Here is a 118,400-nt window from a genome sequence, read left to right as displayed (position 1 = left end):
TAAGCACTGTATATGTATATTAAAAGGTTTGTGCCTCTGACTCACATTGTCTTCTGATGTGTAACTTCCTGTTATCAGTAAATGTGTCAGTGACATAATGCTTAATTCATTGCAGCTGCGCCACCTGACATTTCCAACTAATTTCAAATCAAACATGTAAATACTACTAGATGTTATTTTCTTCACTTAAGAAGTGGGTACATGTATTTTTTAAATAAAATGAAGAATTCATGGTTAAATAAAATGTTGACGTTTTATATTGGTTGTTAACCTGACATGGAAAGTGTACCCAAGTTCTATAAGCCATTTCACTTGGCCATGAGTGGCAGTTGGAGTTAAATTATCCCATAATTTGTTTTTATCACTTCATTTCCAAATAAAATACCCATGATTAGGGTTGCGCCACCCTGACATTTAAGATCTTGCAAATTCAGGGACAAGAGTTTTAGATGATCTTACTAACTTTAAAATGAAAAAAACAAACAAACAAAAAAAACGTTTATTCCGATGGTTTGAACCATAAAATTACACCCAAGTACTCTAGTTTGAATTTCTCACATTTTTTTCAAAAGAATATAATAAATTCAGACACAAAAATATGCATGTCATGCCACTGACCCACATACAATTTACTGATGTCTGAATTAATACATAACTTTTATCATGTATATTTCCATTTTATGTCTAGTTCTTTTGCACATAGAGTATTTATAGAGGCATGTAATGCTTCAAAACACTGTAGCTGCTTCAAAATGTCAAATTTCCCCTCTAATTTACATTTTACAGTGTAGATATAATATTGATGTGACTTACTGGAACAATGTTGTCAGAATTTGAATAATTACCTTACTTTTTAACTGTCTGGAGTAAATTGTAAAAATCTTAAACTAAAAAGACGCTTCTTTTTTAGAGTGGTGAATCTGAATGACTAAAAATGTGAAATAGATTTTACTATATTAATTTTGTCTCAGTCTCCTGTTGTACAAGCATATACTACCATCATCCTGGTTGTTTTTGGCTGTTGCACCACACACTGGTAGGAGTTAGAAGAATTGTTTTTTCAGCAGTATAGTTTTAGGAAAAAAAGTTGTGTAAGTGTTGTTACTTGAACCTTACAGGTGAAGTTTAATGACGATAAGCAAACATTTGTAGAAAGTTTTATTTACGCCAACACATACATGAACGAAGCACCATATAACCTTAAAGTCTGGTACAGAATTAAGCCTACCTGCCTCGGTCATCATGGCCATTTTGATTTATTCCATAGCAAACACTCTGAATAACAAAAAGACAGCCAAGGCAGCAGATTCTATCGTATATTACAGCATGCTGAATAGAAAACCTGGGAAAGAGAATTAGACAGAGCCATCTAGAGACACTAGTGAGATACAACAGTATAAAAGTGCCATTCATTATACAGCAGTTGAAATACTGACAATGAAAGAAGCTAATTTTACATTATTTTTATGGAAAAAAAGGGGAAACATAAAGGAATAGACCCTGTGAAAGAGCAAAATAAAACAAAGACATTTTCTTCTTTGAACATTGATGACAGCCAGCTTGCATGGAGTTGATGACACTGGTAGTGAGCTGTGTCCCTTGCACCACATAAGACAATTAATGTTTAAAAAGAAACGACCAGGGTGCTGGAGCACCCATCCCCTCCCAGCATTATGCGCCAACTGGCAATTAAGAACAAAAAAATGGATAGGTGAGAGGAGAACGGATGGCACAGAATGTGTGGAGTTTAAATAGAAGTCTTTAAGCAAGTCCTGATGTGAGAGGAGCACATTCATCGAGAGACTGAGCGGGGAGGTGATTCTTGTTAAACCCATTCCTTCTGCCGGAGCGGAGAGTCTCGACCCTTACGAGGGGGAGAACTTTTTGGCTTGTGCTCGAACTCTTTTTTCATATTCTACTCTGTTTTGGCTGGAAAAAAAGAGGATACAAGAAAGCAGTTACCTCAGGACACTGATGTGAGTCAGAAATAAACCAAAAAGACATTTTTAAACCATCAGGAGAACAAATGTAATCTATTTCAGCTGAGCTGACTAAAGCAAATGCAGATTTCCAATCAGATGTTTCTTCTGTAAGATTTAAGTTAAGGTTAAAAAGCTGGGTGTTTATTTTGAGCACAGCACCCCCTGGAGGATTACAGTAGTCTTGCACACACACAAAGTAACAACTCAATCCCCTCTAGGAGGTAAATACAAATTAGAAGATTTCAATCACATAGAGAGAATTTTCAGTCATATTTTCAAACAGCATATCCCTAATATGAATGAAAAGAAATGTAATGACAATGAAAATTGTCATATGTTGTGCAGAATACCCCCTCCTCCCAGTATTAGTTTGCATCGAACAGAGAGATATTCTCTTTCCACATACACATTATTATAATTTCATACAATTCTACACATTGGCATCGATAAAATCACTTACCAGTAGATTGTGTAAGCTTCTGCTTGGGCTGGATCCTGGATATTTGGTTCATTTAGGAGTTCTTGGATACCTAATAAGATCTGTGGGATAAAAGACTCCATGAGACAAACTCATAGTTGGCGTTCAAAAAGAAAGTCTTATTTTGTGGCGCTCAACAGAAATGTACTGATTAGCAGACCAAAAAAATAAATCAATTTCATATATTCTCAGTTGAAGAGATTTTCTTAACTATGTCCCATCATTGCTGGGTCCTCCACCAAGACTTAGAAATACCATAAAATTGACATCAACCATGGTCGCTTTCTTCTCCAAAGACATTTTAAAACTGCAACCAAAAAACAAACATCCTAGGTGGTATTATTTCTCACTCAGTTACTCTATTTGCATTATGTGACAGGTATGCACATGAGATTTTTGCTGTTAGCCAAAATTTTAAAAATAACTTTAGCTCATATAGATGTTTAAATGTAATTCCCACTAAAAACTTCAGTCCTTAAAACACAAAATTTAAAGTTTGAGGATGACAGAGTCCCTATATGCTTTTAAAAATAGAATTAAAGACATTTCAATAACAACAACTTTTGCATTGTAAACCATCAAGAATGAGATTTCTTAGTACATCAGACCAGGGCTAAATTTTCTGATTTGATGAACTGTTTATGCAATGTCAAATGGTATAGGGCAAAAATAATTTTTTGGGGTCATGAACGCCCAAATTTGATGATTGCTGGCACATTAAAAGCCTCTATTTAACCAAGACAGTAAAATGATATTAATCATGACACTTTTTTGCAGGTGTGCTGAGCTGAAAGAAAGCAGAACAATACTTTTTTGTCAATGAAGACCTGTTCAAATAAGGGTGGGCTACAAGAATTTCAAGTGGGCAACCTGATAGCCCAGATGTTAGAGCACTGGATGAAGTGTTTCACAACAGTGAAGAGTTGATTAAAATCTCAGTAAAGGCCAGCTCAGACTACAAGATTTTTTTGGGTTGTTCACAATGGCACAATGTCAGACTATGCAACTAAAATCTTGGCCCTTCTTGGCCAAAAGCCTGGCCACACTAAAAGTGTGATCCCGTCGGCTCATCTTCCTCAAGATCTTCCCCAACCTGCTCCTGGGAGCTCATAACCACCCAGTCACATCATTGTGTCCCATCGTGTGCCCAATTTCCCCTAACCTTTTTTTTTTAACAGTACTGGGTTAACACAGTCTTAATTATGATATTTTACTCTCCAATGATAAGGCTTTGTGTGCCAGAAAGTATGTATCACCACTTTATCGCCACCTTTCTGACTCACTACTCAACTGTTTGTCATCTCTCTCTTTAGCATCACTAAAACCTCACAAAGGTTAATTAGAAAAAAAAACTAAGTGCTAAAACTCAAAATTCCCTAAATTGTTGCCTCCTATAAATTTAAAATAAGTGCTACTAGGGTATAAAAACGGAGAAAAAAAAAAAATCATGTTAAGGGCTTCAGTCCAAACCTGCTTTATTGTGATGGCCGGTCTCCAGTCCTTGTCCTCCTCTAGAATAGATAGGCATACTGTGCCTGATGGGTACACGTTTGGATGAAAGAGTGGAGGCTCGAATTTACCTGAAACACAATTCAGTGGTAAGTACTCTTTATCTTTCAACTGAATTACAAATGTCAGACGTAATTAACAGCTTCCTCTGATATCACCAGGCTTTAACACTCGTGTGGCTGTTTCACTGAGATGAAGTAGCTCATGTTGTTCATATGATAAAAGGTTTCATGTCATTTTAAAAGCACATTCAGAAAACAGCAGCACGGTTGCAGCCCTGATATTAAACATTTCGTATGTCACAATGCCCTGACGATATAAGTGACCCACAGCGGTAACGTTATGATTTGATTGACGCAATTATAGGCCAGTGCTGAGCTGCCAAATTACAGACTAGAATAGAGCCAGAGCACATCAGCTCTTATATCATACAGTCAGAGATGAACCGCAATGGATGAATTAAATTATCACAGCTCTAACAGTGAATAAATAATAAGCACTAAAATTGTAGTATGCAGTAGTGAGTGTAGCTCTCAGATCAGCTTCAAACACCTTTAGTGGTCAATAACAATCCTGCAATCATTAAAGAGTGTATGAGAAACCTGTGTGTGCTACAGCTCAGAGGGATAGATGCACAGCGGTAAAAAAAACTAAGACTACTCTCTCTTTCTTCTGCTATATACAAGTGGAAATATGCAAAAATGTTAAAGCAGATACGTGCACATGATATCTCAGTTACTTATTTAAATGTATACAATCCTTCAATAAAATAATTCACCCCTTCTTCACCTACCATACTTGGTCTGGTCCAAGCAGATCAGCAGGACAAAATTCTGAGAACTTTTTAAAGTCAAATTTTCAGAGTGATGTAAGTTGCAGCTGGATCATTTCAACAGAATTTCAAATGTATGCTGGTTGAAGATAAAGTTTTTCACTGATGCCTCTGATGATAACCCTTAAAACTTGAGCAACAACAAATCTATAGGATCTAGCTATATGTACTTCTCCACTATGTGGTACTGGCTTGATCTGATTTTTTTTAATTAGGGATCATACCTGGTACAGTTATCTTTCTGGTATTTAATCTATCAAAGTTCTTAGCAAGTTGAGCTGATACTAAAATATGATGTCAAGACATTGCTGACCACTGAGCAGAGTATAGTTGACTGAAGCATCAGTGGGATTTATTACCATCATAGGAATCAAACCTTCTTCTGTGTTTCCCCACAGGATTTCAGGAGACTATGAGGGTGGGACTCTTAACCGTTTAGGGGTATCTGAGGGCAGATTCCCCAGGACAAAAATGTGGACATTCTGAAGTTAAGTGCATCAGTGAGAGCAAAAGTAGGAGGCTATACAGTGCCGTGAAAAAGTATTTGACCCCTTTCTGATTCCTGATGTTTTTGCAAATTCATCACACTTAAATGTTTAGGATCATCAAAACATTTTTTTATATTTCACAAAGACAAGCTAAGTGAATACAAAATGCAGTGTTTGAATGATTATTTAATTTTTTAAGGGGGGGGGGGGGTCCAAACCTATCAGGCCCTATGTGAAAAAATAATTGCCCCCTGAACCTAATAACTGGTTGTGCCACAACTGATGAATAAGGTTTCTAAAAGTGGAAAAATTAAAATGAGTTAGAAAACGTTAATTACAGCTCTTTTTACCTTTATTAGAATGTTATGTATATATTTCAAAAACTTTTGTTGTCTTAAAATAAAGTTTATGCATTTTCATTATTAACAATTAGATGTTTCCCATGAAAAATGTCATTCAGGATAACATTAATGGATATTCTAATAATTTGGTTATTTATATTGCCTTGTGAATGGAAGAATTCTAAAAGTTTAAAACATAAAGCCCTGTCAGGAGTAAGGAGCTAACCTGACACCACAGGAGGACGGTTTGATCGATCCATTTCATGAATATATTTCCCATTCACCTGGAAAAGCTCCCATTTGGGAAGGGCAGGACTTTTCCAAAATTCTTGAAAGGTAATTGGAGGACTGTTCTGTCTGTCACATTCATGATGGACCAATCAGAGACTTTTTTGCCCAGACAAGACAAAATGACATGTGCATGCATAACTGTTAAGCTGAAAGGCCATCACTGACTAACATTGTTAATGGTGGAGCTTCTCAGTGAATAAAATTAATGTCAAGGCCGGCCAGGAGTCGCGCAAAAACATCTTCTCCGTCAAGACAAGCTTTCAGTGTGGCTCTGCTCTGGTTTTAAAGAGAAATGTGGTCCAGTTCCACTTAAACTGACGATTTCCTACAGCTACATCCGAGCTAACAGCTACCACAGCAGCAAACCCCCACCTGTAAAAGTCACTAACCTGTGCCAAAGCACACCGGGAGAAGAGCGAATACATATTTTATGTCACAAAAAACTTTCAGTTTTGCCCTCTGCACTTGGTTAAATAAAGACACAGTTTCCATTGTATACAAGCATTCACACAACAACTAACCTTTCCCCGTAACTATCACACACACATGCAGAAGCAGGTCGGCAGAAAAGTTAAAATATCTTTCACATCATAAAAAGCTTTTAGTGTTATTTTTTATTATGCATCACATACAGAAACGGTCCAGTTCTAGTAAAACTGACGGTACGCTAAAGCTCTATTCAAACTAATCACCACAGTGGAGGCAGCCATTAGAAACGGCTTTGAGTACGACACTGCCCATAGTACAAGTCTGGATATATGGCTCTGATCTAGCATCACTCAGTCAATCAGTCAGTCAGACACATGCCTATGTCATATGACTACGAGAATTCCTTGAGGTAAAATTGCTCCCGAATGTCTGTTATACTGAATGACACTGGCTAAAATCCCATGTGTATATGTTTATATATACTTGTAAACAACCACACAATTATGCCCAATGAATAATTTTAAAGTTTTTACTGAGATTTTAAATGTTTTTGGAGTATTTTAGCACCTTCATTTTAGGTGCAGACGGTCTCCCAAGTGATATTTTGACAGTTTTGAGCGCCATAGATCCTCAAATTTCTATTGCTCATAAAACATACAATTCAAAAAAGAGGGGGGATAATAAATCATATAATGTACTTTCAGTTTAAAAATATATATTTTTATATTAAAAATATGCTGTGGACACCAAAATGGACATGTCACGTCATTGACCCATTAACTGAAAATCTAGCGTTTGCGATAACTGGTGATGAGTCTCTCGTATCGCTGTGGAGGAATTTTGGCCTACTCTTCTTCACAGAATTGTTTTAACTCAGCCATATTGGAGGGTTTCCGAGCACGAACCACCCATTTAAGGTCACACTACAGCATCTTAATTGGATTTAAGTCCAGACTTTGACTGGGCCCCTCCAAAACCCTAATTTTGTTGTTTTTGAGCCATTCAGAGGTGGACTTGCTGTATGCTTTGGGTTGTTGTCCTGCTGCATAACCCAAGAGCGCTTGAGCTTGAGGGCACAAACCGATGGCCAGACATTCACCTTCAGGATTTTCTGGTAGACAGCAGAATTTATTGTTCCATCAATCACAGCAAGTGGTCCAGGTCCTGAAGCAGTAAAACAGCCCCAGGCTACCACACTGCCACCACCATGTTTGAGATCTTGTAGCCTACTTCACTTTGTCTGACAGCTTCTATTTAAGTGATTTCTTGATTCAACAAATCTGGCGGTAATCAGGCCTGGGTGTGCCCTCCGAAATTGAACTCAGCTTTCCAAGAACTGTGGTTAATCACAGTTAACTCATGATTTAACAAGGAGGGACAATTACTCTTTCACATAGGGCCAGATAGGTTTGGATTTTTTCCTCTTAATAAATAAAATCATTTAGAAACTGCATTTTGTTTTTACTTGGGTTGTCTACGTGAGATAAAAAAAAAAAAATGGTTCGATGATCCGAAAAATTTAAATGTGATAAATATGCAAAAAAAATCAGGAATCAAAAGGGGGCAAGTACTTTTTCATGGCACTGTATCTATAAAAAAAACCCTGTTCTCTTTAAAACATTTTTCGTTAAGTTGTTGAATTAAACCATAGGTGTACTGGTTATAATCCATTGGCTGATTCCAATTTCCAATATTTTCCCTGGCTGGCCTGCTGATAAAGATTTGATATCTGCTTTATGAAAATGTATCGTAAGTGGGAGAAATTAGAATATGGTGGTAACAATCAGAATTGGCTTCATACTGCTGTATCACTCCCCTAACTTCCTGTACTTTAATAGTATTTTCTCCCATAGCTTGCAATCATCTCTGGAACAAAATTTGTCTCATTGCTGTGATAAAAACCTGCAGACTGAGAACCAGATACTGATTGTCATGTCAGATAATGCATTTGTGCAGCTGCACCACGATGGCCCAGACTTTCCTGAGGAGGTACTTTCAAAGTACTGTAATGGTGAAAAAAGTGCCTGGTTCCAAAACCAAAACAGTCAAGTCAAACTGAGCCAGTAGTGGAAATGCATCATATGCATGTATACAGATATAAACCCTGATTAATTTTTTTTCTTGAGAATTCAAACCCTGCAGTGTGAAAACTACAAACGTGTCACTGCAGGATTAGGTACACCTCAGTTTAAACAACAAATCATTGGTTCTTATTTTAACTGCACTTGGTCTTAGCTACATTTGAAGCTTTTTTCGTTGCAACAATACTTTAATTTTAATGAGAAAAAAAACAGGATTTAAACTGCCAGAAGGACAACAGGGGGTTTTATTTGGAAATAGTTTAAAATTGCATTCTTATATTAACTTTGACTGTCAGGTGCTGTGTAAACTCAGATGGCAGAAGAGGCACCCCATGTATAGTGGCCACAATCTTCTTAGCATTTGCTGCACGTCTGACTCTTGATCCTGACTTACCTTTTTTTTAATGTGTTTCTATAAATCAAAGCAAAAGTCAAAAAATGATACCAAAATCTATTTCTACATAAATAGATATATTTGACTGTCATGTAGCCACTTCTCTTCCCCCTTTTAGGTTACAATAACAGCTGCTAATGCTCCTAATGCTTTAAAAAGGAAATGGATGAAAAGTTAAGATAGTGACATTTATCACTCTTCTCCTGGCTAAATAACACACAGAGATTTATAGAACCCATTAAAAAGGTAAAAATATGAAAGGTAATTATACACAGTTGTGTTTATTTCAGTCAAAAACCAAAACTCACATTTCGGAGGTGATGAAGGATAGTCATCCTTGAACAACATGCGCAGTTTGAACAGGCCTCCTTCCCACGGAGTCTGAAGAAACAAACATTCGATGAGCTTCACAGAAAATCATGTAATATTCCTTTAAATTTTTTTTACCAAAAATGCAAGACACACCTATTTACAATGTTATACAGTACAATTATAGTTATGATTTGATATAACAGCAGGTGTATTATAATGCATGCAGGTTTTTGTATAGAATTAAATACATTACCCCCTTCTTGCCAGGAATAGCACATTCCCAGTTCATGAGATTCAAGGTCCCATCTGGGTTTTTTGTTGGTACAGCAACAAATCCCTGAGAAGAGACACAATTGTCAACAGTTACATTAGTGATTGTTAAAATATATATACAGAAAATCTGACATCGGTATAATAATACTTTTTATGACCTACTGCATCTTAGATTTCTAACCAGTTACATTAATCACATAGTTACAAAGTTTTGTTCTCACAGTAAGACCAGAATGAGAAAAAAATAAAAGCCAGTATTATTTATTTTAGTATTAAGGAAATTAAGCTTTCCAGGAGCATTATGAGATTAGACTAAGAGAAAAAAGAACCAGATGCCATAAGGTAGCTGAATGGAAGGTCTTATTTTTTTAATTCAGAGGTCTAAATACAGCTATCCTAAAGTCTGGAATTATCTATTTACAAGCACCGTCTTTCAAAATAAAAAAAAGCCTACACTAGGGTATTAAGAAACAAGCAAGGTATAATCACCAATTTCAGGACACTTCTCATCATTTAGTCTGATTTTAAAGTGTCAGTGATCACTTTTCTGTTGCAACTGATCAGCCATAGCTCATAATACTTCAGCTGTACTCATTTCAATAATTCATCTTCATAAGTCTGGGAGGAATTCAGGTTAGAGCTGGCAGAGTTGCAATATCTCATGTGATTATATCTAAATATAAAAACAAAAGAGGAAAACCAGCCTACAACCTTGTTAGATGAATAGCCTATTAAAAAAAAACAGAACAAAAACTACAAAACTTAAGACCTTGACGTCCTGCATTTTAAGACTTTAAAAAACCTTAATTTCGGCTGGATCAATTTCTCAATTCTAAATCTGTTTTAAGTCTCATGTTAAAGGAATTCAGAAGAAGAAAAGGAGGAGGAAGAAGAAGAAAGCCAATGCATGTGGATCCACTTACAAAAGGATGGTCCTTCCGCCATGCCTTGCGCTCCTGGGCAAGCCGGCTCAATGCAATGCCTGACATGATTTGTGGACTCCTGAAATAAAAAAAGGAAGTCAGTTATATTAAACAATGCCAAACTTCACGTATGATTAGAATCAGTCCTAGAATTTGTGGGGGAAGTCATTACCCTGAAATCTGCAGCTGACCTTGTTACCATTACACTAACACAATGAGTTAATTTAAGCATTTAATAAAGAATACAAGCCAAGCTAAATGGAGAATGTCAATATTTGTCCAAGCATAAATAGAGAGTGGTGTGAAGACATAATGTAACGATAACATGTTGGCCTTCAGTAGGAGCATTCTTCTTTTATATTTGTTAAATCAGAAAGCAAACAAAGTAATTGCAATTATAATTAAAACCAAGGTTAACTATAACACCGATATCTACATTACAGGATATTTTTGCAGCTTCTGTGACTCAAAACATGAAAGATAAGCTATAGCTTCGCAAACAATATTTTTGGCCAAGATGTGATGTGACATGGTGCATGCATCCCCGTTGAAACAATTAACATCGTGGGGTTATTTTAAACATATTGGACTCTGAATTAAGATGAAGTGCCTTTGTTACTTTGACTTACAAATGATCTAAAGAATAGATTAGATCTACTACAGTACGGCCCTTACAGAGTCCCCCTATGCGACCTCCAATGTGAGGCTAAACTCGCTAATGTACACAAAACAACCAGACTTCTTTAGTACTCATAGAAGTTTAAAGCTAATTATGAGGTCTAATTAAGAGCTCCCATAGAAATGACAATGAGGCTAAGCAACAACAAGGTGCTAGCAATAACTGGTGTCTCCCCTCTAAGTGTTTAACAACTTTAAAGCGATGGAGTTTTACTTTGTGACTCGTATATACACACGACCAACTTCAAACGGAATTTTGAACCTGTTTCCATCGGTTTCAGTGATTCATTATTTGTATATTTTAAACCCAAACATGTCGGGTTCACTCAAGGGGGCTAGCCAAATTAGCCGGTAGCGATGCATGCATGTAGAAGCGTTTCTCCCCCTCTTTGGGTAGCGTTTGGTGTTAACTTTAGGACCCCGGGAAATGGCGTTATATTTGCTTCACGTTCCTTCAAACTCGCTGTCACGTAAACGTTCACACGCCGACAATCAACGCTGGTTGATTAGCAGGCTAACCGGTTAGCTCGTGATGCTAACTCATGTGCGCCAGTATCGTGCTTTATTCGAAGAGGCGCTGGCGCTGTTAGCGTCTGACACGGCCTGATGCAGCACAAAAATGCGCAATTGCACTTGATTTGGACACAATTTTGGACGAGATATGGCACCGCCACATTTTATTAAGGCTTGATAGCATGTTATTTAAGATAGAAAACAAGTATGTGATATAAACGTCAGACAACAAACATATATAGTCCATTAAAGAAAAGGGACAAAGAACGCCAGAGCTAAAAGGCGCACATTTGTGCATTACCAAACTAGCGAAAATGGCGCAAACTGAAGCGGGTAAAATATCACGATACACGACAAAATTAACACATTGTCTAATCAAGGTGTACTCCTACCTCTCAGTATGGCTGCAATGGCGCTTATAATTAGGCGAATTGTAATAATCGTGCTCAAATCCCGTTAAACCTTGCAAAGTTTCCCTCCTGAAAAACCAACCGCTCCGACTCAAGCCAGACACGGAAACAACGGAGCCAGACAGTCACCTGAAGTTTACTTCCGGCTTCGCTTAAATACTCCTTAGAAAATAAATGCGAAAGTGTGGCTGAGTTTGTTTGTTTAATTGTAATTGTAATGGGTATTTTTGGTAACAAATTACAACAACAACAGGTGTTCAGTCACAAAAGCCACACAGTTATTATCGAGCCCCTTTGATTAGCGAGGAATATCAATCTTAGCTTTGCTTTGGTTGCTCGTCACTCCAGTGACATACAGATGTTTAAACTTTACCAGTTCAGAAAATAAAATGAGAAATTTTCTGTCTTTTACACTTTAGAAGTTTTCTAAAGATATCAAAAAAAGAGCACGTGTGGCCTTTTGATATTTTTTTAGCCAAGCGCGTAACGACCCAGCCTACCAAACTGGCTGATTTTTTTTTATCTTGAGTCATTAAACATCTTTGCAAAGCCTACAGACACTCCGCCCTAACGATAATGTTGGTTTCATCAAATTTTATCATTTTACGTGACAGAAGAGTCGAAGTTAAAATGACATCCATGTTTGGGTGAAAAATCCAGGATAAGCGAATAAATAACGAATTTAAAATACAAAATCGACTACTTTTAAGCAGGCATTTTTCAAGACAACCATAACACAGGTGTTGTATTTTCAGAATTAAACGCAAGAGGTCACCATGACTTAAAACTTGTGTTTTGGCTTCTACCTCCAGAGATCTAATTTTTATTCCACTTATAGGTAAAGAAGTGCACTTTAAGTCAATGAATGCAATTTATCTGTGCAGAAATGTATGCAACTTAAGTTTAAAATTAATTCAAATAAATGTACATTCAGCAAAAATGTAATTGAAACTCAGGAAAACCATTACTTACGTTGTAATTTTTCTGATTTATTTTGGAAAATATTTAATCAATGGATCTTAGAACTTAATTTGTCTTTGTTCACCTTTGCCTATGGTAATATCAGATTTGGTATTGTTATGGAAGACTCAAAGTTGGAAGTCCTGTTATACAATCTTAAAATACTTGCAAACTATTGTATAATGTACGTTTGTGAACATTACCCCACATTTATGATCTTTCTGAAAGAGATTTTAGTATCTTTTTGATTCTTTGAAAGGTATCAAAAATAAAAATGCACAATGCTTGTACAAGCATTTTTAAATATATTTTCCCCAAATTAGACCCCAGAAAACTGTAATAGATTTTTTAAAATGACATTTGTTTCCGTATTTTGCTTAGTCTCAAAATATAATTGTGTTGGAAGTTACTCTGCTTGTAATATTTGTCTTCATTAATAGAATTAGAAAAAAAACTCCAACTTTTCTAACTTCATCTTTCATGACACCACAGGTTTAAGGACATAAACGCATATAGCCGCAAATAAAGATTTGATCTTGAAGTTAAATATTCATTAAAAACCAGCAAGATAAGAATTTATATGAATGAGAAAATTATAATCTTGCAGGACAACATAATAAAGCCACAAAAAAGGGACACACATGTCAATGACAACATTTTTATTGAGTTAACCTTATGCAAGACCATACAGATCTATCCCCTTAACCTCACACTTCGATTGTATAATTGTAACATTGCATAAGATCATATAGATGTGATCTATGTAGTGATATGAGAACCTTATTCACTGATGTAATTGCTAGACTGAGGAAAAATGACACATTCATTCCCTCTGATTACAAGTGTGATCATCTTCAATCATGCAATACAGTGGTCTGTGGGTTATGACTTCAATGTTAAACAAACTGGGCACTTATAAGTATCAGGCTACAGATTTGATAAGTTTGTCCATTACACAACATGATTATCAATGCCAAATGATCAACCAGGCGAACGGTTAGTGAAGGGCATTAGCTGCTAAAGTGGAGGGCTTACATACCCCTGACCAGAGTATATTTAATAAAGTTACAACTGAATCAAGCAAATCAAAGCACAAAACACTTTACATCTCACTGCAGGAGAAAAACATCTCTTAAAAGAAGACCCTCAAATTAGTTTCAACTCTTCGAGCATACGCAGATCAGTTCACCTGTATCAGAGGTGAGCACCTCTGCCATCAGAGAGGGCGGAAAGCAAGATTGTCTGCAATGCTCAAAGCACGGGCTGTCAGGAATGGAGTTTATTTATCAGTTAGTGTGAATATCAGTTCATTAGGTGGGGAGTGCTAGTTGAAATCAGTGCATCCACACAAGTCACCAATGTTTAAACGTGTGAGGGAGTGCAAGACAGTACATAATTGGAAGGCTTCAGAATACTACAGCAAATGTAAACATTGCCCATTTCTGGCAGGAAATCCAGTCCACCTTGATTGAACCTGTTTTGCAGATGTCAAACTTTGCACTTTAAAAGCCCTTGTGTGTGGTTGTGTACATGTGTAGCTCTATATCAAAAACATGCATCCATACTTATTTCCCTGTTGATATAAAAATTGTTTTAGTCAAGTGTATACGTGTACATGTGAGTAAATGGAGGTTTGCGTGTCGTTAACAAGTCTGTATGTACAAAGTGTGCCAGCATTAAGAAAAGTTTACTCGTCCCTGACACTAAGATTAATGTGTACAATACACATAAGACATTGGATTTTGGTCATTGGGGAGAAAAAGGCAACACTAAATGATTATTTGTGAGTGAAATATCCAACCTATCAAAAAGAAAAAGGAATAAACACATCATACCTGAAAACAACTTTCTATAAAAAAAGTGTTCTAAAATGCAGTATTTACATCAACAACATTACAGGCTTTTAAGCAATGTGCACAGTGTTGTTTTCTCACTGTAGTGCTTGTAATGCTGTGTACGAAATCTACACAATTCAAAAATGCTTATAATCTATCACAATGCAGGAAAAATACATTTTTTGTCTAAATGTAACAGTCAACTTCATAGCCAGCCAAGTGTAGCCTTGTTATTGTTTATCAAAACATGTTCCTGGCATGTTCGTCAGTGAAAGACGCAAAACTCAGCATCAGCCGTTTCAATCGTCACTTGGAAATCTCTGTACAAACAAGTCAACAATGTCAAGGTTTTCTCGCTTTTAAAGATCCAGTATAAACAACTTCCTTGAGAAGTTGGAGTTTTTCTATACAGTGTACAAAACGTGCAGTTTGTTGTAAGAGTTAAATATTAATATTGAATTTGGATTATTTACATCAAAACAAAAACATCCTCTGGATATGAACACAAAGTACTTCACCCCTGCCTTCAAACAGCTCTAGTCCCCATACCTCACACAGCGCTAAAACATCCCCTCAAAAAAAAAGAAAAAGTTCTTAATCAAAAAAATGTTCCCTTAAAACATAGAAAATACACAATTTAAGAAAAACTCAGAAGACAGTGGGTTAAAAATAAAGACACCACTGTCCCGAGGATGTTATTCCTTGTACGAAACAGGGTAAATAAAAGGAGGACACTGATGTTTATAAAATAAAAGTCACTGTAAACCAGAATTCACATTTGAAAACACCTGTGACCATTTTGGCAGTTTGTTTTAGACTTATGAACATGAGGAACTAAATTCAAGGATTAAAAAAATGTCTGATTTAACTTTATATAAACTTGCACTAAACATTAAGAAAGAACAGTTTTAGTTCCCAGTTGTTGAGGCAGCAGAAATCTTACTTTAAACATCATGAATGCATTTAAAATTTTTGTCCAATACTTAAATGTCTCTTCCTTATAAAACAGGTACATGGACTTTCTCTAAAAAAATATGATAAGTACTTATTCCCACAGCACACGACGGTCATATCTGTGGGTCACTTTGTTACTAAGGTTGCAAGATAAGAGTACATGGTGCCAGAAGCAGCTACACTGACAACACATTTACTTCTCAAAAGCCAAAAAGCAATAAAAGCCATAAAATAATTATTTTAAATCTTAGCACACCATATTATGCAGATATTTCTGTTAAATCTCCAAAGTTAGATTACTTAGCCTATGTGAAAATGGGACTACTAGGTCATAATTGTTGCCAAAAACAGCCCCAATGCCCCTTAACTACAGCATAGAATCACATATTAAACAAATATGGGATTTTTCCATTTTGACATTTAAATATCAATGTTGGCTGTATAGTTTGGATCCTCATGATCAAAAATCTCACAATAACTGTTTAAAATCTTTGGAGAAATATTTGTATCGCTTTGTTTTGGGGGTAAATTACACATGTAATAGCTTAACTGTTTAAAATGTGCTTAATAAATGCACAATTCCCTTCTTAGCATCTCTAAAAGATTTTTAGTTTGATACTTTTGAGTTATAAAGACTCTACTGATCCCTTTCCAGACCCTTGAGTTGGAGGATATAAGAATTAACTCAACAGATGACCCTGAGTGAATCATTGGCCTTAAATGATGACGGCCATATTTTATACCATAAAACATACGCAAGATTGCAATTTCTTACTTTCAATTAGAAAAACAAAACTTTTCACTAATTTAAAAAAGAAGGTCCAGTTTAAATGTACAGGCACAATTTGTCAGTAAACAGACTTATTTACATCAAGAAATAAAAACTAAAGTTGGAGGGAAAACACAAAATAAAAAGCACAACCCCTCCCTTTAAATCTCCATTGTGCCTAACGTTCTTCCACAAAGATGATATGTTTGCATCATAACACCTGGAGCTCTTAATACGGAATCCTCTTCACATCCGGGAGCCCCTCTCCTGAAGGATCTGTGAAGAAAACAAAAAAATCATAGAATGAACAAAAACATGATAAAACAAATTTGTATACTACCCTATAACTATCTAAACTCTTCTGGTGTCACTTTTGACCTTTTTCTGCATCTTTATTGAAGCATTTCTTCCTGCTACGGTGTGCTCTCGCCCTCCAAGAGGCACTTTTAAATTCACTTTACATTTCAGCTGAATTAAACACACAAAAGTAGGGGGCAAAAGAAAGGGCAATGCATGCATAAGGGAGGAAAAAGGTTGTCAGAGACTGGAGTATGTGGCTGCAGCGCCAGATTTAGGTAAAGTCTTGAAGCAGGGAGGCTTGTCAGGTGGGATCAAGCTTGGTACTAGAAAGGCTTGCTGAGGACGCTTGCTGCTGCACTCTGAATGTCCATGAACTGACAAAAGGTGACGACATTCAAACTGAAATCCTCATGTAAGCTTTAGCAACATAATTTACCTGTATCATTTAATAGAGTGATTTTTTTCCCTTAGTTAACTGCAACAAAATACCACTTATCAGTTAATGTTCAGTGTACTAACACTGTACCTCTTCCCTCTAATAAGGCTTTCCTAATCACACTTAGTTAGGCCATATAGAGTCCAAACTATCCCTTATACATTATTTCTGAAAGTAAAAAAAGACAGGGTTGTCACTCTTCTAATGAACCCTTCAGTGATTCACGAGTAATAGAAAATTATGGATTATCATTCATATTTATCTAGCAGTTAAAACGCCATTTAAAGCGTGTAAAATTCGTTGATTGCCCCAGCCTTTGACAGGTAAATAATGTGGACTATTACAAGTGTTAACACATTTAATGTCAAACTTTTCATCAATCAGCTTCAATTAGGAAGCAGCTGTTCAGATTTTTCCAAGTAATTTTTAAAATATTTTAAGCCTCCAGCTTTTCAGATTCAAGGATTTCTTGGGGGGTTTTTTTGTAGGAAAAAAAAAACCAGATTTTTTTTTACAGGTTGCCCAAATATGGGCACTGAATTATGAAGGGGTGGCATAAACCATTTCTCCGTACACATACATGTCTGAATAGCAATTATTTATGTCTGTCTTCAAGACATATACATTCTTTAATTAAAATGTTTAAGTCTAAAACAGAGGTGATTCCTTAGCACATTTTTAAAAATGGAAACAAACAAATCCTCGTTGCTTAATGTTTCAATGCTCACAAAGAAGTATGTTGTCAGAAGTCAAACTTTTTAGTTCTACCAGAAGGAAAATGCCACATTGAGGCAAAAATGATCTGTAAACTGTAAAAAAACAGTATTCAGTTTACACTTTCCCTTTTAGAGGACAACATTTTTACAACTGCCATGCACACAAATCCTACAAAAACAAACAAACAAAAAGTTTTAAAATCCTGCAGAATTCCTGCCAGACCAGTTGGTGGTGTGGCTTTGTAATGAAATAACGCTCTCATGAACACAACGCACCATCATTCTTTTTCAGAGAGGTGAGGTAAAAAACATATAAAAATGGCCTACATTATTAAATTTGTATGGATAAATGAAGAGATGTGATTGCTTTACAATCACTATACATTACAAGTGATATTAAAATAAAATAAGTAAAAAAAAAAAAAAGGAAAAAGAAAAGAAAAAATAGAGAGGGAGCAGAACGTGCAAGCCCGAAGTCCATCTACATGTGCAGTGTTTATTTGACAGCTAATTTTAATTTCAGTCTAGTTTTAGTCACATTTGAACCTTTAGGGATGCATAGATACTGATACCAGTATCCGGTATTGGTGCCAATACCAAGCCTAATTACTCATACTTAAACTCCTAAAACATAGCATATACCGTACTCGGTGTGAGTATGGAGTCAAATTTTGAGCCATATCTGCAGGTTGGTGATATTTTAACATAAATGAAGATGACAAAAGTAGGGCAAACATGTCCTGATAAACTGTCAAGTGGGGGGGATGAGAACATCTGTGAAAATAAGACAAACTTTTTAAATAATTTTAAGAACAGTTATGGTATTATAAAGTTCTCATATCTGTACTCGGTAACAGTGAGTACTCAAATGTAAGAACTTGTAAGCGTACTTTGTCTGGAAAAATGTGGCATTGGTGCATCCCTATCAACCTTTATATTTTGAGTCTAGTTTTAGACAACAAAACCTCCAAAACATTGTAGTCAAGCTCTGTCTTCTTTTTTTCTAAAGGTATTATTTTGGGATTTACCAAATAGCACCACGTTCATGAATCAGTCCTGTGACCAGGGCGTCGAAGACTACAGTATCTGCACATGGGCGCCTTCTCTCCCCACCCAGCTAAACAGGTGCCCTATAGCCCAGTTTTGTCAATAAAAGGTCCTTGCACTTTATTCTTTACTTTTAGTGTAAACTTTTATTCTCCTTGCCTGAATCTGGTATTAAATCACATAAGTGGGTTCTATGCACCCAGCCAAACCTGCGATCTCTGCTCTCTACAGCTGAGAGGCAACAGAGTCATAGATATGATGTGTTTTGACAGATTTATCCACAGTGGAGAAATAGCATGGTTTCTGGATGTCCGACGAAAACTAAATTACATTTTGTTCCACCTTGACAAAAACTACGCTTACTTTTCATCAGAGTTTTTGTCATCAAAGATCTATTTTTTAGCTAGTCTTAGTCTAGTCTTTCTCATGGAAAATAGGTAATCAACAAACATTTTTAGTCATAGTTTCAGTCAACAAAATAAACGCTGTACTTGTGAATGACTACTGACTGGAACCATAATGTGCACATGTACAAGTCTCCATTTTCAGAACGAAATCTGTATTACATGGCAATGGAAACAGTGGCGTTTCAAAAAAGTTTGCAAAATGGAGCCCATTTTCAAAAGTTTCTGTTTTCAGGCACAAAATGCTGTTTTAGCGTAGACATCAAGCCAAAATGAAACAAAAGGCCGCTGTATTCAGATGGAACTTTGTAAAAATGTCCTAAAATGCAACAAAAGCTTCAGCCTAAAAAGCTGATTTGAAGTCAAGCCCATTGCTGACCAGATAAGAATCCAATTTGAGTTGCATTTTGGGATGGCACCAAGGGGGTCCATTCTTGGCATCCCTTTTGCACATGTACAAAATATTCCTGGCCCTGTAAAAGGGATTAAATTTCAAATTAAAAAGCATTGATTAACTTCATTCGGATACAGAGAATCTTTGGACTCATTTTTATTGACTTTTTTAAAGTGTTTTTCTGGACAAAATTGATAACGTTATAAAATATTCCATGGTGGATGGATTAAAATAACCAATAATTCCAATCCAGATTCAAATACATGCTGCTGAAATGAATAAGAGAGGAATGTTTCTGTCAAAATGTTTAGCTATTCAAATCATGCAAGCCATGATGAACACATTATCTCTTTGGCATTCCTACCTTTAACATGAGATAATAAAACATCTAAGGAGTGTAGTACAACTCAGTGATGTCAGAGCAATACCCCAGCGACACAATGGGAGCATAGTAACCCCCCCTCCCTTTTAAATGTCACTGAATGTGACCAATGAGCCAAAGTGCAGCAGCTGATGATTCAGCATGGCCTTGTATAACCAAGGCTGTGAGCTTCACAATTATTACGAGGGTCTTGTTTACACTCCTGAAACAAATTTTCCAACTTGGTTTTCAAATAGAAACTTAACCGGCATGGAGATTTTGGAGCCTCTGATCCAGCTTTGACTCAGGAAAAGATTAAGGAAAAATAATTCAGTCGTGTAAACAGCAGCAAGAAGGGATGGGGAAGGAGCAGAGGGACAAACCACGGAGGTGTGGTGGAGGGACTACGAGCACTTGAGCTCTCACCAGTGAGTCATAAGTGCTCAACCCTAATCAGAGTCATTCATTTCATAATCCGTCTCTTCGTCCTCGCTCTGAGCAACATGCAGCATGCAGACGGCACAGAAGAAGACAAGAAAAGGCACGGTGTAAAATAACAGAAATGAATGGATGTGTGAGGAGCACAAGGAGAAAAAAGGGGGAATTCACAGTCACAGTTACATCTAAATTAAGTTTCTTTGCAAAACTTAAAGAGGGGAAAAACACAAGAAAACAGTAACAAATGTTTTCCAAGGGCACTTTCTATTCCTAGTGTAAATTTATCACAAATCATAACTTTAGCTTTTGACTTTGAAAAGGAAAATACAAAACAATCACACTCATACAACTATTTTGTGTTCTATGCCCTTGGAAACATGAACATGAAAGTGTCTAATCTCTACATGTCTGTCACTAGTAGCTACATGAACAATGAAGTGTAAGGCTGGGCTTCTTCATGTGTATATGATAGGAGTTTGAATTCCTCAGGGTATGCCTCTTTCTTCCCTTGAGAAAATGACAGATCTTTTCAATAGCACCATTAATCTGTAGACTTGTGCTCTTTTAATACCCGAGCAGGGATTATACTGCTCATTTTTTCTAAATTTCAGCTTAAATCTAACATAAGTGTGTACCCTGGGCTGGTTCTAGAGAGAAATGTCTAAACTAAGGCTTTAAATCTTGCATCTTTATCTTCTTTTTCTGACTATTTTGGTTTCAACTGAATATTCACAATGTTCTCTTTCACAGAGCTCTCTCATCAATAAACCAGAGGTGCTTTTAGTCCCCTGGTGAAATGTTCATAAATGCAATGTGTTGCAAAGCATGCAGCACAGACAGGCCGTCATTCACATATGTTTGCTACGGATGGATTTCTCTCTCTCCCTCAGCACACTCACTTACCTTGGCCTTCTCACTGGGCTCACTGTTTGTCCCGTATGATTGATTGTGCAGCTCCTTGGAGACTACACACAGGAACTCGGCTTGGTCTTCGTTTCCGTAGTTGTAAGAGGAGCCTATGCTGACCAGCTGGAGAGACAGACACAGAGGGAGAATAAGCCTTAGACTGATGGAGTGAGACGTTAAAACAATGTAAAAAAAGTTGACTGGTAATCTCAGAGGGTCTACAGGTTCCTGTTACTTTAATTTAAAAGCATCTTAAATAGTATTTTGACATAACTGTTTAACTTTGACTTGATCTTAAAGCTCCTATGAGGAATTCTCAGGTTGTGTTAATTTTGGCGCCCCCTGTGGACAAAGTGGAAAGATATAATTTTTGCTGATAATTTGTTAAAATCTGCAGTCTAAAAAAATTAAAATAAAAGGAGCCTTAAATTTCTGGAAAAAACCCCTCAATATCTGAGATAATTAGGTCATAAATCTACAAGACACAAAACCTGAAATTGCTAAGGTTATGAAGTCAAACACTTACTAAAATAACTACATTTTGGATTACAAAGTCATTAATGAAAAGAAGAAAACTTTAAATTATTGAGATTATAAAATGAAAACTAAAAAAATGTTGGTATTAAAAAGTTGAATATTTCAGAAACACTTCATAATTATTGAAATTATAAAGTTGAACAAAAATTAAAAAATCAGTTTGGGTTATTCAAATGACAAAGATGTAAATTTATTTAAAAAAAAAACTTTAAATTACTGAGATTATGAAGTCAAACACATAAAAACAAAACTTTTGAAATTACAAAGTTTTAAATGAAAAGAAAGAAAACTTGACGAAAAAAACAAACAACAACAACAAAAAAACACCCTTGAAATTATTAAGATTATGGATGTGGCAAAAATACTCAAAACTCTTTTTTTATTACCAAGTTGTACATTTATGTGAAAACAAAACTTGAACTTTAGATCATGAAGTGGAAAATTTACGAAAAACTTTTTTTAATGACAAAGTTGTGACTTTGTATGAAAGAAAACTAAAAAGAAATTTGAGATTATGAAGTTAAAAGCATTTACTTGAAAAAAAAATCCTATTTTGAGATTACAAAGTCTTTTAATTTGGGGATTAAAATGAGATTATGAAGTAGAAATTAAATATATATATATAATAATAAAGCTGTAAATATTATGTGCAGTACATTTTGAAATTACTGAGATTATAAAGTGAAAATTAAAAAAAAATATATATTTTTGTAAATTAAGAAGTTATACATTCATGTGAAACAAAACTTAAAAGAAATTTGATATTATGAAATTGAGCACTTTCTAAGAACAATACATTTTTTAGATTAAAATTCTTAAATTTCCAAGAAAAAAAATGCAGAATTATTTAGATTATGAATTGGAAAATTTACTAAAAACTCAGAGTATTCCAGATCACTAAATCAAATTATACTTGAAACCATCAAATGCAGGCATGATATCTGCCAAATTTTATCATGGCTGACACTCAAAAATTCAGAGATTTTATTTTATCTTTAAAAGGAAATTTACAACTTCTTCTTCCATTCATTTATCTTCTTTTCAGACTTCCTCAAACATGCTACATGTTATGTGAGTGGTGTTTTTCTGACCAAAAAATCTATTCTTTATATAAAATGTGGGATGCACAACTCATGTGAATCTTTGGAGTGGGATTTTTAAAATAAAAACATTTAAAAATCAATTAATCATCTGTCCAACACCTGACTCATAGCATGGGTTAAAAGCAAATAAAATAATGACGGAAAAATAAAAAGACATCTTTGATGGTCTCAATTGCACTTGTAGGTCATAAGGAGGCATCAGTATTAACTTTAGTGTGTTTTAGTACCAACTAAAAAATCCTCAGAGGAGCTTTGAACAGCTCATAGACTCGAATCAAGTTATGATCTGTGCAATTTAATTTAAAGTATGTTTAAGGAATTATAATCTTGTATTTCTTGGTTTCAGTGCAAAGATGCTTTACATAACACACTACATAGTGAGGTTGAAACTTCACATTTGTTAGACTTAGACCCAATATGCATTGATTGTATAGTAAACTGGGGATTCAAAACCAAAGAAGAGACTAGGTTGCATTGAAACGTCCGTTTTAGGTTTGTCTCTGCTATAAAATGGATTTCAAACTGTACTTTCAGGACCTGCAGACATGCCAGCACTGAAAATCCCAAAATAAATCAAAAGGCAAAAAGAAAGCCGAGTCATCAAAGTAATGACATGGATAAAATAACTTGTGGTCCACACATTGAAGGGAAAGGTAATGAAAGAGGACAGAAAAACAAAGATAATCAGCAGATTGTTACTGCTACACAAGTGCAGGGAGACTTGACAACAGGAAGCAAACATGCTGGGAGAAAATCAATGGGGTAGATGGTGAATTTGACCTGATAGGACCAGTTTCATTTTGAATCGAGTGATTAAAACACTTCTCAGACTAAAACAATAAGGCTGACAACTTCAATCAACCAACACCAGCTCCATCTAGTTTGATTAGAATGATTTCTGGATTACGACACAGTGAGGAGAATGACTTCTGTTTTCACCAACTTTATAAACATAGGAATAAAATAATCAGGTAATCCATTTGTGATATTCCTGTTCCTTGTGGGAAAATACAAAAAGGGCAGTCTGGAATGACGTCTGAGGCCTTTATAAACAAAATGTGTGCACACCAAACAGAGCACTTCATGATCCTGAAAAACTGCTTTTCTTGCTGAATGTTAAGTGTGTGTACACTGCAGGCTACATGTAAACTGTCTGTACCCAGGTGTGCATGTTCAGACATGCAGCCCCTCATTAGCCACCACCACTGCTGCTGCTGCTGGAGACTTGTTGTTGTTAAGCGATCACTCTTATAATAATGCAGCATAAAGAAAGACAAAATGCTCTGCACTGGCTTTTGTACATTCACACTGCAATGAGACTTCCAAAATTAAATGCACTTTATGTTTTTGTGTTCACAAAGACACTTGTTTACCATAAAGGCTCTCCTTGGCTGCAGCAGGAGGACTTTGCATAAGGAGGGTTTTAAGGAGTTTCCCTCCTGACCTTTGTATGCAAGGAGATTAACAAGAACAAACAGTGATCCTCGCCCCTGAAAGATTCAAACACTTCCTATACTCAAACATGTGATTTGTGAATGCAGAAGTTTTCCTTTGGTAGCTCCAGCTAAGAACAAGCTGTCATATAACCTTGGACTATTTATCTTTGAAGCTATTTAAATTTCAGTATTTATCATCTACAAGGGAGAAAAAACATTTTTCACCTCTAAACAACCAGTAATATCTTACAGCTCAGCATCTAAAAGTGGCCACATCAAAGAATAAACACAAAAGGCTTTAGACAAAAGCTCTCAAACTCTGAAGGCAGTAAAAATGGAAAAAATAGCATAATGAAATCAAATCACAGACAAGGAAAAAGGTGTCATGTTGTCTAAGCCTCACTGGTGAGCAGGCAGTACAAATGAACATTAAAAAAGAACCAACTGAAATGACCGACAGCTACGTATCTACTTGGGACAAACAATGGCCAACGGGGTGTGTATGGACAACATGGGGACCATGCAGTGACCAGCCCGTGGACAGAAATTTGTGGGACACACCTCTCCGCTGTTGTTTGGCAAAGCAGACTCCTCTCCCTTCACCTCCCTTGACACAATCAGCAGAAACTCTGACTGGTGGGCCCGCCCGTAACCTATACTGACAAGCTGCAACAACCAATCAGAGCACAGATAGGGATGCCCGGATCATGTATGCGGACATTGAGAAAGATGCGATTTGCTGTCTGGCTGTTTTGAGCCATTTCCAATATTGAGGATTGGACTTTCTGGGTCAATGTGAGCATAGCGGGGTGGGTGAAGCACATGAAAGGAGGATTGCTGCACTGACCCAGCAGGCAGAGGTTTACCTGTTCGAACTTCCAGCCGTCCGACATGGTGGACACCATCTGAGTCAGCTCCTCCTCCTGGCACTGCAGCACCCGATACACGTGCTTCATCGGGACCTGAGAGGAGAGGCAAATGCATAAGATAAATGGTGCTAAATGAGGGAATTAAGAAAAAATCAAAGAAAAAAAACCATCACATTAATCTATCCAAAAAAAAAACCCTTCACCCACCTGTGATGTTTTACAGTCGCGTTCCCTGATCTTGTCCTTGATGAGCTTTATTAATGATGTGATATTGTAGAATTCGGCTTCCTCTAGCACACCTAGAAGCAGAAAAAGTTCAGCTTCTGATAAATGTACACTGCTCCTATCCCTAAAAGTCAGATTAATCACTGCTGTTGTAAAGATTCTATATGATGTGTTAAGTCAATTACTGTGTCCCAATTCGGGGGATGTGTCCATTGAATTGGCTTTGAAGGAAACATTCAAGAACGATTATACCCCAGGAATGCTTTGAAGGTCTTCCCACCTCAAAGGCAGCCAAAAAATACATCATCCTTATCCTTTCAAACGAAGGATCAATGTGGTGCATCCTTTATGTTCCTTTATGGAGTTCCATCCACCAGTTCAAATGAGCCAGTAGATACTCAAGCAGCCAACCCATGCAATTCTAAATGTAGGTAATTGGTTACACTCAGTTGAAAGTTCACGGTGCTGAAGACAGCAGACTAAAGTGGTCTTCAAACTTTGAATGATCTTTGATGAAATTTGTGTTATGTGGTGTAAGCGATTTAGCTTATTCCAGTGACGCAGTTTGTCCCGATGACGCAAGAGGAACTCTTGGTTATGAATAAGAATGTTCCTTGATGATTATTTCCCTATTCAGCTATCCCTGTAATTAAATGGTGTTTCACCAACTATCCTGAAGAAGAGAAAAAGCTTAGAAAACAGTCAAATTCATCACAGGGTCACTGAATTAGTTCAAATATATGGGGTGAGGCTGGTGTGCTGACGACATTGTGGCTAAAATTAGCAACTAGCTTGAAAAGGCTCTGGCTGTGGACCATTCATCTCTGGCAGCCACCCTCACAGACAATTCATCGGACACACTGTATAACCTCAGAGAGCCAATGCTATAATTCTTCCTATTAATCATATTTACAGCCTTGTTTTTCTTTTTTATAGCTCAGAGGTCTAATCCAGAATTAAATTTTGTATTGGCCCAAATAGTTACACTATTGTGGCATGCTTTAGCTTTGTTAGCTTGAGCTAAAGCTAACATAACCACACTAGCTATGTAATTAACATTACTACAAGCTAAAACTGCTTTAGCAACGTGAGTTTTAGCAAATGTAGCCAAAGGTAACTTAGCTATGTAGGCAGCGTAGATATGTAGCGGCTTTATGAGCTTAGCTTTAGCTATGTCAGCTACATAGCTACTGTAGCTACGTGGCTCTGTTATCTACATAGCTTATTATTTTGTAGTCCAAACTACTGCCATAAAGTGCTGTTCTTACATGCTAAATTAAATGTTAGGATTTTTGTATTCATTTCAGCTAAGTGCCAGGATAAATGTTCTGGCAGGAAGTCAGTGGCTTTTAACTAAAGCTACAGCGGCTACTGGTGGTGGAAGGCTACATTATGGCTTTAAAAGAGTATTTGACTAGGATTTCAGCTATGTGTTTATGAAAAAAGTTAAATAACTGGCTTAACCAACTCATTAATTGTACGCTGGTGAATTTGATACCTGAATTTAAGCATTTAGCTGACTAATCGTGCGCATCCATGGTAAAGAAGGATGAAGGTGGGACAGCTGGTTAAACAAATGGGGAACCTGCCATAGACTGGACCATCTCATTTCAGTTCAGTTTGAGCAGTCTGCAAAGGCTTGAAAGGCTGAGTCTTTGGAAGGATGCTGCCCCTAACTGGAACACAGTTTTTTGAGCTGCTTGTGCATTAGGTACAAACGAGGCATGTCTAAAGTAAAGATGGACTACATTTGTCCTTTACAACCAAAGCATCACTTTTTGAAGGGTAGTATCAATTGTTAATAGGGATTAAAAGAACAAAACTTTTTTCAAAACCTTTTTTTGCGCTACAGATACATTCTCTATAATTTGAAATGTGTTCTTTAAAGAGACTGTACCTTCCTCTGCCAAGTCCCTGTTGAGCACCAGTTTGCCGTGCCTCAAGTAGTTGAGCACTGGCCCAAAGTACGTAGGGTCTCTGTCGATGAGATAGGCACCAGTTTCATCCTAAGAATCAGAAATAGAAGAGCATGAGATAATTGGACAGAAACTTTCTATGCTGGCCTTTGTTTATAGTTTGGGGGAATAATCTGCTTTTTTGGAAAAATGCTTCTTAATATTCAGATGCACAAAAAGAGAGATGTGTTTAGTCATCTCAACCTTTTTTAGAGAAGAGCTAATGAACAGGAATAAAAAAATCTATAAGAGTGACAATACTGCCCTGTGTAAAGTGTAAAAACTCAAGGGATGAGAAGACAAGGTTGGCTCATGCGCTGACAATCTCCACAGGTGTTAAGGAGACGTGTCAAAATTACACACACACGCACAAAACAGCTTTGGGGATATCACTTCCCTACTCCCAAAGGCCTTGGGTTTGATCCCAATTCCTCCACAACCGCTGGGTATTCCCCTATTTCTATAAGTACTGTGATTAGGCCACGTTTGTCTCATGGGAGGATGAGGCGGCTAAAACAATTAGAGCAGAACAGAAAAAGATCAGGAACAGAAGGCTGAATCCACTGAGGGGACCAGGAGAAAGCACCTTCACTTTCAATCTACAATTAGCACAGTCTGGTCGGCCTAACACATCATGCGAAAGTCAGTTTGAAAAGCTGTCTGACTTCAGCAGCAAACACCAGCTTGCTGTTAAAAGTTGTTTAACACGATGTGACATTTAGTGAGTCAAACATGCATGACATTTAGGAAAAACGCTCAGCACAGTGGAAAAGGCCTTCAGCAAATTTATGGCTAATCCTCAAATGCTTCAGGATGTTTGACTTCGCGCAGGGCGAGTATATGGCTTCAGGAGCAAATTAGCAGCGTGGCTGGTCAGAGCAGCTTCCATATTATTTACACAAGAACACAGTGATGTAGTCATACGGTACAGCTTACGGCTAAATCCACACAAACAGAGAAGTCAGCACAGGAGAGCACATGCAGAGTGGTGGTTACCTCGTCCTTACAAGTCCAGTGAAGGATTCAACTAAAAACCCATTAATCTTTCTGATAATGAAAGAAGGTCCCAGTGCACTTTCTGTTCTAATGAATCTCTAAACCCTCTTCACTGGCTGACCTCCTTTCCAAAACAAAAAATATCCCATCAGAGCCCAGTGGAGCTCTATTCTGGTCTCAGTGCCCTGTGTCATATTCACTGAAGTTTAAGCACAAACACAGGTGGGTTTGCACGGAGGAAACAGACATCTGCACAGGACACCAAACTCCAACCACAATGTACTTCGTAGTTGGTTTTAATATCCTTTATAGTCAAGCTTCTGCATTTGGCCTCTTCTTTTATCTCTGCTATTAAAGCAAAAGCAGCAATGGATAGATTTTTGTTAAGTCTTCCTGCAACAAGATCACCTAAATCCACTACGTACCTATTAAATAAAATTAAAAAAAAAAAAAAAAATCAAGATAGTAAAACTCTATAAAGCTGTTGCTTGTTTATTACAGGGAAGGATAGTCTAACTTGTGGTATAACTGCAGTTTGGTGTCACTTTTAACATGCTTCTTGTCTCAAGACAATATCCTGCTGTCTTGTGGTTGAGGGAAGGGTATTATTAAAAAAAAACAATTTTTTATGTCAGGATCACGATTTTAATCTTATCACTAGGGATACACCGTTGTATCCTGTTTACAAACATTGGCCATCAGCCAAATGAGGTGTCATGAACAGATAACAGTTACCAATATTTATCTGTTCAGTCCAGTTTTACGTTGGCATCTAGTCTATCTAGCAGTCAAATTAAATAAGACATGTTACAGGGAAGAAGTCACCACTAAATAAACTCTGATTAGAGAAAATGGGTATCAGCACAGTCTAATTTGATATGTTAAACATTGGTATCTGCCCTATTTTTCACATTCCATGCACCTTTAGTTATTACGAAATTTTTTCATACAGTTTTATAGGACACATTTTTGAGCGCTTGACTGAACAACCAAAATAATTTCCCCATTTATTTCTTTAATACACAAACACAGTGCCAATAAGTCATGTCTGATTTAAAAAAAATAATCTTAGTCAGCAGCAAGAACCTGTTTGTCAATCCATGAAGCACTGAAATGTTTGCCGTTTCATAGCTGGCGTCATCATTCTCTCACCTAATATATTTTAAGCACCAAATATTTCTTCCCTGCATAATGGTCACTTTTAAACAACCAATTAGTGTGTTTTCAGCACCACTTTAAAACTATAATGTAGTCATGTCTCTTTTTTATCGTTTAGAAAACCAATTTTAGTGCTATTTATTCACAGTGATACATTTAAAACACGTACTAACTTCATTTACTGTATATTTATATATATATAAAACATCAGTCTCTGCTAAAATGAATTTGTAAATATAGGCATACATACACAATACTGTGCAGAAGTTTTAGGCATGTTTGGGCCGAAATTTGAGGCTGAAGTAAGGCGTGTAATGGCAAGTACGCCTACCTGAGGGCCCCATCAGGTGGCAAGGAGGATTGACACAACACAGGTCATGCTCTGGATGTCTTTGTACATTACCAAGGGCATGGGAAAATAATCAGATAAAAACAAAAACCACAGTTAGGGCGGAGATATGGGTAGATGTGGTGCTTAAATGCAGCCTAGGGTACTGTTAGGGCGGGTAGTAGGGTTTAGGGATGCACTGATACCGATCCTGGTATCGGGTATCGGCCCAATCCAGCCCCTCAAACCTGGATCGGCTATCGGTGGGAAAGGGCCGATCCGTGGTGCTGATCCAGGCAACCACCTCAAAGCCTTTTTTACAAGGTTGTTTGCACTATTTTCTCACAGAACTGTCACTTTGTTTACAGTATTTGGTTAAAAACAATTGTGTGATACAGTTTTGTACTGGAATGTTATCTCTGATGCACTTTCATTTGTTGCTGCTTTACCAGTCTACAGGGTATAAAAAGTTTACAACTGAATAGTAAGCTAATTTCTGTAAGTTACGAAGCATTGTTTTTACCAAACTCCTGGTAAACATTTAAACACTTTATAGTTTAAATAAATATCAACTTCAGTAATCTATATGTACTCATTTTTTTCTTAACCCAAAACAATTACCAGTCTTATCTTACAGTAGGGCATGCAGGTTATTCTTTTAACACTGGTATCGGATCAGTATCGGTATCAGTCGATACCCAAAGCCCAGGTATCGGAATCGGTATCGAGACCAGAAAAGGTGGATCGGTGCATCCCTAGTAGGGCTGCCAAATCCTCCTGGTTGTCGTGTGTATATTCTAAGCACCTGAAAACTGTTGGTGGTTGCTGGGCGTATTACCAGGGGTGCAAAGGCCCGGACAAAAGAAATGCTTATATACCTTTAGTGAAGAGACGCTGGTGTGCCCCTTTTTTAAAATCCTGATGTCATGCCAGTGCAATTTGGATGACTCTAATGTTTTAAGTGCATCTGACTGAGACACTGCAAAGTGACTTGCTAAAAAAACATATGCTGGGAGGTGGATGGGAGGCAAAATACTTTGGTTTTAGTCACCATTTGCAAGTTGACAGAAAGTTTGCATGTTAGTTGATGACAGTGACAGTAACACTAGACCAACAGAATTTAGACAATATGCCAGATTTGACTGGAGATCATCTAGTCAAGACTCAATGGATGAGGGACACGTTTGAAGTGGAGGATGCTGACGTTTTTAATTTGACTGGTGAAATGAAAAAGGTGGAATAAAAAAGGTGACTATTTTTAAGCTCAAAGGTAGTTATTTACAGTTAAAAGCAAGAATTAAAGCTCTTCAACATTTTTATAACATATCTCTATCTGCTACAGAGGTTGACGGATAGAGATTTAAGTAACTGTTAATACTGAGTGCAGTTTATTTTAGAAAACCATCAGGTTTTAGAAAGTTGTTTTCAAACGATACTGTGTTTTTGAGGGAGGTTTAGGGCCATATGGCATTTTGTCTCATTTCTAATGATTTCTTAAACGCAAAACAGATCATAGTTTTTCACACATAGCATGAATGGTCTACCTGTCTTGTTATATCTCCCTTAAATCTGGAGCTTTTAATATCATCTTTCCTTCTGCATCTCTGAATCTTTGACAGCTTTCTAGTATCAGAGGATGTTTGTTTCTAAATTTACCTCAAATAAATCTGATCTGATGACATTTTCACTTTAGTTTATTGACTTGTCATCGCAGGAAAAGCAGGGTTGGGAGTAAAAACATTAATGATGGCTACACTGCTGTACATACTAATATCACTACTTGCATCAGAGCGTGTTAAGTCAACATGTCAGCTTGACAAAAGTCAGTTTAATCATTTCCGTGTGATCTGCTCTCTGAGAGAGCAGCCTGGCTTCCCTTGATTTAACAAGAACCTGTCAAATACATGGCGGAAAAAAATAAATGCTCTCTGCCTGACAATGGTTATCCATCTTAAGTAATTTTGTTTCAATGAAGTGTGCATTACAGCATAAAGTCTGTCTTATGAAAATGGCAAACATTAAATTTAGGAGGTTTTAGATGAGAAATTTTCGGCCTGAAACTCAACTATCTCTTGTACATTTTGTTTCATAAGTGCTGTAAAAATCAAGCTTTACAGTGTTTCCTCTGACTTGTTTCAAGTTGTAGATTAGGTGAAACCTGTGCTGGTCAAAAAAGGCAAACAGATATTCACTATCATGCACTGCCAATCTGTCCAACACGAACAGCATTGATGCGCCCTCTGCACTACTATAAACCTATTGCTTCTTAACCCACTGAGCTGACAAGCCTGTTGCTTGTCCCCTGGGTGCACGCTGCATTTACAACCCGGGGATTCGGGCTGACACTGACCCAGTAAAGAGAATGCTGAATATGGGGGCTCTGATATGGCCCCGTGTACACAAAGGGGACATTGTATTTAATTAAAAACAAAAGGCTGTGTCTCGAGGGGCACAGGCCAGGGAGCATCGGGAAACAGAGGGGAGGGGACAGAGAGTGAACACATAGGTAGACAACTACACAAGAACTACCTTGACACACACTAAACCTTTATTCACACCTTTGATATGTTTATTAATAAAGTCAATATGAAAAGCATGAGAACAGATGATAGCAATGTGTCAACACCGCCTACAGTAACCAGCAAAAATAGGTCAGTGCAGTGCAGGTTGGGCATGCTACTTTGTGTTTGTGGTTTGGCCTAGCAAAAGCATTGAAGTCGCACAGCTTTCTTCTTACACAGTATCATAAGTAGAGTTAAAATAAGCCCAACCATGACTGGGTTTTAACAGAAGAATCCGTGAAGTAAACTAAATGCCAATTAGAGGGGTGGGTTTCACCGTAGAACAGTACGGTATCAACCTTATCAATCTTTTTGTACACACAATACATATCCTCCCACAGGAAATACCATGATGATGACCCACCCTTCAACATCATCATGTCCATAAGAAGGCTCTCTGCAGACACATCAACATTGAAATTCAATGCTTAATTCAACAAAATAAACATGTCACTGCATGTTTGCTTTTGAGCACAACAATGGGTGAGCACCAGAAACTTTGCATGCAACCATTCACCAACTGAACCCAAACAGGTGTTGGGATATTCACTGTGAAATTTTATACAGAATAGTAAATCACACAGCAGATGGTCGCCTGTAATTATCAAAAAAGACAGAAAAACCTGCAGGAGATAAACACAAGTAACACTAAACACACTCAGCCCAATTTTCTTAGGCCAAGAATAAAAAAGAATGAAAGATTTATCAGATGCTGCTTGGTCGTCACTGCAGCCGTGTGGTACAAGCCCACTGCAGGAACAGTACTTCAAAGATGTTGCAGTAGATCTTTGGAGTCATGTGACAGTGCCTACTTAGCCAAGTGGAAGTCTGATCCTTGTAGAGAAGGAGCCAGGAGTCCCACTGGAGTACAAGCAGTAATGGCATAGTAAAATAGGCCTTCATCTTTTAAATAATACACACATCACATCAGGGATATATTATGGAGGACTTTTTCATATTTCACAATATCTAATCCTGATATTCAAAGGCCAGTTTGACCTGCCATACAGGCTGAAAGGAACCTCTCGCCTTTCCTCTATTTGAACTCTGCAAGGCAACACTATTTTTCTGCAGGACGATTTATGATGGGAGGAGTCCTTCAGGCAGTAAATGAGCAGCTCCTTGTGAAAGCCCCCTAAAAGCTTTGCTGTCATGACGAGGCAGTCAAGTAGATCCTTGGCTAAGCTGGCAAGGCAGGAAAATCACTGCAACCTGGAGTTTCCTCTAGATGGAGGAAAGAATGGGCAGTCTTGCAGCAGAAAGTGAAGCGATTCACTGAAGTTTTGAAGCGGAATAAAACACAGAATTTTTGATTGGAAGGAAACTTGAGTTCATTTGCAAGATTTTAAGAATAGACGTGCCTTATAGGCTAGAAATAAACCCAACGGATCAAGCTTGAGTCATACCTGATTTACCAGAAGCACTTTGCAGTGTCCTGTAAAGCACTTTCCCAGAGCTGGAAGAGGCCGAGATACCACCGTTAAATATTTACGTCGCCTCCCAAAGTGTGCTCGGGCATGACGTAAAACCTGAATCTGGCATTAAAAGGTGGTCATATTTCTCTCACACACACATGCCGCAGAGAGGACTCTTCAGCTGCAAAGGGATATAAATATGAAAAGAATGAGATGTTGCAGGAACAAGAATCCTTTGTGATGAGGGGCTTGAAAAATTGATGCGGCGCACAAAGTTAGAAGGCTGAGTCTCTTGTCTAGTGGCCCTGAGTAGTTTGAGAGCACGAGTCTACAAAAGAAAGCTGCCATTTTGCTCAATAAGTTCATGCAGAAATACCTGCAAAAGATCCTACAAAGGTAAATGAAAAATTAAATCCACATAATCCTATTCATTGACATCAAAAAGTCAATCCAAGAGACAGCACTGAATGGCATGCCAATTCTGGGATAAACATTTTAAAGAAATGCTCAAAGAAACAGGTTTTGGGCTTTTATCACCATGCACATCACAGCACTTTCTCCCTGATCTCCCCCAATGTGCAAAACAGGCTCCAGTCAACAACATGAATAATGCAGTTCTCCTCAAGAGTCCTGCTGAAGCACGTCAGCCTGCGTGACTGAGAACTGAACCACTCATTTCCTTGGCTTGGAAACACAATACTGCATTCGCCCAAAAAACAGGGCTCTTCTCTGATCTGTTTCTCTGCTGGGCCTCCGATTCACATGCAGCGTTGTGTGACGCAAAAAAAAAGGGGGGGGGGTACTTTTTCTGGCTCTGTTGCAAAAAAAGATGAAATAACGTTAACGTTTACTATTTGAGCCACAGTTGCACATGAAATAATATCTATTAATAAACTGGCTTTCATGAGGAGCCATTTGAAACAAGTCTCCCTGGAGGAGAGAGGTACGCTAATGGCCTGAAAGTCTGATACACACTTAAGACAAGGGATTGAGATGGACTGATCCGTTGCTCATGGGAGGATAAACTGACAAAAAAGCAAGCTGATTATTTAGAGATTAAGTTATTTGCATGAAAATACGAGATGAGCCGTCGTCTCAGCTTAGTATAAAAACTGGGGGCAAGGGTGAAGATTAAAATGTGCAAGTAGATGAAAACAATGAATGCGGGGCAGTAAAATGAACCATGAGAAGCAGAGCGCATTACACCATGTATATACAGACACTAATACACTGTGTTTGACAGTGCTGAAGGCTGTTATCCACACATGCACGCACAGTGCTGTTGAAATTGACAGATGGACAAACAGAGAAAAGAAGCCTGCATCTGGAGCATTGAGGCCAGTCAGGGAGACGAGTGACCTCATCCAGAGCTCTCAGTTGTCAGCAGCACCTCACCCCACTTGGCAATGACTTATGCACTCATTAGGGGAGCCTCACCACCACCTCAGAGGCCGATTACTGCTGGACAAACAGAGCCAAGTAACAAAGCAACCTCAAGAGAGGGAGGCAAAAAACTCATTGATCCAGCAATAAAAGTTGTACATGTGTAGACCATTTGGCAGTCTAATTATAGCACTACCAAATACTGACAGTAGAATCACTGGACTGTGAAAAGAAAGGGAAACTGTGGCCTCTTCAACATCATACTGATAAATGTTATTAGTGAGATTTTGCTATTAAAGACTTGTACTCAACTCAAAGATGTATCATGACATTATTTCTGACAATAAGAGCGAAGCAAATTGGCACATTAAACATAGATAAATACTACACTTTCTTCAGTTACACCCTATAAAGTAACGTTCAAAGTCCAGCATCCATTATCTCCGGAAAACACAATGGTTTGTCATTTATGACATATGACACTACGTTTACAGCAATGCAACGAACTCAGAGTCTGAAAGTTTCAAATACGGTTTCCACTTAAAATTAAAAAGGGTAAACTATTTAAACCCCAAATCATTCTTAAAGGACAAGACTTTCAAGTGCACATTTTATTGCTACACATAGCAAGACGGCCACACACACAAGCTAGCGGCAGGATCGTATGTCATGTGGTGACTGTCGGAATCTAGCTAGCTTAGCCGGCTACTGCTAGCTAGTCACAAAAATTTGAGTAACCGCTAAATGAGAGTTAATATTGGTCTATGCTAAGCTGGTGGTTAAAATAAACGAGTTGAAAGCGTCAAATTCAGCTGTTCTAACTGTTCGATACAGTATTAAGTACATCTCATAAAATTCAAAATAAGACGAAGTTAACCAACTGCGCTCCTAACTACAGCGCTAACTAGCTTGACTAGCATAGCATTTACCTTGTCGGAGTCGAGCTCGGGGTCAGCCTGGCTCAGTCTGTACAGAAATGATTTTGGATCTCGACACAGCGTCTGTCTTGTAGTTAAAAAATACGTCCCCCCGACGTTTAATCGAATCCATTTCGATGCCGCGCCGACACCGGATGAAATATTTCTGTCCGCCGGGGAATGGGCCAAACATCTCCGGAGACCGGAGCTACTCGTCTCGGAGCTGTTCTCTGCCATCCCTCTCCGCTTCTCCTCCGCCCTCGCTCGGCTCTGTGTATGTGTGGCTGACAGGAAATATCGAAGCTGCAGCCACTAACTTGGAGCCCAGGATTCATGCAAAGCAGACTGCCAGCGCCTCAGCCACTCCTACTAACCCTCTCCACCAGCAGCAGCTCTGACAGACACTTGCATAAATTATAACAGGAGAAAGAGGTCCTCCCCTGCTTCATATTTAAAGTCTGATAGTATTTTATCCTCATACTGAAAATCTCATAAAGTAATGGCATGCAAATATAGTGTTATTGAAAGCTTTTGTTAACTTATTCCTTTTAGGAAAATCTTTGTTAAAAGCATATAAAACATATGTACAGATTAGTACAAAATTATTTTCAACACAGCTTTTCCAAACATCCTAGTTTTATTTTGGATACCTTATTTTACTTTGCACACAGGATTAGTTTACAAAAATACCAGGGTCAAAATTAGAAGCCCACCTTAGATCTGACCTTTGTATTGAACCTTAGCACAAACCACTGTTGTACAGTGATGTGAGGTGTTGTAATGCTTAAAGCTTGTAAAAGTCAACGTAAATCCAAGTTTTATCTTCAAATTTACACTCAGTTTAAAAATGTCAGTAAGGATTTTGAGCTGTCACTTGACAAAGCATCTTGGCAAAACCACAAGAAATCAGATAAGACTTAAGAAAAATAAATGTTGGTGCTCACAAAGCAAGAGGATATAAAAAGTTATCACTGCATTTTGAAGTGTCAAGAACTGGAGTGTGAAGTATCATCAAGAAATTCAAAGAGTCACACAGTACAGAACAAGCCTGGCAAGGGTGGGGAGAAAAGACTTCAAATCCCCTGGAAAGAAAAATAGTGAGAGATGTATCTGAAGACCCCAGAAATGCTTCCAAGACTCTAGTGAATGACCCTGGACCCTGGTTTTAGTGAAATAAAACAAGATAACCAGCATATAGTTTAATATTTCCTGTATAGTGAATATTTATGCCTTAAACTGTCGTTGCAGGATAGGTGACCGATGGAATAAAGATATCAACATCAGCTGCTAAAACAGCCTTTTTAAAATTAAGCATGGATGACATTTCTTTTGGTAAAAAGCACGTTTGTATAGGATAAAGCTGCTCTGTACACAGGGCTCATCTAAATCGGTGGTTCTCAACTGGTCCAGCCATAGGTCCCACCACCTACACTGCAATGTGAAATTGTGACCCAATTTTTTTAAAGTTTTAAAATTACTTAAATGAAAAATGTTGCAGTGGTTGGAGCAAAACCTGGGACTGAACAGACAGGCAAAAACTTTGGGAGAACATGCATAAAAACACATTATTTCATGCTGTTTTGCTGCTATAAAATACTTTTTTTCTGAAGGTCTCAAGAAATTAAGACATAATCATAGAAATAAAACTTCTTTGAAGATATTTCCATCCAAAATGACGGGATACTTGAGTAAAGATCCCATGAAAATAACCAGAATTTACTTTATGTTCAATAAGACAAGGTAGAATTAAGTACATGTATTGGGACTGTCAAGATTAATCTAAACAATCGTGATTAAGATCCACAATCAAGGTACAATTTTTTTAGCATTGAGATTAATTGCATGCTTCATTGTCATCCTCGATAAACTTTGGTTGAGTTATGTCAGCATCTCCCTGCAGCCTCAGTGATGTAAAATAAGTCCACCGCTGTTTTTAACACCTTATTCCAGTTTTAAAAACTCAGAGACAGCTCAGTGGACAAGTTAAAAGTCAAATTTTCATGTTAAAATCTTTGATCCACTTGTAAAAGCATGTCTATCCAAACTGGATGTCTATTACCCTTAGTTTAAGACAAAATAAAAACCCCAAATGACACAATAACAGTTTAAAATGCAGAATAATGGAATTTTAAAATGTTATTAAAAGGGTGTGGTTAATTGCGATTAACTACAGAAATCCTGAGGTTAATCGTGATTAAAAAATTTGATCTTTTGACATGTCATGTCTGCCTAAGACCGCCTTACATCATAGATATTTTGCCATTAGTTTTTGTCCAGGAACCAGTTTGCAACCCACTTGACCCAACCCACCACTTAAAAACCACTCATCTAAATCAACATGAACTGAAAATTCTTCACAGGAGCTTTAATGTCAGTGTGAAAGTGTATCAAAGTAATTTTCAAGACACAAAACACTGATAATGGGCCGGAACTTTATTTACACGCTGCAAAATGTGAGATGCCATTGCCACTGAATGCTGCTGCTGCTTTCACTGTGTCATGACTGTGGCTGTTTAACAGAAGACAGGACACATGGCTGTATTTGTATGCCTAAATCCCTACATGCTTTAATAACTGGACTACCAAGCATTAAGTGGAAAATTCATCATTCAACATCTACTGACCTAGCGCACAAATAATCAGAGAGAGAATGAACAGATTCATTAAATTATCAGAATATGATTAAATCACTGAGCAAATAGAAAATGTATGATATAGTAAGAAAAAAGCTGTAAAATATTATAGTTTACAATAATTATTCACATTCAAAGGCTTTACATCTCAATACATACACAACATGGCCCCTGAACATGACTTCAATCCAAATATGATTCATATATTAGAATTTAAATAACACAGAATGAACTAGAGGCTAAACAATAGCCATCAAATAACCTTATACAAGAATAAAAATACAAAAACTGTATCCTAATATCATTGCATTACTTGCTTCAGATTTTAATAATACATCATCTGTACATCACAGTTCTAGTCAGTTACAAGCCAGGTAGAGTTTTCCATACACAATGTAACCGACTGCCATCGACTTGATTCAGACAAATTTTCTAACTGGAGGAAAAACACTTGTCTAGTGCTTTCCTCAACTTTATAGACAGATACAGCAATTTCATCGGTTATTTGGATCAGATAGATATCCTTTAACTGACATCCAACCACATCGAGCCCTGGGCCCCAGGGCCTGAGGGTCCTATTCACCTATACTCCAGTCACACACTGCACACACAGACTCAGCTGAAGGAAGAGGGCCTTTGGAAAGGACCTGAAGGTAATATGTCAAAAATGAAAAGCATTATGAAAATACATATTGCTAAAACAAGAGTACAAGATAAATCAATCGCTTTAATTTCTATGGGGCCAAACGTCAGACTGAAATCAAAACAAAAAAATGAGAGGCCGATGAGCCCGATGAGGCAGTTCTGCCATCATGTCCAGGGACAACAGCTTTACTGTGATTGCTTTGGAGAATGATAGTATGTGTATGTATCTCTGTTGAAGGTTTTTCTGTTCAGCATGGGGGTGGTCAGCACATAAGATTTTGTTTTCAACAGGACGTACTGAAGATGAACCAACTATCCCACAGTAAAAGAAATTGAAAATTCACACCACAAAGAAAGAGCCAGTGAATGGCACAGAACAGCCAAATCATCCAATAATAATCGCTATGGTTTGCCAATGCAGTCAAAAATACCCACCTTTAAACTTGAAAAAACTAGATCTCCAGTGCCCTAGGAGAGAGAAGCGGACAAGGCTGAGCTACAAAACTGGCCATGCAGGAAAGAGAAGCAAGTTATGATTAGGAAGTACAAGCTAGTGGCATGTTTACCCGCCCCCCTGTTAGCAATACCTCCTCAGTAACGGCAATGGAAGGCTCACACTTACACAGAGACTGATTCAGACCCATGTCTCACTCTGCTCTCTAACATCAAGACCTTAACTGGACTGCAATATGCAAGTACCAAGAGACAAAAGAACAACTTAAATACCGTGGGAACATTTGGGCTCTGACAAAAATATAGAGGATTTGAGTTTGGTAAACGCGCGAGACTGAATCAGCTTACAGTATCTGTTACAACTACGGAGTATATGCATTAGAAGTGGGGCCTGACTACAGCTTGCACGTACAATGTAGGAGTAGGATATGGTTCAGTTGAGATATCAGGATAGGCTCTGGTTCACAAAAGCTAGTTTTTGTGTTATGGTATCATTGGAGCAGGAAACCAGTCCTTGCATTTGAGATAGTCCTAGCGGTATCCCCAAGCTTGTGGCAAGCTCGTCTTTCTCTCCCCCTGCCTACTAAATGTACAAAAAGCAGATGTGCATGGTGGCTGTCTTATCATCCATACATGGAAAAAATGCAATAGAAGCCTCACAGAGAGCACAAAGAACAAGCAAAGCAACCCTGAATCCAAAGTTGTATTTTTTCCCATGATTCTACTCAGGAAAACAAACAAGGTCTAGATGCCAGCGTCTCTAAGAGTTTGTTTACACTGCGGTGATGAAGGGCACTAAAGAGGGTGTTACTCTGCTCAGTGATTGGCCTCAGAGCTAAAGAGGAGTGGCCACAGGAGGAAAGGTGCTCCTATAGGCCTGGGTTTTGGTGCCTTTGATATATCTTTCTCCACACTTCCTGGATCTTCTTGCACCATCTGTCAGCATTTCCGCTGGGGTCCATCAAATAATATGTTCGGTTAGGCTGCAAAAAATTAAACAGAGAAAAATGTAAAAAATTTAAAAAATAAAATAAAATAAAAAGGAAACCACATGAGCAAAAGATCAAAACAGCAGTCAAGTATCAACAAGCAGCAGCAGGAAAATATTCTGGACAGACATCATAAACAAACATTCGTGTACCGTGTGAACAAAGAAGGTTTTGAAGTTCTTGGCCTCAGGGCGTAGCTCTAGGGACCAAGGAATCTCCCCTTTCAGGACCTTGTTGACAGGATCCACGTAGTACAGGTGTGGTCCTTCAGTGAGAAGCAGCTGTCTCCGTCGAGCAAACAAACCCTACGATAGAGTGCCACACATCTTAAGACACAAGCTCACCAACAGAGGGGGCTGTGAGGCCAGTGCCACTTTCCTAACTGCAGCGGGGAATTCCCCTTTACTTCCTATTGTATATGTAAGCAGCCAGAGTTGGCAACATGGGAAGTGACTTCATTCATGCTGGGCCAACTTAAAGACATCATGTTAATATAAAACTACCAAAAAAAACACACAGTGGCTGTACAGTCTAAAATAGCAAGCTTTTTATGATGTCAGATATACATAATGTACAAGGGTTTTTAATAAAAACAAGCTGTGTACCATCTGTTCCCTAAGTGAGTCACGATATAGGGCATTGGTTTCCAACCTGGGGTCCATTCCCTTGAGGGGATGCCAGAGATTTCATGGGGGCACAAGGGACTGTTTGCTCTGAGTTTGTTAAAATTAGGTTCACCCATATTGTCTAAAATCATGATAAAACACTTATGAATAGTTCATACAAAGGTATTTTAGTAAGGAAAATTGAGGCGTATTTTTGACAGCATTACAGTATATCGCCATTTTTTTTGTTTGTGTCCCGGGGGTCCTCAGCTCAGGGCTCAGAGGAAAAAAGGGTGCGAACTACTGATATAGGGCATTCACTGTTTGTAGTGCTGTCCCAATTATAAGGGAGCTTTACTTGCACCCCATTTGGGCATTGCAGTACAAAGCTGTTTTAATACAGAGAAGTGGATTTTTATCTTTAACATTAATTTTTTCCCTTATGATAACGACAGACACAAGGCCAGAGTCTGTGTGTACAAATAAACGAGTTGTGGAGCTAAATTGTTTCCTTAACCTTTTTAAAATTGCATTGCTGAGTATGCAATTATTATTTAATTGTTTAATGAAAACATGCTGGGTATAATATCCGTAATAACTTAAAACTCATGCTGTTATCAATTATTCATCTGATTTATCATAAATCCCTGGCCGGAGTTACTGAATAAACGTGTAACAGTTTACCTTCAGCATCTAATGACGCACTATAGTGTCCAACAGTAGTTTTCTGTTTTAAATTGAGCTATTGAGTTTAAAACATAGTGAATCACATCTCTGTGTTGGGAGCACTGAGTCAATGTGTGATGTGTGATATGGCTTAAAAATTCACGAACCTTTCGTTTATCCACTGGGCCCATTTTCAGGATCAAGTTATTCTCCACAAACTGATGCCTGTGTGAAAAAAGCAACAGCTGATTAATGACACATCGTACCTCTCCAGTCATGGACATTTGATCTAAAATGCTGATATTTTACCAATGTTTTAACACCAAGGTCAACAAACAGAAATCAAAAAATTTAATTTGCTCTACATTCCTATGACATGAGCAATATGTAATAAGTAAATCAAAACACAAAGTTTAATTGATAGACTTAGTGGAGGTTTACCAGGGGTTTCCAGTGGTCTGTTTGTCCAGCAATAACTGTTTCTCCTCTTCAGTGAACTGCAGGTCCAGCTCAAAAGAGTTGTTGTCCAGGTCATGGATGTACTGCTCGATGTTGCTGCTGGACCTCTGCGGGGGCGTGGATTCATGTGGCGACAGGGAGTGTGACGAGCTGGACTGGGCCACCTGCATGTTGCTGAACTGGCTTAGGAGGTCATCGTACTGTAATGAAGAATAGGAGAAGTAAGAATCCATGTACTGGCATTTGTCTGAAGATTTGTGGTGGGTTCAGGGTTTCTAGGAGTTAACTTGCGAGTACAAAAAAGGCGAAAGAAAATAGATACCCAGACTACTTACATTTCCATAACAGTCCTCATCATCCTCTGACATGGCTGGCAGGTAGGGGGTGAGCTTTGGGGGCGTCTGTGTGTGTAGGTCACTCCAGGAGATGGTGTCAAAGAAGGGGTGCTGCTTCAAAGGGTCATACCCTCCCATCTCTTCACATCCAATCCGCTTGGAAGGGTCCAGTGACTGAGGAGAAGAGGAAATTTATATTTATATAAAGGTTTAGATAAGCGAGACAGACAAAAAAATCTGCAATAAAAAGGCATCATTGTTTTATATTGTAATAAATAAACCAATGTTTAATTGTGAATGTTTGTCCTATATTTTTCAGGGGCTCACATTTTTTCATGATAGGAATCCAAAATACTACAGCTAGCTAGGGCTATATCTGATTAGGCAGTGGTGTAAATCCACAGCTCATACACACAAAACTGTTTTTGGCACAAATACACTGCATTTCAATTTCTCAAACTATATCAGTGTACTGATAATTTACATTTTAAATACCAGTAAAATTAATCATGGTGCAAGGTAACCTACCAAAAGTTGTCTGACAAGATCCATGGCTTTGGGGAAGAATTTCTCTGGGAATTCATATTCCAGCTTTATTATTTTCTGGAATATTAGGTACTCGTTTCTGCAACAGGTGAAACACAAGAAAGGAAAAAGAGACAGAAAAAGCTGGTTTACCAAACTAGGTCAATAAACATTAACAGTAAATTTCTTGAGAAATACAATGACACAAGGACAGCTATAAATGAAGCATGAATTAACAAGGAAGAATTATCCTGCAATAAAAGGGTCATCTTTATACTCACCCAGCTCTGAATGGTGGTAAACCAGCCACCAGCTGATAGATAATACACCCCAAGGCCCAGAGATCAGAGCTACAAAAACAAAATAAAAAATAAGACATCAAACTTTCAGATGAGGTGCCATTTTTATCTGAAAAACATGGAAATAGAAAAACAATTTGCAATTACAGGCTGCATAATTGCCAAACCTCATTACCTCTTGCAGGCGGATTTCTCCGTTAGCAGCTCTGGAGACACATACTGTGCTGTTCCAACAAAGGAGTTTGCTCTTGCTGCCAAAAGCACAAATAAACATCAAAACATCATAAATACTACATAGTGTTTTTAGAAAGTCAATAATAAGACACTCTAAAAACACAGAAAATATTAGTATTAGTATATTAGTATTGTATCATTACCTTGTTTACTGTCTGACGATAACTGTTTTGCTGTCCCAAAATCTGTTATCTGGATGTGCATCTCTTCACTCAGAAGAATATTTTCTGGTTTCAGATCTCTGAAAATAAATGAACACATTGAAACTTTTGCAGAAAACAAATAATTAAAGGGTTTAACATGCATAAAGGAAAACAGCAAATAGAGCATTGTGTATAATCATGTGTATAACAAACAAAATATCTTACCTGTGTATTATCCCCTTATTGTGTAAGTATTCGAGAGCACAAACTATTTCAGCTGAGTAGAATCTAGTACAGGTCTCATCAAACGAACCTATTTTGCGAATGTATTTCAGGAGCTCGCCATTCTTAGCATAGCTAAGACCAAAATCTGGGATGGGGAGTCAAGTAGAACTTCAAGTACAAGAAATCAAGAGTTAAAAAAACAGGACCACATGTACACTTTTTCTACACAAGAACAATACTTGATACTCTAACTGCACACAACATTTCAACTTTTTAAAGGATACACAACTTCTCATCATCTTGAAATGTGAAGTACAGCTTGACGAAGAATGGGTGGTCTAGATTTGACATCAAATCCCTTTCTCTTTTTACATACTGGGCTTTGTTCTCCTTCATAATATGGCGCTTCTCTAAAATCTTAACTGTAGGAGACAAAAGATCATTGTAGGACAAAAATGGCACACATAACATTTCCATCTCTACAAAAAAACTCATTGATACTTACTTGCATATTCTTTCCCCGTTACCTGCTCTCTTGCCAGGACAACCTAAGATTAAAAGAACACAAAAACCATAACATTGCATTTTACTCTTTTGTCAGATCTGGGAGTAAATCCAGTAGCTCCTAGGCAATGTTTTGTTGATTCACTTGAAATGTGAAGAGGATGACTCATCCAAGCATATTAATCAAAAGAATGCTAGCATGTAGCAACATCTACCAAGTTAATTCAAAAGCTAAGTGGAATGCAGGTTACATACCGTTGAGAAGGAGCCCTCTCCCAGTATTTTGCCAAATTTGAAGTCCTCAGGCTTCTTTTTGCGTGGCTGGGGGGCCTGGGCTGCCGGCTGTGTGCGGAGGTCTGAGCCTTGGCTGCTGGCAGACCCTCCAACAGCACGGGCATCTGAGGCTGAGCCCTCCATGCTGGGACAATGGCTACTGCTTGCGCCTGGGATTGCAAGTGGCGAGCAGGAGTCAGGGTGGTTTCTTACCATTGATGGATGCGAGCAGGAACAGATGACAACGCTGGGCTGAATGGGCACAACATCATACTGAAAAAGGAGAGGGAGCATTGGAGAATATAGCTGTCAGCAGATATCATTAAAAAATGCCTTTGTTTGGTTTATGGAATATCTAAAGTACATAAAAATAGAGAACTGCAGCTTCATTCATCACTTATTGTGTTTCTGACTAACAATGTGTATGTCCAACACTATGAATAGTAGGAACAAAAAGATTGGAGATAAACTATTTTATTAAGACAATCTATTTATGATTTTTTGTTAAGGCCATTATTTGATGAAATGGTAGACATTTGAGTACAGTTCATCAAATAAGTTCAACACTGTTCTGTAAAAGAGAAATTGAGCAACACTGATACCATCATAGATCGTGTTTTCTGAAACATCCATAACTGGAAGCAGTCCACTGTAATCAATATGAAGTACTTAAAAACAGGCAATTCCCTCATCACACAATATTTAAATTAGAGTAGATGAGCTGGATCAAATAAGACACATTACACCCGTAAACACTCTGTAGGAAATCACAACTTGAGTAAAGTATTTCAAGAGAGAGCCCTTGAGGAGCAAAGTCCAGAAATGATATGGACATGGAACAACCATTGAAGAAGCCGCATGCTAAGCATGTTGGTGACACAAAAATAGTTGTCAGAAGAGGTACAAACATATGTCCTCCTTAACATACACATACCTCATAGTTTCAAAAGACAGTTTATCTACCTCCACACCCATACAAAATAATTACATTTGTATGAAGCTGACATGGCAGCTAAACACAAACACTGACGAGAAACACCAAAGTGATTGTAAAACTTACAGCGACAGGTTGTGTTTTCAGACAAACTGGACGGTGTCTTTATCTCGGTTATTTTCGTTACTTTGAGAAAACTTTGATGCTATTTGCAGACGTAGTAATCTATCTACTCAGTAGTTGTAAGCAAGTTCAGTTGGCCTAGCTTCTTCTCATTCAAAACCAAGGTGTGGCCATATAGCTGCCTTATCCGGACTTGACTGTATAGTTGCCAATTGATCGTAAAACTATCTATCGACATATCACTGTTGCTCAACAACATGATGGTTGGTGGGAAGTGTCTGCTAAAGTGAACATTAAACTAACCGAGATATTCAGGTGGCACCAGGCCTATGCGAAGTTTCTTTGCTAACTAACGCCTGCTGGCTAGCTAACGTTAGCTTCTGCTGCCTTGTCAAATAATGCCGGCCATCACTGACAGCGAGTTATAAACTTAACGCTAACAGCCAGTCAATTAGCTAACGTTAGCTACCAGGTAACCGAAAAGTAACTGCAACTCCATATGCTTTAAGCATGTTACTCTATTGATACTTGTTCGTAGTAAGTATGCTGATATCAATATAGAAATGTCTTAGTTAACAGGTTGACAATCGAGCAAAACAATGTTAACCTAAAAGCTTTCCGCAAACCAAAGATGGGACGCAATAAAGCTAACGTTAGCCTGTTAGCAAGCAGGAGCATCGCCCGAAAGCGCGAACATGTTTAGCTAACGTCAGCCAACAGATAACGCTACGGACCAAGGGGAAATGGTCAAGCACCCTATAAAACTTCTACCAAGCACGCGTTATTGCTGCACCTACACCAAATGGTTCATTTAATGTCAAATCATGTTTCAAGCAAGGTGTTGGGCAACCCGGGTAAACGTAGCAAACATTAGGTGTTGTGTTAGCCAACATTAGCAGGCTAACGTTGCTAGTGAGTCGTAACGTTAAACGATCTTTTGCGGCTAGCACCGCTCTTCAAATGAAGGCCCGACGTAACTATTTGTTGTCAAACAGCCGCCACACCGTACATTTTCAGCACCGGCTTCGAAGTGTAATACACGTTAAAGTTGCAACACTTACCAGCTGGCTTGTAGCTCTTGCCATGGGAGTTTTCCACGAGTATTTATTTGGAATAAAATAATTAGAGAAGCTCCAGTAATGGCTGCCTCTGCGCCTTCATTTTCGAGCTGTGACGTCGTTCCACAACAATGTTACCGCAGGACAGCAGAGGAGAGTCCCGCTGTGTCCGCCCCCCTCGCCACATTTACAACCTACTGAACTTCATTTTACTGATAGGGACGGAGTCAGTTGTTGATATTCAAACGGCGCAGTAAACGTGGCTCACAAATTTGCCAAGTAGCCGTTTGGAGAGTGAATGATAAAGCATTGCAACAAAGAAAACTCAATAGTAGTTAACTTTAGTGCTCAAGAGTGCATGTACCGAATCCCCTTTTATGCCAAGAAATAATATTAATCCAAATGACAATCCAGTGTCCAAATACATGTTATTGATTTCATAAAAGCTGCAAATAACTTTGAGACGTTGTTAAAGCTCCTGTGGGAAGTTTTTGAGGGGTTATGAAAGTAATATGATTCTTACTTAATGAGCTACAAAAGCAAATTGGACTGTCATAATCAAGCCTGATATTTCTATATATTTGCTCCTAATCACGAGGCCTGCTGAAGCAGGATATGTGTTGGAAGAAGTCCCATTGATGGCAGAAAGAAAATTTCCTTTACAGGGCAAAATTCTTGACTCTTTAGAATTTTTACTGTTCAATTAAAGTTTTTGTTGATAAAAACTCACAAATACAAGAACAAAACACTTATGAATAAGATGTCACAATTTGTCAGCACAAACCAAAAGTACCTTACAGGAACATAAAATAAATAACACAATTTATAACATATTTTTATTATTTAAGAGAAAACGTTGCAAAATCAGATAGTCCCAAATAACTGTTATCTGTATGTAACATGATTTTTTTTTTTAAGTTACGCAAGTCCTTGTGGTAATAGCGTCCATAGTTTGCATATGCTTTATAGAGACCATTTTAGTTCAGTCTTTTTCATCATCTTGATTTGATGTTCTTAACCAACTGTTGCTCTGTGTTTTTTCATCTTCTGTGTCATTTTCATCTTTGTCATCGTCTGAGGTGTCTGTATCCTCTTCTGTTGAATCACCATCATCAAGGTCACTAAAAGGAGAAAAAGCTGTTCAATGAATTTAGTTACCTTTGGCAACAGTCAAGTATTGTACAGATATTTTCTCTGAGCAATATGGGCTTATCGATTTTTTTTTTCTCCAATTCAAGCTGGCATTTGGCATATTTTCTTTGCAAATGTTGCAAATAATTACCTTCATGGATGATAGATCAGATAAATGCTGTATTATCATTACTGCATTCAACACCGTCCTGGGCAACTTTAGTGCTTACCACAGACGTCTGTTAAGATTCCTGCATTCTACTCCAGAGTTCACATCAAATGGATCTGTGAAAGAGGAGATAGTTAGCTAGTTAGCTAGATAGTTAGCTTTGCTTGACACAAGAAGTAAAGGTCATAAAAAAGTAACAAGAAATATCCCTCTCTTCTTATGTAGCAATTTTCCTGATTTAATGCAAACAATTAGTCCAGCTGCAAACTTCTGAAGCATGACTCAAAGTCATGTATTGTAGGGCAAGTCAAACAGCGTAAAATTGATCAAAATCCAATGATCACAAGAACAAAATCTGTTCTTGGTTATTAAATATATAAAAAACAGTTAAAAAATATATTACAGTGTATAAAATTTGTATAGAATTATGTGTCAGACAGCTCAGCTGACAGGGAGCATTTTATTTAAGTGAATCACATTATTCTCAAGTAATTTATCATGCTGAAAAGCCTTAACAACTGTGTTAAATGGATTTCCAAAACAAACCTGAGACCAGTGTTTCCCCGTAACAATATATCAGAGGTAAGTCACCACAGATAAAGAAAAAAAAACCAAAAAATGATAAAGCAGCTAAGGAACAGAATAAAACTGCTATATTTCAGTCCATATCATCCTAAATACATTTTCTTGTTTAACATGAGCTTTCAGTGTGATTTATTTAACAGATAAGAAAAATTTTAGACCAACAATCTGCATAGGGTTTAAACCAATACCATGATAAGGGCGTGTGTGGGAAAAAAATCCCTAATGACTCCAACCATCTCTGCTTCACAATAATAAAGAGAAAACAAAGCACCAGACCCCAGTAAAATTCATCAGCAATTACCAAACTCCTCCTCCTCTGGTTTAGACGTCAAATACTCTTTTTCCACCAAGAGCAGCTCGTCTTCTGACTGGCAAGCAGCATAGCGATCCAGTAGAACCTTGTTGAGGTCCAGGAACACAGTGCCCCACTTGAATTTCTTCAACAAGAGCACAGCTAGTTCTTCAAAACCTGAAAAAATCAAAAACCAGATGCAGTATGTCTGAGTTTCACTGCCGCTAATGGTGACAAGGCAGTCCGGGTGACAATAAAAAATCTTACCAACAATGCAGAAAGTGGCAGCAAACGCTTCAACACAAGATAACTTGCAAGGTTTGCCATAGTTGACAGGGTTTGCAGCTATCAGGTACGGCAATAACCTGGGGTGAGATCCAATCATCTTACTGAAGGGCGTCTCCTCCAGTTTGGCCCATGAACAATCAATCACCGCTAACCCACTTTGTGCCACAATCTCCCTGTGTAGAAAAGGTCAACGTAAAGTTTTATTACAAGGTATCACAGAAAGACATCAAAGATCTGTTTATGCTTTCATAGTGAAATATTTTTTAAGTCCAAAATAATTAAAAGTAAAGTGTATCTATCTAAAGATGGTTCAATTAGCTTGGTATTTTTCCCCATTGCTGATCATAAATAATATATGAATGCATGTTAATTAGCTGATAAAACTAGAAAAAAATTACTAGATTAACTGTTTTATATTGCTACTGTTGTATGATTGACTATTATGTGTTCTGAAAATACAAAAAAATTCACTGCTTTTCTTCAGGCTTACAGTGATATTAGACAAAACCGTATAGAATAAACAACATGACGCACCTGTCTGCTGGTGTCACATATTTTGTGCCCATTGGACTTAAGATGAGTCCGTTAAATCTCTGATTGAGGCGCAGGTTGCGCACAAAGCCCTTGCGTACCAGCTTTCTGCCTGTGCAACGTTTAGGATCACAGTGACCCAACTCCCACATGGCAAGAGGACAAGGCAGCTTCACCTGAGGGGCCTCTGCTCCCTCTTCAAGATGAAGACTTGCTGAAAAAGATGGGAACAGTTAACAAAATGGACATTATGATTTGAGTCTTAAAACAGAAGTCTGAGAAACCCAATTCATGGAAATTTCTTTAAGTAACAAAAATTGAACCCTCACACATATTGTCTAATCAGTGCAATGTTCGGAAATGTGCCTATGTACCTGTGTGATCTATACAGTGTTATCCCTCATATTTCAGTTAAACAGACCACCGCTGCTCTCTCACTTTCTCTAGTAGCAGCTTTGAACAAAAAGGGGAGAGAATGTCAGTTCATTCACTCACCTAAAAACCTTAAATTACTTTTCAAGTAGGGATGCATGATGTCAACATGATATCCCTCTCAGCAAGAACTGGCTTAAAAAATTATTCATTGGTAGAAAATTCATTCGGCAGAAATTTCAATCAATATTCACAAACAATATTTTGGCTATGAAACTCTGCCTGTATCAGCTGTAACTTAAATATTGGCTGCACAAACAAATAATTTAGCAGAGTTTTAGGCTGGACCAACAGACCTATGTCAGCTTAAGTCTTTTTCTGTATTCATCATCACCCCTTACAGTTTAAGGTGGGTTTTAGGGACTGAAATGTATTAATTTGTTCATCCTGCAACTTTGAATTGTACGGAAGAGGATTAGGGCCAGGGGTGAAGGGAAAAAAATGCTGTGTACTTGGGGAGTAAAGTCAGAGTGTCATAAAAAAAGAGTTAAAGTGTTGGGAATAAAGTTGAGATTTCGAGAATTAAGTTCCAATAAAATTTTGAGAATAAATGGAAATATTGATAATTAAGTAAAGTCTTATTTGACCATAACAAACAGTGGATCTTAGTTTACCACATGAGCTATTCATGAGCTATAAGAGAAAGAAACTTTGTTCTGAAGTTAGTTTCACAAATTCATCAAGGTACAAGGTAACAAGGTATTTGGTAGACAGCCACAATCTGTTGTTTGTTATAGTCAAATGTGTTTTGACTTTATTCTCTAAACTTCAACATTTTTCTTTAAATTGTATTTAAACTTTATTCTAGACGTTCAACTGTATTCTCAGCATTTCAATTTTAATCTTGAAACGTGCCAATATTATTCTCAAAATACAGACTTTATTCCCAGCATTTTTTTCTTGTCATTTTACTCCTTGAAGTGCACAGAGTTATTTTTTTTCCTTCACCCCTGGCCCTAATCCTCTTCTGCCAGACTGTGTGTTTTAAGCACTGAAGTTTGGGGTCTGAACTACATTTGAATATCGGTATCTCCTTATAATAATTTGTAAATATTGGCATATCGGATATCTACAAAAAAAAGTAGCGCATCCCTATTTTCAGTGCTAATCATCATTTAACTTACAGATATAACATGTTTTAAAAACAAGTACACAAGTTCTCAGACTTTCAAGCTTTTTGTTAAATTACATTTTGCAATGTTTCTGCCATGACAGCTATCTAAAGACATTTTTGTTAGTGCTTTCTTATAGCTTTGGTATTACCGAAGGTACTGAGCTTCAATATTTCAGTCTAGAAAATAAGACATCTGTCCATTCCTCCGTGGAGTTCTGCTAGTTATAGTTTTTGAATTTTAGACAGAATCAGTAATTCTCTCGATCTTGTAGTTCACATTAAATAAAAGGTAGCTGTACAGTTAATGTTGTGTCGTGAACAATTACCTTCAAAAGCACTGTGCATTTCTTCTTCAAATGCCTCCAAGGATTTCCCCTTCATTTTATGCCTTTTGTCTTTGCCCTTGTTGTCAGGTCGCACAAACTTTCCCTGTTTCTTTCGTCCCATGTTAGAGACAGTGGAAAGCTAGTTTCCTTCTGTCAGATTTAAATATACCAGACTCTATTTATGCCAGACATTAGCTAGCTAGCTAGCTAGCATGTCATAAAACTGTTCTTGCAAAAAGAAATTTATTCGTTATTAATTTACATAATCAAAAACACAATCCTGATGCGGAAGTTAAAAAATCTTTTCAACCGTCAAGGTTAACTCAGATATTGATAATACTGTTTAATTTGCTCTGGCTTGTATCGTGGAAAGCACGTCGTAGCACAAGAAGTTATTCGCGCATGCGCATGTTAATTTTTGTGACGCCACAAATCACATGATGAACCACTCAGCAAAGCAGGAAATGTAGCCCGAAAACAACAGCGCACATTTTATCCTCTTATAAATCAGCCATGTATTTGGCGTGCGGCGGAGTGCATTGTCTATTAAGACTTTGGATAGCCTGCTTATCTCTATTCGGTGAGTGCTTAAAACTGTTAGCCCTTTATAAACAAATCACAGTAGTCATACAAACCTGATTCGCTGTATTGTAATGTGTCTTGAACGAGTTAAGACAGATGGAGACTTGTTTTCTTTCCTTTTTTTCACAGTAAACTATGGATTCGCAGCTAAAATGAAGATCGTAGAAGAGCCAAACACATTTGGGTAAGTTAAGCAAAAAGTATCTCTTACACTATGCATTTGTTGGCATTAAGGTGCCCAAATATTCAGATATTTTCCAATACCACGTGTTTTAAACGATAAAATCTGTTAATTTTCTTATTATCCAAATGTACCATGTCTATATCATGAGGTAACTGCATAAAAAGGAACTAATCCATTAAAAAGTGTTGTTTGTCTGGATTTTTTGTTGATCAAAAACAAGAAATTAACCAAAGTTTGGTGCATAGGACTTCTAGATCTGTTACCAGATTATTGAAACAAGAATACACATAGTTTTCCCTCCAAATATCATGTTGAAGTTTTAAATCTCTGTATGTCTGTGTTTAGGTTGAATAATCCCTTTCTGGCTCAAGCAAGTAGACTGCAGCCTAAAGTGATCCCATCTCCAGTGTCTGGTAAAGCATCTAAGACAGTCTAGCCCCATATTTATTTAATCCTGTGTTAAGAGTTAGACTCAACACTGTCAAGAGACTTTTGTTTACCAACCAATCATTAAACCAATCATTATGTCAACAACAGTCTGTTCTCCTGCACAGGCCCTGCACATCTGCATCGGCTTGCAGGGAAGTGCTTCAGTTTCACAGAGTCAATGTAAGCTTTAGCATTGCATATCATACTTACACAGTTTTGTGTGCTGATGGTCCACTTACTCAGGTTGCATCTCAGTATTCAAAATGCTATAACAAGGTGTTTGTGTGCATTGTAATTTTGCAGGTATAAATATGAATTCTGCCCTTTTCATAATATCACCCAACATGAGCAGTCATACAGATGGAATGCTTACAGTGGGATACTAGGGTAATATTAACTTACATTACTTTTATGCAAATAACATTATGTAAATAGGAAAGAGTTTTAATTTTATAATGAGTAGCCATTGTGTGCTCCTTACAGGATCTGGCAAGAATGGGAAATAGTAAACAACACTTTCACAGGTATGTGGATGAGAGATGGGGATACTTGTGGAACCAGAAACAGAGAAACAAAGGTAAAATGTTATACTCAACAGGCTTTTTCAACATCTGTTGCTTCTTTTTTACTTAAGTATGAATCCCTTAACACCAATGTTATAATTTATAATCTTATTTAGAGTCTAGACCAAGGTGGTCAAAATTTCCAATACTCTGATAAGTTACACTGTTACTTTAATAATCGAGAAACCACTAAGGCTTTAAAAAAAGAAATACAAATCCTCAGTCTGGGTAAATACTGACTTTTCCTAAGACCTGCTGGAGTCCCAAAAGATGCAAAAGTTATGTTGATGCTGTTACAGTGCTGACTGCTGAGTAAAGCTTTCGTATTATTAAAGTAGAAAATACTTTCCATATCTATTTCATACACAGTTGTGTAGTTGGCCTGTGCTCAAAAAAATATAAAACAAAAAACAATATGCCACTATATTGTCACACGCACCTTACAGTTACATGTATCAATGCAGATGTTACAGAATTGATGCTGCCGCAAATGCTGTGACGGCAGTTTTAAAATACACATCCCCATGGCGCGTCACCCAAAAATCCAGCAGATGGCAACAGATGCTAAACTGCATGATGCAGCACATATCTCCCACCAAAACAAGTTACAGGTGGTACTGACTCTGGTAATATGGATAATTGGATAATATGTCTACTGCAAGCAAGGCTAAAAGCAAAGATATTAGATTATTTCTGGAAAGTCAGGATTTGGATATGATAGTGCAAGCTGTGCAATGAACAAGGTAAAACACAGCAGAAACACCAGTCATTATGTAATATAATGTACCAGGCTAATTAGCAGCAAGCAACAACAGCAAAGCTCACCAGGCTAGTCTGTGCTATCCAATCAGCATTGAAGGATACTGTGAAGTCAAAATTTCCCTCAGGTTCTAACCAGGAACTTCAGGAACTTAATGCTTTATTTGTTAGGACTTGACCCAAACAGTGGCACTGATATAGAGCCATGCCATTTTATGCTGAAGTAAAGCAAGTAGTTATTCTTACAAATGCAAGTGGGCTTATAGTAAAGGGAAACCAAAAAAATATATGTAAAGGTATAAAGATAACAAGAGAGACAATAGAGAGGGCCATTTTAAATTTTAAAGGTTAAATATTACTGTATTTGCATGTATTGATAGCTTAGTAAATAGACTTTTTAAATTTACATGGATCTCTGAGGGTCTGAATTCAAGTGTTTTCAGCCTTTTCTGTTACTGACAAAAAAGACAAGCTGCTAGAGTGAATTCTACATAAAACATATTGATTTCCACATTTACTATCCCAAATCAACATAATTTGTGATACGTATCATAGCATGATCTCTGTATCGGCAAACATATTGTATTGCGGAGCTGAGGGAAACTCAACCCTAGTGTGTAGTAGAGGATTAAGTCAATCAAAATTTACATAATTACATACATAATTCCCATATTGCACAAATGTTTGCTTGCATTTTTTGATAGTCTAACACAATAAATTAACCAATACTGGGTGCTTTGAACTTCTGTTTTTGAGTTACCATGGTATGGAAATTGGTATCTATATTGTTTGATTTTACTTGAATCTTATCAAAGTTTAAAATCCATGTATCATGATAACTCTAATCTAGACCATAAAAACTGGTCTTAAAGGCATTCACATTAGATACAGCACCCGTTTTCACCAGACAAAACATTCACCAATATCTGTGTCATAAATTTACAACTGAAAATTTTGCTGTGGCATGTTTCTTTGTTCCTGTAGGTAATTCTTGTCTGCAGCACAAGCAGTAAGCTTGCACAAGTCTCGGAGCCCAGTACCTGTGTGTATTCATTAACCTTTGAGACCCCTCTGGTTTGCCATCCTCACTCTCTACTAGGTAAGACGACACCTTACAGCACAAGCCAGCAGAGTAGAGTCAGTGTTTATAGTGGTCTCTTATTATTCTGCCCCATCTTTAAGTGTACCCGACACTGAGTGAGACACTGCAAAGGGAATGGAATGAGGCTGAACAGGCTCGCTATGAAGATCTCATTACTGAGCAGGTAATCAGGGAGTGTGGATTTGTGAGTCAATTACAAGCTGATGAAATGTAAGGATATACTTAGCTTTGTAAGTGTGATTCAAGCTTTGTTGTATATATTTACAAGCCATTCCAGTTTAGTTATAAATTTTATAATTTTGTCGTCTTACACGCTGTACGTTTCCTGCAGGGCTACAACAATCTTCTGAGGGATATTTTTGAGGATTCTGGTCTCCTGAAAAGCCAAAAAGTTAAAGTAAAAGAACCAGAAGTTGCTGTTGACTCAGAAACACACAACTCTTTACAGAAATGCACAGAGGTGTGTATATTTACGCTCTTGTATCGTCTAATTTGAAAAACTATTATTGCAAGACAGCTCAAAATGCAACCTAAATGTTGTATTTTTTCTCACAGGATTTTCAAAAACAGAGAGAAGAGATTGAGAGACTGCGTGCACTCCTCACTCAACACAATATTCCCTTTGATTCAAAACAAAGTAAGTGAATTCTGCAAAGTCATTTAACACATTAAAATTTTATCCATAAGTGAATTGTGTATTGTCCTTGATAGATGTTGTAGATAAAGCCAAAAGCACAGTGAGTGTGACAGTAAAGGACCGGCACCCGAGAGGGGACACCGGCCTTATTGACCTGCTGTGAACACCACCCACAAAGCTGTCACTACCTCTTTTCACTGGATTTGAGAATTTGATGAGCAACAGACACACTTCCTGGACATTACTGCTCAGGTTTGTGGAGAAAAAGTCATTCATTGGTCACATGCTTGAAGACTTGAAGGAGTTACAATACTGCACCGGCTATTTCCAGAAGCCTTTTCTGAAAGGATTATGTTGTTAACGAATCAAAACCTGTAAATATTGAACAACAAATAAACATAATTTTAATTATTTCAACTCTTATGTCCTAATAATTGATTCTGATGTTTGTGTGGGAAAAAAATGTGTCCCCAAACTCGCCATAGGCCAAGGTAAAATGGATTATCCAGATTTCATGTCTGTCATCAGAGTGATCCATCTTGCAAAGCTTGACTGGGCCAGTTTGTGTCCTTTGAGGAGAAATAGGCAGAAGCTTCAAGTGTGGTTTAGTTTAAGCAACTGCAAGAATGTTAACATGGAGATTAGCATGGAGCAGGAGTAGCTATGGCAGTAGCTTTATCAGAACTGGACAACATTTCATCATTAAAAGAGGAGCAAAGAACTGCCCTGAGGTTTTTTTTTCCCAGAATAAAAGTGGGTTTAATTTACCAACTGGCTCCTCTGACAGCAAAGAACCATGTATTGATGTGATAATAGCTGCCTGTCGAGCTTGTGTTGTTGGCAGCAGCACACACCTACTGCTTGAATGAATGTGACCAACAGACTGTATGTTTCGTTGTCACTTTTTTTTTTTTAAAGGTTTGCCCTTCCCAAACAAGCTCTATGGGCTGTTGTCTTAATGGGTGTGAAATACATCCTATGCCATGAAAATGTGCAACAGGTTATCAGGGATGGTAGGTCAAATATTTGCAGACATTTCTTCGACATTTACAACAGAATAAATGAAAAAAAAAAGGAAAACACCAAAAGTCACCATGTCTGAATTTAAAGCTCCTGTGAGTAGCATTTGTTTTGCTGGTTTTGGTGCCCCCTATGGATTGAGGAGTACCTTTAATCTCTTTGTCGTTGGCCCATACAAGTGTGAACAGGATTTGTTTTATCATCTATTTATTTATTTTTGACAAAACCTTAACTTTATCTGACACCTAGCCAGCAGCAGCATTTATAGACACTGAAAATGACAAAACAAGACAATAAAATGTGTCAGTGATGGCCTTGTTTGATTTTGGACATGGCAAAGGGGTATCAGTATTAATTTCTGCATATTTCATAACTTGCTAGAAAAAACCTCACTGCAGCTTTAAAATAAAATTGGTGTTTTGTCAAACTAAAAGTCAGTATGCAAAGCTCTTATTGGTTTATAATGTGGGTTGTAACAGCAAGCATCTCTTGAAAATATACCTCTATGATTAAATTACACAAATACAGGAAGATGTGTCACCAGCCTTTGACCACAAGTAGACGGTTTCCTTCCTTAAATAGGTGTAATTTTTAAGTTGTAATGTAACTTTGAGTGCAAACGTCTATCCATATGCAGGGCTGAAGAGTTATACTTCTGTATATCTGTTACAGACACAACAGAACTTGCGTATATGAAGAGTATAAAAAGTTAACATAAGCTTATAACCTAACCATAGAAAGTGCAAGTGAAAGAGTGAGTCCGCAGTACTCTAAAAGCTGTTTAGTTTTCTTTTTTTAAATAAAATTTCTTCATGTTTATGCCTTGAGTGCAAGAGAAGGTTATGCCCATCAGTGGCTGCTCAGGTTATGGGGTTTGACAAGCACAAACATGTCTGGAGTTGAAGCATTCCTGAGACTTCTAACTCCAGGAGACTCTCAAGCTTTATGTGTCATCTTCAGAGGTTTTCATTTCTCCTCCTTGGTCCATGAACTGGAGTTTGGAAATTTTATATTGTGTACAAGTTTTGGAAATTAAGTTGCTGTCAAAGAAAACTTTGTTATTTCTCTTATTTTAAAGAAAAGGATTACAACCAGGGAAAAAAAATGCACACATTATAAGAAGACACAGAGAAGATAAAGAAATCTAGATGTATTCATATAAAAATATGAGCATGGCTTGTAATTACATCAAACTCCTCCATTACTCAAAACACCAATAAGAAACACTACATTCAAAACAATATCCGAGGGAGATATTAGTCCACTCGTGAGCATGTTTCAGTCTTTTTCTGCAGGATTTAAAGGTCTTTTCTGTGGCAGTAATGTGCTTAAGTGAGCAGCTGAATAACTTCTCTGGCTCGGTGCGCCCTCTGCTGGACGTCTGTGTCTTCTGGTGCTTGTCCCGACTCTTCTATAAGAGCCAAGGCTTTCTGCACTGTGGTGTCTCTGGCTCCTCCACGCAGCCCCTCAAGGTACTGTAGCAGCAAGGAAAACTTCTCATCTGGAATCTAGAAACATATTTGCTAAGGTTGTTAAAGCGTTAAATTCTCTAAATAACCTTTGATATTTTAATGATCACAAAAAGTAAAACTAACTCCAATATTTCATTATGCGAATAACTTTTAGTAATTTGTAATAAATGTATAGCAAATTGAAGTTCTAAAGCACTGGCATTGTGCTCAAGCTCAAGTGTAACTTAAACAGATAAAGGCACTTCTTCCATCTGAACCTCAGCTGAGCTGAGATATATGCAGCAGGTTAACTTTACCTTTTCAGGGTCAAACATGTGCTGCAGTAACCACGTCTGTCTGGTCTTTTGGAACTTCCATTCTGTGCGGTTTTCAGCCCAGCTGCAGAAAAAGAAAGTAATGTGGTCTCTGGTGAAACACCAGTTAACAAAATGGCAACCCTGTTTAAAACATAAACTGTACTGCACTGTTGTGTAATGTGGCAAAAAAAATAAAATAAATAAATAAGAGTTTATTTTTCATGTAATAGATACTGGCCTGATCTGTGATACAGTCATTGGCCTCCTGGTGATGAATATTGTTACTTGGTTCTTTTTAACATCATACAATGCTGAAAAGTAATGTAGGGATGACACATATGCGGTAAAACTGAAATCAAATTGCAGTGAATAAATACAGGGAATCCTGCACTTGACCTCTGAAAGGACATTCTTTAGTTAAATGCCGTTATATGATTGTCTTGCAGTGTACACTATACAGTCATGGATTAAAATATTGGCACCCCTGGAATTTTTCCAGAAAATACACAATTTCTCCCAGAAATTGTTGCAATTACAAATGTTTTTGGTATACATGTGCTTATTGCCTTTATGTGCATTGGAGCAACACAAAAAAATCCAAAGAAAAAAGCCAAAATTGACATAATTTTACACAAAACTCAAAAAATGGGCTGGACAAAATTATTGGCACCCTCTACTTAATATTTGGTTGCACACCCTTGGAAAAAATTAACTGAAACCAATCACTTCCTATTACCATCAACAAGCTTCTTACACCTCTCAACTGGATTTTTGGACCACTCTTCTTTTGCAAACTGCTCCAGGTCTCTCAGATTTGAAGGGTACTTCAACCTGCTTCAACCTGCACCAGCAGGTTTAAGATCTCGTCATAGGTGTTAAATGGTATTTAGATCCAGACTCATTGCTGGCCACTTCAGTACTCTCCAGTGCTTTGTCTCAAACCATTTCTTGGTGCTTTTTGAGGTATGTTTGGGGTCATTGTCCTGCTGGAGCACCCATGACCTCTGACGCAGACCCAGCTTTCTGACACTAGGCCTTACATTGTGGCCCAAAATTTTTTGATAATCTCCAGATTTTATGATTCCTTGCGCACAGTCAAGGCACCCAGTGCCAGAGGCAGCAAAATAACCCCAAAACATCCTTGAACCTCCACCATGTTTGACTGTAGGTACTGTGTTCTTTTCTTTGTAGGCCTCATTCCATTTTCTGTAAACAGCAGAATGACGTGCTTTTCCAGAAAGCTCTACCTTAGTCTCATCTGTCCACAAAATGTTCTCCCAGAGGGATTGAGGCTTGCTCAGGTACATTTTGCAAACTCCTGTCTGGATTTTTTATGTCTCTTTTAGGGCTGTAGTCAACCAAAGAAAAACTTGGTCGACCAAAATCGCACCCAGGCACCAATTAATCGATTGGTCGTTCAGGGAAAAAATGTCATTCATTATAAAAAGTTACGTCTTTGAGGACTAATTCAATCCATCCAGGCTCCTCACTGCACCTGCTTGGTACTCTAAATGATCCTAAAATGAACGTAACAAGCCTTTGGAAGCATTAATATATCTTTTCGGCTCATCACGTCTTACTATATAATATAATTAATTGAGAAACGATCAGCGCGCACCTGCCTTTGATCTCCGTGATCCCAGCGCGGTAACTCTTTAAACTCATACAGCTTACAAAGGTCATCGATTTCCATTCGTTTGTAAAGGTAACTATTGACAGGATTACTTGATCCAGCCCGCGCTGTGTCATTTACGAGCATAAAGCAGGCAGCATGCAGCGTTTATTTACGGAGGTGAGAGGAAAAAAGTTCGGTCGTCGGGACTTAATGACCAGCTGACATCGCCTTTTATCACCTCTCCTTTCTGTGTGACTGTAAGAGAAGCTAACACTAACGTGAACACTTTAAGGAGATTATAAAACGAGATGATACTACGCAGCCTATTTGCCGACAGGTAAATTAAACTGACCGCGGGAGTTGATGCGGTGAGGGAGGGCAGAGCAGAGACACTCAGCAGCGCCACTTCAGTACAAACAGCCTGCAACTTTGTGACAAGTTGATGTGTTGCTTCTGAGCATTACTGCTGTAAAATATCAGAAAATATCCCACTGTGGTAGCTTTGTGTGCTTCTCTACCTGTAATTCCAAGAGCTGCATTGCTTCTGTTCCCAGCAGCACGTCTCCTGGGAGAAATGGTGTATTTTCTGGAAAAATTCCAGGGGTGCCAATACTTTCGTCCATGACTGTATCTCAGCCTTACAGTTCAAAACACCAACAACAAGAAGTTAAAATGTTCCTGCCTCCAGACAAGCTTTTTCCACGATGATCACACAGGACAGTTTCTTGAATAAGGTCTAAAGACACTCTCATGTTATGAACTTGTCAGAAAGTGGAACAGCGTTCATCAGCACAGATAACAGACTAATATAATCACAGCTGTGATCCTGAATGGAGGACTAGACTGCAGGGTTTTGGCCTCTGGCTGCATGCATGATTGGTGAGTTCTGTGTAGGTTTGCTCTCCCCCTAAATGAGGAAAATACTCATTTTATAATCAGTAATAGTAAACATAACACAGAAAACATTTCAGTACTTTCCATACACTGTAAAAGACAGAGTATTTCATGATTTATGTATTTTAAATTTATTAGTAAAAGATTGAATAAAGTCCTTTTCAAAATAAAACTGCTAAATTTGACTTTATATTGATTTTTACTTTCTGCAAACAATTTTATTAAATATCCAATAGAACAGTCTATTTTTATCACCAAACTAGTGTCATTTGGGGCTGAATTAAATTCAGCTGCTGAAAGGCCATTTCAAAATATTGCGATATATACCGTGTATCGGGATAAAGCAAAAATATATTGGGATATCAATTTTAGGCCATATCGCTCAGCCCTAGAATGAACAAAGAAAAGACTTGTTGTAGGTCTGTTGTTCCTGCCTAAAACTTTAAAAATGTATCAGTACAAATGTCAAAAATTTGCCGTTGATATATGCTGATATTCACAGCCAAAATATCAGTTTCAAATATCAGCAGAAATTTTGCTGTCTGCCGATTACAATATCTGGCCGATAATATCGTGCATCCCTAGTTTCCATGGCTGAGCAGCTGCATGCAAGCCTCACATCACCAAGCACCGGATGGAGTGGTGGAAATCACACTGACACTGGACTGTGGAGCAGTGATAAGGTGTTTGTGGAGTGATGGATCACACTTCTCTGTTTAGCAGTCAGATGGGCAAGTCAGATGTTGGGAGAACGTTACCTGCCTGACTGCACTGTGCCAACTGTAAAGTTGAATGGAGGAGGGATAATAGCATTAGGCTGTTTTTTAGGGTTTGAGCCCCAACATGCACCTTTGGGATAAACTGGCACAGAGAGTGCAAGCTGGGCCTTCTCGTCAAACATCAGTGCCTAACCTCATAAATCCTCTACTGAACAAATGGCCACAAAAACACTGTAAAATCTTACGTAAAGCCTGAAAGAAGAATGGAAGCTGTTACAGCTGCAAAAGGGGGACCAACTCCATATTAGAGTGCATGTATATAATGCCATAACAGTCCCTGGTTGTGTAATGGTCATGTGGCTGAATACTTTTGTCAATACACATCTTTATGTGTCTCCATGATGGTTTTGATGTCCTGGAGTAATTAAACATGTACTGTATCTTACCATGTGAGATAGTCTAGGGCCTGCTGAGGTGCAGTGGGTCCAGATGGCTTGGTTTTCTCTGGTGTCACTCCCTCAGCTTTCATTCTCTGCTTCTCCTCCTTTTTCAAGATCTTCTTCATCTTCCTCTCCAGGACCCTTTTCTCCTCTGGGCTCAGGTCTTCCTCTACCTCCACCTCATGTGCCTCCTTTGGTGCAATGGGTGGATCTGAAATCTGTCAGAGCAAATCAAAAGGCTCTTGGGAGTTATCTACTGACACAGGACTTCCTTCACAGACTCTTATCATTTTTGTTGGTGTGAAACATTCATCAGATATCCCAAAATAACTCACACCAACTGGGAAAGCGTGATCAGACAAATTTTAGAACAATCACTCCACTTTTTGTGTATATACACACCCTTTTTCATTTTATCTTAGTTTCTGGGTTGCAGAGCTTATCTTTCTAATTTGCCACAATACAAAGAGCTTTTTTTGTACCGACTGTAAAATAAATGTGACATTATGTTGTTCTGCAGTACAGCAAAATGCCAGTGGAACTCAAACACAAGCTAACTTTCTGTTCATCTGCAGCTCAGAGGGACGTTTCCTGTACCTACAAACATATGAGGTCAGCATCTAATGCATTTATAGTGTGGGCTGAAGTTTTCTGTGGTGCACAACTTCCCCTCAGCATTGCATATGAAGCTCTAATGCTTATGAAGGGAGCTTGCAGATTTTAAAAATGAACAATTGTGTGGTTGTTTGTTAAAGAAGTATGCAAAGAAGAGGAACAGGGGAATTTTCAAATGAAACAAAAGCTCAGTTTTAGTTTCGCAGCAGAAACTTTCTGACATGTAGTTTCTATTAGCCCATTTATTTGCAGAACTGCAGCTAAGAAAAAAGGGTGATTTTTTGGCTTATCCCCTCTTGTGCATGTGTAAGTCTTGATCTCTGACAAAAAAAAAAAAAAAAATCTTTTCATTGAGAAAGTGAAATTCATGATATTGAAATTCTAAAAAATGGCCACACCTTGTCTGATACTTCCTGTGGCAGAGGTTAAAAGGTTAATAAAACAACTATTTAGAAAGAATCCGTCCTTTCTCTGACAGTGCTGTTTGCAGTTGTGGTTTATAAATAGGCATCAATGTTACTTTCAGTCTGTCACTATGCAAAAAAACACACAGAGTTTAACGTCTGTGTTTAACTCTCAGGATGTCAAACAAGCAGCTCAGTATGCTCTCTGATTTAACGGACCTCCGTCTGCAGGGTGATGAAAAAAAACACCCCCCAAAAAAAAACAGAAGGAAGGGGAGGAAAAGATTTTGATCACATGGCCACGAAGTCACTCTGAAAGTATGCTCTGGCGAGGTAAAGCCCACAGAAACATAAAATTCCTTCACAGAAAACAGCAGTCTCCATGCACGAGCTCAGTTTCGGAGGTTTGAGTCGATCGGGGCTGCTGGATTCAAAACAGAAGACGAGCGGGCGACGGAAGCAGAAAAATGGTAAGTGGAAACATGTGTGCTCACTGAGCAGGCAGTTCCCCAAAGAGTGGGAGACGAAGACTGGTCAACTTGTGGCTGTAGACATGTCAGAAACCTTATGAATCAATTTAATCAGCACTAATTATTCTATTTAAGACATCTATATTTTTTCCACCCTTTTCTTTTGCTGTGTGATATACTTCATCTGTGTTTGTGTGCTGAAAGAGAGGATGGATGAAAATGGCTTGAAACTTGCAGAACTGGAATATGCGTGAACAAAGTCAAGATTCTGTGAAAATATCAGAAGCTTTTGTGTGCTTATATGGAATTCATTTGTTTGTTTTTCAAAAATTTACATTTTTTTCATTGATTTCCTGTTAATGAAAAATACTTTCAGTTAGGATATACAAAAGTATCAGGTGAAGTTCTAATTTATATGTTAGCATATATAGGAAGGAAATGTGCTGCATGTTGTAAGAGTGGGAGCTCTGTGGAAATCGTATTATATGACTAACTATCTTAGCTATTTCAAACTTTGTATAAAATCAATATCAAAAAGCTGATTAATGAGTTTAATTTATGAGGAAAAATATGTTAATTTTTGTAGCATGTTACAGTGTATCTTTGAAGCAGGAATCAATAAAAAATGTCTGACCAAACTTAACTGACAGTTGAGTGGATTTCTATGTAACCCCTGATTGGAGAAAATGCTTGATAAGTGGGTAGGGCGATTCAGAAACAGGCATGATTACATCAGTGGGTGTTTTCTCTTTTCATTGAGTGTGTTTCCTCCTTTAATTCTCTGTTTTCTCTTTACAGTTAGTGTGTTTTCTCTTTTATTGGCAGTGCATTCAGAAAGTATTCAGATCCCCTGCACTTTTGTCAATTTCGTTATATTGCAGCCAAATGCTATAGTCATAAAAATATTACTTTTATTTTCATTAATCTACATTCAGTACCCCATCTGGACAGAGTGAAAAAAGAATTTTAGAAATTCTGCAAATGTATTAAAAGTAAAAAAACTTGAATATCACATTGCCTTCTTGAGATTGCAACAAACTCCATGTGAAAGCCAAGAGGGCTTTCATGTGTTTTGCACTAAAAGGCTTCTGTCTAGCCACTCTGCCATAAAGCCCAGATCAGTGGAGGGCTGAGGTAATTGTTCTCCTTCTGGAACTCCCATCTCCCTAAAGGATCTCTGGAGCTCAGTGAGAATGACTATCAGGTTCTTGGCCAGACCAGCTCTTGGAAGAGTCCTGGTTGTGCACAACTTTTTCCATTTGAGAATTATGGAGGCCACTGTGCTCTTGGGAACTTCTAGTGCAACAGAATTTTTGTAACCTTCCCAGATCTGTGCCTTGCAACAATTCCGTATGCATTGTCAGCAGCGAGGCCTTCTATAGAGAGGTGTGTGACCCTTTTCAAACCATGTCCAATCAACTTAATTAACCACAGGTGGACTCTAATCAAGGTGTAGAAACATTTCAGCAAAGATCGACAAAAATGGGAGGAACCTGAGCTAAATTTCAAGTTCTTGCAAAGGGTATGAATAGTTATGTCAATGTGATATTTTGTTTATTTTTTAAATAAATTTTCAAAAATTCCTAAAATTTTGTTTGTATTTTTTCATAACGGGGTACAGAGTGTAGACTAATGAGAATTAAAATGCTTTTTCTCGACCATAGCATCAGGCTGCAACAAAAATTAAAAGTATCTCGCTTAAGCATGTGACACAATTTAAGTGCATTTCTTCCGTATTGTGTGTTTTCTCTTTACATTAGGTGTGTTTTCTCTTTTTAATTCTCTGTGTTTCCCTTTAAATTTCATGTGTCTCTTTACATTTCATGTTTTCTCCTCTCATTTCCAGTCAAATCAAAGCCTGGTCTTGTTCCCGAGCAGTGCCACACCTTCATTTTCCAACACCTCTTCGAACTCCAGTTTGGACCTGATTGCAGCCAACGACATCACCTCCACAGCAAACTATGTCTACAGTTTCTTTGCATTTTTGGGCTTCATTGCCGGCTGCTTCCTGCTCTACAGCTTTGTTCAGACCTACAGGGCTCAGAGACGTCTGGCCTGGCTTGACTGCCTCCTCTGGGCCTTCTGTGGCTCTCAGCTGCTGCTCCTGCTCCTCTCTCTCCACACTGTCACCCACAGACCTGCCTACCTGGTGACTACAGGTTTAGGCTGTGCTGTTCTGTCTTTTGTCATCAATGTGACCTCTCTGTGCGGCCTGTTGGTGTTGGTTCTCATGGCTTACGTCCTCACTCTGGATCCACCATCACACGCTCTGCTGAGGAAGCCTGTTGTCTGTGTGGCTCTGGTGACCCTGACGTCTCTGCTTGTTTCTGTGCTGCTGGCTGGGCTTCGTGGTCCAAGCGAGGGTCTGCAGAATAACAGCACTTGCTTTATGGATCCAGCTCATTCTGGAGTTTCATATGCAGCTACACGGATGTGCCTCATCTTACTGATTCCCTACATCCTCCAGATGGGACTCCTGATCAGCGGCTGTGTGCGGCAGTGGAAATCAAAAGGCCGTTTCCTCTCTGGCGCTGAAGAAGGTCCCATGTTCCTGACGGTCACCTTGGTTGTGTTTTTCTGCCAGCTCTTCTACAGTGTGGCCCTGCTGAGAGCAGCACATCTACAGAGGGAAGGGCTGAGCTTTCGTGAGCAGGCGTTTCTGAGCGTGGCTGAGTTTGTGCTGTTCACAGGGAGCAGCGCCAGCCTGCTGCTTATGCTACTCATGCATAGGCCATGCAGGGACAGTCTGCATGGAGTATTCAGGCAGCTGAGGGACTGCTGCAGGAACCCGGGGCGGACACAGCCCAACAGGAACATCATTGCTCCTCATATCGAGATCACTGGCACCCTGCAGGACATCGAGTCATAGGGAACTAAACAATCTGATGTACAGGAAAAGAAGAACTGTACTCTTTGAGATGTAATGTCACTGATTTTTCTGGCTCGAACTGTATATTATTTTCCTCTTTCTGTTACTCTTAAGTAGCACTGTAAATTTTTATATCTATTCATCTTTTTTTTTTAGAGCCTCCATATTTTTTACAACTTGCTTTGAGTTTGAATTTGAATACAAGTTATTTTGGCTGTCTCCTCAAATATTTTCAGCATGTTGGCACACTCCTTTTTGTTACTTTAGATACAATGAGTCTGAAAAGTTTTTTTTAATCCACAGCTTTAAATAAGACACTTAAGAAAGGACTCATGCCTTAGCATGTCTTAATTTTATATGTCTACAACAAGCTCTTAGACACACCTCCTCTCTTTAAAACAGGCCCTGTCTGCATTACCATGACTGCACAAAAGCCTATTTAGACTATTTGCCTGGAAAAAGCTCTGCAATCCTCCAAATGCCACATAGGAAACATTTAGTCAGGGAAAATACAAAAAGCCAAAAGCGCCAATACTGTTCACTGCAGGATTTTTAAATGTGTTAGAAAAACCAAACAGGCAACTCTAACGACACTGCCTGTCCCATTAATTTGAGGAAATTGTTTGGCACCAGTTCTAGGAATAACACATGCACAGATCATATTACATCATTTTATCACTGAGTGGCAGAAAACCAGAGACCAGTGGGAAAGTTAAACAAAAGCTGTGCTTGGTAAGGTGTGGTGTCATGTAAAATGTCAGAGCTGTTACACTCACTCACTGTGTAAAATCCTTGTGGCAACAGTAAGTCAACTTCTCTTCTCTCCAAATGTTAATGGGTAAAATCATAGATGCATTACAGCACAATCATTCATCATAAGTGTCAAACAGGTCAAAACAGAAGAAAAAAATACAAATCAATCTGGTGTTAGAGGAAGCCTGAAAGAAGAAATGAGACAAACTTCATGTGCCCTTCTAAATTTTTGCCTGTACTTTTCTCTGCAAAAAATCCCTGGACTCCCTAGAAATATTTCTACGCGATAACATTCTCACTATATTGTTGTGTTAAAACCTGAGTACCAGGCGCTGTTAACGAGTTTTTCTACACATTTTGTTTCTACATATATATTATTTGTTATCATTATTATGCAAATAAAATATTATTTGAAAATAAAAACAGGGACTTTAAGTCTGAATACTCTAATATTTTTTTCACTTCAGCACCTATGAGAAACTCTGATTGTGTCGAATTCAAGACTGCTGACTGCAGATCTCAGACTCTCAGTCTCTTGCAGACCACTACTGTGACATGACACCTCTGTCAGACTGTAATTACGAGCTAAAACTTTCAAAATGAAATTGTAATCATTCTGGTTAGGGTTATGGTAAGGATTATGGTAAGGGTTAGGATACCAAACCTTGACATTCAAAAACCAGAATGGCAAAACCTGATTATAAAATGTTTGATAAAGCCACCAAACAGTCTGCTCGCAGAAAAAAAGTTTGTCCTCCATGAAACATTCTAACACAGTTAATGTAGCTAAGGCTAAAGCTAACATAACGCTACATAAGTAATGTAATTACATAAGTAATGTAGCAAAGGCTACAAAGCTGTGGTTGCCATGTTAGATTATGCCAAGATTGTTACATCTAATGCATAGATATCTATCCCATCATAAAGCATCACTGCCTCTTTGATCATATCTATGAAGCTCATGCTGCTACAGCTAACACAGATAGTTTGGCTTAAGTAGTAACGCTAACTACATAGTTAGCAGGGCTATCAGTGTGTCCCAAATAGCATACTTCTGTACTAAATACTTAAGTGTGCATAGGGTGTTACACTGAGAAGTACCATATAATTAAATGCAGTGTACTACTTGGACCCTTAAAACATCCAAAAATTCGGTGTGGAACCGTAAACAGTTTGCACCCTCGAAGAGCACCACGTAAGTCATGTAGCATATTTTATGCTATCAGTATGCTAGTGCGCTAACTAATATTACCATTTGCTGGCTAGCTAACATGAATTAGCAGCAGCAGTTGATTTCAGTCAAGGAAAAGGCATTTAGGGTAAAGTATTTTTATTTTTGTTAACAGGAAATGTTAACATAAATACAAGTTACATGAATCTAAAAGTGAGTTATAATGGTTATCAAATTCTGTCTATCATTAAATGTCTTTCATATCTTGCTGTTAAAAAGAAGTAAAAGAAGATAACAGAGGCTATTAAACCAATCCTTCCTTTTAGTGCAAAATGGCAGTGTACGAATGGAAAGAATACTAACCCACTTTGCTTAAATGCTCTGTACTGCATTCAAGTTTACTGAAATACACTATACTAACAGAAGTGTGTTATTTGAAACACACTGTATGTTAGCTTTAGCTAAAGCTAATGAAGCTAAAGCCAGCCACTGTTCGCTAACTCGGGTCTATACATAATCTAACCCAGGATTTGACCTCTGACCTCTATTCTGTTTAATTTGTTGGATGATTAATCTCTTTGCTTTTCTGCTCCTGTATATGTGTGTTTCTGAAAATGGAATATCACCTGTTATTATTTAAGATATGAAATGTGTTACCAACAATAATTTGCATGGGAAAAATAAGAAAAAAAAAACCATTTTGTTAATCACCTCGTCTGTCACCTACTTTGTGACAGGGGTTAAAAACAAATAAATTATATGCCACAGTGATTAACCACATTTTTTGTAAAGCTGAGTTCAATTTCACTTTCCAAAAACCAGGCCTGATTACTGCCAGACCTGTTGAATCAAGAAATCACTGAAACAGGCCTGACAAAGTGAAAAAGGTTAGAATATCTTCAAAAGCATCAACATCATGCTGCGCCCTGAAGTAATTCAAGAACAGATGAGAAACAAAGTCATTGACATGTTCAGGCTGGAAAGGGTCACAAAGCCATTTCCAAGGCTTCGCAACCCCAGTGAGAGCCATTATCCACAAATGGAGAAAACTTGGAACAGTGGTGAACCTTCCCAGGAGAGACTGGCCAACCAAAATTACTCCAAGAGTGCATCGACGGAGGTCACAAAAGAACCCAGAACATTATCAAGACCTGCAGGTCTAACTTGACTCAGTTAAGGTCAGTGTTCATGATTCAATAATGAGAAAGACACTGGGCAAAATGACATCCACAAGAGAGTCCCAAGGTCAAAACCACTGCTGACCAAACAGAATACAAAGGGTTGTCTCACATATGCAAAAAAAAACAAACAAACCAAAAAACAAAAAACATCTTGATGATCCCCAAGACCTATAGAAAAATGTTCTGTAGACTGACGAGACAAAAGTTAGGCTACACTTTTTAGAAGATGTGTGTCCCGTTACATCCGGCATAAAACTAACACAGCATTTCATAAATAGAACATCATACCAGCAGTCAAACATAAACATGTTACAGTGTTACAACACATTTCGTATTCACAGCACTGTATTTAGGTATCCAGCATTTCTACTAACTCACAATTTTGAAAACAGCCAACAGTGGCCTTTGTTCATTGTCTGCCTATGTCTGGAAAACACAAATCTGATTGACCGTTCAGAATCTGTGCTCCTTGTAGCACCACAATGAATCAATCAATCAGTCAGTCAAAGAATGAATGTCCCACACCTGTTATTTCCACCTTTGGATCTCCACCCACAGTCATCGAGGCACAAAGCTGCACTTATGTCTGCAAATGCCAGGTAAGTGTGATTTACATTCAAAGAGACATAAACCAAAAGAGACTATTTTGAGAAAGACTGTTTAAGGCTGTTTTATAAAAGGTCAAAGACTTCATCAGGAGCTGGATCCATATCACATGTTGACTGATGTTTAGTTAAATTACAGAGGACTATGTTAAAAGGTGGAAAGGGGGCAGATTTAAATCCCTGAATCTGTCAATACTAGAACCAATTTGACAAAAAGTTGCAGAGAAGCAGCTATAATATATTTATCGCAGGTGCAGATTTTTATGCCTTCACTAGGTTGAGTTGTTTGTACAGAAATGTCAGGAAAATGGGGGGGACAGAATACCTGCTAAAACTATGTAACATTTCCCTTAATTGTTAACCAAAATAAAGGTGGCCACCACTGACCATTATTAGGCATCAAAAGAGGGATGCAACCTTATGTGCTAGCATCTGAGGAGCTTTTATTCTTGTTTTGATGGTATGTTTTAAATGGTTTTGTTTTATGTTGTGTTTTCCTTTCATAGTTTTGAGTTTTGACTGTGCTTGCGTAGACAAAGAGCTGAAGAGATCTAGTTTAATCTATCTTTACAGAGAGACCCAACATGCTTAATTAACATAACTTAGGCTGTTGTAAATAAGATATCCTGTACTCGTGAAAAATCTAGATAGCTTCACTCTTACCTCTGCTTCCTTTGCTGTTTGTTTCTTTTTTCTTTTCTTTTTCTGTTTTTTAACATCTGTTGTTCCTGTCACATCAGGAATCTGTACTGGAACTTCCTGCAGTAAATAAGCATTTGTTAGTTTCTGGGAAACATGACTGGGTTTTTTTAAACTAACAGAGGGATACTAGGGATGTGATACACACCTCTATTTCGATTTTCTTCTTTTTATTTTTGACTGTAGAGTCCTCCATCCTTTTCTCATGAAAGTCATCTCGACTCCTCCTTTTGGTTGGAAGCATTTCTGGTTTCAAAGATTTGTCTTTGGCCATGAGTTAATCCTACAAACAGAACAATAAACATGCTACTCAGAGTTGGAAAAGTGTACGACTATTGACTCAAGTTGAAGTTTGCTAAAGGTTTACTTGAGTAAAAGTACTGGTGTATACATTTACAAAAGGAAAAGTAAAAAGTATCACATTTAAAGTTTCCTTTAAGTACTGAGTCGCTACTAAGGAGTTGTACAGTGTATTGTGCTCAAGTAAAAGTACAGTTACTATGGTCAAAACTTACTTAAGTAGAAGTAAATGTACCCAAAAAATCTACTCAATAACAGTAACTTGAGTAAATGTACTTAGTCACTTTCCACCCCTGGTGTTACAAATAAACAATTTAGCAGATGTATGTCCTTTATTGCAGACAAATAAACACAGAAACCGAGGAGGATGATAATATGAACCTAACTACACAGATAACTGTGTGAACGTCACTTTATTCACATGAAGAGCCCCTAATGTGTCTATGAGGTATGGATGCATGAAGTGATCCACTCGATATCACTCATGTGTTTAAGGTTTTTAAGAAGGCAAAGATAGGATATATTAGCATTTTTGATAGCTACCAACATAAATAAGTTATCTTATCTTAAACCTATCCTAATCCTGACTTGAATACTGACACAAATAATTTTGGGGAAAAAAATTACTCACGTTAATGAAGAAAAACGTGCAGACCTCTTGTAGGCACAAAACAAGCATGGGACTGTACCAGGAAGTGATGTCAACTGGGACAAATGTGATTGGACCGGATTTGACGGTTTCCCTTTTTTGATTTCTGATTGGTTGAGGGGCGTGAACGCTTCAAGGACACACGTAACAAGTGTTTTAAAAAATATAACCGTGAAAACCTAGAGCAAAAGGTAGAAAATGTTTAACACTGCAGCCAAAACGATTGCATTTCCCCCGTTTGTTTCCATCAAACCGGAAAAGCTATTCATTATAATTTCGATGATGAAATACGATAGAGACGTAAAATAACGACGGTGCTTTCAAACAGTTAGAGAGACCGTTAATTGTCTTATGCCAAGCTGACAAGTTAAATCATTTTAAAAAGAAAAAAATCTTTATTGTATTTTTACCGTTACAGTTTGATAAATAAATAAAACAGGTGACTTCCAGAGAATGAGACAGGATATTTTTTCCTTTCACATTGTAGCGGAACGGTACATATCGGTGCTCAGCACCGGCACGGAAGAAATTTGTTGTTGCACAATGCTAAGTTACATGACCTAACCAAGGTGTGTTTGGTAAAGAGATCATTGGTTTGCTTGACATAACCACAATTTTCCTAAGATGAACAGTTGTCCAAGATGTCTACAACAACAGGACGAGTTCTCTCCGGTCTGATAAGAGCTGCTGTTTCCAATCGAGGGATTTTTACTCCGATCTCTTCAATTGTGAGGTTAGTGAAACTGGAGCCGGCTAAATGAAACCATGTTGACTCATGTCACTCTGTGGTGGGATACATTATCAAGATTTTAAATTTGATTCATGCTGTTAATGTAATTCTTTGTTCTTACAACAGCAATAAAAGCTGTTTTATAAACAGTCACGAATTTTGCAAGCTATGGCATTAAAGCTGAACTTCTTCTTTCATAATATTTAACAATTAAAAGAGTTTAGGGCCTTCACGACTCACGATATCGGATTCTTAAATTTTGATGAGATACAGTAGTTATAATCAATGTTATAGATACTTATTTAGTCCTTCAGTATTGGTATTTTTAGATGAATAGATAAAAAACACTCCTGTATGCTACCAAAGTTAAATGAGGCCTCGACACTCTGTTTTGGTATTTTCAAGGATGATAATATTAAGAACAACATTTTTTATTGAACATTGTAAAACCGGTGGTGGTGTCGTAAATATATAATTATTTTTTTAGAAGTTTCTAATTAGTTTGATGAAAATGTTCCATTTAGATTTAAATTTAATTTAATTAAATTTAATTTATGAGCAAAAACTGGAATGGCTGTTTAAATTTACATATGCTTCGTCACATCTTAGATTTCCATTAGATTGCGCAATCTCGAGTTGAAAGTTTTTAATTGAATTATACTGAAGTAACCTGCCATTGCAATCAATTGTTTTAAAAAATACCAGCTAACAGATCTGTTTGCATGTGTCTTTATATTTCATAATCACATTGTCCTGTCTACATCCTCCATGGATCCCAGAACAACAGGGATAAAACATTTAGAAGTAAAACAGAAAAAAAGGGAAAATATTTAGCGATATCCAAGAAATGTAAGGTGATAGATTTCTACACTGATGTTTTCGAGCTGAGAAAAATCCCCTCTGATTTAAAGCAGTGGTCATCAACTGGTGGCCTGAGGGCAATATCAGGCCCCCAAAGCTCTCCATCCAGGGCCCAAAAGATGATTACACAAAGAAAACGTGAAGAGGGAAAAAGATGTTGTGGTTTTTAGGGTATCTTTTGTCTTTGAATCCCTATAGCTATCAAATCAACCCCAAAACGACCAGTATTGCGGCAGTTTTGGGGTTGATTGAATGTCTGAGCCATTTTTACAGAAATCTACTCGTCAGCTTTCATAAGTAAATATGATGCATGATAAACACATACTTATCAGTCCAACCCTGATTAAATTCTACGTTTTCGGTGTCAACTTTTCACTTCAGGCCCAAGGGAAGTGTGATTTTCTTTCCTGAGAATCAAAACAAAAGTTTTGCTTCCCTCCATTTGTTTTTCACCCATCAGGATGCTGCATATTAGTGTCAAACCTTGTGATGGACAACATGGCAGTCCTAGAAATATGTAGCTAAAATATTTTGATTGCCCATAGGCAATAGGGTCTGATATCTCTGTTAATGCTTAAAGATTACTTACATTTTGAAAGAAAATGATAAGAGAGTCCTTTATTAACAATTTAATTTTAGTTAAAGCACAGAAATGTTGATGAGGAGTTTGAATAGAGTGAAATTTTCAAAAGGCAGCAGGACAGAAGACACTGATGGTTTCACTCATTTTTGGGTGACTTGGTTGTGCCTGTGTGATGTCTTTGTCTTTACTTAATTAACTCTGATGTTTGTTTGTTTCCTTTGTCAGCAGACCGAGCAGTGTGCGCACCCTATCCCTCAGCTTACAGAAGGCGGCCCGGCTCAGTGATGAAGAAAACCAGGTGAAAGATGAGCCCATCAAGTTCTCCACCAGTAAAGCCAGTCACAGGACCTGGAAAGTGGAACAGTCCATGGGAAGCAAGTTCCAGCGTCCCTGGTGGAAGGTGTTACCTGTCAGCCTGGTAGCCACGGCCTTCCTCCTGTGGTGTGTGTTTAGAGACGAGTCAGAAATTGATGCCACACTGAAGAAGAGTCTGTATGAACAGCTCCCCGACCTTCTTTCAGAAGAAGAGGAAGAGGAGAAAGATTCAGGCTGATGAATATGGGACTTAAATGTAAATATTTCAGCTTCTATTTATTGTGAGATGTGTCTGTAGTATTACATGCTGTAGCACAAGCTTATTCTGATCTGAAGCCGTCCTGTGCTACATGAACTTTTTTTTCAGCAACAAATGAATTGTTGATCATTTTTTTAGATCAAATGATGCCTTTTCTGAAGTTTCAGTTGACTGATGAGAACATGTGGATTAAAATGCCTTGATTTAAGCCACTATTTTGACTTGTCTGTCTTTTTATCTTCATATCTCCTCCATGTCTTGCTTATGTTGTCCGTAGGCCTGGCCTACAGCCTATATTGGGAGCATCTCAGGGTTTCACTGCTTGTGTGCTCTTAACTGGTAACATTTTCTGCTTTTACCTAGTGGCTACCTAGTCCACAAACTGATTTATTTGTGGCATCTGCTAAATTGTCTGGCTTTTATTTTAAACCAAGAAATAAATTTGCTGCTTGGAACAACAATATACAGAGAAAAATAGATCACATTTACCTGCAGAAACCTTTTGGAGAATAAATCAAGATTAAAAAATTAACCCTAGATCTAGTCTAGTCTTTATTTTCTTTGATAATATAATTTTGTTAAGCTTTCCTTCAAGCTTTCCTCTTACCCAATAAAAGCCCCGCCCATGACCCTGAATGGTACAAGGTTGGCATGTAATTTGCATTTTAGTATACAGCACACTTGATTTTGTCCTCCTCATCGTCAATGACCTAAAAGCAATTATTGTGCGTTAATGATTGGCGTTTATTTATACCTGTCCCTAATTAAGATTAATCACAGAGGATTTTAAAACCCTCACTCTGTGCCGAGATCACACAGGTAAAATGTAAACTATCTTCTGGTTTTAGCACTTCCAGGAAAAAAACACATGGAAATTCACAGATGAGTGATAAAATCATGAATCACTAACTTCCCACTATTATCTGGAGTGCAAGTCAGTGTGCTAAAGTGAAAAATACTTGTTTCCTTTCTGGGAGAAATCATTTATAAAAGATAACTAAGAGTGAAGATGCTGCCTTAACTACATCAAAGTGCCTGATTTTTTGCCCTCTTGCTTCAGTGAAAGCAAAAGGCCAAAAGTGAAGTATCACTGCCTTCTAGTGGCTAAAAAATATCTCCCTCATGCAGTTCTGCTCACACTGAATCTCACCATGAGGATTTCTGGAAGCTAGTGCACTAAGAGGGAGGTATGTATAAATTTTGTATTGGTGATTCTGTGCTGTACCTGTCAAGTTAAAACCTGTGTTTGATGGTTCTGGAGAGGCTGCAGGACTGCTCCTCATCAGAGATGGTCTGGGATGGACAAGTTGGAGCATTCTGTAAAAAAAAAAAAAAAATTATGTAAGCGGTTATTCTTATGACCAACATCAGGCTGAGAAGATAAATTGTGTGTACATGATTTTGACATAAGAGGTCAAGTGTTTCTTTCTTGTCTCAGCCTCAGGGTTGCGAGGTCTCTTAGTGCTCGGAGAAAGATCAGTTTCCCTCTTTGACACCTGGAGAGGACTGGTGATGGGTGCATTGGCTCAGCTCATTCTGAGTTTTTATCCTTTCATTTAAGGTTTGAGCTTGAGCAGGAAGACACCTCTTTGTTTCCTGTGGAACCACAGAGCGTGACACAAGTTGGCTGACTGTCTCAGAAATCGATCTCTGAAGCAGACGAGAAAAAATGTGTTGAGTTGCAGTTTTACCATGAGTCTTGAGTGGGAAATGACACACTTTAAGTAAGCTCAAGGATTCCCTTCAAGGCCAGCATCCTCTGTAACTGGAGAGCACTAATCTCTCGGCTACCAGGGTCCCAATTTAAAGGACTGAAATCTGTACAGAAATAGAGGTGTAAAAATACATATGTTTGAAGCTTTTTAGACCTTCTTAGATAAACTGAGTTTTTAAACAAAGAAAGGAAAATCTTTACATGCCTTGTCAGCTTTTCTTTTAGACCAGCCGTCTGCTGTTTCAGAAATCTGACAGTTCACTGTGGGCTTGACTGGTCTGAAAACCTCTTTCCTCTCATCAGGAAGCCAGATCAGGTCTTCTCTCCTCATATATCAACCTGTTAGTGTGACGCCCTCAACAGACATATTACTGCACTTTGCACATTCAAAAACTGCAGCAACACAAATTAAGAGGTTATGAACTTCACAGAACATTAACCCAATTAGCCGTATTTTTAAAGGGATATTATAAAAAAAACACTATGAGTTCTGTATGATTGGAACTCAGCATCCAGGTCCACATTTGTGAGCTTATACATGTCCATATTGAAGATGAGTCCAAACAGCTAATGTTTGGTGATTCTGAAACAGACAGAGACCGATGAGAGGACATGAAAAGCAAAACATAAATACCTTTTGGCTATCATGAACATCTTTTACTGCAACTGAAGTTTGCATTTGCAGCTTGCAAGTAAAATCAGTGACAGAGTAATGTAGAAGACATGAACATTTTTGGCCTAAAGGCTTATTCTCAAAGCAGCTTCCTGCCATTTTTACAATATAATCATAGAACCATGACTTACTTTCCATCACTAGTTTGGGACGGACAGGACTGCAGGTTCACACAGGCCTGAGAAATTTGCCAGTTCTTCTCCATGAATCTCACCAGGTGTTTGATTTTAGAGGCACACAGGCAGACCCTGAAGAACAAAACATGATTTTCATAAAGACAAAAGCAGAGCAGTAGCTGGAATACAATATTTAAACTGTTCTCTCAAAGAGACCCAAAGATGTGAAATTGTCTTAAGGTTGGCCTCTCATGTCTTTGCTGTGTACTCACCGTTTGGGATGGTGCTCCTGTACTGATGAAGTCAGTTCCACCACAAAGAAATGCCTTAAAAAGTAAAGAGACAGAACAATTGTACAAGGCTGGGGTCTTACTAAACTATACTGTATAATTCTTATTCTCATCTGACTCATTATTAAAGGAATTTATGATCCATATTTCAAGCAGGGTAAGCTGCAAATGTCTAATATCTTAAACAAAGACGGACAGAAAATCCTGTTCTGGCTTTAGGTTTCTAGCTCAGTTTTTGTGTATTTCAGGTTCAATCTCAGTAGTGTAATTATAAAAATCTCCACCAGGGTCTGTAAATGACTGCTCACTATCTGCTGTTAATCATATCATTATCCCTACAATAAACACATGCTGTCTATACTGATTCTATGATGGTTAAAATCTTGTCTAATAGAAAATAAACAGTATCAGTACAAAGAGCTCCAAACACAGTTTATGTTTATTCAAACAGGACAATTTAATAAAAGCAAACAAGGTCACAGATACTTCAGATTCATCTATAGGTCAAGTCCAGAGAAACAAATGTGAGTCAGACATCACGCATTACAGCCCTTAATCAATTTAAATGTTCATCTATCCATTTTATAAATTATTTGAGCATACATTAATCTATATGTTCAATCATAATGATCTCTAAATCCATGAAACAATAAATATTCAAAGGTTTTATTTGGTACAGTTCATATGCCATTATGGCTGTAAAAAGTTAAAACAAGTTCATATTTTACAGCCGTACATGAAAAACAATCCACCAATAAATACAACAGCAAAAATTGTTCTTGCACTTTTAAAACACAACAGGCACAGCTATCCACAAATTCAAGTAAGAGACAAAACCTATTTGATTATTAATCCAAAAACATTTCAGTCACATGAATTCTAAAAGAAACAAAATACACGTCCATACTTAATTCATGACAGCACAATATTTGACTTTTTGTGATTCTGAGTCTACAAAAGTTATAGTAATACAAAACAAAGTGCACAAATGTTTCATAATGTGAACAAAATAATTTGTTTAAGACAGAACACAAAACAGCAGCATACATTCAAATCAGCAATGGAACAATTTGCTAACATCAAACCTTCAGCTTTAGTCTTATCATTTGACATCACATTTTCTTCAGTTTTGTCAAGTAATCAGAGATAGATGTACATGTGATACTGGCCTACCCATGGAGTTGGACCCTGAAAAAAACTGTGAATGGGCCCTTCCAGGTTGTGATTTATTGATAGTATAAATGTGTGTGTGTTGGATCAGTAGCATTGGTGCTAATGTCCTAGCTAACAGTTACTTCATTTTGAAACCCCTAAGTGTGTCAAGCTATTCAATTATTTATTCATGCCACTTTTAAGTACACTTTTTAATCACTGTGTCTGCCTGTTTGCTGCATTTGTTTTCACATCAAACCCATTTTTGCCCTTTTTAACTACTTTCCACCACTTATTGCCACCCATTTTTGGCTGACTGCTGAGGTCAGCCCTACAGATGGGTCTGTATGTGTCTGACTGAGTGAGTGATGCTACTTTCAGTCATACCATACAGAGTTGGGTTTACTTGAACTGAAAGCCCACTGTAATGGCTGCCTCCACTGTTGTAAACACCTCAGATATAGCTCTAGCAGCGGGTCAGTTTTACTAAACCTGGACCATGTTTCTGAACGACAAAAGGAATAAAAACAACCTCAAAAGCTTTTCATGTTGGGAAAGGTGTTTCCGCTCTTCTGCCATCCTGCTTCAGCATGCATGAGTATGTGATATGGGGGAAACAAAGGCTGCTGGGGGTGTGTTTAGCTTGGAATTAGCCACTGCTGCACTTTTGTCAGAACTGGACATTTTTTTTATTAAAACAAGCACAGAGAGCAACATTGAAAGCATTCCGTGACAGAAAAAGGTGTTTTTATCTCTTCTGCCAACCTGCCTCGGCATGAGTGTGTGATAGTTAAAGGGGAAAGTGTTGCTGGTGTGAATGGCTACTAGTAGAGTGGTTAGCCACAGCGGCACTTTTTGCTTTTCACAATTTTTGCCGCCAATTTCTTCCTCTTTATGCAAATTTCTTGTCATTTTAGGCCAATTTTAACCCATTATGAACAACTTTCTTCTTTATTATTATTATTTATATACATATTATGCCTATAGAATAGAACGTTAGGTTAGAACAGACTGAAGGATCAAAGAGATTTGAGAACATTTAAATAATGCAGTATTTAATCTGCAGGATTTTGCACGATATTAATATTTACAGTTTTATTAAAATATAACATCAATGGTGTTCGCCTTTTATTCCATGAAAACGTGGAGCTCAACTGACTACTTAATTATCTTACAATTACCAATGTTCCCAGTAGCAATAGCAAAGCATCTACAAGCTATTCAGTAAGTCTTAGGTTTGTAGAGGTGACTATGTAGTTTAAAAAAAAAATAAAAAATTAGCTAGCCAGTTGGAGGCATTAGCGCTTAATACAGGGGACAACCTGTGTGTAGGTTTATTTTTGAGTTTTTTTTAAAAAATCACATTAAAATGTATTAGTGTCATTTCTAATAGGCTGTTTCTGAAAGGCTCTTCCTTAGAGACAGCGTGAGAAGCTCAGACATCCAGAGCGAAATAACTTTCATTTAATCAATTTTAATTATTTTACAAATTAATTTATTTACCTTCTTATGGTTGCATTTGGGTCGGGCAAGATCCTGCAGGCCAGGATAATAAAATGTAGATTTTTTCATGATCATGGGGTGGTTGTGAATGCTTTATGTATAATACATTTTTGTCTCTCTTTCCCTTTAATGTCTGTACTTGTGTCAGCAGAAGGTTTATCCTATGTTTTAGATTATTGATAAAGTCCATAACACTTCCTGCATATTGCTCTTTGCAGCAGATCAGAGTTTTTATACAGCATCTTTACATTTTACTCTAAAATTCCCTAACTTTTCAGCCTAGGACAGTTCTAGTGGGGAACCCCACTGCCCCTGGTGGTTATGAAAGCATATTAACACAAAGCAGTGCACATTCAAAAATAGTTGTGTGCAAACTTATATTTAAAGGCTTTTAAACATTACTTTGATTGTTAATCTCCCCTAATGGCTATGTTATTATTATAAATTGAACAAATTTCAGGCATATCTTACATTTATCTACACATGGTATAACCCCCACCTGTAAGATTTAGAACGTATACCAGTCTGAAAGAACATTTGCTAACATCACCAATAACACCTCTGCAGAAAAAATTGCCGAAAAAAATTGAGGTCAGGCATTCATCACTGTTTTTTGAGATATGATTATGTCCATTTTCAAAAAAATGCAGCTCGGAGCAGTGTACAACAGATACCTGGCCTGATTCTCATCACAAAGAATTTCCGGGATCCACCTTACCCACAATTATTCAAACCCTACAGAAAGTTGGTGCACCACAACTCATGAGCAATATACCCTGCACTCTGACATATGCCCATCACACACACCTGTGTTGTTGAAATCAGCATCATAACTGTTTATCTGTGAACCAGTGGGAAATCGCTCCACAATTTTCTGTTAGCCTTAACAGTATGCATGCTTTTTGGTACCATTTTAGTCCAGTGGTAGTTGATGTTTCTCAATTACTATAGTTCCTTTATTTAAAATAGCAAAAACAACATTTAAACGCAAAGTTTGAGGTAGCGGAAAGTTTATTTACAGCACGAGAAATCCTATGACATGCACACACAGGAGAAGAGAGTCTAAAATAAACTTGCAAACCTGAGGAAGGCAGTGGAATACTTCTTTCAGCATTTACATGTATGAAGCTCTAATCTACAGTGAATGGGACAGTCAAGGATAGTCAAGAATGAAAGGGAAATGACAAATGAACAAACATGCCTGAAACTACAAACAAATATGGTGGTACACATGCTGGTAATAGTTCCAAGATTTACAAAAACAAACCCCAGTCAGACCCACCACCCACCCCCCATTAAAAAGATAAAATCACAACATTTATGCACGCTCTCCTCTAATTCGCCTGGCCAGCTGGATGTCCTTTGGCATGATGGTGACCCTCTTTGCGTGGATGGCACACAGGTTGGTGTCCTCAAAGAGTCCGACCAAGTATGCCTCACTGGCTTCCTATAGGGAACAAAGACATTGTATCAGTTTGACTGCACACCAAACAGTCTGTTCATATGCTTATATTTTGATTATGAAAAAACATACTTCATCTATATCAATGTACTTTATTCTCACACCTAGTCTTGATTACAATTCTGTTTTACCCATTACAGTACTGAATCTCAGTTCGCTCTTCTTTCTGCTCTTTTCTGTAACGCTGTTGCGTTACAGTACCTTGAACTGCCCCAGTGGGCGAAACCGTTTGATTCTGATTAAAACAGGTATAAGGATTCTGCCTCTAACCTGAAGGGCCCCGATGGCTGCACTCTGGAAACGCAGATCTGTCTTGAAATCCTGTGCGATTTCTCTGACAAGACGCTGAAAGGGCAGTTTCCTGATGAGCAGCTCAGTGGATTTCTGGTAACGACGGATTTCTCTCAGAGCAACTGTACCAGGCCTACAGAGCAAGAGCAAATACTGAAACAGTTAAACAGTAGGCTTTCACAAAGCTAAACAAAAAAACCCCACCAATCTGAACTTTTACATTACCTGTATCTGTGCGGCTTCTTCACTCCACCGGTAGATGGCGCGCTTTTCCTGGCAGCTTTGGTGGCCAGCTGCTTCCTGGGCGCCTTTCCTCCGGTAGACTTACGAGCGGTCTGCTTGGTACGAGCCATATTTCACCTGCTGATTTTATCACAAACAAAAGATAGGACCATTCAGCATTAGTGAAAACATTAAATAGTGACACATTACTACAGATCACAAAGGGTCAATTCAAAGCGTGAGTGAGGTGTCGCAGTGATGCCTCTACCACCGGTACTGAGTTGTGACCCACATCCGAATGAAAATAAACATATCGTAATCTTTAACTTTCAAACATTACTCGGAGTAAACACAAAACAAAGACTTGAGCGGGAGCCTCCCCCGGTGTGATGCTTTCACGTTTGAGACAACGGAAAATACCCTTCAATTCTTTCTTTATTTCAGTGGCTAAATATTTAATATAAGAAGCCCCGCCACCATTAAGCTTCGAGAGAGACACACGTTTCAGACGGCTGTCGTTGGGGAGCAATTTTGAAGCTAGCATGGACGGTTGCAAAATGGCGCCAGCTAGCCCACACAGAGGCTCACCTCATCACTTAAAGCGGTTTTGTACACACTAAAGACCATTGATTTTAAAAGAACTTACTGAGATACGTCATGAATTAACAATTTAAATTCGATGTAAAATGTAAATGGGTTATTAGACAATACAAAACCGCTGAACTGAGCTAAACAGTTAGCCTGCTAACTGTTAGCGATAGCGCGCGCCGTTTTGTTAACAAGAGGATGATACAAACGGCGGTGAAAACAGGAATCCCACACGTTTGACGACCTAAGACTAAGAGTACAAAACAAGAGTACATAAATATCCAAGCAATTCACAAAATGCTTTCTTAAGTTACCTTTCTGTTTCTGAAACTCCTCTTCTCTTCGTCGCTTGGCAATGTTGACGAGAAGGAGCGGGGGACGGGATTTATAGCCTGAGAGGCGCAGCTCTTAATGTCCCGCCTCTTCCCCTCTCTGATTGGTTCAGGCTTAAATCCCTAACGGAATGTGATTAGCTGAGGAAAAAAAGGAAGAACACTGGCTCTGCATTCGAAGTAGAATTGAACAAAAAGTGCTCTTTTAATAGAGATTTTGACACGTTTTAGTTTTGGGACTTTTTTAAAATGACTAACCGGTAATTTAAACCCATACCATCCTACACCGAATTAACATTCCTCACTAAAGGTTGGGACAGTTTTTAGTTAATGTTACGAGACCTGATTTAGCACAGAGCATCTCAACCAAATGAATGTTTCATGCTTCCTCTACCAGTGCTCTGGTGTGTATTTGAGCAAGCATTTCACACTGAGGTCATCCACGCTGTTTCCGACATCAAAAATACTCTTAGGAATAATAACTGGCCTTTCTGTACATTAATTAAGGATCGCGCACTTTAAGCCAGGATGCCTGACATTTATCCGTGTGGGAAAAAAAGATGGAAGCTGGGAGGGAACCTAACCACCGACAGACTGATCATAAAATACGTTTTCTTGTTTGAATAATTTGTTATATAATTCTAGTTCTGATACCCCTCCTTGTATGACTCATATCTTTATCATATGAAGTATCGTTTTTAAGTGTCCTTTCCCTCAGCCTTCGTTTATCTACCACACAAATCGTTTTCAGATTCAAAAGCAACTTAATCCGCGGCGACCTTCATCCCAGCAACGCTATATCGTCTGCTTTTATCTTTTAAAACGTAACCTGAACCGTCATGTTTGTATAAATATAACGCAATTATCGATATGTTATTACTATTTCAAATGAATGAGTCGCTTTTTATATGTGTGTTTATACACCGAACCGGCGGGATTACGAGAGCGCGAAAGGAGCGGAACGACAAGTGTTAAGGAGCAGATACGAGACGGACCCATTCTAAGGTGACACCAGTGGTGAGTTTTCCAAAAACAGCATGGACAGAAGAGACGGGTATTTACAATATAGACCAAATATGTGCCATAGAATGTCTCTCTGGGTTAAGATAAGATTTAATAGTTTGTTCTAGCTGTTACTCTTCTGGATAGAAACGTGCGACGCCGGAAGTCTGAGCATGAGTGAGCAGAGGCTGCTGTTTATAGGTACATTTACTTACATTATTAGGCCCACGTAGCATGAGCTCAGCCCCTACGCCTTTCTGCATGTCTGGTCTTATCTTGGTATATCAAAATGTGAGTTTCTGGAGTCCCGGTTTAACTTAAATTAACTAATCGCAGGGTTTAAATGACAGTGTACTATGCAGTTCATTAGTTTCCATTCAAATAGAGACATGAGACTGAAGTCGACTAAATAATAAATGTAATTCTTATAACTGCAATTCTCTGAAAATCTAACGAATGCAAATGATCAAATTCCCTTCCGTTGTCATAATAAAAATAAAATCTGGACATAAAGTCACTAATAGTTAAGAGTAAATAATGTGTTATTATATCGTCTTTTAACTACTTGATTGAAGTTGTACATATTTGTATTATTTCCCAGCTTGGATAACTTGGATTTGCTCCAGTCCCCACGACCCTTCTTCATTTGACTCAAAACCATAAAAGCAAGTAAAAAAAAACATTTTAAATCATCTATTATCAGTTAGCAAAGCCTCTGAGCCAAAGGACACACCCAAATGGGGGAAGCTGTACTTGCTTATCCCATCATATTTGACAAATGTGTCCAAAATTCACGTTTAAATATATGTTTTAACATCTCAAGGCCAGAATTCAAAGAAAAAAAAATATATGAGCTCACCACATTATGTATAGAGCTGCCTCAAATAATAACTTTTGATTGATTTTATGCTATTTTACCACTTAAAAATAAAATATTTTCTCTCCCAAGGAACTTATTGGTCACTTTCAGACTCATACTAGATTCCAACTAGTGTAATTATTGAAATAATTTTTATTTTAACCTCACTTTTTATGTCTATGCTTTCTTTGCTCTGAGGACGCTTGGAGCACGAGGCCCCAGGTAATTGCCTGGGCGGTATAGATAATGTATGGATGGATGCAGCTATGCATTATTCCATTGAGAGGAACTGTGAGATACCTCATCTGTATTTGTTACAGCAGGCTTTTTGGATATTACCAAAATTCAAATTCAATGTCATACCCCTTAAAATACATTATTTTAAAATTTGTGTTTGTTCCTTTGACAGATATTGAACCCAAACCAAACAGCTCTGCTCCTGCTGAAAGCAGACCTGAGAAGCCCCTTTGGACTCGCACAGACAACACCTTCAGATTTAACTTCCTATCAGAGGGTCCTTTTGACCCTCAGGGGGAAACATCAACATCGTCCAGTTCTGATCCAGCAGCAAGCCAGTTATCTTTCACAGGACGGGGCTCTGCTTTTACCTTCAACTTCCAAATCCCTCCTGACACACCGGTAGAAAGCATGGACACAGCGGAAACCCCAGACACATCGTCACTAGGTAGCCAACAGGAAAAGCCCTCCTTACTGCAGGAGGTTAGCTCTCCATCTGAATCATCGGTGCAGTCAAAAAACAAAAAGAAGAAGAAGAAATCTGGAAAGAAAAAGTCCTCAGATAGCACCGAAACACAGCAGATGCAAGCTTCAGCAGAAGGGAGTCAAGGAGCTGAGGGCACAGAGCTGGTCAGTGTGAAAAGTTCTTTTAAGTGATCCTGTTAGGTTCTAGTTTATTTGCTGATTGAATCCCTGGATGCATTTCAGAGTGCAGAGGAGCAGCTGAACAGGCAGCTGGATTGGTGCATCGAGCAGCTGGAGCTGGCAATGAAGTCCCAGAAGGGAACATCAAAACAGAGTATGATGTTTGAATTTAGTTTAAAACCAGTATTTTATGTTAATAAAAGAACCCAACTGCATTTAGAAGTGATGCATTAAATATTTCCTCCCCCCCAGAGGAAGAAGCCTCTCATGCTTTGAAGACTCTGCGAAGTTCCAAAGCTCCTCTGGCTAAAAAGAGGCAGGTGATGAGAGCCATGACTGGTGATTATAGGAAGAAAATGGAGGAAGAGAAAAAAATACAGTACAGACTTATTCAGAACGGTGAGTGGGTTGTAGCAGAAGAGCAATTGAATTGAAAGTTATTAAATAGGGCAACTACAAGTGCTGTTTATTTACAAAAAATGTCCTTTCTCTTCAGAAATTGCTTCAGCTCAGGTCAAACTTGTGTCAGATTCTCCAAAGAAGAGTGTTTTCCATCGGAAAGCTGAAGTTAAAACCCAGGAAACAGAGCTGAAAGAACAGACTCAAGAGCAGACGGCATCAGCCTTCGTCTTTACCCCATCAAAAGAAGAGTTCCGCTTTAATTTCTTTTGATTTTGACCTTTGAGATACATTTCACTGAACAATATGATGGACATTGTTGTGAAAAATAAAAAAACTAACAGAAGAGGTAAGATGACTGCATTTAAGATGAATGGGGAAAAAAAATCTTCACAACACTTGAATATTCTGTAAATGATTGTCGCCTAAACTGTTTATCTGAATAAAACCTTTTCTTTTGTATCTATGCATTCTTTATAATAACGAATGCATAAGTCGATTACAAATATAACAAAGTTACTCAGTTAATTACCTCCGCCAAGGAGGTTATGTGATCGGCAGGGTTTGTTAATTTGTTAGCAACATAACTCAAAAAGTTATGGGTGGATTTTGATAAAATTTTCAGAAAATGTCAGAAATGGCATAAGGAAGAACTGATTAGATTTTGGGAGTGATCCGGATCACCGTCTGGATCCAGGAATTTTTTTTTAAAGGATTCTTTACTGTTGGGAGATAGAGCTAATGGCAGAGGTCTGCACTCTCTGAGTGCTTTTCTAGTTTGGTTATGTTTACCAAAGGCCTTAAGGATTGTGATATTTTTATTTGCCTGTACTTACTGTATTAGTCTATTTTTTGTGTCTTTGGATCATTGAGATTACAAGTATTTCTGTCAATGAACTGCACTACTCATGAACAATATAGCACACTAGTAGTAGATGATATAATAGAAGTGATTTTAATGATAATAATAAAAATAACAATGACTATGATAATAATAAATTAAATTCAAATATTGGGACAAGAAATGCACAGAAATCCCAAACTACTAGCCGATGATACTGCCTGTAAAGCAAATAAAAGGCACACATTTTGAAATCTCAGTGATTCATTTGATAAAAATAAAGTGAGTGCATAAATTACCATAAAATAGAGCTTTTTATCTAAAAATCCTGGGGGAGAAACTCCCAGACCCCTGAGATCTGGACTGTATCTTAATAGGCCCAATAACTTCCATGTTTATTTGTGTTTTGTAGTTATCTTAGGTCATCTTTGCTGAATTCCTCTTAAACATTTCACTGTGTGCATTATATGAAATATATTTCTAACTACAGAAAAAATCAAAACAACAATCCTATGATAATATTAGTGAGAAAACTATCAACTTTCTCCGTGGTAATGATGAAGAGCCGGGGATGGGGGACACCAAACTGGAATCTCGTCTAGGGCACTAAAATGGCTGGAGCCAGCACTAGGAGTAACAGTAAATTACAGCAAACTAATACATGTATTTCTTTGAAAGCCTGCATGTCATCTCATTTTTGTATCATGTTAAATTACCCCGTAGATCCCGTTTTTTTTGCATCTATTTTTTAATGCACATACCTCTTCTTTTATATAAAGTATTTATTGACTTATTTCTAAATCTGTTTTATTCCATTTTTATGTATCTATATAATTTTACTCGAAATTGAAATATTTCACCTGCTATCAAAATTTAAGGGCCAATGCGAAATTAAATTTACGCCACTAATGTACAGCTAATGCAATATTTCTAATTCTGAGAAGTTTAACTGTCCTTTAAACAGGAAAGGGCGGGGCATGTTTCAACACGAGCACAATTGAGGGTAACACACAAAACAAAACTTTCAGCCGCAGTGAAAACAAACCGTACGCTGTTCATTGTAAGTTTTTTACCGCTTGAAACCTGCCTTATTTGTAAAAAAGAAGCCATTCAAGATAACGTATTCAATAAATCCAGGATTCTGTTGTATTTCTGGTTTATTTAGAGGGTTTTTGTGTGGATGAGAAAAGTTCATACCGGGGCTAACTGTGCTGCTAAGCTAACGTTGAGCTAGCCAGTGGAGCAACTTTGGAAGCCAAAGCTGATATAAGTCTTCTCTTATTAGCTGACATTTAGGGGCTTGTATTTGTAACATTGTCTTCAGGAAGATTACTCGTCAAAATTCTAATATGTAATACTTAGAGTGCCATAACGTGACTGTAATGGTAAATCCAGGGGTTTGTAATACTGAACAGTGTTTCACAGTGTTATTGTTTCTGTCTCCGTGTTAAGCTGTGTGGAGGGCAGAAGTAAAGAGGTGAATCATGTCAGAGCTCAGTGATGAAGCCAGTGAATCGGAGCAGCTGGGTGCCAGTCTCTCCCTGTGGCTGGGTGACTCCCTGGTGAGACCTGAGGAGCTGGATGTCCCTCTGGACCTGCATACGGCCTGCTCCATCGGACAGTACGACGTGGTGGCAGAGTGCATTAAAAAGTAGGTCCCTAAATAATAATATCATTTTTACCTTAATGTTCCTCTCATCACCAGCCTCTGTGACACCAGTATGCATGTATTAATGGCTGTAATCTTGTGTCTTTTAGGCGTGAGGTGGACCTGAATGGCAAAAACAAAGGAGGCTGGACCCCGCTGATGTACGCCTCTTACATTGGACATGACAACATTGCAAATCTGCTGCTGGAGGCTGGTGTGAATGTAAATGCCACCACTGCCAAAGGGTTAACCCCCCTGATGCTGGCAGCAAGCTGTGGGAATGAAAGCATCGCTTACTTTCTGCTTCAGGTACAAAACTGATCTGTTTGACATAAACTGTTGCTCTGCATGCAAAGTGGACTCATTTTAAAGTTACATTAAACATTGAGGTTGTATTACTGAGGGCCATTATGTAATAAGAAAGTCTAACCAAGTGGGCAGATGGTAATCAAATACCAATGTAAACAATACACATTGCAAATTGCATTCAAAATCTAGATTTTAGCCAGGATTGCACAAAAAAAGTCAATTTTATTCATTCTGTTATTGCTCAGAATTCTACAAAGGTAGACACAACCTATCCACTAACACATTTTAATGGGTTTTAAGTTTAGTTTTACACTGTAAAACAAGTCAAGATCTATAAAGTTGGATCAAACTGTCTACTGTTCTTCCAACACTTCTGAGCAAAGCTAATGTGTTTCATTTTTAGTCGTAGGCTTAACATAACTGAGAAAGATCTCAGGCATCTGGTACTATTGCTGTGAATGATGACACATTTAGTTCTAATTAAGATAGAAATCCAAGTTTTTACACTGTAGATAAAATAAAGCATTGGAAGGCTAAATTTTGACCTGTCAAAGCAGTGAGAGCAGAGCACTTGAAGAGTTTTTAATACAAATGATGATCATATTACACATATGAAAGAACCTTAACCCCTTTTTCAACATAAAAGCAAGGTGCAGAGTTGGAGCTGAAGGACTCTCGAGGTTGGACCGCTCTGTTCCACTGCACAAGCACAGGGCACCAGCAGATGGTCAAGTTTCTGCTGGATAACAACGCTAACGCTAATGTAAAGTGAGTGCCTTTATTATTTAAAACCAAACAAAGTCATCCTCTATTCAAACTGTGTTTGTCATCACTTCTTTTTTTCCTTCACAGGGAGCCAGGGTCTGGTTTCACTCCTCTGATGGAGGCTGCTGCTTCTGGACATGAAATCATTGTTCAGTATCTGCTTGATCATGTGAGTTGGACATTGTTCAGTGAAGAAAATAGCATGCATGGTAAAATAAGCCCTGTTAAGAGTTCAAGGTGAGATAATTATGCCTCTTTGACATCTTGCCTTCAGTGTAAATGTCTCAGAAGCATGTAAGGTGGTGAATCCATCCCCTCTGTGCTGTCATGAAAGCTTGTTGCAGAGGCTTTATGGGGTAAGATGGTATTACTGTAGGATGGCAGAACCACTGACGGTGTACAGCACTGTGTTTGCACATTAGTGTTCCTGGTGTTTGTTTACATTGTGCTTCTGCATTGCCATAATACAATCTGAAATCTCCGGCTGCAACACCAATATCACACCGTTGCATCATCAGTAGGAACTATGATGGCAAGGGTTTGTTAAAGAGCTGTTGCTGCATCATGTTATGATGCAGCAAAGCTTTAGACACTGCCATAAGATGGAGACTCATCATCTGAATCAGTTTTGTACTAATCATTTACAGAAAGTTAAAGTGGACGACCGCAATGCCAAAGGAGAGACTGCCCGAGCTCTTGCTATGCTGTACGGTTACACTAAGATCGTCAGCCTCATCGACCTACGTACTCCAAGAATTAAACCAGGTATGTTATATTTCCACTAAAGTTTCTGATTACTGGTCGATTTACCTCCCAACCCTCACCTATGGTTGTGAACTCTGGGTAGTAACTGAAAGGATGAAATTACGGACACAAGCATCCGAAAGGAGTTTTCTCTGGAGGGTTGCTGGGCTCAGCCTTAGAGATAGGATGAGGAGTTCAGACATCTGGAGGGAACTAGGCTGCTCTTTCACATTGTAAACAGCCAGTTGGGCTGGTTCGGGCATCTGATCAGGATGCCTCCCTTTGGTGGTCTTCCAGGCAGGCCCAGCTGGGAGAAAACCTTGGGGAACACCCAGAATGGGCTGAAGAGACTATATATCCTGTTTGGCCTAGGAATGCCTCTAGTAACAGAGTTATAGACAGCTGGAGCAGAGGCATGTATGAAACGTATCTCCCCATCTCACCGTGGGCTAAAAATCTATCACTGAGGGAGGGTATCGGGAAAATCCCCCCAGCAAACTGCTTTGACGTCAGCGCAGTGTGCTTGGAGGTGGGGCTGGCTCGTTGGTGATGAAAAAGTAAATCAGCACAGCTTGATTTGGCTTGGCGCGGCCAAAAGTCGTAGTGGAAAAGCCCCATAGATCCCCCAGCAGGGATTGGAAAGTTGGGGAGAGGGATGTCTGAGTTGACTTGCTAAACCTGATAAGCAGAAGAGTATGGATAGATGGATGGATGAATACACTACTATGGTTTCTTTGTATCTCATTTTTTTTACTGTTTTTTCAGCACATTTTGAAGACCTGAGCTCCTCTGAGGACTCAGACAGCGCACCCCCAAGGATTCGAAATCGCAACAGAGCTAAAGGCATCAGCATCCATGACGGGCCCCAGGCTATCGCCAAGTTCCGAGTTGGAGGCTCCAGCAAACTGTGTGGTACTGTCACACCAAAGGTGGAAAAAGTACTAGACTATTTTACTCAAGTAAAAGTAAAGTTACTTTGGACAATATATATTTAAGTAGAAGTAAAAGTAGTAATCAATAATTCTCTAAGTAAAAAGTAAGTCATTTAAAATTTACTTAAAGTTACTGAGTAGATACTTTTGATACCCGAGGGGTTATACAGTAAAATATGATCTTTTCTTAATATGAATCAACTACAAGAGAATTTGACTCTAAAACCAGGTTGTTTTTTTATAAAGTGAGACTAGACCTAAAGTCAAATGCAACAGCTGTTTAGGATGAAATGTCGAATCATTCTCTCACTACTTGTGATGGGAATTACATCTCTTTTCAGTGATCAGTTCAGCAAGAAGAGTCGGCTCTTTGGCTCACAAACGGCTCTGCATTCAGTACAACTTTGGCTTTTAGTTAATCAGAAAAATTAAAGATTTTTGATCCATGGGTCTTAAAAATATAAATATAACTGCGCATATTTTTTTTTTCAGAAAATTGTTGGACTAAATCCTTTTATTCTTAGTATAGCACAAATTTTACATAACCCTAAAACTATATTTTTTTTTACAGATAATCAAGTACCAGTTCTATAACTTTTTAATGTGCTAAAAGATGTTTTTACATTAAACATAAAACACAGTGCGAGTAGTCTTCTGTGATTTCCATTAAAACGTAACTAATAATGATAATAAAATATATAACACTGTTTTGTCAAAATATTTCCCAAATAAATCAAACTCTAAATAGACTATAAACTATAAGACTCGAAGAATGGCTACATTTTACATAATGTTTTGTAAAAAAAAAAAGATGTTACACAGCATGGCACATGTCCTTATTTATAAGGAATTTATTGTTACTGGTTGCTGAAATCTACATAGCTACATTTTCTCCTCTCTTTTCTCCTCTGAGTGGAGACTGAATGGTCACGGAGCACTGAGCAACATCATCCCCTCCCCCTCCAGCTTTTCTGTTATCACATCTGATTGGTTAAAAGTCATACACACAAACACAAGCAGCTACACATACATATGGAGTCAACCACAGCGCTTATGTTAATGAGGAAATGTCTTTAAGGTGCTGGCTGTGGCAGAACGGTGAGGAGGAAATATCCTCCCTTTACTCTGAGCTCTTTTGTGTGTGTGGGTGTGTGTGTGTGGGTGTGGGAGGGGGGTAGTAAAGGGCTCTCAACGGTGTGCCATCTCCCATCATTCACACTAAAGAGCCAGCACAAAGAGCTGGCTCTTTCGTGACTGACACACTTGCTACTGACCATCATGTGCTGTGAAAGTCAAACTTCTGGCCATTTTCTTGTTGGAAGAAGGCAAGAATCTCCTCATCTTGGCTTTTAGTGTTAAATTGTTTACTCAGTACTCAGTGCTTTTTAAAATGTGGTGAAGTACAATACTTCCCTCAAAGGGTACCTAAGTAAAAGTAAAAGTAGTGATTTTGAAAAAGAAGTGCACAAAAAAGCTTCTCAATTATAGTAACTTGAGTAAATGTAATTAGTTACTTTCCACCTCTGTCACACACTATTTTATCCAGACAAAATGAACCCATTACAGTTACACGTCAAGATTGAATTGATTTAACCACAAAATATCAAATGTTTGTGCTCACAGAGCCTCCTACAGTTCCTCCGGGCTATATAACATTTCGTGGTATTGGTGAACAAAGCGACGGCATCTGCTACCGCGATGTGACCTCACCCATCAATGAGCTGGACGGCCAGAGCAACAGCAGCAGAGGTGAGAGGGTTGCTTGACTTCAGGGCAAGTACAGTAATGTCCTTAGAATCCTGCAAACAGACTGGGTTTTCATTTTGCCGCAGATGACAGTCCGTTCTTCGACAATGACATGCCTACCATGAGGAGCAGCAGCAGCAGCAGTGAAGGTCAAGTGATCAGCCTCAACTGGGAAGGCTCGGTGGAGAGTAATGAGGTCTGAACACACAGTTACAGAAATATTTTGTGGTCGAATATTTGAATGGTTTAAGGCAATGCTAGTTTTCTTTTGATCAGGACTCTGATCAGTGCAAAAAGAGCAGCTCTCGCAGAGTAAACAAGGGTCATCACTCTAAAGGCAAAGGACGCCACATAAGCAATGATGCAGCTCACTCTAGTGGTGCAGGGAACTGTGGGATGCTGTCAACTGTTGGTCCTCCTCCCTCTTACACTGGTCCAAAGGTATGTCTATGTTTGCTCACTCTTAATTATCAGCAGTTGTTTTGGGCTTCCCATCAGCTTTTTTCATCATTATTTTATAGGATTTGGCAGAGTTCCTGGAGCAAATTGGCTTCTCTAAGTATCTCCCCTTACTTGAGGAGCAAGACATTGACCTGCGGATTTTTCTCACCCTCACTGAAAACGATCTCAAGGAAATTGGAATCACGTAGGAAACCTGAGGCTCGTTTTTCACGTTTGCTCTAGCACATGCAGTTGTTGTGTTCTTATGTCTGAATCACTGAATCTGTTCTGCAGATTGTTTGGACCAAAGCGTAAGATGACCTCCGCCATTGCAAGGTGGCACAGCAGTGCTCGCCCACCCAGCGATGCTCTGGAGCAGTCATACGCCGACCAGCTGGAGGCCGAGATGCAGGAGATGGCCATTCAACTACACAAGGTAACTCCCCAAAACTGCTTCATTTTTGATTGCTCATGATGTGGCTGAAATCTTGCCCACTTTTGACTTACGGTACTTGTCCTTTTAGCGCTGTGAGGAGGCAGAGAGTCTGCAGAGCCAGGTGTCCCAGGAGAGGGAGCTGCGTACAGTGATGGAGGGATGTCTGATGGAGGACAAAATGGCATGGAGGAGGGTGCACACCGAGCTGGTGGAGAACCACCGGCTGGCCCAGGACATGAGTGCCACACTGGCTGAGTCCAGGGTCTGCTGCGCAAAACTGCTCTCATGTTTCACCTCTGATGGGAACAGCAGCTCTCATACCGGCGTGGATGATAAAACGAAAGATGACACTGGTGTTAAAGGTGAGCTGACATGTCCTGATACAGAGAATCTCTTTTTATATTTCAAACAAACAGAAAAAATGATTAATCTTTTTCATGCAGCTGGGGATGGTCTGACACGCACAAGTGTAGCAGAGCTGATAAAGAAGCTGGATTTCTATGAAGAAGAACTGGGTAAGATGTAGAAAAGACATGATATACAGTATTCCTCAAAATGTACAATTGTTGTCCCTAAAACATGTCTGATTAAGGTAGGGTGATCTTTTTAAAATGTTATTATAATGCATTTAATGCTTTTATATTTCTTTTTGTTGTCTTATATTTTAACTAATACAGTAAATGATTTTGTGCGGGGATGTGAGAATTCAAGATCAAGATTTAGAAGTAAATAGTGCTTCCATGATATACCCTGAGTATTCATGGGTGCAAAATGCTGTTCTTCCCAACTCAGACACACTCAAAGAAAAACAGATAAATGCATAAATCAGTCAGGACCACTTTGTCGAGATATACACGATTTTTGGTCATGAATCTTTTTTATTAGCAGTTATTAGTTTACACTTATTGCTGTTATTTTATATTTGGTGGTGTGGCTGTTCTGGGATTCCACAAGCCTATGTGGAAAGCATGAAGCAAGAACAGCACACGTTCCTGTCTTTCCTATGCCGACAAGGAAAGCCCGAGGCAGAAAGAGAAACTGCAAAACCCCAAAGCAGAGCAGGCATCAGTGACGGCAGAATGATATCGATTAAGTTAGAAGCAGAATAAAGGAGGAGCTGGGGTGGAGGAGGGTTGCAAAAAGCAGCTTGCAGAGGAAGCAGCAAAGTTTAGCCAGGCTTGAGCAATTTTCATATGGTAGTGACGAGTAGGAAAGGTGCCACAGCTTGGATTCAAACCCACGCTGCACACTTGAAAGACTAGCTTTCAAATATGGGGTGCCAACTACGCCCTTACACACAATTTAAAAGAAAAAAAGAACACATTACTTTTTTCAGTAACAGTAACTAATATTATTAAGTCTTATTATCTAATATTTCTCAAGAATAAGCTGGTAATTGCATTGTAATAAGTTGGCATTTTATCAAGTAAGAACTTGGAAATATGGTAATATTAGGGAAGTATTTAACAAAGGACAAAATATTAATTATCAAATAATTCCTTGTAATATTGCGGCAGTTCTTTGGTAATTTGATGGTATTTTACCCTAACTCCCTACCCCTAAAAATTACTTGAAAATTATTCAGAAAGGACTCGCTTTAATTTAGTAGGCCAAAATAAAGAAATTACCTTGGAATTATCAAAAAACTTATACAGAAAATTATGATCTTATTGCTAAGAGATTACTCAGAAAAATGCCACCTCATTACCAGATATTGCCACAATACTAGCTGTGGCATTACTTGGTAGTTTTTACATTATAGGTAAATACTTCCTTAATATTACAGAGTTACAACTAGGTAATTACCGTTTTATTCTTGCGCAGTACATAGTTACACTTATTTCTATAAAATTACTAGGTAATTAGGGCCCACTAAAATAAAGAGCTACCCTTATATTCTAATGACTGTGTTTCATCATTACAGCGGGGAAACTGCAGACAGTGCTGCAGAGTCTGAGGCGACTGAGTGCCCCTGAAAAAGTCTCAGACAGCTGGGAGCGGCCTTAACCTTCACAGGTGAGCCCCTTAAACTCTGACGCTTTCATTTGATAAGCACAGGAAGCGTGTTAGGAATTCCTTTTATAATTTAAGGTCGTTTGTGTTCTGATTTAGAGGCTTTTGCCAGCATTTGACGGAGGGTGATCTAACCACCCTGAACAATCTCACCGAGAAAGGCCAAAGACGAGGCCGGCCCTGCAGAGCCGGAGCAGCTCAGGGAGCAAGTAGTCAGGCGGTGAAATGCACAGAGAAGAAGGAGTGAGTGATCCTGGTTTAAAGGATGTTCTACTGTGAAAGTTGCACTCTTCTTTGATGAAATGTGGTTTAAAGTGTGTTCAGACCAACAGCAGAGGAGGTGAAAAGTAGTTCAAGGATGTTCTGCATAGCTGTACTTTCTATGAATGAAATCACTGTATGCTGTTTTTATGAGTTAGGAAAAAATGTCCTGCTGAATGTATTTAGCATGAGAGAAATGTGTGAAAGCAAACATTTTTACAGCAGTTATTTCATACCAGGGACAGTCTTTTCAATCCATTGTGCTGAAATTATTACAGAGATTTGCATTTGTGTTTGCAGAGTTAATGAAATGTATAAAATCCAGTACTGTTATTTTATATCTGCTAGCTTCATAAATTAGAAAAAGAAACATTGCATTTCAGTTGTCATTCAGAGGATTTACTTTCCAGCTTTGTACATTTGATCCATCATCCTGAAATCCTCCCAAATCTTTCAAACCCAAAAGAGAAATGGACTGTTTGCTTATGAATTAAACTCCTTTAAATTAGAGGCAGAAACTTATAATACTGTTTCAGTTTTCTACTCCTTTTTGTACTGAAAATGCTCTGCAAACATGCTTTGTTTTAAATATGAATGTATCCCAAGCTCTAAAAGCAGCACAAAGAAAGAATGTTTGCTCTGACTAATTTAATCACAGCATAAAAAAAATCAAATTTACAGTACTGTACAGAAGTTTTAGGCATGTTTAGGCCAAAATTTGAGGCTTAAGTAAGGCTTGTAATGGCGAATACGCCCACCTGAGGGCCCCATCGGGCGGGAAGGAGGATTGACACAACCCAGGTCATGCTCTGGATGTCTTTGTACATTACCAAGGGCATGGGAAAATAATCAAATGAAAACAAAACAAAAACCACAGCTTTAGGGTGGAGTTAGGGGTAGATGTGGTGCTTAAACATAGCCTAGGGTACTGTTAGGGCAGGTAGGAAGGTTGACACAACCCCCTGGTTGTGGTGTGTATGTTCTAAGCACCTGAAAACTGTTGGTCGTTGCTGGGCGTATTACCAGGGGTGCAAAGGCCCGGACGAAAGAAATGCTGTTAAGCTCACCCTTGGCCGCTAAGCAACACACATACATGTCAAATGTGTCTACACTGACTCTGGCCGCCCTCCCTCCTCTCTTCAGCCTGGGGTTGTGGAACATCAGGACCTCTGAAGAACCGTTAGCGCTCTACATGCCTAAAACTTCTGCACAGTACTGTATTTTAAGCACGGCGGTTTAGTTTATTAGCAGAGACAGATAAAAGCTGAGTTTTTGTTTGCAAATGTGGACAAAATTTTCAAACCAAAAGTAGAAAGGTAATGAGAAAAACAGGAGTGTTGTCCTTCTAGGAGAGTACATGGACATCCAAATGAACCTTTTAGAGGTCAAGTAGCAGTAAAATGTCATTTAACATAGAAAAAAAAACAACTTTGGTAATACTAAATCTTTGCATATTCAACAATTGATCAGGAATGATCTTCTTAAAGGTTTTAAGCAACAGAAAACTTCAAAAGTATTCAACTGCTAAGCAAGCTGCTCAGATGATGCCCATCCCTACTAATATTTTCTGCTTGATAACCCCTCTCATTAGGATCTAAAGCTCTCCTTGGACATGCAAATTTATTTTACATTGTCTCTTTATCCTGTACTGGAGAATGCTCTTCACTTTTGGGCTTATGACATTCAAAGACCTGTTAATGGGTTTGTTTAGTGGTCAGTATTTTAAGCAGCTATGTGAAGAGTGGGCCCCCCACTCAGTTATTTCTCTCCTGATTGGTGTGATTTCCTCACACAGTGTACATCCCATAAAAGAAATCCTCAGTCCAAGATCTCCAGTGGGGTGCTCAAGATCTCCCGGGGGGGCGTGAGGCTTTGTCCACTCTAGAGTCACAATAAAAATCTTGAGTAGATTATTCAAAGGTCTTCTGGAAAGAATAACATATATAGACCTCTAGTACTGAGAAAAAATACTTTTTCACGGGACTGTATACCCTTTTGGTGTTGTTCATAAAACAGTAAAAATCTGTTGATTTTTTTATTGGTCACCCTTTTCATCTGTCAGTGGGTTTTACACAATTTAAACTAATAAAAAGTGTCAAAAAGATGCTGACCATTCAGTGTTAAAATCAATAGAAAAATACAGCGTTTTTTTTCACTCTGGAAAAGATTTGGAGATTGGAGGTTTATAGCGCTATGTCCATGACTGACTGGCCAATTGTTCTCACTCTCTCAGTAATAATTTGTGTCCAATCAGGGGATTCCAGGCTTAAAGGAACTGGGACGTCACCAGGCATAATACAGAGAAAGTTAAATTCAACCCTTGTGTGTATCTTAGTTGCTCTAGTTTTAAAAGCTGATGTTACTCTTAGAGGCACATATTGTGTCCAGCTGCTGGACTTCAGGCTGTAGATTTTGGCAGGTTTTCCAGTTTCTGATCCCATGAGTGCTAAGTGCAGTTGGGCGCAATGAATAAGTAGTGCTCCTCATCTCACCGAGGTGCCCTGGAGCCAAACTTTTATCCTTTCTGCGGCAGCAGAACAAAACAAGGGCAGTAAACCTGACGTGCCATTCAGCAGAATGGAGTAAGAAGCTGAAGCAATGATAAGAAATGTGTTAAATATAGCTGTGAAAACATAATGTGTCATTTTAATGTACTGCTTGAATGGAGAGTTGCACTTATAAGTTAATGCAATATTATCTACAGTCCTTCAAAAAGTTTTATGTACAAACATTCACAGCCCAGAATTAAACTGAGAGGTTAGAAACTGTAACTGCAGAAAGTGACTTCAAAAAATAAACAGTTTTGTCATCTGAATATCTGTTGTAAATTCTGTATATGTACATGTTCAACCATTCAAATACAAAAATGAAACCACACACGATGTGTTTTCTCTGAAATCCAGACCTTTGAAACATCTCTTTTTAAACAAAGAAGAAGGAAAAAAAAAAAGTCTGGATGGACGTACAAACACACGGCGTTTGTCTCTAGTGTGTTTAAGGCAGGCGACCGATGTGATTCCCGCTCCCACAGAGCAGCAGCAGTGAACGCTGTCCACAGTGACTTCAGGTGTACTCACACAGGTGACCGCAGCCAGCAGGACAGTGAGAGCTGCTCTTGAGCCAGTTCATGATGTGCTCCAGATGTCCTCCGTGGCTACAGCCCTGACACCACACAAACAGTCCCTTCACCACATGGTGGCACACTGCACAAACACTGGCACACTGGTGGCACCTACAGGAGAAACACAGAGAGCTTGTCAACTATTTAGAGTTATCTGTAACAGGGCCGCTGGAAATGGCAGAAATCATAATCACCATTTTAATTGATATTGAGAGTGCACAGCAAACAGTAAAACATTTACCAAATATGACAAAACCAGGAGTCCAGTATTGTTTTTCAGGGCTGATACCGATTTTTGGGTGTTCATGAGACTGATGACAGATATATGTAAATATAAGTAAAATTTCAAGATAAAAAATGACATAAAAGAAACATTTTAGCCCTTAGCATAGAACAACACAGTAGCAGGAAAACAGGAAGTGATTACATACATTACTGTCTCAATGGCACCCATGCTTAGGTGTTGATTGGCTGGCACTCGTGACACCTAGCTAATCAGATTGTTTTATATGCAGGACATTTGGTGAGACTGGAGAGAGTCAAAATAAAGCAAGGCAGTGCAATTAAAGTAGTCCACTGGTTTTCAGTTAATTTATTTTATCAATTATCTGCTAAATAAAATGCTGATACCAATAATCAACCAAACGACAAATATCATCCAGGCTAATAATTGTTCAAACCCTAGATAAAATCTACAGAAAAAAAGCTCAATACACCATGTGGCATTGAAATTGTTAAATCTTTATGATCTTGTAAGAACTGTGAGAGGCCAAAATTATTATCAAATTTTAATTTGGCTTAATTGATCAGAACACAAAATTTGGGAGTTTAAGAGAAGTAAAGAAGATTTTCTTAACAGAAGGGAAAAACATGAGTTTCTTTGAAATTAACTTGCAATACACAGACACCCCTATGAAAAATATTTTGTGAAATCAAAGAGCCAATCCTAAACTTGAGCATGCTACTACCCATTTTGGACAATTATAAATATACTGGGTCAAACCCATTTCTATTAGATCTTACAATTAGGGATGCACTGATTGTAAAAATCAGGGCCAATGGCTGACAGTGTTGTAGTTGTTTTTCCCAGCACCACTTATGGTGAAAGCTGCATCACTGCATCCCTTCTTACAACCCTGAGTAATTCTTGACACCAGGATAAGGAATTTAGGCTACATTTTTCTAAAGACATAACAGGAAAACTTTATGTTTCACTGGTCTTGTGGTAAATAGCACTACAGAACAATTACAAAATACATATAATCTAAATGCCCTTATCCAATTTTAAGTAACATAATAAAAGCAGATTATGATCGAAAAATTAAAAAAGCTATTACCATGAATTACTCGTTACAAATGATTTATTTTCAATACCCTTTCTCAGTTGGCCTACAGTGCATTAAAGCCCCACAAGGGGGCAGCAGCCATCACTATGGGCATCACTGAGATAAGAAACTGTATGAGCGATCAAATGCATGCCCCTCTATAATGAAATAGTGAGGTAGGTGGTGATACCTGTCACAGATCCAGCCCTTGTTGCTCATTGGACGTTTGCAGTTGCTGCAGTTGATGTGTAGGGTTGTCGACGCCTGGTTCAGACAGGTAATGGCGCTGCAGGTACTCAACTTGATGACCTCATTGGACACGTTCCAGAGCTCAAACCGCTGCAGGAGGTCAATGTAGGACATGTACCAGTGCTCCTGAAATGGAAATAAAACACTTTCAGCAAGTCTACATTTTTCTTCTTTAGTGTTTCTACATTGCTGAAATGCCTTGATTTCATTTTAAGACACGGGTATGATGGTAGACGGAGTTTTGACTAATGGGGGGGGGTCCAAAATTTGTAAACTTAACTTATATTTTATCATCTGTGCACTGAACCTAAAATTTAAAAAGTTATCTATCAAGACATTTTTAATACCTTAGAAGTCAGCAAGTGATATTTTTTGTCTTTTTTTTTTTCACCAGAGCTTTATAATTAACGTCTTTGGTAAACCAACAACACTTAGGCTTTGTTTTTATGACATCAAGAAACACTCCATTTTTTCTATCTGACCTGTGTGAGGTCATCAATCTCTTTACGGATGCGGTCCCCTAACACGATGAGCACGGACACGGCCATCTGCACGTCGCCCTGCTCGGCGTAGTAGCTCAGCATCTCCCTCACGATGGGGCAGAAGAAGCTGGCTGGAAGATGAGGGCTGAACAACGGCTGGGAGATGGAGATGAGAGAGAAGGACTCGATGGGCGTCAGGCAGGTGACCTCTGCTTCGTTCCCGCTGACGTGTGGGGAGTCAGCCTTGTCCTGCTGAAGGTGCTCCGGAGCTGACGGGTTATCCATGATCTCATGGCGCAGCTGGAAGGCCTCCTGGGGCAGCGTGTACTCCTGCTCCTCTGTTATGACAAAAAGATCAGAGATAAAATTAGACAATAGAGTGCTGAGCATGGAGGCAGTTATAAATAGAAAAAAATGTCGTTTGCAACTTTTCAGATTCCTGAGACAAAACTGTGACTGACCTGTTTGGTTGTCGTGCTCCATCGAGTAAAGGTCATCATCGTCTAATTCAGCATCACCGAACATGTACTCAGCCTGACCCTCGCTGCCTTCTGTCTCCTCGTTTTCTGATGTAAAAGTAAATAAAAGGCTTAAAAATTATCAACAGAACAGAATGAAGACCACAATGCCTCAAACCGGTTTTAACAGACGACATCACATCACCCTGATTTTAGCATCTTTACACTGGCTACCCATTAGTTTTAGAATTGATTTTAGCATCTTTACACTGGCTACCCATTAGTTTTAGAAATGATTTTAAGATTTTACTTGTTACTTTTAAGGCTCTGAAGGGTCTGGCTCCAGAATATATTATAGAACTTTTAATCCCCTATGTCCAAGCCCACAGCCTCAGATCCTCGGGTGGGAACCTCCTGGTTGTTCCAAAGTCAAGACTCAAATCTGAGGGTGACAGGGCCTTCTCCATCAGGGCCCCTCGACTTTGGAACGACCTGCCCGAGGAGATAAGGCATGCAGAATCAATGACATCTTTTAAATCACTTCTTAAAACTCATTTTTATAGACTTACTTTTATGTGATATCGTCTTCTTCTTATTTAGTTTTTATCTTCTCACAGATTCTTACATATTTTAGTTTAATTTCCTCTTAATCTCACCTTTACTCCCTGTCAACCTCATTTTATTTCCTTGCCCCCTGGCTGTTATTAATCGTTACCGTCTTCCTCACTTTATTGCTTTTATGTCTTTACTGCTTCCCTTTTGGTTGCCCCTGTTATAATATTTATCAATTTTTCTGCTTTTACAGTTTTATAGCTTTTTTTACTTTGCTTTACTATCTGTTTTTGCCCTCTCATTTACATTTGACTGCCTTTCGCGTTTATCTCCTGTTTTGTTTTTACTCTTTGTTTCTCTTTTAATTTCTCACATCTTTAATTTTGGTCCTCTCGGTCTCTGCCTGAGTAGCTGGGTTCCTGCATTGCCTGGGTTCCTATCGTTTTATGGTACTTGATGTCTGTGTCTTGCCTGCATCCTGATGATGTTCATGATGTCTTAGTTGTGCAGTATGGTTTCACGTCTGCACTCTGATTGATGTCTGTGATGTCTTAGTTTGCATGGCATCACATGACATCTAGGTTTTGATGTATATTGATATTGATGAATTATTATCTCATCCATATTTTTGGTTAGTTTCTTTAAGTGTTTGGATCCTGCTGATGTTGTCTGCATGTCACGTTCTGTCTTCTTGTCTTCTGTCTGGGTTTGTTGCTTTGTTTTTCTTGCTTCTGCACATGTCAAAGCACTTTGTAAACCCATGTTTTTAAAAGTGCTATACAAATAAAGTTATTATTATTATTATAATGCCATCCAAGAGTTGTAATACCCACTCTCACCTTCATTATTATTGCTGATGTGAGAGTTCCCTGGCTCTAGGTGGATGTTGTCCTGTCTGCTCTCTCCTTTACTGCGCTCCAGCCGGCTCTCGGTGCCCATCCCTGAACCCATCTCCTTCATGCTGAAACTGAGATTATAACAAACCTCAGCATTAGCCTTTAAATGGCAAGCATCACTGGCTTTTAATCAGATAATTACAGATGAGACAATGCCTTGGTTGAAAATCATATTGGCCAATATCAGCCCTATTGGACAAATTGATCTGATTTCATAGTCAAATGTGAGATAATGTTCCAGTAGTGGTTAATCATTACTGTAAGCATTCGTATTGACCCTTGCAATCAGAGCATATCTACAAAAAAAAAAGGTAATTTACCTGTTCATTAAAGGCAGTGTGCCCAGTTTACCAAGGTTGTGATTAGGACCTGTTGTGAGGTTTGCGGGGTCAGAGAACATGATTCTCAGCATGGTCCATGTTGTAGAAACCTGTGTAGTAAAGACAAAAAGCATCATTTGATGTGTCTGTATTACATGGCAATGGTAATTTATATGTGACAGATTTCTCCTAGAGGTACTGTTTTCTTTTATTTACTTTAAAGTGAAGAATAGCTAAAACTACAGTAATCAGATTACATTCTGATCAAACTTGAACTCTTTTAATATCATGAAAATTCTGTTAAGATTTGTCTTTATATCATGCTTTTGTTTATATCATCACAGGATTTCTGCATTAAAGCTCCACAGAGAAACTCTTGGTCTGTGTTGATATTGGTGCCACCAGTGGGTAAAGCAGTGCCCCTCACTGATTTTGTCCACTACCTGTGTAAGAAGTGTTAAATGAGAAAAACATCATCCTCCTTTTTTTGTGCCATCAATAATGTCCCTCACTGTGAATATTTATCATAAAAAAAAAAAAAAAAAAAAAAACAATTTTGGCAGACCCTTAATAAATAGTATTTTTTATAATAAAGTGGAATTATTTCCACATTTTCATCAACGAACACATGAAGGTAACATACATGTCGGACAAGTTTTCTGGCGTCGAGAACCTTGCCCAAGGGCTCACATTGGACACTCATTGTGCCCTGACCAGGATTTGAACCCCCCATCTCTCATGATGAAGACAGCAATGTAACAGAGTTACAAGGGGTAGTGGTGAAATCTTTCCCAACAAAATTGGATGCCTGTTCAAGTCCCAGATACTTAATCACTATCAGTAGTCATCAACAGGATTCAACAGAAGAAACATTTCTACAACCAGCAATTAAAAAAAATGCTTTTCAAAATCAAAAGAAGCATGATGAGCTGACTCCACATTAAGTTATATTTGATTGTCATAATTTTTCAATCTTGCCAATGATTTGCAAGGCATTCTGGGAGATTTCCCATGACATTAGGGTTGATAGTGTACCTCTAAACTTTTATCTCAAAGGCCGAGTACCCCTTACACTTCACCATACCCCTTCATTCCAACAAGTATCGGGACACCCTAACCTTGGACGTTATCATGCACAGGTAGGGGCTGGGCTAACTAACATCAGTTTCAAACTTAAAGAAATCCCCCTTTTGCAAAAATTTTCTTGATTCCCTCATTAACTATGGTAAGGCTTGATATCTATGGGTTTATGTCATAAAAAGCATTTTTAGATCTCATGCTGGGCTCTGTTAACCTTGCATAGCAGATGAATATGCCCAATGTGTTTCTCACATGCAAATCCATCTTGCAAGGCTCCCGTCTGAACCGTTTGGGCCCTGTTAGAAAGTGACAGGACCAATCAGCATCGAGGGGCAGTACTTTCAGGCATGGCAGAGTGGTGACATAAACAAGCAGCGAGAAGAGGTCGGAGCAGTTATGGCGGAAGACATTAGCGTGGATGCTAATAAGCACAAATTTTATCAGGACTTGATCACATTTCTTTGTTAAAAGAAGATAAAAGAACAGCATTGAGTTGTTTTCTTTTCAAAAACAACAAAAGTCATGTACTGACATGTCTACAGGTTCGCGTTATACAGTTCTCTATGGAGTTTGCATCTTGGTAGCGCTACGTCACGAGTTATGTTGCTCTGATTGGCCCGTAAAGAAGTGACAGAACCTTCGTCCAATCACAAGTTTTTTTTCAAAGCTGCTGTGTTTTCAAACGCTGTGTATGAGTGGTTTTCCAGATGGATGTGTGAAACAAATCTATCTGGTGTGTCAGGTTAGGGCTCTATTATATTGCAATGGGCATGTAATCTCTGCACTGGTACTGAAATATTTGTTATGTGTAGCTTGAGGCATACAATTACTTTACCAGGATATAAAATAATAAATGAGTTATGTAATATGTTGAATCATTTTGAAGTAATGTGTGTACTGTCAAGTTTCCAGAAATTAATCTGGGTAACATAAATAGTACCAGCTGTAATTACATCTTCGTGTATGTATTAATGAGTCAGACCTGAGGTCTTTTGAGCTCGCGGGCCACCTTGGCGTTGTGATCACACAGCTCAGCAAACGGCTTCCCGCTCAGGAGGTAGAGTTGTGCTGTCTTCACAAACCAGTCCATTCGGTTACTATCTAAATCAGTCTCAAAGACGCTGAGTGCACTGGACACATGAGCAAACTGTTCTGTCGGGTCGGGCTTCTTAAAGAAAAAGATGGGATAACGGCGGTCACCTCCAGGGTACGGCTTCCTGTTAGCATCACTGCTGATCAGACTCTCTTTGGCAGCAAAGGCCAGGTCACCAAAAAGTCCAAAGCACAGGCCCTCGGGGTTTGCCTTGTCCACAGGACGAGTGGCGTCTTTGAACATGTGTTGGTAAAGTGTACTGTCCTTAGAGCCAGAGAGTAAGAAGTGAGGGTCGTGCTGGTGGCGCCATACAATACCAGTCGTCACATCTTTGTGTTCCTCAAAGGTGGCGAAGGGAATGAAAGGTCTCCGGACGTCCCACACGTAGATGTTGTGATCCACCATCATGGAGCAGGTGGCTAAATGAAACTTCCTCTCAGGACGCCACTTTACTCGTGCCACTGAGGCGATCGTTTGAACACAATAAACCTCTTTGGCCCTGTTTGTCGTCATGTCCCACACTTTCACCATCTTGTCCCTTCCACCAGTGGCCAACCAGCCCCTAGAACAGAAAAAATGAAAACTCAGTGTGTTACCTGCAGTAAGGAAAACATCAAATTTTTAGTTTGTTCGAGCCACAGAGTCAACTTCTCTTACCTGTCGTCAGGATGCCAGTCACAGCAGAACACAGGACCAGTGTGGGCGGTAAACATTCGCTCATAGCGGTCCGGCCGCCTGATGTCCCACAGCTGGACGTTGCCATTCTCAAAGGAAGCAGCAAACGTGAAATAATCCTTCATACTGAACTGAACGTCCCTCACACTCTCTGACTGACCTAGAAGGAAGACAGTGTGGGCATTGCAAGTGATAAGAACCACTGACATAGCTTGTTTTGTTGTGCTTCACAGTAATAACATCAGTTCTGCACCAGTCCATAAATAATTAAGCTCTAGCTGCGTGATAGAATAGCTTAAGATAAAATTCTAAATCCACTGGAAATACATCAGATAAGAGTATGAATTTGATTGCAAAAATTGACAGAAAATATTCTCTAAAACAACACTTCACAGGCAATTTTAAATTTGTGCCATGCTAAATTGGAAGTTGGATCTTGCTTTAATAACGTTAACTGCAACACAGTAATGATCCTCACATCATTCTACCTGAGAACGTGCTGACAGACTCCTTCTTGCGCAGGTCGAAGCACTTCATGAAGCCGTCCTGTGAGCCACTGAGCAGCATGTAAACCTCTGTTGGATGGAAGCACACCTTGTTGACAGTGCGTTTGTGCTCAGTAAACAGCTGGTCCTGCTTATTTCGAGAAGGTTTTCCAAGGTTCCACGTGACCACTGCCCCGTTAGTAGCAGCCGTGGCCAGAAGGTTCTCCTCCATTTGGTGCCACATCACATCTGCACAGCTGAAGTTGAGTGATGGCTTGCGGCCAACTCTGAGGTTCAGCTTTTCCACAAACTGCTCCTCCTCCAGGGCATAGATCTTGAAGATGTTTCGGCCTGCGACCACCACCTGTGTGGCGTCACGGCACATGCCGATGGCATTGGCGGGAGCGTCCAGGTGGCAGAACATAGTTCTCCCATTGACGGTGCTGCTGCTGAGGGCTGTGGTGACCCGTGACATCTTCTCCATGTTCCTGGTGCAGACCGCAGTGATTTGTGACAAGATGCATCAGGTAAACTGCAGAGACATTAGATTTTTTTACTGTTAGAGCACTTCTTAAAAGGCATCTGTACCAAACAGAAGATTCTTCCACAGTTTAACAATTTGCCAGAAGGGGGCAGTAAAGCAAATAAGATTACAGATTTGTATAGTACTTTGTCTCTGTGGGGGGCAGCAGAGTTAGCAGTGTGTAACAAAAAATATCAGGGCACAGTGTAACATATATTTTAATATCTATACAATTAAACTGCAGCATGACTTACTTGTTGAAGAACTGCTGGCTTCACTAATGTCACCAGCAGCAAAGAGTTGCCTTCATGTGCTCCCATGAGAGCCAACTATTAGTGAGAGAAAAAACATGTACAACAAACAATATCTTTCAGGTTCATTTATGTTATAGTGAAAAGTATATCATAATCAGGGCTGTGAAATACCTAAGCCAGCTAGTGTTATCATCACATTCCTGTTATGTTTATGCTGTAAGTTTACTGTACAAGTGCAGCTGTTTACAGACAAAAGCACAAATGGAACCCCTTAGGAACAAAAGTATGAAAATACATTAAATATTGTGTTGTTGGGAGCTCATATAAGTAGTCAGCAAATGCTGAAGTTACATGTGTGTAACACTCTCATATTGTCTGTTTTGCATGTTGTCACACTAATACAAAGCAATCAGTTGCAGTCTCAGTTACTGCAAAAAAACAAGCATTTGCAACATTATGGCACCAAAACATTACCAGTAAAATTTTTTTTTTTTTCTGCAAGTAACAGAGTGTGTGAGAATTTACTTGTAAGCTTTAGAAGGGCACATTGCCTTTTGATATGCTTCTGTCTTATGAAATGGATGTGCAACAAATCTGTGTTGTTTATAATGGATACGACAGAAAAATACCAAACATGAAAAAATAAACTTTACAAAACTTGATCATATTTTTAGCCCAAACCAAGAGAGATCACCGTCTGAAATAGTTTTGCAAAAGTCTCAGAACTGAAATGTTAAAAACTTCTTAAAACAATTTAGACAATGTGCAGGAGATCTTGCGTTTTCTTGGTAATTTAAAAAAGAAATTACCCTCTACTGGATGAGTGGGACTTGTTTTTCCTTTTTCTACCTATGGTGTTAATATACTGATTGACTTTTATTTGACTAATTTCTAAGTAGGGTTAGTATCATTTGAGGTTTTTTTCTGATTTTTTTCTGATATAAGGTGCTGGATTTTGATACTCATCCCTATTTCTAAGTTAACAATTTCAGTGTTGTGACAGCCATAACTGTGCTGCAAAGATTTTGGTATGGTATACATTTGAATCAGATTCAACAACATGAATGTTCATTTATTTTCACTGTAGGCACATTGAAACTAACCTAATTTCTAAAACAAGTTGCATGTAACAACTTAAGGGTGCCTTAGATATGACTCTTAAATCACCTCTGAAATCATATCTACTCGATTCAAGGACGTCGAAAACACCATAATTCTGCTTGTTTACCTCTTACAAGTCTGCCTTATGACGTTTAGCTTGTTTCCATCCCCTGTCTCGTGCTGGTAACTCATTACTTTGCGCTCACGTGAACCAAACAGTGTGAGACAGCTTAAACAAACATGTGACCTAAACATTAATATTAATTTACACTTCCAACAGCACTATACTCTCTCTAATATTACAACTCCTACTTCAAATGTGGTTAATTGTATACTTGTATGTTTATATTTGAGCTTTATGTCCATAAACTCCTTCACATTGCACATTTTTCTGCTCATGTGTTGTCTGTAAACAGCTGAACTCCTCGTACAGTGAACTCTCAGCATAAACATGACAGAAATGTGCTGCTAATGCTAGCTGGCTAACGTAGCTATTGTGTATTTCTGCACCAACAGGACACACAAACCACACAAGGACGTCAGACATTTGGACATATGTGAATAAAATAGTATCTGTTATGGAGTTACAAAGCCCATGCATAGTTAATAACAAAGTAATTAAGGACACAAACCTTCTGACACTGTTGCTCAAAGCAAAGGGGTACCGGAAGTCGTGTTTTGTAGCAAAATCTCGCGAGAGTTCGATAGGAAGCTCAAGGAAACGTCATGGCACTGCAAGCCAATCATTACTGACTTTGTTGAGCTACTTCAGCCACTTAGGGATTTTGCATAGTTTTAGGCGCCCTACAAACGAAAGTAACTGTAGTTGTTGGACAAAATCAGGTAATACTGCGTTTAGCCTTAATAGAACAGCGGCTGTACAACATTAAGAATATCTTTTCAGTGTTAGTATCTGACAGCGGGGCTCTCTGCTATCATGAGTGCTCTGTTTGCCAGTGAGGAGCCATCCACATGGAGGAGTGTTTATAAGATTTACTGGGATGTCGTGGAGGCAAAGACCAAAGGCAAGAAACCTGGAAAGCTGCTGAGCCTTGACAAGTGGTAAATCTGTTTCTCATCACTGATATTAAAGCTTCTGTAAGGGGGTTTCTTACTTGTTATGAAACAGGAAAAATGTAATACTGATGCCTTTTAATGAACGAAGAAGCCAAACGACCATCAGGCCTAACACTGCTAATTTTCTATGTAGTTATTTAAATACCAATAAATATTGTGGGAGGTGGTAAATGTGAGACAGGGGATTTAAAATACACAAACTAAATCATTGCAAAGTTTTACAGTAAATGATGCATTTGACTTAAAAATACAGCTGCAGGATTCATATTTATTACTCGCGTGAAGAAAAAAAAACCAATAAGAGATAGCATTTTGTCCACTGATGGCCTTTGGGGCTCCAAAAGTGCAAAACCCCTCTCTTTTCTGTGTCTATTTGTCTTTTAGTTTGGCCTGTTCGGTGATGTACGCTTTCTCTGGTAGACCCCTCTTTGGCAAATGAAAATGATTTCAAGCCAAACACATACCATGATACACATTCACACATGAACAAATTCTGATTTAAAAGGTAAACTAAAAACTGTCCCATGCAAGGACAGGTGAGGATTGGTAAAAGGAGGATGGAGAAGTGGCTCTCTGTGTGATACCCATCATTGAACTGGTGAAGCCAATGCTGAGATGTGACTAGTTATATTTTCTTGTCTTTGTTTTTATAGTTGTAGTGTCTGTTGTAGAATCATTATTTGTTATTTGGCTGTCCCAAGCTCTCCTTGGGCTCCTGGGTGCCAGACCCCACTTTTGGAATGACAAGAGCTTGAATATTGATATGCGTGTATGCACGCTTTTTTTTGCTATCTTTTTGTCATTGTTAATGGAGAACCTTTGTACTAATTCAGCGTTAAACTCAACTTTTGTATAGGATGCATCAGTGCATTGGTATATCATCTGATATTAGCTCTTTTTTTAACAAACATCTGCAAACAATTAGCATGCACAGATATCAAAAGCCAATATTTATCTTTTTTGTCCGTTTTTTTCATGATGTTTGTTAGGACATCAATGAATTTTCAGACACAATATCCTCTTATATCACATTTTGTGTGGCTCTGGTTATCCCTACTGAAAGCTTATCCAGATAATAAGCCTTGGGTCACAAATGAACTCAAATCAGTTATCAACAAATAGAAAAGAGTTTTCTACTCTGGTGACCCACTGGAGATAACGGCTGTCTCCAGGGATATAAAGGTGGAAATAAGGAAGGCAAAATTGAAATACAGGATTAAAATCAAAAATCAGTTTAGGAGTGGTGACCTAAGAATGGCTCAGAGTGGAATAAAATCCGTGGCATTTATTAATCAGTCAACTTGTTGGACTAAGAATTTTATCACTGTTAATGATGTTGATGATAAGGACTTGGCAGGTGCTTTTAATTCACTTTTCTCTCATTGGGAAAGGACTTTTTTTTCTGTAGTATTTCCATGTTGAGAGAGTCTCTTGTCAATCACAATGATCTAGTGATTACTCAGGAAACAGCTCAGGCTTGTTTAGAAAAGTTAAAATTGTAAAGGCTGCTGGCCTTGACTCCATCTGTGGCTTTGTCACTGTGCTAACCAAGTCAGTGACGTGTTCACCAAACTTTTTCATATACAGTGCTTAACAAATTTATTAGACCACCACCCAGAGTAAGGTTTATGCCACAGCTGCCCTAAATTAACAGCATTAGTAATTACCGAAAACCATTTTAGATGTTTCTGCAATGGTTAATACACCAATATGTAGAAGCTCTTTAACCAAAATGATATTTTTAATGCTAAAATAAAATTATTTTTGTTATTCATGAAATTTCAAATTTATTGATTTACAAAAAAACTAAAAAATAGTAAAGCACATTATTATTTCTTGATTGATATGTCAAATTATAGTTATTTACTTGTATTCCTGAACAGAAAAATGAGTTTTAGTGGTTGAATGTTATGCTTGATTAATTTCTGACTTCTCAGAGAAGCCCAGTGAGCTGGCTCAAATTTGGGTATAAAAAGGTCAATTCAGTTTGAAATTGCTCATTCCTGTTCAAAATGATAAAACGTGGAGAGCTCTCTGAAAATGAAAGAGTCCGCATTAAAGCACTTCATGATGCTGGATGGTCTCTGAGACAAATAGGGAAAGACATAAAGTGTTCTCACAGTGTGGTCAGGTATTCTTTGGAGTCAATTGCTGAGACTGGTACTTACAAAATGCGCCATGGAAGAGGAAGGAAAGGAAAGTTAACTGAAGCAGATGTCAGACACTTCAAGATTTACAGTACTAGAGACAGAAGGAAGACCACTGCTGATCTTCAGGCAGAGATGAATGCTTCTAGATCAGAGTCTGAGAAAGTCTCCAGAATGACCATAAGCAGACGACTGATGGAACAAGGCTTAAAGGGAAGAAGCCATTATTGAAGCCTGCAAACATCCAGAAATGCCTCAGATTTGCCAGGGAGCACAAACACTGGACTGTTGATGACTGGAAGAAGGTACTCAGGATGGACGAGTCCAAGTTTGAACCCATCAGTCATCATCGTCGTGTTTATGTCCACAGAAAAGCTGGAGAACGTTTTGATGCCAAATGCATTGCACCCACAGTGAAAGACAGTGAAGATTCCATTATGGTATGGGGTTCCACTTGTGGATATGGGCGTGGGCAAATGAGTGAAAATGGACGGTATCATGAACAAGAACGTGTACCACAACTCTTAGTGCATCATGGAATCCCTTCTGGACCTGATTGGTCGTGGGTTCATACACCAACAAGACAATGACCCCAAGCATACTTCAAAGCTGTGCAGAGACTATTTGACCAAGAAAAAGGAATCTGGAGCACTGGAACTGATGGACTGGCCAAGTCAGAGTCCTATTGAACAAATTTGGGATTTAGAAGATTCAAAGATTGATGGCAAAAAAGTTATATCTAAAGCAAGTCTGTGGGAACAGCTAGAAACTATTCGAAACTCAATAACAAAAGAGACTGTGGAAAAGTACATAAAAACAATGCCACAACACTGTTCCCTTCAAGGCTGTGTCATTCCTCCCCTGCTTTTTATCATGTAAACAGACAGCTTTAGGGCTAGCCAAGAGGGCAACTGTCTGGTGAGGTTCTCTGATGATACTTCTCTGCTGTCTCGTCGTCATGGCTCTGAGTCAGGCCCTGGACCATGCTTTACCAATGTTTGGGAAATGGTGTGATGACAATTTCCTCAACCTTAATGTCATAAAAACCAAGGAATTGATCACAAATGTCAGAAAGTCTTGCCATGTACCTAAAGCAGCATCATCCATGGAGAGGATGTTCAAAGTGTTGACACCTATAAGCATCCTGGGACAGTGTTTGACTCAGAACTGAAGTTTTTCCAGAACAGAGGGAACAGTCAAACATGGATGACAAAGAATTCATTTATTATGGAAATGGAACTCTTTCAGTGTTTCTAAGGGCATTTTATCTTGTTTTATCATTGTTTTATTGAAAGACTTATAACATTTTTTTTATTTATTGCTTTAATGGGTTGTCTGTGAAGGGCAAGTCTGAACCACACTATAAAAGCCTCCTCCAAAGTTATTGGAGTCCAGCTGAAGGACTTGAGCTGTGTTTGGAAGGAATGTGTGGCCCAGAAAGCCAAGGAATGGATAAGATCAACCCATCCAAGTAACCAAACAATGCTGCCTCACTTCTTTCTGGGGGAAAACATTCCATAAAAATGAACGGCAGTAAATTGGAAAGATTGGTTCAATAGGGATTTAAAAGCCTGAAATATGAAAACCGTTGGATACATAGTTAGTGGGAGCCAAAATCCAGTGGCCAGTGAGTTAAACATATAATGTAGGACATTAATGTAATAAACAGACATCATACCTTCCTTTACTCCCTCAACTTTTGAGTTCAGCAATAGAACAGCAGCTTCCATTAGTAGTTCATGCTAACTTATGTAGCAGTCTTTCTTGTAACAAATATCATTTCTATCAGACTTAAAAATCCAGAACATCTCTGGGCAGATTTGAAAAATACTGGAAATATTAAAGATCACATAAGCGCTTAATTTAAAAAAGATAAATAACATAGAAGTAATTTTTTAAATCAAAAATATACGTATAATTTAAAAAATGAAAAACATAGGGAAGGATAAACTCTCAAGTGAGTGAATACAGCAAACAGCCAGAAATACAGAGATCAGCTGAGGGTTAACCAAAAGCCAAATTGAAAGTGCTGCATTTGATATCACAATAAGAACTGAGCAAATGCTGATGAAAGCAACATGATTAAGTTTAAATAAGTCAGTAGATTTCAGGTTTATTATACTTTATACAATGAATAATATGAGAGTAGTTCAGTCAACCTTACTCTGAGTATAATGTTCAGTGTAGCTGACCCTTTTGTTTGTGTCTGTGTTCAGGTATCAAGAGGAGCTGCCCACGCTCATTTCAAGTCGACCGGATAAACACATCACTCAGTCAGAGCTGGTGAAACTGATGGAGTGGAAGCTCACCGTGAGTCGTGTCCAGACCCTGTATCATAATAACTTGAAGACACTTACAGAGTTGTCACATTTCAAAGAAATAGTACAGCTATGAGCAATCAGCTGTGTCCTTAAATGACCCATGTACTCCTCCTCTGCAGAGAGGAAAGTTCAGGCCACGGCTGCAGCAGCTGGTAGCGTCTAACAGCGAGGACACCGTGGAGAATTGCTCCAGAAAGGCCTTCAGTCTTCTTCCTGACGTGCAGGCAGCGATCGCAGAGCTCAGCACCCTGAAAGGAGTTGGCCCAGCAACCGCTTCAGGTAATCACAGCATCTCTATTCTGCTTCTTTCAGCAAATAGGTGAAGCTTTAGAGTTGATACTAATAAAATATCCATGATCCCTTTAAAGCCTGAAGTGATTGCCTTCTCTGTAAGTGCACGGGGTGGCCCTCATATTGTGAGCCTCCCTGCCCTCTGTTTGAATAGTTTGTGCTCACTTCATACCGACTTTCGGCTCGGCTTGATGTGACTGTCCATTTTGTTCCAGCTGTGTTGGCAGCTGGAGCTCCAGAACAAACCGCATTCATGTCTGATGAAGCCATGGAGAGTGTGCCGGGACTGAAGCCCATCCAGTACACGGCCAAACACTACGCTCTCTTCCTGGAAAAAATGGTAGAGCATACTCAAAAACTTAACAAAGGTGAGAGAATGACTCAAGAGACAGTAGTTATGGGCAATCAGAAAGTCTAGTACAGGTTTATTTTCAGGGTTAAAATATCCTAAAGCAGCAGATTTTTTAACCTGCCTCGCTGTTTTTGTTTTTATTGTGGATGCTACAGTGTTTTACTGCTTTACATAGTTGTGCCAAAGTTAAAGTTATGTTGTATTTAATAATAAAAAATATATGAAATAAAATAGAATAAATATTAAAGAGTACCTTATAATCTTTGCATTCATTTTATAGAATCACTTTATATGAGTTATTTTTACTTCAGCATTTGAGGTGTTTTTCTCTTGATGAAGAAGAAAGTCTTCTCTTTCTTTAATTCTGCTGCTGATCCTCTCCACTGCTCTCCTCCTTAGTGGATCCCCAGCAGGACTGGACGCCCCACAGACTGGAGCTGTGTTTATGGGCGATGACCGTTGCTGAGCAGCAGCAGCTCCCACTCTTGAAAGATATTAATGAGAAGGACAGCAGCATGGCAGAGGGTTTAGATACCGGCCCTGACCAGAGACCAACAAAGAAGCTCAAAACAAAATGAAAAAAACCTGTTATGTTTTATGTGTACCTTGTTTATAATAAAGTAAGTGTTTATTACATAAAGTGCATCAATCCTTGAATCCTCTTTGTTGAAGCTGTGCAGTTTAGTTGGTAAATGATGTATTAAAGCAGCATTTTCATGATCAGATAAGATGAGACACATGAGTGACATTATCCATTAATGCTTTAGATTTAAATCATAAGTAATTAAGTCTGGTGTCATGTGGTTTAGAGAAAAGAGAAGGATTTTTCTCAAGTGTCGCTGGGCATGCTCATTACTATCTTAATCGTCAACCAGTCTAAATGCATTGTGTTAAAAGAAAGAAAATGAAATTAGGCATACAGGTGCGAATATTGTGGAAAAGTCCTATTTGCAACAGTTTCCTGAGCCTTCATTCTCTCATTCTGGTTCAGTGCACACAACCACAATCATGGGGAAGACTGCTGACTTGAAATATGTCCAGAAGATGATCATCGACACTGTCCACAAGGAAGGTAAGCCACAGAAGGTCATTGCAGAAAGGGCAGGCTGTTCTCAGAGGCTGTATTAAACATATTCATGTTAAGTTGACTGGAAGACTGGGCAGAGTCAAGCAGGATACATATTGACACACGTGTGTTGCTTAGCAGTCAAGGTCAATCTCAATGGCATTTTTTTTTGTCTGGGCCTTTCAGGGGTGCGTGGCAACCATACTTCCTGCCCAGACAGCACCCTAGGCTGTACTTAATCACCACATCCACCCCTTAATCCGCCCTAACGGTGTGGACTTTCCTATTTTTTCAAGTGACTAATTTCCCCTGGTATTGACCCTGAAGACATCCAGAGCACAACCTGGGCTGTGTCAATCCTCCTTCCCGCCTGATGGTGCATGCAGACGGGCTTACCTGCCACAATTACGCCTTACTTCAGCCTCAGTTTTTGGCCCAAACATGCCATTACAGTACTTTACATGTAAACATATGGAACAAAATCAGCGCTTTTTAAAGAAACCAAACAAGTCTGGTGTTCTCAACAAGTCTAGTGTCAGGACCCAGCACTGTCTCCATTATGACAAATACCAACCCATATTTCTGCACAATTTTAACCACTTAAATTCACATCGTCATAGGATCCCTTGGCAGACATGTGGGCATACAGTTTTTTCGAGTCTTTCCTGTAATAACCTTTTTTAAAAGATCTTGAGTAATGACCATCACCATGGGAAAACCAGCTCAGATCTTGAGGAAACATCTAAAATTCAGGCATTATCACAGTAAAATAGAGTTAAATGAGTATAACATGGATGTGTATCTTCCATACATTAGACTTTTTGCCTCAACTTTTTTTTTGTTGTTGCAGGCAACAAAAGCACTGATTGACAGTTACACACAGCTTGTACACAAACCAAAAGGAGCCGCAGTAACTTGCCACAGTATTGTTCTTTATTTATATTGTTTCTAAATCAAAGCAAAGTACAATGAACAGTACAAAATAAAACAAAATATATTCATATATATACAATATAAAATGGTTCCGTTCAGAACATTTAAAAAGTACAATAGATTGTGAAATAATTAATGAGGACTTTGATATAAATTATCCATATGTAAATTTAGTTTTCCTTTAGTTTCCTCGTGACGGAGAGAAAAATAGCTTCTTCTGCTTTTTCTTTTGTAAACGCTGTGTTGGTACAACCTCTAGTCTGGTCTGAGAGATTGAACCTCGTAAGCTTGGCACCATTTAATCGATACGAGTAAGCAGCTCAGGAAAAACTACCACAGCAGCACAGATATGACTTCTTTTATTAAATATATTCTAAAGCATTAGAGGGAAATGATGGTGATGTTTGCATGATCTCGAGTGGCTCAGGCAGTTTCTGTGGATATGAAAAAAATGCATCTGCAAACCAGAAAATACCCTCATCGTCATCATCATC

At 38.4% G+C, this 118,400-nt stretch overlaps 13 protein-coding genes across 14 annotated transcripts; 6 read left to right on the top strand and 7 right to left on the bottom strand.

Annotated features, from left to right (window-relative positions):
* Positions 1–1,145: 1,145 nt before the first annotated feature.
* Positions 1,146–12,050, bottom strand: ube2ib (ubiquitin-conjugating enzyme E2Ib). The gene is made up of 7 exons (XM_041816061.1): positions 11,917–12,050; positions 10,334–10,412; positions 9,391–9,474; positions 9,134–9,206; positions 3,931–4,040; positions 2,443–2,522; positions 1,146–1,929 (listed from the first exon to the last, which is right to left on the bottom strand). The coding sequence occupies exons 2-7, from the start codon at positions 10,397–10,399 to the stop codon at positions 1,866–1,868; spliced, it is 477 nt and encodes a 158-aa protein (XP_041671995.1). The 5' UTR covers positions 10,400–10,412; positions 11,917–12,050; the 3' UTR covers positions 1,146–1,865.
* Positions 12,051–13,538: 1,488 nt separating this feature from the next.
* Positions 13,539–36,699, bottom strand: kctd5b (potassium channel tetramerization domain containing 5b). The gene is made up of 6 exons (XM_041815582.1): positions 36,350–36,699; positions 27,522–27,630; positions 25,607–25,698; positions 25,397–25,492; positions 21,452–21,577; positions 13,539–16,728 (listed from the first exon to the last, which is right to left on the bottom strand). The coding sequence occupies exons 1-6, from the start codon at positions 36,572–36,574 to the stop codon at positions 16,699–16,701; spliced, it is 678 nt and encodes a 225-aa protein (XP_041671516.1). The 5' UTR covers positions 36,575–36,699; the 3' UTR covers positions 13,539–16,698.
* A 2,056-nt stretch (positions 36,700–38,755) lies between these two features.
* Positions 38,756–47,596, bottom strand: pdpk1b (3-phosphoinositide dependent protein kinase 1b). The gene is made up of 14 exons (XM_041815756.1): positions 47,444–47,596; positions 45,308–45,598; positions 45,054–45,096; positions 44,833–44,970; positions 44,549–44,693; positions 44,324–44,421; positions 44,122–44,197; positions 43,929–43,997; positions 43,651–43,747; positions 43,123–43,296; positions 42,770–42,987; positions 42,496–42,553; positions 41,210–41,362; positions 38,756–41,051 (listed from the first exon to the last, which is right to left on the bottom strand). Exons 1-14 carry the CDS (start codon positions 47,465–47,467, stop codon positions 40,938–40,940), a joined length of 1,698 nt encoding a protein of 565 aa, XP_041671690.1. The 5' UTR covers positions 47,468–47,596; the 3' UTR covers positions 38,756–40,937.
* Positions 47,597–48,262: 666 nt separating this feature from the next.
* Positions 48,263–52,704, bottom strand: tsr3 (TSR3 ribosome maturation factor). Its single transcript, XM_041815920.1, has 6 exons — positions 52,309–52,704; positions 50,440–50,650; positions 49,885–50,078; positions 49,627–49,794; positions 48,802–48,856; positions 48,263–48,561 (listed from the first exon to the last, which is right to left on the bottom strand). The coding sequence occupies exons 1-6, from the start codon at positions 52,427–52,429 to the stop codon at positions 48,423–48,425; spliced, it is 888 nt and encodes a 295-aa protein (XP_041671854.1). The 5' UTR covers positions 52,430–52,704; the 3' UTR covers positions 48,263–48,422.
* A 51-nt stretch (positions 52,705–52,755) lies between these two features.
* Positions 52,756–56,981, top strand: gnptg (N-acetylglucosamine-1-phosphate transferase subunit gamma). The gene is made up of 11 exons (XM_041814973.1): positions 52,756–52,888; positions 53,020–53,074; positions 53,420–53,487; positions 53,629–53,683; positions 53,807–53,890; positions 53,987–54,080; positions 55,810–55,924; positions 56,008–56,090; positions 56,259–56,387; positions 56,483–56,564; positions 56,639–56,981. Exons 1-11 carry the CDS (start codon positions 52,822–52,824, stop codon positions 56,725–56,727), a joined length of 921 nt encoding a protein of 306 aa, XP_041670907.1. The 5' UTR covers positions 52,756–52,821; the 3' UTR covers positions 56,728–56,981.
* Positions 56,982–58,719: 1,738 nt separating this feature from the next.
* On the bottom strand, positions 58,720–72,771 carry LOC121528464 (uncharacterized protein C7orf50). The gene is made up of 6 exons (XM_041815940.1): positions 72,719–72,771; positions 71,936–72,070; positions 71,752–71,847; positions 63,027–63,238; positions 59,353–59,434; positions 58,720–59,092 (listed from the first exon to the last, which is right to left on the bottom strand). Exons 2-6 carry the CDS (start codon positions 72,059–72,061, stop codon positions 58,913–58,915), a joined length of 696 nt encoding a protein of 231 aa, XP_041671874.1. The 5' UTR covers positions 72,062–72,070; positions 72,719–72,771; the 3' UTR covers positions 58,720–58,912.
* On the top strand, positions 64,265–68,566 carry LOC121528463. The gene is made up of 2 exons (XM_041815939.1): positions 64,265–64,509; positions 66,356–68,566. Exons 1-2 carry the CDS (start codon positions 64,507–64,509, stop codon positions 67,376–67,378), a joined length of 1,026 nt encoding a protein of 341 aa, XP_041671873.1. The 5' UTR covers positions 64,265–64,506; the 3' UTR covers positions 67,379–68,566.
* Positions 72,772–73,280: 509 nt separating the features above from the next.
* On the top strand, positions 73,281–75,696 carry c20h16orf91 (chromosome 20 C16orf91 homolog). 2 transcript variants are annotated; one of them, XM_041816102.1, is made up of 2 exons: positions 73,281–73,469; positions 75,139–75,696. In XM_041816102.1, the coding sequence occupies exons 1-2, from the start codon at positions 73,378–73,380 to the stop codon at positions 75,461–75,463; spliced, it is 417 nt and encodes a 138-aa protein (XP_041672036.1). In that variant the 5' UTR covers positions 73,281–73,377; the 3' UTR covers positions 75,464–75,696. The 2 variants fall into 2 exon arrangements, with proteins under 2 accessions (XP_041672036.1, XP_041672035.1); XM_041816101.1 differs by having other exon boundaries at positions 75,136–75,696.
* A 6,229-nt stretch (positions 75,697–81,925) lies between these two features.
* On the bottom strand, positions 81,926–83,907 carry h3f3d (H3 histone, family 3D). Its single transcript, XM_041816087.1, has 4 exons — positions 83,810–83,907; positions 82,911–83,048; positions 82,665–82,818; positions 81,926–82,379 (listed from the first exon to the last, which is right to left on the bottom strand). Exons 2-4 carry the CDS (start codon positions 83,036–83,038, stop codon positions 82,251–82,253), a joined length of 411 nt encoding a protein of 136 aa, XP_041672021.1. The 5' UTR covers positions 83,039–83,048; positions 83,810–83,907; the 3' UTR covers positions 81,926–82,250.
* Positions 83,908–84,844: 937 nt separating this feature from the next.
* c20h8orf33 (chromosome 20 C8orf33 homolog) lies at positions 84,845–87,431 on the top strand. The gene is made up of 5 exons (XM_041815947.1): positions 84,845–85,030; positions 86,098–86,555; positions 86,634–86,724; positions 86,823–86,969; positions 87,067–87,431. The coding sequence occupies exons 1-5, from the start codon at positions 85,003–85,005 to the stop codon at positions 87,240–87,242; spliced, it is 900 nt and encodes a 299-aa protein (XP_041671881.1). The 5' UTR covers positions 84,845–85,002; the 3' UTR covers positions 87,243–87,431.
* Positions 87,432–88,806: 1,375 nt separating this feature from the next.
* On the top strand, positions 88,807–97,975 carry anks3 (ankyrin repeat and sterile alpha motif domain containing 3). Its single transcript, XM_041816364.1, has 16 exons — positions 88,807–88,870; positions 89,263–89,461; positions 89,569–89,767; positions 90,414–90,535; positions 90,620–90,701; positions 91,180–91,297; positions 92,042–92,188; positions 93,832–93,957; positions 94,041–94,150; positions 94,231–94,395; positions 94,476–94,600; positions 94,690–94,831; positions 94,920–95,193; positions 95,275–95,346; positions 96,756–96,847; positions 96,944–97,975. The coding sequence occupies exons 2-15, from the start codon at positions 89,295–89,297 to the stop codon at positions 96,836–96,838; spliced, it is 1,932 nt and encodes a 643-aa protein (XP_041672298.1). The 5' UTR covers positions 88,807–88,870; positions 89,263–89,294; the 3' UTR covers positions 96,839–96,847; positions 96,944–97,975.
* Positions 97,976–98,045: 70 nt separating this feature from the next.
* On the bottom strand, positions 98,046–110,414 carry wdr24 (WD repeat domain 24). The gene is made up of 11 exons (XM_041816140.1): positions 110,352–110,414; positions 108,619–108,693; positions 107,845–108,373; positions 107,339–107,516; positions 106,571–107,243; positions 104,509–104,618; positions 104,132–104,259; positions 102,744–102,848; positions 102,283–102,620; positions 101,742–101,926; positions 98,046–100,337 (listed from the first exon to the last, which is right to left on the bottom strand). Exons 3-11 carry the CDS (start codon positions 108,323–108,325, stop codon positions 100,169–100,171), a joined length of 2,367 nt encoding a protein of 788 aa, XP_041672074.1. The 5' UTR covers positions 108,326–108,373; positions 108,619–108,693; positions 110,352–110,414; the 3' UTR covers positions 98,046–100,168.
* A 53-nt stretch (positions 110,415–110,467) lies between these two features.
* zgc:112496 (uncharacterized protein LOC541336 homolog) lies at positions 110,468–116,544 on the top strand. The gene is made up of 5 exons (XM_041816197.1): positions 110,468–110,781; positions 115,160–115,253; positions 115,384–115,543; positions 115,771–115,923; positions 116,307–116,544. Exons 1-5 carry the CDS (start codon positions 110,657–110,659, stop codon positions 116,483–116,485), a joined length of 711 nt encoding a protein of 236 aa, XP_041672131.1. The 5' UTR covers positions 110,468–110,656; the 3' UTR covers positions 116,486–116,544.
* Positions 116,545–118,400: the final 1,856 nt, after the last annotated feature.

Source organism: Cheilinus undulatus, linkage group 20, assembly GCF_018320785.1.
Source record: "Cheilinus undulatus linkage group 20, ASM1832078v1, whole genome shotgun sequence".
NCBI lineage: Eukaryota > Metazoa > Chordata > Actinopteri > Labriformes > Labridae > Cheilinus > Cheilinus undulatus.
Note: the sequence above shows the minus strand (reverse complement) of the source record. Positions and strands in the feature narration are given on the sequence as shown.

Excerpts from the sequence above, each read along its gene's own strand:
- ube2ib (XM_041816061.1), bottom strand. The coding sequence starts at position 10,399 with ATGTCAGGCATTGCATTGAGCCGGCTTGCCCAGGAGCGCAAGGCATGG. Across the intron at positions 9,475-10,333 it reads GGCGGAAGGACCATCCTTTT|GGATTTGTTGCTGTACCAAC; the intron begins GTAAGTGGATCC and ends GTCTCTTCTCAG. Across the intron at positions 4,041-9,133 it reads TCCTTCATCACCTCCGAAAT|GTAAATTCGAGCCTCCACTC; the intron begins GTGAGTTTTGGT and ends ATTGTGTTTCAG.
- kctd5b (XM_041815582.1), bottom strand. The coding sequence starts at position 36,574 with ATGGCAGAGAACAGCTCCGAGACGAGTAGCTCCGGTCTCCGGAGATGT. Across the intron at positions 27,631-36,349 it reads CCGAGCTCGACTCCGACAAG|GATGAAACTGGTGCCTATCT; the intron begins GTAAATGCTATG and ends TCTGATTCTTAG. Across the intron at positions 21,578-25,396 it reads ACGGCTGGAAGTTCGAACAG|CTGGTCAGCATAGGCTCCTC; the intron begins GTAAACCTCTGC and ends CTGTCTCTCCAG.
- pdpk1b (XM_041815756.1), bottom strand. The coding sequence starts at position 47,467 with ATGGCAAGAGCTACAAGCCAGCTG. Across the intron at positions 43,998-44,121 it reads GAGAAATCCGCCTGCAAGAG|CTCTGATCTCTGGGCCTTGG; the intron begins GTAATGAGGTTT and ends TTGTTTTTGTAG. Across the intron at positions 41,363-42,495 it reads GCCCAGTGGATAAACGAAAG|GGTTTGTTTGCTCGACGGAG; the intron begins GTTCGTGAATTT and ends ACTCTATCGTAG.
- tsr3 (XM_041815920.1), bottom strand. The coding sequence starts at position 52,429 with ATGGGACGAAAGAAACAGGGAAAGTTTGTGCGACCTGACAACAAGGGC. Across the intron at positions 50,079-50,439 it reads TATGTGACACCAGCAGACAG|GGAGATTGTGGCACAAAGTG; the intron begins GTGCGTCATGTT and ends TTTTCTACACAG. Across the intron at positions 49,795-49,884 it reads TGCCACTTTCTGCATTGTTG|GTTTTGAAGAACTAGCTGTG; the intron begins GTAAGATTTTTT and ends TGATTTTTTCAG.
- gnptg (XM_041814973.1), top strand. The coding sequence starts at position 52,822 with ATGTATTTGGCGTGCGGCGGAGTGCATTGTCTATTAAGACTTTGGATA. Across the intron at positions 54,081-55,809 it reads CCAGAAACAGAGAAACAAAG|GTAATTCTTGTCTGCAGCAC; the intron begins GTAAAATGTTAT and ends TTGTTCCTGTAG. Across the intron at positions 56,091-56,258 it reads AAGATCTCATTACTGAGCAG|GGCTACAACAATCTTCTGAG; the intron begins GTAATCAGGGAG and ends CGTTTCCTGCAG.
- LOC121528464 (XM_041815940.1), bottom strand. The coding sequence starts at position 72,061 with ATGGCCAAAGACAAATCTTTGAAACCAGAAATGCTTCCAACCAAAAGG. Across the intron at positions 59,435-63,026 it reads GCCCTAGACTATCTCACATG|CTGGGCTGAAAACCGCACAG; the intron begins GTAAGATACAGT and ends CTTTTTCTGCAG. Across the intron at positions 59,093-59,352 it reads ACATGTTTGACCCTGAAAAG|ATTCCAGATGAGAAGTTTTC; the intron begins GTAAAGTTAACC and ends ATATGTTTCTAG.
- c20h16orf91 (XM_041816101.1), top strand. The coding sequence starts at position 73,378 with ATGTCTACAACAACAGGACGAGTTCTCTCCGGTCTGATAAGAGCTGCT. Across the intron at positions 73,470-75,135 it reads CCGATCTCTTCAATTGTGAG|CAGACCGAGCAGTGTGCGCA; the intron begins GTTAGTGAAACT and ends TTCCTTTGTCAG.
- h3f3d (XM_041816087.1), bottom strand. The coding sequence starts at position 83,038 with ATGGCTCGTACCAAGCAGACCGCTCGTAAGTCTACCGGAGGAAAGGCG. Across the intron at positions 82,819-82,910 it reads AAGAAGCCGCACAGATACAG|GCCTGGTACAGTTGCTCTGA; the intron begins GTAATGTAAAAG and ends CTTGCTCTGTAG. Across the intron at positions 82,380-82,664 it reads CAGCCATCGGGGCCCTTCAG|GAAGCCAGTGAGGCATACTT; the intron begins GTTAGAGGCAGA and ends TGTTCCCTATAG.
- c20h8orf33 (XM_041815947.1), top strand. The coding sequence starts at position 85,003 with ATGAGTGAGCAGAGGCTGCTGTTTATAG. Across the intron at positions 86,556-86,633 it reads GAGCTGAGGGCACAGAGCTG|AGTGCAGAGGAGCAGCTGAA; the intron begins GTCAGTGTGAAA and ends GATGCATTTCAG. Across the intron at positions 86,970-87,066 it reads GTACAGACTTATTCAGAACG|AAATTGCTTCAGCTCAGGTC; the intron begins GTGAGTGGGTTG and ends CTTTCTCTTCAG.
- anks3 (XM_041816364.1), top strand. The coding sequence starts at position 89,295 with ATGTCAGAGCTCAGTGATGAAGCCAGTGAATCGGAGCAGCTGGGTGCC. Across the intron at positions 92,189-93,831 it reads AGGCTCCAGCAAACTGTGTG|AGCCTCCTACAGTTCCTCCG; the intron begins GTACTGTCACAC and ends TTGTGCTCACAG. Across the intron at positions 94,396-94,475 it reads CCTCTTACACTGGTCCAAAG|GATTTGGCAGAGTTCCTGGA; the intron begins GTATGTCTATGT and ends ATTATTTTATAG.
- wdr24 (XM_041816140.1), bottom strand. The coding sequence starts at position 108,325 with ATGGAGAAGATGTCACGGGTCACCACAGCCCTCAGCAGCAGCACCGTC. Across the intron at positions 102,621-102,743 it reads GGAGCACGACAACCAAACAG|AGGAGCAGGAGTACACGCTG; the intron begins GTCAGTCACAGT and ends TTGTCATAACAG. Across the intron at positions 100,338-101,741 it reads AAGGGCTGGATCTGTGACAG|GTGCCACCAGTGTGCCAGTG; the intron begins GTATCACCACCT and ends TTTCTCCTGTAG.
- zgc:112496 (XM_041816197.1), top strand. The coding sequence starts at position 110,657 with ATGAGTGCTCTGTTTGCCAGTGAGGAGCCATCCACATGGAGGAGTGTT. Across the intron at positions 115,254-115,383 it reads TGATGGAGTGGAAGCTCACC|AGAGGAAAGTTCAGGCCACG; the intron begins GTGAGTCGTGTC and ends CCTCCTCTGCAG. Across the intron at positions 115,924-116,306 it reads TACTCAAAAACTTAACAAAG|TGGATCCCCAGCAGGACTGG; the intron begins GTGAGAGAATGA and ends TCTCCTCCTTAG.